Source organism: Brienomyrus brachyistius, chromosome 10 (genome assembly GCF_023856365.1).
Source record: "Brienomyrus brachyistius isolate T26 chromosome 10, BBRACH_0.4, whole genome shotgun sequence".
NCBI lineage: Eukaryota > Metazoa > Chordata > Actinopteri > Osteoglossiformes > Mormyridae > Brienomyrus > Brienomyrus brachyistius.
In genome coordinates this window covers 15,815,468-15,952,531 of record NC_064542.1, presented here as the reverse complement: position 1 = coordinate 15,952,531, position 137,064 = coordinate 15,815,468, and the positions used below count along the sequence as shown (strand labels likewise).

At 46.5% G+C, this 137,064-nt stretch overlaps 2 protein-coding genes and 1 non-coding gene across 12 annotated transcripts; 1 reads left to right on the top strand and 2 right to left on the bottom strand.

The window, feature by feature from the left end:
- Positions 1-1,660: 1,660 nt before the first annotated feature.
- Positions 1,661-1,742, bottom strand: trnas-uga (transfer RNA serine (anticodon UGA)). Its single transcript has one exon. It is a non-coding gene; the product is annotated as a tRNA-Ser (tRNA).
- A 986-nt stretch (positions 1,743-2,728) lies between these two features.
- On the top strand, positions 2,729-9,919 carry lonrf1 (LON peptidase N-terminal domain and ring finger 1). Of its 4 annotated transcripts, none has more exons than XM_049028687.1 (13): positions 2,729-2,840; positions 3,208-3,543; positions 4,232-4,350; positions 4,498-4,620; positions 4,982-5,137; positions 5,220-5,334; positions 6,080-6,164; positions 6,330-6,444; positions 6,692-6,813; positions 7,781-7,939; positions 8,026-8,188; positions 8,369-8,518; positions 8,968-9,919. In XM_049028687.1, the coding sequence occupies exons 2-13, from the start codon at positions 3,246-3,248 to the stop codon at positions 9,115-9,117; spliced, it is 1,755 nt and encodes a 584-aa protein (XP_048884644.1). In that variant the 5' UTR covers positions 2,729-2,840; positions 3,208-3,245; the 3' UTR covers positions 9,118-9,919. The 4 variants fall into 4 exon arrangements, with proteins under 4 accessions (XP_048884644.1, XP_048884641.1, XP_048884643.1 ...); XM_049028684.1 differs by having other exon boundaries at positions 2,755-2,889; XM_049028686.1 differs by having other exon boundaries at positions 2,801-3,083.
- Positions 9,920-44,076: 34,157 nt separating this feature from the next.
- gria1a (glutamate receptor, ionotropic, AMPA 1a) lies at positions 44,077-99,542 on the bottom strand. 7 transcript variants are annotated; one of them, XM_049029070.1, is made up of 16 exons: positions 99,154-99,541; positions 98,657-98,791; positions 82,022-82,261; positions 75,126-75,310; positions 73,324-73,377; positions 69,710-69,868; positions 69,407-69,574; positions 68,704-68,808; positions 68,510-68,620; positions 66,196-66,402; positions 63,873-64,315; positions 53,315-53,513; positions 52,938-53,185; positions 50,517-50,631; positions 47,940-48,074; positions 44,077-46,828 (listed from the first exon to the last, which is right to left on the bottom strand). In XM_049029070.1, the coding sequence occupies exons 1-16, from the start codon at positions 99,233-99,235 to the stop codon at positions 46,661-46,663; spliced, it is 2,754 nt and encodes a 917-aa protein (XP_048885027.1). In that variant the 5' UTR covers positions 99,236-99,541; the 3' UTR covers positions 44,077-46,660. The 7 variants fall into 7 exon arrangements, 4 of the variants coding, with proteins under 4 accessions (XP_048885027.1, XP_048885028.1, XP_048885029.1 ...); XM_049029071.1 differs by lacking the exon at positions 50,517-50,631 and adding an exon at positions 49,871-49,985; XR_007400429.1 differs by lacking the exon at positions 44,077-46,828 and adding an exon at positions 49,871-49,985.
- Between the last annotated feature and the right edge of the window lie 37,522 nt (positions 99,543-137,064).

Here is a 137,064-nt window from a genome sequence, read left to right as displayed (position 1 = left end):
CTGTTACAGCGTCCAAGGAGCTGAGAGTTAAAGGCCTTGCTCAAAGACCCGCAGACATGGAAGGCCGGGCTTAAACCAGCAACCTTCTGATCACAGGCACAGAGGCTTAGCCCACTGAACCACATACTGCACCAAGAAAAAAAATATATAATGCAATACAACAATATAATATAATGCAAATAGAATAAGGAATGCAAGTACAATAGTAGGCAAAATAGTAAAATGCAAGTTTACAGAAAAGGGATAAAAAGATGAGGCATGTAAAAATGGTACCCTTATGTGCATCAGAATGCATCAGATTTTACTTTGATCGTGGACTGTCCCAATCAGAATTATAATCATAATCAGAAGACTTTATTAATCCCGGAGGAAATTGCTCATATTGCGACTGCACAATCACATATAAACACGAAGACAAGAACAATACAATTTAAGTATAAAAAAGTGTAGAATAAATTACGGGACTTTTAAACATTGTAATAGATAAATTATTTATAAAAAAAAAAAAAGATAGAAAATCTCTGTATAGAAATCTAAAGTACCTTTGTCCAAAAGTTACAGGAAAAGTAAAAGTGTATTGCACCAATATCATAAGTGGTTATATTGCACTTGTTTGTAAAACCAAGTTAGACTTCAAACTGTGGGAAATATCGAGGTATATTACACCGAGTCATGTATACGAGGACCCGCGACCTAGTAGGATAAGCGGTTTGGAAAATGGATGGATGGATGGATTTATACGAGGAAATAACACTGTCTGTCGATGCTAGAAATTTGTCATAATAGCGTTCGTCATTTGAGAAGGAGGATCAGAGATTTGCTGTTATATCGTCGGAGAAATTATAGTGAGCCTGAATGAGTAGACGGTTTCATTACCAACCAACTGGAGAGTCCGGGACGTCTCCATGGTTACCGGGTGATGTTTGAAAGGTGTCGGCTTAAAAAAAAGAAAAGAAAAATAATTCGTGATCTCGAGATAACGACTTTGGTTATGTCGAGATCACTAGAAAAATAAGTTGTGATTTCGAGATAACGAAAAGAACAAAAAAGTTTATGCGTGTCCTCTACAGACTTCCGTACCAAATGGCCGTTTACTTCTCTACCTTTATTCCAACACATTAGGTTCTTCCAGGTCCAACTTCACAGTTGGAGTAACACAGTCGCCACAGAACTTGTAACAACTGCAACTATTAATACGGCTCGGTGTAAACATTACAGCTACGGTCTACAAAAAGTACATCATTCCTCCTCACCTTCTTTTTTACTATAAAGTCACCGGTTCACCGCCCAGCTACGCCCTTGACAATGACCGTGTATCGTGAAAAAAATACATGACATTTATAAAACAATTAAAAAACGCATATGAATATGGCGCCTATATGCGATATGTTATTGATATATAAACTAGGTGGCATTGGAGCACAATTTAAAAACCTTCATTATATAGTATTTGAACTGTAATGAAACCGAAAGTATCAGCATTGTAGTCTTTTGTAGTCCTGGGTGTGTGAAATTGCAGACAATTATAAGAAGAGTAACTATGTCTTTTCTGGCCACGATATGCTAAATAACATGAAAGTTACGGAAGAGTATTCGAATTATTTAACGCTAACGTTAAGTTTTAAAATTAAATGTAAAAAACTAAGTTCCCACACTAAGTCGCTGCGAGCAGGGTTCGAACCTGCGCGGGGAGACCCCATTGGATTTCAAGTCCAACGCCTTAACCACTCGGCCATCACAGCTGACGCCCCATAACCACTTACATGTCTTTTTTGTACATTCTTCTAATACTTAATTTGACATCGCTACATTAGTTGGTCCAAATATTTGACAGTACTTCGGAAGTACCAATTATGAAAGCTTTCCGATTTCGTTTTGCTCACAGCATTCACTAAAGTCAAATATTTTCATCTGCTTAAGTACCTCCTTAGCAAAAACTTTAAAATGTGCTTAGCAAAAACATATTATTCTTTTTGTTGCTGGTGTTAGTAATACTTGTAGTGATAATCATCATTATCCTGTTAGCTATTATATTTCGTAATTAATATGTTAAAACGAACGAACATACTAATTTAATAGGGAGGGATGATGAACGCTTTAGGTAACAAAACATATTATACAACATTGGTGGGAGGAGTTGAAGTGTGTTGTGTAAGTGCACTTTTTACGTGTTTTATAACACCGTTTACATTTTTTGTGAGACGGAAACTTCAATATAACACTGACGAACAGACATTCAAAATTCGTCAGCAAAAAAAATCAGTGGATAAGGTGAAAATAAACACTACACTTCTATAAACACTACACAGATCAGATAATATACAGTCTGCAACAACTGTACGTGTTTCTGATCATACACTATTTTATCATATGATACGGCTTATGACCATGGCATGCAACTAAAATGTCGTGTGTCCCTTTAACTCGTTGAACCTATAAACACATTTTAAGTTTTATCCAAGTAAAATTTAGGGCGAATTTAGGGACAAATGAGTCACGCGACCAAAAACCGTCGTTAAAGATTGCAAGTCCTTAAAATCATGACAACTGTTACCATTACAAGCTCTACTTATTTCCTTTTTTTAATGTAGTCCCTGAAACTAGGTAAATGATAACCTCCTTATTATAAAAGACTGCACTCCTGTCACCCGATCATTGTTATGAAACACCGTTGCCCGTTTCACAAGAGGGTGTAACGCCGAGTGATGGACCAATCGTAGGAGCCCGTTGCTGCCACGTGGTCTTTTTGTCTAACGTCATGCTGCCATACAGTAACCCAGGCTTTACTGCTATATGCCGTGGCCGCAAGCAGCTCCACGGATGACGCAGCGAGGAAGCAAGTAAATATATGCTGAATTACTTCTTAAGGAAGACTTACAACGAAAGACGGCAAGTGGAGGCTGCCTCGTTATTTTGTACAAAAAGGGAAAGCGCTTAACACTTTTAAAACCAACTGGAGTGATGGTTGGCAATACATGGTCTAGTTTTGATGAATAACTAGAGACCATGAGACAAAGGTCGGGTCCGGGTGATTTTAGGTCGCGAAATCCTTGGCGAATTGACAGAAAGCTTTTTTGAGAGAAGTAGGTAGGACACTTTTGTAGCATTGGCTATGCATCTGCCAGTTAGCTAACTTGTACCCTAACTGGAGCCATGTCATTTCAGTACAGCAGTACCCTCATTAATACAATGCATTTCTTTTAACAGCAAGTGACACTGACTTAATCGGACTTCCGAAAGTGGGCATGGATCTTTTGGGGTGCCCGATTTGCAGATGCCTGATGTGCGAACCCGTGACGGTGTCCTGCGGTCATTCTTTCTGCCGGAGATGCGCAGGGACCAGCCTGCAGTCACAGTGTCCAGTTTGCAAAGACAAGCTGAAACCGAGGGATATCAGAAACGTCAAGAACAACGTCTTACTGTGTCGGATCATAGAGAAGTGCTGTCCGGAAGAAGCAAAGCTTAAGTTACGTTTGCTGGAGCGTCTGAAAGCCTGCGACTATTCGCAAGCTTTGCGGATCGCGGATGATGGACTGAAGATAGGTATGTAAACGGGTCGGTAAATGGTCCGACGTCAACAAGTTGAAGTACTTACGCAACTCCCGTCGGCTGTTTCCTGAAAAATATTTTGCATCTGACAAAAGAAAAGAAAAAGTATGCATTTATATCTTCCCGAAAGATAGATTAAAAATTGGAGTAATCTTGTACACACACTCGTTCGTTATTGATTCATTATTCCTTACATATAACATAACTGAATGTTGTCGTTGGATAAAAGAGCTCGGAAAGTGGAATCACTGAAAATTAGCTCCGCCTAAACATTAGTCAAACTCCGTTCATGCTGTCCTGTCCAGGGATACAATAGAAATGAGTAGTAGCCTCTGTATCTCTAAGAAGCCGGTATTCATTCGATGGTTACAATCTCACATAGAGGGAAGTTTTTGAATTATTATTATTATTTTGTTTAGTGTAAAACTCTCCTTTTATATTTAGAAGGAGACATTGAGGATTTATTTTGGTCTCTTCTTCCATCCCGAAGGATGGAATTTTTCTTAAGGGGTTGGAGTTTTTCTTAAGGGGTTAAAGGCCTTGCTCGGGGGCCCAGTGGTGACCCCACTCTGCAGCCCCTGAAATTTTGATACTTACAGCTAGATTACTTATAGCTCCATGTCATATTTCTACTGTCTCTACTTTGGTCCCCCCTCCCCCGACACACGCACGCCTTGTGCAGCCCCGCACGACGTTGGCCTGAAGGTACTGCGTGCGGAAGCCACTGCGGGTCTGCAGCGGCTGCCGGATGCCCTGCAGGACCTGGATGATGTTTGCCGTTTGCACCCTACCTGGAGTGAGGTGAGATGGGTGCTGGGGCAGGATGCTTGACCAGGCCCGCTTAACCAGGCCCGCTTGACCAGGCAGCAATCCGCATAGGTCATGGCTTTCCCTGTGGTACCGCCCATCCAGAATAATGCAATGCGATTGGCCCTGAATTCTGTGCAGGGATTCTTCAGGAAAGGGAACATCCTGGCAGATATGGGAAGACAAAGTGACGCCTTGGTTCAGTACCATCGATGCCTCCAGCTGCAGACTGACTTTTTCCTGGCCAAGGACCAGATCAAGAACGTGAGATTTTACATACCTATATCTGGAAATGTGTCTGCAGTCCCACCTGAACTAACTACTTTTGTGCAGAGCCAAGCACAGAGGGTTTAGTATCTAATGAAGAATTTGGCAGACAGCACATTATAATAGCAATGTCTTTCAGCCCCAGGATCATTTAGAGTTATTAAGACTTGATAATTCTGCAGTAATTAGTCCTGTGAGAGCTTTGGGGGTGGAGTTATCATGCCCTGTCAAGCGCTTCTCATTGGTGACCTCATTGCTCGTCACCCAAAGTGACAGCTCATGGTTTTCAGCTCCTCCCCCCTCCTGTCTATAGGTGATATAGTGGGTCCTGTGTGGTCATCACTGTTTTCTTGGCCAGATTTTGGAGGCAGAGGGAGTGAGGGTCCCAGAGGAGGTTCCCCAACTCCTGCAGATGGTTTCAGAGCACATCCACAGGCCCTGTGCCACCAGCAGCTCCGTAGGGCCCACCTCCGGGGACCCACCTGGGCTCTGTCCAGATGAAGAGCAGGATGAGGTGAGGTGCCTTGCCTTTCCTGCCTGTGTGTGCTACTGTCTGAGCAGAGGCCTCCCTTTCTGAGCATCCCATACCCTCCCAGCACCAGGCCGCACGTCCCGTGAAGAGGACCTTCCACTCCGAGTGCTGCCTCAGCCAGGCTGAGGCCTTCCTCCCTGCCACTGAGGATGACAAGGGACTACCAAGGAGGAGAGACGGTAGGCTGAGAAAGGATAAGGCGATGTCCTCTGCATGGTGTGTATGAGAGATAGAAAGGTGCTCTGGTTGCCATTTGTGTGAGTACATGTAATCAGGGGCGCCCCCGCCCCGATCTGTGGTGGTTTGTGCTGAGCAAACTGGTAAGCTTAGGAAAACGTTATGCTAGAGACTTCCTGTTTCCTGCTCTCTTTTCTTAGAACCCCTGGGCTATGATTGCGTCACAGTTACATATAACGTTAATACTGTAGCTGTCTAGCCCGTTAGCGAAACATGCTGCTGCCACATCTCCTAAGTAAGGAATGTGTTTAATAGTTAGTGTGGTGGCTGTTGGTGGCCAAAACTCAGGGGTCTCTTGCAAATGTGAGCTTTCAATGGTGGTAATCATGCTCTCTGTCAGGCACGCGGTCACACATGTGCAGGCGATAGCGAAGCCTGGGCAGAGCGTGCAGGGGCAGCCATTAATCCCACATCTCTGGGGCTCCTTTTGGCTTAAGGGCTTTGCTTAAGGGCTCAATGGTGATATGACTGCTCTGCCAGACATGGGATTTGAACTGACAACCTTCCGGACGTGTGCAGAGATTCTTAACTCCACATGCATGCCTGCCCCTGACTCCTCACATAATTGTTCTCCGTTTTGCATGTGCAGACACACAGTCATGGCTATGCATAGCCGGCTGTTACACACTTCTGCCCATAGGGTTACATCATTCTTCAGAGAAGGTGACTTGCTCTCTTCTCCCTCAGCATCCCCGGACCAAACAGGACAGGAGAGAGACCTGCTCCACAGCGTTCTCAGTGTGGCAGACTTCGAATGTCCTCTTTGCATCCGGTTTGTAGAAGAGGCGTTGTCATTGTAGCTCACAATGAGTCTTGGTGTGTGCTGGATAGAATGTAATAGATGTGTCGTTGCATTGTCCGAAACGCTGTTACTCCTGTCTCTGCTGCAGCTGTCGCAATGATTTTACATGTCCCTGTGGCCACTGTGCACCCGCAGGTTGTTCCATGAGCCTGTCACCACCCCTTGTGGACACACTTTCTGTAAAAACTGCATAGAGAGAAGCCTGGACCACAACCTGCGTTGTCCCCTCTGCAAGCAGTCTCTACACGAGGTGCCCTGATAATCTGCTGTTTGTTCATTGAGGCTCTCACTCCATGACACAGGTGGACATTGTGGAACGCTGCAGTACATTCAGCAGGCTATACCATGCAGCAACAATCTGTTGAATGACATTAATAGCATTCATGGTGTTTCATATAACCACTGAGTGCTTCCCTTTCACAGTTTCTCCTAGTTAAAATGCATCCCTGTTGACCAAGGCCCTACCCCTTTCTCTGTTTGTCCCGCTGCCCTGTCAGTACCTCAAAAACAGAAAGTACAGCCTGACAGCCGTGCTGCACGACACCATGTCCCGCCTCTTCCCCCGGCAGCTGGAGGACAGGAAGCGGGTGCACGAGGCGGAGATCATCGAGCTCTCTGAGTAAGTGCCTGGTCATGGGCTGACAGGCCTTCAGCCAATCAGAAAACAGCATCAACCTAGTTCTAAGAATGATGAGGCAGTACTCATCCTTCTGATGTTTGGAATGCATTTCTCTTTGTATAACCAACTTGTTTTTCCTCTTGAAGCACTTGCTAGTGGTGCCCATCATACATTATAAGTATTCTTTATATATACTGTACAGGTAGCTCTCACTTTCTGAGCTCCTGATCTACAAGTTTTTATGTTAAAGAATTTTCTATGGCAAAAATATATGTTTTTTATTATTTAAAAATATTTGCATGTAACTCGACATGTGCTGCCCAGAAGTGCTGTCTGTAGGCGAGAAGAGTTTTCAGACAACTTGCTTTGTGAAATGACTGTCTATTCTACGTCCGATTTGTACCTCGCACTGTGCATGCTTAGCATCACATTTTCCGGCATATTTTACGATGGTGCCCAATTTGTACCACTTCATTTCTTGGCCCAACCTGATGCCGTTAATACACCAGGTTGATTTTCCGCGCTGTTTGTGCACGATCCCCACCAGCTCAGAAAAACCACCCCATCTGCTACAAATCAAAGTGACCAAAACTGACTCTGAATGTTACAATTTTAACAAAGTGGTTTTTGATTTTCTCCGAGGATGTTTTAGTTTGTTTAAATGTGCGTGTGTTTCTGATTAAATGTTAATTCTAATAATTCATTTGTGTTTCCTTAGTTTATTTAGCAAGCATTTGTGCTAAAATTTTTCTGGCTGGAGCCAGAGTCATAATTTTTATATTATTTCCATGGGAAAGTACCTTTACGAGTTCTCGATTAACGAGCAATAATTTGGAACTAAATTAGCTCGTAAAATCGAGAATTACCTGAATATATAATGTAGATCGTACACTATATATAACTTAATATTATGTAAATATATAATTAAAGCAATTTAACGGTTATATACCTCGTTGCTGCCTTTCAGTCTGACCAGGGACGTTCCGATCTTCGTGTGTACACTGGCTTTCCCGGGAGTGCCGTGCCCTCTCCACGTCTTCGAGCCCCGTTACCGGCTTATGATGCGCCGCTGTATGGAGACAGGAACCAGACGGTTTGGCATGTGCACCTATGAGTCCAGTGACGGGTTAAGTGTCCCGTTGGGTTACACAGATGGGCGTGGTGTGTGACGGCATCACCACGGTGACACGCCAGTTTCTCATGCACCTGCAGGTTTGCCGACTATGGCTGTATCCTAGAGATCCTGGGCTTGAACCACCTTCCGGACGGGCGGTCCTACGTGGACACAGTTGGGGGCAGCCGCTTCCGGGTACTGAGGAGGGGGAAAAGGGATGGCTACCACACTGCGGACATCGAGTACCTGGAAGATCAGAAGGTTAGCACCATGCTAGATGTCGCACGCAAAGTGGATGTGCCTCCCTTACCCTACCTATGCACTTCTACAGCTGATGGAGACAGACAGGGTGCTTGTGTGTGTGCTGGCTTTAATCAGAGTCCTGCCTTTTTGTGTGTGTGCGGTGCCCGCCTGTGTCTGGGCCTTGGCCTCCCCTCAAAGGTGGATGGTGCAGATCTACAGGTGCTGCAGAGTCTTCATGACAGCGTGTACCAGCAGACCCAAGACTGGTACCGGGGACTGGGGGTGCCGGAGCAGACGCAGATCCGCAGGCAGTACGGCCCGATGCCCGAGAGGGAGCGCGACATCCAGGTGAGCTCGCAGTAGGGTGTCTCTTTGGTATTTGGTACTTTCTATATGGCATGAAGTACAGGACTTTACAGCCTGCCAGTAGGGGGCAGTGTTTGTGAAGCTAAAGGACTGTACAATGTTTGCACTCTGGTCTTTAAAGCCGAACCCTCCGCACAAGCACAAACAGATGAGAGCATTCTGGATGACAGTTTTCCCTTGTGGATGAGTGTGATATTGGAGGATATTCTTCATCCCTAAGTGGGGCCCCCTACCCATAATGACCATTTTATAGGAAGTACCTTGTCATGGTGCCCAATTAATGTTCTGCACCAGTAGACGTGGTTGGCCCTCTTCAGGCCCGCTGGTCACTATCCCCCAGTACTGTCGACCCTCTTCATGTTGGCACCCTAACCCTAAATGCATTGTTTTCCTTCCCGCATGTTCCCTGTGTGACTCCGGGACCATCGCAGGCATCATCTGATGGGCCTGCCTGGTGCTGGTGGCTGCTGTCAGTCCTGCAGCTGGACCCGACCTATAAGACCAATCTTCTGTCCTTCACATCCCTGAAGGATCGCCTTGGCCACCTCCACATCGTACTGGAGTACTTATCCCAGATGTAGAACCAGGCCCGGACCTGCAATGTGCCCCCACCACTCCAGAGCTCAGCAGTCTGCAGGATGTATGCAGAATTGGCCCCGTTAGCGCAGAAGATGCTCGTCTGTTACCCCAGTGAGCCCACATTTTACCACGGCTCCGAGTGTCTGTCTTACGCAAATGCAATCCAGATCAAACGTTGTAATACTTACACATTTGTTCCTCTCAGTTGTACATCAGTGCCATAATCTTTAAAATGAGGCATTGTAAAATGTTTCTTTAGGGGTGTTTTTCAAGGTTTTAGACTGATAAAGTTAATACTGTATAAAAAAAAAAATAGACCAGGAAGTGCATTGCCTGGTCTCTCCTGTAGAGGGCAGTAAACAAAATGCTGCATTAGTATGTGGTCCCAGGTAAATAACAGACATCAGGGTTCTGTGCTTTTGACTATTATCCTGCTGTTGCACCACCTCTGTCACGTTCAGCCTGGCCTGTGGTATGTCAGAAGCAGCCAGAAGGCTTTGCACAAATAATACTGGCAAACACTTTTCTTTGGCTTTATTTAAAAAAAGTAAATAAGCAAAACGTATAAAAATGACTGTTTTCTGTAAAACGTGCACTTGTTTAATGTTTTGCTCCTCTGAATCTATTTTGGGGTGAACAACTGACATGTGGAATCTTATTTGATTGTGGTTACGTGTCTGAACTAATGAAATAAAGAAAGGTGAAGGGTATAATACAGACAATAAACCAGGGTGGCATGAGGGAGAAATGCCCACAGTGGTGCCCGTCGAAAAGCCTCCTTTTCATGCACACAACGGTGATTTATTTGCATGTCTTTGCTTTTCTTTCATTTTCAGGAGCGTCGGGTGTTTTGTTTGTTTGTTTGTTTTCTCTCACTAACTAAATACATTCATGCTGAAATTAAATCAAGGGAGGTAGTCAGTCCCGGCTGCCTGCTAATTCCTCTGGTTTTAGATAATCGCAGAAAGCAGAGGTCACCAGTGGCATGTAGGCATTAGCGGCTGGGATCGTGGTTTTAGCTCCGAGCCTTTTCCAGCCTCTCGATGTCCATGAGTGTTGGGAAGCTGAGCATATCTGGGCCACCTTCAAGCCGAAGACTATCCTCCAGTTAGATTTGGGGGAAAAAAAAGTCGTTGATGACAGTTTTCTAATGAGGATGAGTGATACTGGAGGACATTCTTCATCCCTCTCCCTCTAATAAGCGTGAATGCCTCTTACAGGAAATGCCCTGTCATGTGTCCAATTAATAATGTACCGATAACCAAGATTGTGTTTCCTATTGTGATACTGTGACAGGAAACAGGCTTTTTTTAAAAAATAAAATGCATTATATATATGAGTATTTCAGAAGTGCTGCATAAACTCCACAGAACTAGGTTAGAGTGTGTGGTCAACCAGTGCCAAGAGGTTAAATTTAACTGCCTGATAGTTTAGCACAAATGTGCTGCAGGCTGTTATTAGCTTCAAAATGGGCTATTCAACTCTGGTTAGAGTAGTTAAAGGAGCAGAGCACCGTTTGTCCTACCAGCAGGCTTTGTCAGGTAGAGCAATGGTTCCCAGCTCTACACTTGCACAGTGTTTGTTAGATTAAAAGCCTTTGAGTGATAATGATCCACATTTTGCATCTATTAACATAGCTTATATATTCCTTAAGTAGACAAGTGTCTGGAAAATTTCATGGAACAACCTGCGGGTGCACAGTGGCCACAGCACTGTATAACACAAAAACAGCAAACTGGCAAAACAAAACAACAAAATGAAAACAAAAGCATGTACTGTGTGAACCAAAAGCACTGCGATGCTGTATCACTGCAGTTTATGGGATGTATTTTTACATCACTTAGAACGCTTGGTCATCTGTTCTGCATGTGGTGACTAACACAATGATCACATGCGTACATAGTGCATTTGGGTGCAAATTTATTACAATGGGAATCTACATAATCTATTTTGACTAACATGACTAAAGCAACTGAAAATAGTGTCAAATGATGACAATTGTACAAACCCATTTGGATATATTTACTAAACCATTTGAAAATTTATGTAGCAATGAGAAGTTCTGCTGTGCATTAGTGATATTGTGGTCTGGGGATTACACTCGTTGTTTGGCAAATGTTAATTACCATTTGAGAAATGACCCAAAGTAATCGAGAAAAATTATAAAACAATGCTGATTTGTACTTTTCATTTTGATGGCACTGACTAATTGTCATTTCTGGACTTATTTCCTGTTAACACATAAACCACAGCGTTGTTCAATATATATGAACTGTGCTTAGAAATGCTCTTATGGTCGTAAGAATGTTAAGTATGTTTCATGGAAGGTGCCAAAGCAATCGAGAGAACTGTAAAATAAAGCGCATAAAAAGCTCAACCACTAGAGGGCGACATGTTCTCACTAATGCATGGTTGATCTTTTTGTAAAATAACAGGAAAATAGCAAGAAGAAGTGCAAGGTAAATATAGTTCATGTTAAAGTACATTAAACAGTAAAGGTGACAGTGGTGGATTGGTAGGAAATAACTTACGGAGGCATCTGTTGCAGACTGTAGGTACAGTCCCTCACGGGCGCTCTGATGCGTGACGCCCTTGCCAGACCTCATCACTATTCCTGCCATCCTGCCAGTCACACAACCTGTAAATATCACCCCTTCAACCCTGCAAGAAAACAATGACAACAGGTGGGAGGCGGCGTGTCCGCCGGCTGCCCCGCGCCACGCTGGGCAGTGGGATGTAATCCACCGGCTTTTTTCAGCCATAAATAAGAAAGAGAAGAATGTGATGTCTGTTGGTCACAGAGCCAGAGGAATGGGAAGTGGGAGCTGTAGGGTGCGAATAGGTTTGCATTGTCCCCAGTAATGGTGAAAAGCACTTGCTTCCTTGCAAGGGAACCAATATGCCGTGACGAGGCGGAACCAGACAATGCTTTTGATATTATCATTAATGAGCAGTGGATGCAGTGCACTGATCGCTGGCCCTTTTATTTCCCTGAGAAAGGGGGCTGGTCGGGGAGGGGATTGAAGGTAAAATCGATACAGATGAATGACTAGCTTGGGGAAGACAGAGCATGCAGTTGGGAGCGTCGCTATTGATTCAGGCCAGGCTCACAAAACAGGAAACAATTTAACGACGAAGGCAAAAAGTTTATTTCGAGGTCAGGACTTCTATGGCAGGCCTGTGTGGGTAACTGCCCGACGCAGAAGAATGCAAAATGCTCCCTTTGTTGTCAGCGCTGGGTGGTGTGAAAAGGAGAAAGGATGCCTGGGAAAGAGGGACATTGTATTTTTGTCCCAGCATATTTGACAAGTCACAGCTTTGAGAATAACTTAGACTGCATGATAAACTACACTGGTGCTCAGTGTTATAGGCGGTCCACTCTTCAAGGCTTTGCCGGATGAGACAGCGCCACCTATTGGCTGGACTGCCATTTTTTATCAAGAAACTCGCCTAGCAACTGATCAAACCAGGTACAAAAAGATTTGACTGAACTTGGTCCCTACGAACATCATGTGAGAATAGTTACGATTATCATCTACCTGTCGTTAAGGTTACAGACTGGAGGGAGCAGCGCAGATCCTGTACAGAGCACTGGACCAAAGATGTTGGGTGTTCCTCATTACCGACACGTGAGGAAGTGTTTGCGGTCAACCTGGAAGTTTAATGCAGTTGGATTTGACTTGTTTGGACATCAGACGTCCATCTGCTACATGTCCATTTGCTTGCATTAATACTACTGTTAAGTTCAATACATAATCAATACTCTCTCAGTTCCCATTAAGTTTTGAGATGTCCAACTGGGGGGGGGAGGTGGGTGTCCTTGTGACTCCCCTTACAACTGAACCTCATCTCAGTTCAGGGTTATTATGGTTTTCAAATTTGCATTAGTTTTTATTTTTATTTACTTTTACATTTTGTTTTTTCAGTTTTAGGTCAGTTTCAGGTTCTTTTAAGAATGTACAAATAGTTTTTGCTTTCCTTTTTATTTTTATGGAAACTTCTACTTTTAGTTTTTATTTAGTTTTATTATTAATTTTAGCGTTCAGCGTTCATCTTTGGATACTACACTGGCAGTAACTTACATACATTCACCTTGCAGCGAAGGATAAAGTGTGAAACATTTTGTTGTCTTGCCCTAACATTGCCTTCCAAAGCCCTGGCCTCTGTCCTGTAACACCCTCATGTTTTTGTAGCCATGAAGGACCTGGGTTATTGATTCTCTCATTCCCTATTAACAATATGCATACACTGGATTGGATTTAGCACTTTTGGAGAAAGTAAGATCTACCTGAGTGTCCCCTAGTGAAAGCCCCTAGGGGAGCAGGGGTTAGAGAGTGAATTATTCCTAGAAATATTAAATATTAAAGTAAAGCAATCGGACAATTATTGTACAAAATGTACAAAGAATGCTTAAACAAAGCTTAATACACCAAAAAAAAATAAAAAAAACTCTCAATATGCCAAATTCAATAACATCTCACTCAACATTGAATGTGTGAGATTTTAACAGTAATATGCAATGCCAGTAGTTGTTTTAACCGTGATAACAGGTATAGGAATAAAGAAATAAGAAATAATCATAATTAATAAACATGAATCGAATGACAAGCCATTAAACAAAGTTGCTCATTTAGCATTACCATTTAGTGACAGTCATATTTTAACAAAATATTAACCTAATGGAGTACATTTTCATTTATATAACCACTGCACAGCACATACGCCCGTGTCTGTCAGTACGTTTACATGCAGACTAAGAAAATCTAATTATTGTTAGTCTGACTAAAACCGGTAATGTAAACATGTCAGTCCAACTGAAATCGTACTAAGTCGAATTTCTGGAAGTCGGACTAAGACACCCAGATAAAACGATTGGGAATCGATTTACACCTGCATGTATCCGATCAATCGGACTCAAACTCACCTATGCCCTCCACAGGTTAACCGGAAAAAGCCCGATACTAACGAGCTGAAAGGAGCCATATCGCCACCAACTGTAGCAGAATGGGACATACTTCGCTCACTAAATCGATTCCCCTCCCGTGCATGTACGCTGGGACAAGAACAGCAGTCCTATGAAATGCCGTAGTCATATCGTGGCTTAGCTGTGCATGTAAACGTACTCCGAGAAACAGAGAGAATGGAGAAAATGGGCAGCGGTGCACAGAAGATAAAACTTAATCTCTCCTCTCTGGATCACGGTTACTTACAATTTTTTGGAATCCTATAGAATCCTTTACCTGTGTCACGAAAACTGTTGTTAGTCCAGCCGAAAACAGCACACACAACCTTGCCGAACGCGGGAAAAAGTATATAAGAGGACCTCTACCAGATGAGAAATGCACCAACATGGCGGACGAAGGTCTTAGCTTCATGTGGGCGGTACGGTATGACGTTAAATGCAACCCAAAACCACATTGCAAATTGAGGGGTTAAAAACGAAAACGAAGCTGATTTTAAATGCATTCCTATTTCGTTTTAGTTTGTGTTGAACTGTTCATTGTAGTTTTTATTTAGTGTTTTTTATTTTTAGTTAAGTTAAAATTATTTTTCATTCCTAGTTTTAGTTTTAGTCTGAGTTTTTGTTAACTATAACTCTGTCTCGGATCTTGTGTGCAAAGGCCTATTCCTGCTGTGTTCCAACGTTTATCTCATGCCATTGCTCAGCAGTGTACCAGAAGGGTCCAGGAATGAGTTCTGCCCGTGTGGGACCACGCTCCCACGGCTGGTGGAGCTCTCTGACAAAGACCTTGCTTGACTGGCTGATCTATGTTTGCCCTCCTGCCTACTGCTTGAATGTAGTATCGCTGAATTTATCATCTGTGAAAATGACAAGCCCTGCAGCCCAGGATGGACTGAATCAGAGCAACAGGAGCCTCCGTGGGGGGTTAGGTTGTCAAAGATGGCCATCAGAAGGGACAGAGTCCCAGTTTTGCCAGGCACAGACTATAAGGAGTCATAAATCATGGCAGTCTATGTAGTATGGCGTGCTACGCAGCTCGTAAATACTCCTCTGGAACATGGACATAACATGCGTAATGATCTAGGCGTTATCTAATGATCATCATAAATCCCACAGAGTACACACTGGCACTTAATCTCAGGTTAGCACGTCCTGTCATAATTATTGTGTATTCCCATAGGTCTACTTTTTCATGTCACCTGTCGGGCCCGTTTGTGTCAATTGCTTCGACTCGTTGCCAGATGTGATTATTGCACTACTCCCAGTTACAGGTTTTCGCACATTATCTCAAACCAAGATTACGTACAGCTGCCCAAGGTTAAGTACACAGTGTTCACTTCTCTCTCCTTCTACATTTTTGAGGTTCTGCTTCTGTTTTTCTTTCAGGATAATTGCAGCAATTGCTTGCGGGACTCCTCCCATGTAAGACTTCAAAGCACGCAAAGCCAAAACCAAATTAGGAGCCGTGGCCCTCGTACCGCAATGTCATTTTCCGATAAATAGATACAGCTCTGCTCTGGGCGGAGCCCGGCGGGCTGTCACTGTACTTCTTAGGCCGCCGCGATGAGCCGCGACACTGCAGAGCGGCAGCTGCAGCGAAGCATGTCTGATTAGCATCCCGCCCGTAGGTTTGGGACGACGTGGAAGTGGGAGGCAGAGGAGCTTTTCGGGCGGGGAGGGAGGTGAAGAAGCCAGAGCTGCTGACTGTGTGAAAGTGAGAGATTAGAAGCCTGAGCCCCCCCCTCAGCACCCCCATTATGCAGTGGAGTACTGCTAGCAGCTACATGGAGAGTCCTGCCGCGACTGACGTTCCCGTGGATGGACGGCCAGCACCGGAGATAACAGCCAGGGGAGCAGCAGCAGTAGCCTCTCCCCAGTTCCACAGAAATGTAACGTAAATGAAAACAGCCAGCTGAAGCCATGCATGTAACACAGTGCTTCCCCGCCGAGCCCACCGGCTGGGAGTGGCAGACATTTTCTATCTTATGACGCATCCGGCGTCATAAGTCTTGGGTACCTTCGAAGACGCCCATACCGCAATGTGCCCTTGAGTGACAGGGAAATCCTCACCAGGTGATTTGGATTCTGATTGCACAGTTGTGTTAATAATAGCTACAATTAATGTAGGGGAAAATGAATGTGATTTCCACAGTGCCCATCGGGGAACGAGGGTCAGGAGTGAATAGGCCTACATTTTGCAAGTCGCACTTCACCTGCCAAATCCCAGTGTATTATAACGGTGGCAGTTTGCAGTGTGCTTACAAGCGTGGGCTATTGCCATAGAAACCAAAGGCAGACAGATAGGAGGGCCTCAGACAGATTAATCAATTCCATACACAATCAAAAAGTTATCCTGTCTATTAGCTGCGTGAATTTATTTGTCAGGTGTTGCTTCATTATTTGTATATATTTGCTATTTTACTGAACAAAAAGAGTGAGAAAATGGAGTATATATTTTTTTTCTGGAATACAGTCCTACAGTTCTACTTTGAGGGATTAACGCATCTCTGAAAGTAGGCTGTGGGGGAGGACTGGAACTGATAAACTTGGCTTGTTTCACACCACTCTAATCCTACCATGTCAATAGTCAGATAATCCCGCAAACGGAGTTTCAAAGCAAAGAAGCAAACATATCGGGGGCCTGACACCCCTGTCAGTAGAGGTACACAGCAACAAAGCCCCATGGAGGAAGTAGTAGTTCAGAGGGGTGGTCCGCACTCTGCCAGATGGGGATGCTGCACTGGACATCGAAACATGACCTACACTGTGAGCCCCTCCTGTGACCTCTGACAAAAAAGGGTGAAAATGAATAACTCTTCTAAAGCCAGTCTACAAAAAGCAGACTGGGGGAAAATATCAAATAGGATTTAATTTGATCCATTTTAAAATGGAGTTAAGTAGACAGGCAAAGTCAGGAGCTGGAGGTGAGTGAGAGAACCAAAAGGTTGGCATGGTAACATATCTAGGAGGAAGAATAGAAGTGGAAAGAGTGACGAATGCTGCACTGATGCCTGGACAGTGAGTTCACACTAAACAGGGTGTCTAAAGCTGTAATGCTGAGGAATTCACACACTGTCTTTGAGGGAAGGACGGTTTTCACTTAGGAAACGGACACAACTAACAAAGCAAGAGTTATTTTGTGAAGCAGATCCAAAGAGCCAGGCCTCGTGGTTTAATAGTGCTCACATTTTTGTCAGATCTGGAAATGGAAACAGTAAAACCCCAAAGCAAAAACCCAAACACTTCAAACATCATCTCCTTAACTCAGGTCTTGTTACGTGACAACAATCACAAATGCCGGGTTACCAACTCTCATGCATCTGGTATGACACTCGCTCTTCCAGACTCATGTTTACGGAGGAAATCTTATGGCAAATCTATATTACTCCGTCATAAACCTAAAATTTGCAACATCAAACGCATTGGGGTTGTTGGCAGACCCTACAGACTATTTACAAGGTAATGAAACTGTTACATACATGTAAATGCATGTGTCTGTGTATGTAGATTTGTCTTGAATTGAAAATCTCACTCCAGCCACCTGACTGAAGTTGACAACCCTACGAATGTGAGCACTAAACATCTCTTTAACTCCAGTCTTGTAAAATTACAAAATAATCAAGAATGTGAGCACTTGTTTTTAATGCCAATTACTTTCCCACATCTTAATTCACAAAAGGACCACTGAAACACAACAGTACATGCATATCTACCTATCATTGTTTGTTCATGTAATACAGGTGTGACCTTATATTTCAGGTATTGAAATTGACTCTGCCTGATCCGTATTCCAATGTACTCGCAATATAAATCATGTGTAAAATTACACTCAAAATACTGGAATCTTTTTGTCTGGCTGACCAGCGATGTACCACCATATGCGAGCTATGGCAACACATCCAACTTGAGGATAATCTTGTAAGTGGTGTAGGTTTCTCCTTCTCTACCATTGTAGGTACCTGTGTACTTTCTTTGACTACTGTTATAATGTAATAGTATTTGCTTGTTGCAAATCAATGCAGCTTTTCTCAATGAGAACACTGTCAGTGTTTTGCTGTAAACATCCAACGTTCCTTCGCTCAATAATGGTGATCTATCAATATTTCTTGTTGAATACTTTTCTCCGCAATCACTTCAGCACATGAAATGATTGAGAAATATATACTATTTCACAAACAGGCCAATGAAAGAATATAATATAATGTACACAAATATGTCATTTTTACTCACATGGTCTATTATGTGGCATAAAGAAAGCGTCTATTCTTAAGTGATTAGGACATTTTGTCAAATGCAGAGTCAGCTAAATGAGATTAGGCTCTCACTGTTTTGCTGAAAAGCAATGGAAATCCACAGAAGCCATAAATCGGTCTCACTCCAGTTTCCTTATTGCACAGAAGCTGCAGGGCGGCATTGGAGCTTAGGGAAGACCCGGTGATTCATTACACAGAGGCAAGGAGAGAGAAAAACAGGAGGAGAGATTGTGAAAAGGTGAACAGAATTCTGCGGAAACAGGCATAGTCCACAGCTAAGGGAACTGAAATATGCTGAACGATGCATTTTTCTTTAGCCCTGCTGCATATGGGGCTGTGTAATCATGGATCAGACTTGTCGGACAGATGCATCCCACAGATGCTTGACATATATATACCTGTCTGTCCACATGATGTTACAGGACATGGGATTCATTGGACTAGGTGACTTTCTTCCGTTGCACCAAGGTCCAGTTCCAGTGGTTTTGTGCTCATTTTAAGTGCTTTCGACACTGGACAGGGGTCAGCATGGGCACTCTGGCTGGCCATGACATATTACTCCCGTGATCACCATTAAAATTATCTGCCATTTGTGGCACATCAGCGCTTCTGTTAGTTTATAGCAGAAAGGATAATGTGGGTTCCCTGGTTGTCCAGCATCATGTTGGTGGTAGGTAGTATTTCCCTCCTTAGACCACTCTGATTAGGTACTCACCATGATTGACTGAGAGCATCCCACAAGTATAGTCATTTTGCAGATGATCTGAACCAGTGGTCTGGCCATAATGAATTGGCCCTTGTCAGAGTCACTCAGACCTTTATCCAAGCCCATTTCGTCTGCATTCAACATGTCAACTATGAGCACTGAATGCCAGTGTGGTAATTTCAAACTGAAAGAGGACCACTCAACAACTTCATGCCAAACAATCAACTTCTAAGTGGCAAAGAATGACACGTAAGGCCTTATACTGAGCCGGATGGTACATACCTGCTGAGGCCTTATACTGAGCCGGATGGTACATACCTGCTGAGGCCTTATACTGAGCCGGATGGTACATACCTGCTGAGGCCTTATACTGAGCCGGATGGTACATACCTGCTGAGTATAAGGCCGAGTCAGACAGTACATATGGCCTGAAACCTTATACTGAGCCAGATAGCACATATGCCCCAAGGCCTTATACTGAGCCAGACGGTACATGAATGCAGAGGGCTTATACTAAGCTAGATGGTATGTACGTGGCGATGCCTTATACTCAGCTGAACAGTACATACCTGCTGAGTTCTTATACTTAGCCAAATGGTACATAGACCTCGAGGCCTTACACTGAACCGGACGGCACGTACACCCCGAGGCCTTATACTGAGCCGGACGGCACGTACACCCCGAGGCCTTATACTGAGCCGGACGGCACGTACACCCCGAGGTCTTATACTGAGCCGGACGGCACGTACACCCCGAGGTCTTATACTGAGCCGGACGGCACGTACACCCCGAGGTCTTATACTCTATAGTTCATATTATTTGGTGGGAATGATCATAATGTTCTTAAGCTGGATGCATTTTAATAAGAAATACAGCCAGGGACGCTGATGGGTCACTTCTCCAGATCAAGATGTATGAGAAAGGAGCAGGGGATTGGTGAACATGGGAAATTATCAGCCAGTAGATGGGAACCTTTTTACAGGAACTGGGAAACCTGAACCAGGAGGACTTTTGTTAACTGTGAACTAAGAAATGAATCTCCAATGGACTACAAATTAGAATGGAAGAATCCAACAGACTAAAACTTAGGAAATTAAATTCTGTGAAACTTGAAGAGTGAAACCAGAAATCTCACCTAGAGACTCCAGACAGCATTGCAGAAGTTTCCCAGGGAACCGACTTGTAGGCAAGGCTGGGAGCTCTCATTATAGAGAGCCTGGACGCGGCACTTCTGCGCTGGCGCAGGGTCACAGGGACAGTCCTCATTATTTCTGGTCTGAGCATGGTGGTCTGCGATGATTCAGTGGCAGGCGTAACACACACTCACATACACAATGCTATACGTAGACGATTGAGTATAAAGCATGGATGGATATTATTTTCAAGATTCAAAAGTTTACTCAATACAGTTAAAATCTTACTATGCATGGCCTTCTGGTAAATGGGAATTAAACACAAAAAAGATCAAAAATTGAGTATGAATGAAGGTGAAATAGAGTAAGACAAAAAAAGCAATCTTACTTATAGCAATGCATTTCTGAGACACATATAAAATTCCCTCCCTGTTCTGTATGTGTGGAGTCCCCTGAATATGGGATGGATATCATCCCAAAAATAGGAGCTAGGACAACAGGTCACCTTTAATTGTCCATAATTTGTGTGTGCGTGATCCATGTATTCAGGTATTCCCCTGCTTAAGCTCTGCAAGATGAATGGCCATGTGCCCAAACGGTGACCTGCTTGTGTTGCACAGAACGCCAAAGATACAAATCAGAACTTGGAGATGCTCTCGATACACGCTAATTCTGCAGGAGCGCACAACCCGCCCGCTTCTGACCTGCTCTGGGAAGTCATCTGTCTCCTTATCTGTGCCCAGATCTGAGCATCAGGTCTCCCGGTGGCAGAGAGACGGGACTCAGATCTGAGGGGTCCTGGGGGGGGGGGGTTTACTGGAATTGAGAAATGTGTTGATACATAATAACAACATGAATAAAATAGAGGATTTGAGTGTGCAGGCACTGCAGCGTGGGCCTTGGGGACAGGTAGCCTGTCGCCACGGTGGGCTGCTTTTGTCAGCTATGTTCTTATTCAGTGTCTGAGCAGGGCTGTGTGTCCCCGTGACCACCCTCATCTGAGGGCTGCGAAGGACAGAAAAGAAACCCGCCATTATCACGCTAGCGGAACGAGGAAGAGCGAACGGGGATAAAAGGGCTGCATTCAGGATGGCACTCTTCTTTGTGTTCTTGTGACACAGACTTGATGAATTTACATTTTGCTAATTTATCTGACACTTTTATCGGAAGCAGCTTACAGTAGAGGGAAGGGGCACAGTGTTTATGTTCTCCCAGGGATGGTGGTGGGTATTTCAGATCCAGAGAGTACAAGTCCAGACAAAGATGTTGTTTCAATTGACCAGTTGAGTATAAAGAGTCACAGGCGCGGAGTATTCAACTGGTTTGTTAAACCAAAATCTTGGTCTGGATTAGCACTTTCTGGACCTGAAATCTCCACCTCAGCCCAGGGACACAAACAAATCCACAAGACCCCCCCCCCCCAGCCAACAGGACACACTTGCTTGTTATAGTAAACACTATAGGTGTAACGTTTCTGAAACCCAGACTGAAACCACCATGCAGCCAATTCACGATGCTGATGGATCCACGACATCCACCCCCACATGTGCAGATGCAGTCTGTGAGCTCTCATGCTACTAATGTTGCAAAATTCATTTGTCATTAATCAGTTAAATATGCAAATCATGATATTCTATTTACAGTTAGGGCAAGCTGCATACTTTCTAAGTATGACTGATTTTGTCTTCCTACTGCATGTGTCAGGTGACTATTTTGGTCCAATCATGATTGAGTGATAATGTCTCAAACACCGAAGATGGATAATATCCGTGAGGTTGCAGCCATATTCAAGTCAGCAGTGTGGAACATCAGGCTATCCAGTGGGCTATACAGACAGCAATCGTGTCAGACAAAATGCACACAACTTGGCATACTTCAAAAAAACTGAATGGTCCAGGAGCATCAAGACATTTCAAATATGCAAGTGATTATCAGAAGACATAATAGAAGGAAATCACAGCAGCACACGAAGAACAGATTGTTTTCACTGTTTTTTTTCAACCCCCCCCTCCTAAAAAAAACAGTTACGAACCAAATCATGGATTTGGAGAATCTTTGCACTCCTGGTAATTGCAAATACACACACACACACCCTACATGGACAAAAGCATTGGGACACTTGGCCATCACACCCACAGGGACTTCTATGACATCCCATTCCCAATCCATAGGCATCAATGTGGAGTTGGTTCCCCCTTTGCAGCTATAACAGCTACCATTCTTCTGGGAAGGTTTTCCATAAGATTTTTCAGTGTGTCTGAGGGAGTTTTTGCCCATTTATCCAGAAGAGCATTACTGAGGTCAGGCACCAACGTTTGACGTGAAGACCTGGTTTGTAATCTCTGTTGTAGTTCATCTTATGGGTGTTTGATGCGGTTGGGGTCAGGGCTCTGTGCGAGCCAATCAAGTGCTTCCACACCAAAGTCACCTAACGATATCATTAGGGGCCTTGCTTTGTGCACTAGAGCACAGTCATGCTGGAACAGAAAAGGGCCTTCCCCAAACTGTTCCCACAAAGATGGAAGCATAGAATTGTCCAAAATATCTTGGTATGGTGAAGCTGTTAGCAGGCACTGCACAGGAGGAAAAAGGGTGACGATCTGCAGCATGCCTCCAACACAAAAGTAGCTTATTATGAAAGGAGAACAAAATGGGGGAAAAGCTTTTATAAAAGGGACTGTGAGGGGTTCAGAACAAGATGGGAACGATCAGAACTCAAGAGGCCACAGAGTACATACCTCAGAGGAACAGACGTTGGATAACTAAGAACCTAACAAATACAACGATGCAACCAGGATCCGACAGAGAGCAAGTACTTCAATACAAAGATAACGAGAACTAACAAAGGACAGGTGAGGATAATCACAACATTAACCAATCAACAGAGAAGCAGGGCAACAGGCAACAGGTGGAATGAACTACAATAAATGAGCAGTGAACGAGGGAGCTCTAACACCAAAAATAGAAAACATTAACCACACAGCACTAGAAACTAAGGAACATTTCAGAGAGGCTGAAAGACAACGAATCAAACAAAACACAAGCAGGGCAAACCTCTAAAACAACCATTAGGGAAAAAAACAGAAAACCAAAAATCGCACTAAGCAGGTCAGCCTCAAGCCCTCCTGCCAGCGAGTTTCGGTTTCAGAACCACGTGCTCAACCCATTGAGCTACGCAGCAGCTCACAGTGCATGGAAAACACACGAGGAACTAGAGCTACACAACAGAGGGGGACCTTGTACCGTATGTTTCAGCTTTATGCCATTTCTGGACCAGGCAGACGCTCATTACATCATCCCTGATGAATAAAGATCTTTTCCTTAATCATTGTAAAGTTGGAAAAAAAATGTTCAAGTCCTAACTGGATTTACAAGAACACATCCTCAGTATTATTTCAATTTCATAATAGGAATAGCTCGTTAACTAATGCTGTCATTAATATATCAAGGCATGTGGACTGGGTAGCTGCGGTCAGTGTGAAGCACTGGACACTAAGCCGAACTCTCTTAAATAAATCCTGCCCTTAAGGATTCTTCTTACTCTTAAGTAATGAAACCAGGTCGAGGAGCACAGATTTCTGTGAACTTGAAAATGACACGGAGGTCCTCAACAGGACCAGCACTTCCTTCCCACTGGACTTGACTGGTCTCATTATGACAGGAAACAGGAAACTGCTGGTATCTGGGGCTGGATGGGAGGTTCTAAAAGAAGATAAGCGAAGAACGAGACAAGTGTGGCTATTCTACTTCTATCACCACTTTGCCTTTGTTGCAAAGAGCATCATTTAACGTCAGCTTACTAATGCCAACTATTCTTGATAAGTCTTAATCACAACCCTCTCCGTTTGATGAGCAAACCAAAGTACCAGCATTGCCAATAAACCATAAAGAGAGCAACTCTTGGTGCTGCTAGAGCATCAAGACTGAGCCCCAAGTAACACTCACTGCTCAGTATGTACCACGCCAGGGACTTTTGATCTTAATCCAGTGCTGGGTGAAACAGATGTAACAGCTACCAGAAATTCACAGTGAACATTGTGGTTATCAGAAAATGAATGACCTCTCCCAAGACTTTTATCTGCATTTTTCAGTAATTAAAAGGACAGATTTAATTGTCCTTTTATTAACAGAACACATCATTAACAGACAACTTACTTTGGGTGGAAGAATTCATTTGTGTGTGATGATGGAAGGAAAATGGGATCCGTCCATCCATCCATACATCCATCCATCCATCCATCCATCCATTATCTGCTATGTATCTGGGGTCGGGTCACAGGAACAGCAGTCTAAGCAGGGATGTCCAGACCTCCCTGGAGGTAGACTGGTTAGGCAACCCTCCATGAACCCTCCAGTATCCTTATGAAAGTGAAGAGTTTGTCCAGTGTTCTGCGGCCAGTACGGAATCCACATTGTTCCTCCTGGATCTGATCAATGGGCAGTCCCTCCCCTCTGTACCCTGGCATGGACCTTCCCAGGAGGCTGAGGAGTTTGATCCCAAAACGAGCTTGATGGACCGAATGGCCTGCTCTCGTTTGTAAATTTCTTGTGTTCTTATGAAGATGGGACACATTCTCCGGTCCCCTTGCATAAAGATTGGGATCACCACCCCAGTCTGCCAGCCCAAAGACACTGTCCCCAGCCTCTATGCAACGGTGAGGAGGTGAGTCAGCCAAGACAGCTCAACAACATCAAGAGCTGCCAGCAACTCATCTGCCCCGGAGCCTAACCACAGAAAAGTATTTTGACGACTTCAGTGACCTCAGTCCTAGAGATGGGCAAGTCCCCCTCTGAAGCTACCAGCTCTACTTCCTCCAAGGACGGCAAATCAGTGGGATTCAGGAGGTCCTCAACGTACTCCTCCCACTGCCTGACAATATCCCCATTTGAGGTCAACAGTTCTGCATCCCCACTGTAAACAGCAGGGGTAAAACCCTGCTTCCTCTTCCTGAGTCATCTGATATTCTACCAGAATCTTTTCAAGGCCGACCAAAAGTCCTTCTCCATGGCCTCACCAAACTCCTTACACAACTGGTGAGCATGACTACATCTAGTCGGTATCTCTCTACCTCCCACACCAGCTCAGACTCCTTTCCCGCCAGAGATGTTATGTTCTATGTACCAAGAGCCAGTTTTGGTAGCTCACGATCGGTCCGTCAAGCCCCCTACCTTCAACTGCCACCCAAGCTACATTACATACGACCCCCACTCCCCCTGCAAGTAATAGGCCCACAGGAGGGCAGACCCATGTTATTCCTTCGAGCTATGCCCATGGGTGGAGGCCCGGCCACCTTGTGCTCATCTTCAGGCTCCCACCCCAGGCCTGGCTCCAGGCCGAGGCTCCCAATCCGGGCAGGGTAACATGGCCCATTATATTGTTCATCATGAAGGTTTTCTGAATCGCACTTAGGCTGGCCGCTCACCTAGGACCAATTTGCCTTGGGAGACCCTACCAGGGGCATTAGCCCCCAACTACAGAGCTGCTAGGATCACAGAGGCACACAAACCCCTGCACCGCAGTAAGGAGGCAATTCATGGAGAGGAAAAGTTGTGTCCATGAAAACAGATATTCAAGTATGTATAATTTTAACAGGTAACCCACAGGATAATATAAGATATATGGTCTAAAGCATGTGAGAAAATCCATTGGCTACATTCTCACAGACACAAGCAGGTTTGACATGGCTTTGGATGAGAAGCATCAGAGCAAAGAGACACTGAATGGAAGCTGAGAGGTTGAGCCGGGGGGGGGGATGGATCACAATCACTGTATGTGTCATTCAGGTGAAACTGTCTGAACCTACATAAAAAGAGAGCTGAAGAAGAGCAAGAGGAGCAGAAAGAGAGAAAGATGCTAAATTAATATCGGGGTATGGAATTTGGAAAATATGGTAATACCTTCAGTTAAGGCAATAAACAGCAGCTTTATGAATGTTTGCTGTGGGCTCTCTGAGAAAGCATTTGGGAGGGAGGTCAGCTATGGTGAGGCATTGACAGATTGTGTGAATAATTAAAGAGCAAAGCGGATTTTTGCAAACATCTGAATAACAGATGCTCTTGCAGACAGCCCCCCTCCCCATAATATTATTTGCCATATATTTTTTTTCTTTTTTTTTTAACCATGTCATCATTTTGCTCATTAATCTTTGAAGCTCTGGAATTAAAATCATAAAACCACAATACTGCGAATTTTTTTGTTAAATCTGTTATTCATACATTACCAAGAATTTAGCTAGTTTTATTTTCTCCATATTTTTAGCACTCCCTGGATGGAATGTTATCAGCTTTTTTTCATTTCTCCATTATTAATTAACCATGCGATAACTGCACGTGACTGGTTCTCAAACCTTTCTGAGACCCAAAGAATCATGGAGGAATTTTGTCCCGCTGCCTTATTCATCTTTGACTTTTGGGTTTGCTCAAATTAGTTTGGTTTTTTAATTTGTTTAGGATTTGTAGCGTGACCCATATCAACGTTTACAACCCGGAGGATGTTTCAAGTCTTCAGCAGAATTCTCCAGTGCAGAGCTGAATGTATGTTGAACTTATGTAGAAGGGTGGTTGACTTATAGGCATTTTTCTCCTAATAGCTTATGCTGCCTTCCCTTTGAACTCAAGTCAGAAATTTCAACTGGAACACCCCCTGAAGTCGGAATTCTGACTCGGAAAGTCGGAGGAACCTCAGCAACCCCGGTCTCAGAATTCAAGATGGCTGCACCCTTCAGCAATAGAAGTGAAATGCTGTGGTTATATACAGTCTATTAGCAGTGGTGCCTTATTTGAGATCACCTGTAATGCATTGTCATCAAATGGTAGTACTAACAATGACTAACAATTAACTGGGTATTGCTAAATGGCTTTTTGACTTGTTGTACTGGAACGTGGTTAACTTGGGTGTCATTCCCAGCTCCGACTTGCAGCGTAAATGAAATGCAGGTTGCTGTTATTGTCTGCTGTGTGGGTTAAGATAATAATAATAATAATAATAATAATAATAATAATAATAATAATAATAATAATAATAATAAAGATGCAGGGAGGCTGAGGCTGCAGGATTTCTTGCTCAGCCAGATAACTTTCGGATTTAAGGTAGTCAGGGCTAAATGTAAGCGAACAAATATGAAGTCCATTTTAAGCAGCCTGTGGTGTATGTGTGAGTGTCTGCTGTCGATTGCTGCTGTAGAGTCTGACTGGTGCAGGGAGCAAAGGTCTGCACAGCCGCTGCATAAAGCAGCACAGGGGGAGCAGCCTGGTGCTGAAGGAGCTGCCTAGGGCACACAGGGACTTACGTAGGGGTGGGAGAAGCTGACCAAGACGGCTGGGAATGTGGCCATCATCCCCCTCTCACTCATCACCTCCAAGGAGCCCAGGGAGCCCCCCAGCACGGATCCAGCCCTGTGGGCCAGTTTGTCTAGCCTCTTCCTTTCCAATGCAGCAATGCTCCTGCCCCAGTGGACGACCACGTGGAAGATGGCTGATGCCACCACTGCATCATAGAATGACTTCAGAAGCAGTCCTTGTCTACTAAAGGACCTTAGCATGTAACCACAGTGTGTAGGCTTGACTCTGGCCCTTCTTGTCCAGGGCAATATTGCTGTCCATCTAGGCCATATGTATATTTGGGGCAGCTAGGTTGGGAAGGCTGCTTTAAATGATTTCAGTGAGGTTCCTGCCAGAGCATTGACAAGGGCGCCGTGTGATTTCTGCTTCACTCCTTTCCCATATAAGGGAGTTCTTCTCCTAGAGAGAGTCCTAAAAAATGCAGAGCTGAATGTATGCTGATGTATCCAGATGTTTTTGTAAGGTTCCTTGTGCCTTCCTGGACAATTTTATGCCCTGCTCTTGCAGAGATCTCTGCAAGGCCACCATGCCCAAGAGAATACAGCCTAAAATCCCAATTTCACCACTAACAATCATTTGCTGCACTTTAAATGGTTGCCTAACCTTATCCAGATTAACAGACATCTACAGAACAGGGCTCTTCAAATTTAGACCTCGATTCCAAATCCAGGCCTTGTTTTCAGTTCTTCCAGCTAGTTAGTTTAATAATTACTGATTCTGATTGGCCACAGAGACTTCACACCTGGCTCACAAGTAAAGGAAGATCAACATTGCTCCTCGAGGGCCGTGATTTGAGTAGCCCTGGTGTAGGCTATAGGATAGGCTATGATGTCGGGTGCATAGCTACGCTGCACCTACGGCGTCTGATTGACGCAGAAGAGCAAATCAGCCTGTAAGACTGTAACATCGTAAATCAATTGAACTGCAGAAGTACACGACACTGCATAGCTGCTGCTGTGTCAACCAATCACATCTTGTGTTTACTCAAAGTCAGCTAACAGCAAGCCAGATAGACTGTTGCAGACGAGTTCATAACAGACAGGAACAAATATGTATGATTTTAGTGCGCACTTGTGAAAAAATGTTAGTGGATTTGCAGTTAGCAGAACTAAATTTAACAGAAGTTAATTGGTCTTCTGACAGTTTTCAAAGTTAGCAGAAACACTAATCCTCTTCAAAGCGTCAATCAAGGGTCCAAAAATCCAGCTGAGAGTGAAGGGCTGTTTTTTTTTTTTTTTTCTTTGAAGCAGCCGTAAGAAGTTGATTTGAGCTAAAAGTAAATCACTAGTGAGTTATTTCTGAATGCTTTGAACACTCCTGTTATTTTCCTCCACTATAGAGCCTACTTTGCAAAGGCTGATGGTTATGGTGCCCGACAATATAGAATCCTACAGTGCCACTCAATTTTCATCTAGATTCTTGCCAAAACTGAACTGAAGTTCAAGAATTTTCCTTTTCGTTGGTAATGGCAGTGTAAAGATGCATTTATGTATTGAGATGAATCCATTATTATGCTGGTGAATCAATGCATTGATTGGTAATGTCAGAATCAATTTCGGGGGCAAAATTAATATACTTATACTTTAGAGTCGCACCTGGGTTTCTGGACTTTTCATTAATATTCATAAAGGAAGCGTTACCTGACGATCTTTGCGTCACAACGCTTTTGGGAAGCTCACCCTTGTTTTCTAGCGCAGAACACTCTCTCTACAATATTTGTACTATGATGCTTTTGGGAAATGCTTACGATTTTTTAGCCATTCTTTTTTGTATGCTACCATAGCAATGGAAGAGACCCTTAGGTAACTGACTAGCTGTCAGGTAACGCGGGTGAGGACGGGCAGGCTGGCAGGAAGAAGGCAGGGAAGGACGAAGCAGGGAGGCAGAATACGGGGAAAACTGGGGGGTTATTAGCGGGGAGATCGGGTACACTACGACGGGGGAACATAACGTTGTACTAACATCAATGACGGACATCGGACAGGGCAAGACGTGGACTGATACAGTATAGACAAAAGACAGGGTGAAATAAGAAGACACAGCTGGGCATGATTGGGGAAGCACACGTGGATAATCGGGGAGGTGGCACACGCGAGGATCGGACGAGCCGGGCATCACACTAGCTAAGTAAAAAGTAATTTTAGTCTCAAAGATGCACAGCATATTGATTAGCTTATTGGAATAAACCAGTATTCATTGAGAATGTTGCCATTTGTCTAATGTGTCAGTCTTGGCTGATAGTTCTGGCCAATATTTAAACTTTATTAATATTGAAAGTTATTAGCAGCAGAGTTAAAGATGCACGCGTTAAAGTAATGGAGATGACTTCACTGGATTATCAGCCATTTTCTCTAGTGGAGGACGAGGGAAATTATCAGCTGTTGCTTAGTACCGGCCTGTGGTATGTCTGTAATTCATTATTACATCTGGCCTGAAAATGCACTGTTCATTTTTGAAAGCTGTATGGTATCGCATTCATTTAGTACTGGCACTATTCAATACAATTTTATTTGTATAGCGCATTTTCATTGATGAACATTACATCATTGTATAGAACATTACATTGTCGCAAAGCGGTTTACATTGTCCCCGTACAAACCCTCCAGTTAGCAAGCCAGAGGTGACAGTGGAAAGAAAATACTCCCTAGAAGGAAAAACACCTGGGAGGAACCAGATTCAGAGGGGGAGCCCGTCCTTCAGGGGGCAGCAGAGGAAGCCCTAACCCTAACCAGACCCAAAGGGGGAGCCCATCCTCCAGGGGGCAGCAGAGGAAGCCCTAACCCTAACCAGACCCAAAGGGGGAGCCCATCTTCCAGGGGGCAGCAGTGGAAGCCCTAACCCTAACCAGACCCAAAGGGGGAGCCCAACTTCCAGGGGGCAGCAGTGGAAGCCCTAACCCTAACCAGACCCAAAGGGGGAGCCCGTCCTCCAGGGGGCAGCAGAGGAAGCCCTAACCCTAACCAGACCCAAAGATTTGAATCTCAATGCGAGTGACAGGCAGGTGATGGTAGGCAGGTGCTGGAGCTGCCTTCAGATGGTAGGATGAACAGTGGTACAGCAGCAGGGCAGGCAGGAGAGACGTCACAGGCAGAAGGGCGGGCAGGTCGGAAAGACACCACTGGTAGTGTGGATGTCGCAGGCAGCAGGGCAGGCAGGATATCTTGATATTTTGGGGTCTCCAAGCAACACACCCCAGGAGGGGTAGGGGAAAAAATGTGCAATTAACTGAAACAGAGGAGACTAGAGGCGGTGCAAACTATTACTGATGTCACTAACACTTTATTCCCAGCTATATTCAAGTGTTTACATGTAGCACACATTCCTACATGATCACAAGAGGCCAGTGGTCAGCTCACTGTTATGACAATGCATGGAAACACAAGGAGGTCAGACTGTAAGGTGCACACATGGTGGGAGATTTATACAAAGTTAAGGACACGTGAGGATCAGACCAGGTTCACCTAAAGCACGGGCAAACACACACAACTGGAAAGAAGTAATAACACTAACAACACAAAAACATTAAACGGGCTATTTACAATGTCCCAGCATGCTCAGCATATCTCAATGTCCCAGCATGCTCAGCGCATCCCAACGACCCAGCATGCTCAGCGCATCCCAACGACCCAGCATGCTCAGTGCATCCCAATGTCCTAGCATGCTCAGCGTATACCAATGTCCCAGCATGCTCAGCGTATCCCAAGGTCCCAGCATGCTCAGCGTATACCAACGTCCCAGCATGCTCAGCGTATCCCAAGGTCCCAGCATGCTCAGCGCATCCCACCGGTGCTACAATAACTTACAACTCCAGTAACTCCAGTAACAATATTAAAAGCATGTTTTTTTGTCTCCAAACTCCTGCCGAAATCGGGCCACTTTTCACTATCTCACTGAAGCTCCACCCTGCTGGGCACTCAGGATAAAAACCGTGCCATTTGCACCCTTAGATTTCTTACGCGCACAAGGCCATTCCATAGTCTTTGCTGATACAGGGGTATTTAATCTACCTATTGGCATTATTAGACAGGCAACCGTAATTTTCAAAAGATTTAAAATAGCCTTTATTATAATATAATAATATGCCAAGTGACACGCTAATAAAACGACCGGACCAAGGTGCACCCCTAGTAGAGAAGGTCCGATTACACCCCAGATAGAATCGTTCACTCAGTAATCCTAATCGAGTTGGGCCAGCAATTTACGCCCCTAGTAGCTAATGTCTTTGTTAGCACGCTGGTTGAGGGCTTGTCTGTCCCTTTGTCTTGTTCACACCGTGTGATGTGCAGATTTATAACTAAAGATATTGCTTTTTTTATGTTATTCTTGCTGCTTTTTGTCTCGCAGTATCTTTTTCTATAGATATTTCATGGCAATTTGTGTTCTCCAGATAGAAGAAATCCCTGCAAATACCCCATTTTGATTCTGGGGTAAATGTTATTTATTACCTATGTATATATTTCCGTTATATTTTAATTGGGTTGCCAGTTTGTTCAGTTTTAAAGTTGTTTTCCCATTAGTGTTAGACATATAAATCAATAAACACAACAAATGAAAATCTCTGAACAAAGAGCTGCTAAGGAACTTCAAATATTTTAATACATTTTAATTGTTGAAGTTCTTCTAAAAATGCCCTATATTTGAAATGGTTATTTTTTTTCACTTGGTGGAAACAAGAAAAGATTTGCGTAAGCCTAATATGCATGCTATAGAAAATAACACTTGTTTTGCTCTGTAGTGATTAGAAACTCATTTTCATTTCCTGTGTCACGTCAGGCAGAGCAGGGCGCGCGGCTGTAATCTTTCCTGCGTTTTTTTGAGGGGCACTTTCAGGTTTATTAGAGTTGGTGGCCTGTGATTGCCTTTTAATGAAGGAATGACTGTGAAGGAGAGATAAGGGCGAGTTCAGACTTGGAGGTCCTTGGTGGGATTAGAATAATTATCAAAAATGCCACGTCTTAAAAAAAAAAAAATCACAATGGAACATTACTGAATGCTACATTTCCAGGCTAGAGCTGTCCATTTGCATTCCAGTAATGGTCCAGTGGATGCCTTTGAATAAAATTAAAAAGAAAAACACAATTTCCTCTTAAAGTTCTGCCGTTTTCCATATTACGGGGTGAAAAAAGCCAGAGAAGGTGGACTGTGTATAGCGAAAAGAGGGAATTCAAATTCTTATACAAGCTATATGTGTTGGAGAACATTCCAGTTTAATTGCCTGCTTCTGATGAGCAGGAAGCTGTGAGCCTGCAGAGGATTCTGGGTTCTGTCACCCTCCTGAGCTCCTGCTCTCAGATTCCCCATGTGGAGGGGGCCAGTGAGCACTGCAGAGGGTGTATCAGGGTCATACCACTAATGCGGGAATCTTATCATGGACGCCGCTCGCAGTGCCATGCTGCAGAAGCCAGTGGAAAGTTTTCGTGTCATTGTGGGGACCTTTCACTGGCATCTTCTGTGGCCTCATCCAGAGGACAGACATAAATGAATGACTTTGCCAAGGCTCCCCATTTAAAGGGCAGGAAGGTCCACATCCCGATTCTTTGCTCTGTCACTTCAAAGGGAATTTATGTTTTCAGCTGCATGCCTTTCTAGCGCCTTAATTATTGATCATAATCATCCTTCAAAGTGAAACTGGGCTTATACTGGATAGTAAAATCAGTTCTAAATGGCCTGACTGCATTTATCATGCACTAGTGTGTCAAATGCAGATGTACCGAGCTAGACGATGGTTGTCACATGGAGTGTAAGCTGTTCTTAAAATTTATTGTGTTTTTCCAGGGATTTTTTTAAGAGCTGGAGATTTGGCATTTTTGTCCGCATACCATGAATTGATCTCTGCTGTAATGTCTCTTCAAACTGAGACACACACAGGTACATGACATTTCTAAACACATTTTAGGTAAAATTTAGGTTTTTTATTTTAATACAGACAAATGTCAAAGGAACCTGACCACTGACTCCTGCTGAAGAAAGGGTCAGATTTATTTACTCTATAAAATGTGTTTACTTTGTTTGTTCCTGGGTGGGGAAAATTGAAAAAATGTTGACCTGAAAATAAAATCCTAGGAGATTTGCCTCATACAGCAAAATCATGTGTTTCAGTGAATCTGTGTGATGTTTTTGGTAATACCATCAATTTTGTATTCATTACATCATTTAAAATATATAAATAATTAATCCCTGTTGGGTGCGATTGGGGCTGAGAATTGAATTCCCTCAATAAATAAATGTGTTATATAAAGAATGTTTAATTAGCATTCTGGTCTTTAGGCAGTCAAATTTTACTTCATCTAGACAAATATATTGTGCAGAAGTTGCAGTGCCATCAGTCTCTATTCTGAGGCTTTAACATCACAATCGTTCTAAAGGGAGATGAGACTAATCTACTGAATGACTGAGTTAATTTCCTTTATTACCTTCAAGGACTCTATGGGGGGTGGGGGGCGGGGGGGGGGGGGTCCAATATCTCATGGAATTGCTTTCATCACAAACTCCTTTTGTGTTGCAGAACAGTTGCCTTTAATCCTCAAATTTTCACTCTGCTAGTCCAACGGGAAATATCACCTCAACCAGAGTTGCAAAAAAAAAAAACTAACTCGTGTTTGCTTATTTACATTTAAATGGTGAAGTGCTGGTTCTTGGTAATCTAGCTGCAACCCCAGTGCATCCCTGCTGACTCGTGGCAGAGGGATTATGTCTCCTGTGTCAGGACTTTCTCAGGGTTTCATGATTATTCTGTTTGTGGCTGAGTACATCATTCAAGGCTTCGCGTGGTGTTTACCAAAAAGTGCTGCATACACATGGTGTTTTGAACAAAGGCCTAATCTTCACCTTAAAAATATTAATTTCTATGCCTGTGACTGTCTTCCTCTTCACATCTGTTGGGATGGGCGGCAGATAGAGGCAAAGGAGGAGATTAGGCGTAGTGAACACTGTAATTTTTATTTCTTCCTTTTCCATAGAAAACAATTTAACTAAACTGTACAAAAACAACAAAATCCAAACATAAAGTCTATCAGATAGAACTGGGGGGAATACACCTTTAAGAAGAAGAACAGGGATGTGGGCCACAGTGCTTAGGCCCCCACCCCTACACCAGCAACCCCAGTGGTACTCCATGCTGCCCCCCAAAACTAAGACCAGTGGCCCAATACAGTCTTGTGGGAGCTACAGCACCACCCCCAGCCCACACCAATCACCATCCACAAACAACTCAAAAAAGAAACACACTTTACCATGAATAAAACCCATTACTCCCAAACCTCGGAATCCCCCCCCCCTAGAAATGGTTGATCCTAAAAGTTTCCGTTAAAACCCTCTTTCGAAATAGAACCAATGGTTCCGTCCTCCCGGTTTGTGGTCCAAATCAAACACAGCATGGAAATGAACCTGGATGGTGAGTGCACAAAAGATTGCAGAGATGTATTTGTAAAATTTAAACAAATGCAAATACTGTGAACAGCCACACGGAAACGTTGTCATATTTCATAAAAACAGGTGGAGCTCGAATTGTACTAGACCACTGGATGCTGGAAGGCCTTTCTGGACATCCCCAACATAGTACAAAGAGAGAGTGTTAGATACAATGAATGATGATGTACAATGGAACAGTTAATCCTGTTCAAAAGTGATGAAAGTAAGCGGCACGATAGCAGTGTATTCGAGCCGCGGAGTGCCGGCTTAAAGGTGGGTGGTGTGATGTTTCCAGCGTTTCATGTTCTTCAGTGGAAATGGTCCAAATGGCCATTTTTGTTAACAGCCCTGCATCTCAGTGCGTCTTGCGGGTGGTGCTGTGGGCCCCGCGCGGATCTTCCGGCTCCTACGGCCGCGGACATTCTGCACTCCATCTACGCTTTAATCCAGTCATCCGTCTTCCCATCTCAGCTGATGCATACCGCCATTCATCTCCCTGCTTCCCGCTTTGCCCCTTTTATTTGTGTCATCCATCCTTTCTCTGGGAGGCCCCGCTCACATCCACACAGAAAATGGATCATTGGCTGCTGAGCGCTGTGCGGAACTGGCTGCTGTCTTCCAGTTAAAGGTGGGGCCAGCCCTTCACCAGTCTTAAGAATTTAAGCCTTTAAGCCTGATAGTTACTGGCATCTGGACAGGACTAAGACAAATCAAGGCTAAGTTATTTTTAAAAGGGAGGCGGATAGAGAAGCTATCAACAAGAATTCATTTAATCTTTTGTTGAGCTTGCTCTGTGAATTGCCCAAGGGCTGTGTGGCCTGGGACAGACGTCCCTGCTCCTCTCAACCCTCTACTGGATACACAACGATGGGGGCCAACTAAGCTCCCAATGTCACAGATAAACCTTACACTTCTGTGAAAGGTCACACGTTACTGTGATAAACTGGAGGGAAGATCTGGAGCATTAGGCTTGTGGGCAGCAGGTAATAAAAATGACTGACTAGAGGTTTAAACTAGTTTCTGTTGGTAGGACTAGAAGTCTGTAGGTTTGCCCTTAGAGTACAAGTCAATTCGGCATTATATTAGGAACTAGGAATTTGTCTTGGAAAAGTACAAAACAAACACACCTATTATTTGTTTGTTTAAATGGAATTATTATATCTGTGCCAGATAGCAGCACTGCATCCCGTCAATGAGCCCCGGATAAATATGTAACCAGTGCTCATCTGTCTTCTACTGTATGACACGTTTTGGCATCTGCTTATAAAGATAAATTGTATTTGGTATTTTCAGTTTGTCATTATTCTTGGATGGACAGACAAAGACCTGCTTATCTGGCATAAGGACATGGCTGGGGCTGTTATGATACTGCCGCAAGTGAATCAAATAGTTATTGAACAAAATGAACAACTCACACGATAAAGCAAAGAACTACACCCATCTTCCAGCTGCTTAAATCAGTACAGGGTCTCGGAGGGCTGGAGCTGGAGTCCCAGGCAGTTAAGGGAACAAAGCAGCCAACATGAGCTTTCCAGTGCATAAACATACGCTATAGTCAACTTAGAGGCATCCGGCGATCCCACATGGACACGGGGACAGCATGCAAACTCCATACACATCCAGTGATGGTGGATCCCACATGGACACTGGGACAGCATGCAAACTCCATACACACGGAGATTGAGGGAGACCTGAGCTGTTATAGCTGCAACAGGTGGGAGGGGGGGGGGGCAACTCCATATTGATGCCTATGGATTTAGAATGGGATGTCATAAACATTCCTGTATGTATAATGGCCAGGTGTCCCAATACTTTTGTCAATACAGTGTATCTCTTTGACTGAAGCAGAGTGCTTCACTGTGGTACTTACACAGCAGAATAAGCAAAAATATTAGTAACAATAGTCTGTAAGGAGTATAAGCCTTCAGCCGTACCTGAGTCTCTCGCGGTGGGAGGGGCTTTCCGCTCTTCCATGGCTTACAGTATTTACTTCCTCACCCTTTTGTGTCACCTTCATCCCTTCTCCTTTAATCTTGCCCTCATTCCCTCTCTTTGCAACTTTTTAATATAGAAATCGTTAAATCGTCCAAGCTCGTTTCTGCAAAGGTGGTGTGAGTTTGGTGACAATGTCACTTTAATAGTTGCCTTAATTTTCTCCACAGTGACACTCGCTGAATAACACAATGGGAGATGAGTCGTTTTAAAGGCACTTAAGAAGACAGCTAAAATAGAAAGGAATTCAGTCTTTCCCAAAGCTAACCGCTAACATTAACATTTGAAATGGCACAAAGCTCATTTGCGATAGGGCGTGTCACACTCTCCCTCGTCTTTATGCCAGCACAGCTACCGAACCTATTCATGCTTGCGAGAGGCAGAGAGTACAGTGAATCGCAGTACTGCTTTGGCTGTTCACAGAAATGACTGAAATGTTCCTGAAAAACCTGACTCAGGATGAGGTGGTCAGGAAAAAGTTGCTTTCCATGCATCATCTGCATTATCATGCAGGTCCGGCAAAAGAAGAAAAATATGTGTCACGGCTGGCGATAGCGGGTGAGGCGCACGGACGGGGCGACGGGCAGAGAAGCAGACGAGCAGGCAAAAGTCGGGTAAACGGGGATTTAATGGGCGAACGGGAACTAGGAAACATATCACGACTACGAACAGCAGGTAACGTCAGGTAACATCAATGACAGACACGGAAACAGGGGAGACCAGGACTTAAATACATTGAAGCAGGGCAACATAATCAGACGGGGCTGGAAACAATCGGGGAAGCACACGTGGGTAATCAGGGGGCGTGGCACACATGAGGAGCGGACGGGTCAGGCATCACTATATGGTGCTTTTCAATATAATTTTTTATAAGTGGATACTGAACTGAATTTGTGAGTAGACCTCAAAGATACGTATGCAATGACATTGCACAGCAGTTAATTTTGTAAATATGCCATTCAAATGTCAATGAGCTTCTTATCAAAGCATGTTCCCCTTGCAGGAACAGACCAGAAGTGACCAAGTACCAAGCAGTGTAACTGAACAGCCATCAAACTAAAGCCCTCAGTCTCACTGTCTGCCTCATGATGCCACTGATGCCTTCCTGTTTTCAAAGCTGTAACTACAAAATACCCTCGTGGTCCGGTTCATTGTGACAAATTTAACCTTGCTCTTGAATAAGGTGTTTGATTTTATCACTTTACATTTCATGACTGATCAAACAAATTTATTACAGTGGTTTTGAGACATTTTAACTTACGCAGCACGTTCTGAAATAAAAAACGCTGTTTCAGAAGCACACAAAACAACCAAAGAGAAAAGCTTTCAAATGGATTCCTTTGACTGAAAAGTGCTAATGAAACGCCTTGTGTTTCCAGTGGCAGAGGGGAGACTGTGGCCGTTTCTCATTCCTGTGAATGTCATCATTCAGACTTTGGGGACTTTGCAGTGACATGGCCCAGTAACTCCGCCACCTTAGGACCAACTTAGAACCCTTCACTGTTTTAACAGAGGTTAAAGGCAGTGATGCTCAGTAGCGCCACCATTTTAGATTGGTGGAAGTACAACCGCGTTTACAATGTGCGTTTATTTTGGTTGCTGACCTATTTTCAGTGCCGGCGAGTATAAAGCGGCGGTGTATTGCTTGGATAAGCTGTGCTTCCTGTGCTATTCGGTACATGATAAATACAGACCTCATCATTCCTCTCTCTCAGAAGGTCCTCGCTCAGGCAAACCTTCCTTCCCGTGATCCGACTGTTAGCCATGACACGGCGCTTGACAGCTAAAGCGAGGCTGGATGACTCAGGCCTGGAAATGAGATTTCGCCACAGAAAACCTTCTGCCCAGAGTGGAAGCTCGCTGGCAGCCTACATCTGTCTCCACTAAGACACTATTTTCCGACACACTTGTAATTTCCATATGGAATCAAAAATGCAGAAGAATCATTCCCTCGGTCCTTGTTGAAGCAGTATAACTTCTAAATTATTCATAATTAATTTCAGAATTGTATAAATTGTTTATAGAGCATTGCCCAATGGCGCCGGAGTAGGCGCAGTGGAGTTGACACCTCCAACTGGTCGATTCCTGTCCTCCATACTGTGTGCAGATTGCACATTCAGCCTGTATTTTCCCAGATTTCCTTTGGTGCACTGAACTTGTATCCCCAAATTAGCCGTGGTGAGTGTGCACGTGCCGTCCTCAGTGGTTCCTGGGATGGGATCCAGGTTTGCTATATCATGTGCTGGATAAGAGGTGATTGAAGATGAATGGATGGGTGGATGGATCTTTTTTTTTTTTTTTTTTTTAACAAATTACCACATACTAATTCAGGCAATAAATGAAACAGTTAGCAGTGAGTGTTATATATAACCCATTAGTCACAGCTGATAAATGTAGCGGTGAGCAGGTTCCATGACTAAGAAGATATTGCTGTTCAAATTATTATGGTTGATATTGTTTCATAGAACATATTTTCTTTTCCCATTTTATGAGAGAGTCGTATGTTAATTATGAAGGAATTTGTACATAACTACAAATATTTAGCAAACAACAGTAAAAAGCACTAATGGTGAGAGTATTTCACCAACTTATAAATGACGATAGTGGGCAGTCATGTTATTTTGACGTGTTAGCAGGTGATAGAAACAGGTTAAATTTGAGCTTAAGGAGTAGCATTGTCCTTTTATTGTCATTTTACAGACATATTGCAGTATTGGAACGGTCTTGTGTTGCCAAAATATGAAAGAACCCTGCACTTTTGTATTACAAATGATGAAATATCATCACTCAAGCTCAGTACAGGGTCAGCCTGACTGTCGTAGACCCAGAGCTGGGTACGTATGAGTCGTTTTTCAACAAGTCGTTAAGTGAGACTAACCAGCCGTACAGCGGAGGGCAGTGGGTAAGTGGAACTGGAAATGGTTCGTCGTGGACCGTGAACCTTCTCCCCGAATCACTTTCAGGAATCTGTCCTGAAAAAAACCCCCAACAGATTCCAGTTTGAAAATAGTGTAGCACTGCGTAAGAATGAGCTGGCTGAATTCAACTGCATGCTTAAGTGAGAGCGACAGGTTAAGGCCCCGAAACCTGAGAGACATTTCTGCAGATTGAATGAGTCATTTTGTTTGTGTCTGTATGTTAACTATGGGGGGTGGTGTGGGGGAGGGGGGGGGGTGAGGCAGCTGACATGGCTACGAATATCGGGCCTTCAGAATTAATCAGCATAACCAGGGACACGGTAAGACCCTTCATGAACAAATTTTATTTCTTCTAGTCTTTGAGAGAAAAACCTAATCAAATACAACAGACGCTATATTAGTACCTTTGATGTAAATTTAAATTAGCCCAACATTCATTTGATGTTTTGAGAGCAAAAATTCTCTGCCTTATGGGGTTACAACCATTACATGACCATATGATATATTCTCGCCACCTTTTTGTTACGACTTGGAGACATTATCCATTTTTATAGCAGTAATGACAATCTCTCATAATGATAATCCTTAGAGGCAGATATATTTACAGTGATGGACGCAGACAGACTGCACAAACACAAGAGTTCATTGTAAAATGCTGTAATGCCAAAGACAATAATGCAATAGATTGGAAATGAAAATATTATAGCAGTATAATGGATATGGTTGTGCCAAATGTGAACTGATTCTTACCTTTATAAAGACAGAGTTATAGTAGACTGTACAGAACTAATGTTCCAGGCCACTGCACGTTTTCCTTCAAGCTAAATGTTGCATCTATCTCAGAACATCACTATGTTTTTTACTATATAGTTCCCACATTGCCGCAGACAGGCAGGAGTCTCTCCCTCAGTACAGTCTGGCTCTAGGATGAGCCATCTATCTGCAGAATTGAGTGCTGCACTGGAGGCTGGCCTTGGCTCCTCACAGATAGGTGGTGCCTGTAGGATCAGGTATGTTACCTGCGAAACAGGAGAGCATGTGCATTATACCGAATGTTGTCAGCGGAACAGAACTGTCTTTGTAGGACCCCACGTGTGTGGAGGGCCTCCCTCTGCCCTGCTGTCTTCCTGGGGGCCAGGTGCTGCAGCCGATGGGGGCTAGGGAGGTACTGCTGGTCACCTGCATGCCCAGGGCTCACGGCGGTGCATTAATGAGGACCCAGGATTCACAGAAAGCCACACCTGGCATGGAGGAAGACCGAACATGGATCATGGCTGAAGACAAATCCACATCACTGGGTGAAGATGGAAGTTTTTAGGAAGGTTCCAGCTAATATTACGTAAAAGAACTGCATGTTTATAAGGTGCTGGAAACCACTGATATCGGCTGATATTGCACTCATTGGGTGCATCAGCGGTTTAACAGAGGGTGAGGTTAAAGCCCGCTTTCTACATCAGTAGCACAATGTCGATAGCACGATAACCTTAGAAAATGGCTGTTTCTGAGAATAAACAAGCGAAACGGAAAACGGACTAGCATGCAATCTTGACTCTGTGAGTCCGTTGAGGCAATCGGAGAACTTTGTGGCCGTTTGCCGCAAAATATACTGCAGAAATAACTGGTAATTAGGGAGCCATTTCCACCGACTGCTAAGCTCTGCCGCCTTTCTGTGCCTTAATGTCAATGATTGCATGGTTTAACGCAGCATGCAAGATATGCAATGCGCATGGCTCACACACACACACAGGGGTCGGGCCTCTGAGGCTACAGAGAGAACCTTATCACATGTCATTTGTGACTCGATGAATTCAGTGGGCCCCATGTTTCTGAGGGGAGAAGCGGAGAGGGATAAATGCAGCTGTCCCCCCTTTTTGAACCTCATCCTTTTGGGAGGCATCCTCCATGCAGATGGCCCCTTTCTCCCCGGTAATTGCGGGAAGCTTGAATGCCAAAAACCGTGGTAAATACAAAATCACTTCATCAGTCTTTTTTCTGCAGGCTACAAACGCATGAGATGACTTACGCTCATTATATTGCAAATGAAAAACCGATAAGAGCAGCGACTCCTTAAAAAAAATAAAAAGCTGTCTAGAGAAAAAAGACCAAATTTCAATGAGATCCATCACAGGAAATGATTGGTTATCGTATGTGATGGACAAGGCAGACTGAGCAGGAAATGGTGCACTTAGCCAATGGTGACATCACTGAAAATGTGTTATGGAAAAATGGAGGGGAGTCAATGTTCTTTCTCATGACAGGAAGCTATTTCTGGCTTTGTAAAGGTGTTTTTTTTTACTGGTGTACTTCCCATTCACGTTCCCCTTCCCATTCAGGTTTACCTCTACACATCCTCTTTTTCAATTTGCTCTTTAATCCTAATGCATTTTAAAGACTTAATTTGCATGCATGCTTATGGTTGTATACTGCGAAAATGTTATGTTCTACAGCCTGTTAACTTCAGTAAATAGGTATCTGGAAATGGGAGGTGTGTGGTCATGTGATGGGTGATGTCACATAACAGTTACAGTTTTGTAAGACCAGCAGCTTTGACATGAGATGAACATGGTGGCCTGTACTCAGATTATTCCTGTGATGACAATCATGATTTTTTCTAATTTTTCAATGACATGCTCAAGGTATGAATAGTAGGAGACAGATTGACCTTAATGTATTCGTAGGTCAGTTCTACAGCTTAGCAGAGTTCTATACTTCTTGCATTTCTTGATATTTTAAATGGTTTATTGTTTTCCTAAGAAAAGTCTAGCCTCCCAGAATGACTGTGAGGAAAGCGGCCTGACTGCCATAGAAGTGACTGTGAAGAAAGCTGCCTGACTACCATAAAAGTGACTGTGAGGAAAGGTGACCTGATTACTACTGAGGTGGCTGTAAGGAAAGTGACCTGACTGTTGAAGAAGTAATTGCAAGGAAAGGTGGCCTAACTACCATTGAAATTACTGTGAGGAAAGCCAGGCTGACTACTGTCAAAGTAGCTGTGAGGAAAGTTGGCCTGACTACCAAAGAACAGACTGTGAGGAAAGCAGCCTGACTACCATAGAAGTGACTGTGAGGAAAGCCGGCCAGATGACTGTAGAATTGACTGTGAGGAAAGTCGGAATGACTGTTGTAGAAGTGACTATGAGGAAAGGTGGCCTGGCTACCAAAGAAGTGACTGTGAGGAAGGCTGGCCTGACTAATGTAGAAGTGACTGAGGAAAGCAGCCTGACTATTCTAGAAATTACTGTGAGGAAAGTTGGTCTGACTAGCATGGAAGCGGCTATGAGGAAAGTGGCCTGACTACCGTAGAAGTGGCTGTGAGGAAAGTGGCCTGACTACCATAGAAGTAACTGTGAGGAAAGCTGGCCTGATGACCATAGAAATGACTGTGAGGAAAGTCAGTCTGACTGTCGTAGAAGTGACTGTGAGGAAAGGCAGCCTGGCTACCATTGAAGTGACTGTGAGGAAAGGCGGTCTGACTACCTAAGAGATAACTGTGAGGCCTGACTACTGTAGAAGTGACTGTGAGGAAAGCTGGCCTGACTACTGTAAAAGTGACTGCGAGGAAAGTCGGCCTGGCTACCGTTGAAGTGGCTGTGAGGAAAGCAGCCTGACTATTGTAGAAATGACTTTAAGGAAAGTCAGCCTGACTGTCGTAGAAATAACTGTAAGGAAAGGCAGCCTGGCTACCATTGAATTGGCTGTGAGGAAAGATCTCTTTCACTTTGTCATTAATGCCTCCCTCCTACCCTGGTCCTGACTTAATCAAGGTTCCCTTGTGCAATGCATAATGTACGTGTAGGAATGGGCCGCTCTGCCCAAGACCCTGAGTAGGATAATTATGAAATGGACTGCCCTGTATGCAACGCAAAGCTGAATTTTATAGATTAGAGCTCTTAAAATCTGGCTCTTGACTGAAAATTCAGGGCTTGTTTTCATTTGTCCCATGTAGTTAGTTTAATAATTACTGATTCTGATGGCCAGAGGCTTCACACCTGGCTCATGGGTAAAGAAAGCTGGAAAATCAGCAGGGCTCTGACCATAAGGACCGTGATTTGAATAGCCCTGTTACACATTATGCAACATTCAGTCTAACTGCATTTTCAGGAATATTTAACTACTTACTCTGTACATCTCTGTACAAATGTGCTGCGTACATTTACTCTGTAAATACTCTGATTGCAGAGATGTCATGACGCATTGTTAGTCCCAGATCTCAGACACATACAGAATCAATAATAGGAGCAGATGTAATTAAAAAAGGTTTGATTTATTTATGAACATTTTATTGATTTTTTTTTTCACCAGTATTAATTCAAGTCACATCTTGCTGTCATGATCTATAAAAAAAGACGATGTTGTGATGCTCAGAACACACTGTTTCAGTACTTTTTTTAAAATCTGTAATAAAAATAAGCGACAATAAGACAGAGAAATAAAGTTACGACATAAAATTGTTAGAGGGAAAATATCAGAAAGCCATACTTAGCAAATGTCTTTTTCAATACTACAGTGTCAATGAGACTTAACAGAAATCCAACCTAAAATGTCAAAGTGACTGTGATGGACTGGCAACCCATCCAGGCTGCGACCCTCCCAGGATGAATGGATGGATGGATGGATGTTAAAGCAAAATTTATACACTTTGACATCAGTTCATCAAACACATCATTGTGTAAAACGTTCTTAGCAGCTTTACGTTCTAATACAAATGTTTTTGTTCTTTTACAAATTCGTTAAGGTAAAAATGTCTTCTTATATGGCATGAATGAGGACTTCTGTCATTTTTGTGCCGTGCCGGAAATAGACGAATTCTGTAAGACACAGGAGACGACCGTCATCTTTGGACAAATGATTTCAGGGAATGGTGAAAGCTGCACAGTGCGCTGCTGGAAGGACAGCATTTGAAAGAAGGTGATCATTTTAAGATTTTATGCCCAAATTTATATCAGCCAGTGGTGACTGATTTGCTCCCCAAACAGTCAAACAAACTTCCGCTGCAAGTATGATCATAACATATGCGACGTAATGCATATGATTTCAAAACTACAGCCTACTGTGGGAATTCACATGCCGTTTGTCAGAATATCAGGACAGTACAGAATAAAATAAAAACATATCTAGCGCATGTTTTTGTGTGGAATTCATTTTAAACATAAAAAACACCTTCTATATCACAAATATAGTAAATATTTCATACTGAAAAAAAAACTTGCACAGTAAATAACACTGCAGATTCCTCTCCTCCATGTGTAATATGGTATCATAAAGGAAAATTCAGTCTACGCACATCTGTTAATAAACTGCAAACAAACTGGACACAAGTACTCAACTGTTGTCTAGCATATGAACTGTCACCACAGAGGACGACGTTCTTCAGCAGGTGGACTAAGGCAGGGTATGAAGATCTCACGTCCTTTATGGATCTAATAATGGTCACACATCATCACTATCAGCCTGCCCTCAGAAAACAGATCATTCAAAGCAAAACTGCAATATGAGAGCTCGATTCCAAGTGAATGCCAAGCTATTAGCATTTTGAGGCATAAATATTATTCCATCTCCTTTAATCTAATTCAAATTTTGAATGGTATATTGACATGGCAAAGCATTCCGCAGTTTCTGACTCATGACTCAAACACATAGCAACTGAACATATAAAGGCCGACTTAAATCCCGAATATATTACCATGTACAGATTGGTAGCTTAAAATAGTATAAAACAAGTGAAACATCTCCAGGCTAATTTAAATACAGAATTGGGGGTAGTGCATTTTGGTTTTGCTGATCACTTTGTGGCTAATAAATATTTTCATTTTTTCAGAAGCCCTTGGTCTCCTAAGCAGATTACGTTCAGATAGACCTGGTAGCAAATGAGAACATACATACCCCCACAACAAGAAAAAAAAGCATGACATGAGCTATTATAAAAGGCCAGCCTGATGAGAATGTCTTTCACTGCAAAGGTCTCCACACTGCAAATATCTGCACACAGTACTAGCACAGGAATTTTCACAAAAAAATGTATGATCTCAGCTTCACTGTATATGGTATTCCACAATAGAGCTGATTTAATTCTTACTCAGAGAATTAACATGAAAGAATCGTCATATTAAAAACATAATGAGGTATCCCAAGTCAATGGAAGATATAGCAGCCTTGTAGATGCAGAATTAATTTAAAGGAGCCTGTCTATATGTTCCTTATAACACTTTACGAATGAAACATACAGACTGAACACAGCTTTAGTCTGAATTACAGCCAGCTTGGCTAACTGTGGGCCGATTTAAAGAAGAATTATCTTTCAGTTTATATGGACACAAAGGAGCAAGATGTCCACTGGCAGACAGCTTCCACTGCAGAGCACTGTGCGCGCGCCGTGGCTTGCAGATGACAGCGGTGTGAGACTGGAGCTTGAGATGAGCTGCTCACCTTTATACCATTAGGGATCACTAGTCCTGTTGTGCAAAAATTACCATTTTAATTCAATCATTTTACAGAAAAAACATAAGGCAAACGACATTACTGATAATAACCAAATATTGCACAAATCGACTGAAGTAAACCGGTCTAGATAACTGGCACAGCGGAAGTGTCACTTTATAATGTATTTTTCGTTTTTTTGAATCTCACAGAAATGTACACTTTACGTAAAAAGTCCAGAGGCGTAGTTATTGCAGCGCGTGGTCGTTCTCTTTTTTCTTTTTCTACAAATGATTTTTCCTTAGAAAATGTTTCTCTCTTTAATCCCACGCAGTCTGTAAGGAGCAGTCTGTGAGTCCTTTTGGCAGTGTGTCTGCAGCGGGCGGCTGGGCGTTTTCCCGCGGGCACCCCATCAGATGCCCGAGGCGCCCAGCCCCATGCCGGCTGCGTGGCTCATGCAGGGCAGAGTCTGCATCGCTTTGGGAAAGTCGTGCGTCACTATCCGCCCGTTCTCGCCGCCGCTCCCATTGCCGCTCATCCTCGTCAAGGTGGAACTGTGCATGGCGTCGTTGATGGATTGCTGCAGACAAGACGGAGATGTGCGAGTGAGCTGCTGCGCACCGGGATGCGTCCCTGCCGTTCATCTTTATGCACCATACATTTTATGATAATAAATGGAGCATGTCAGCTCATAAAATGTATAACAGTTACTTATGCATTTAAGCAATACTTAGTGCATGGCAGACAGTTACTACTTTCCACATGATAAGATGGATTCCAGCATGTTTTGATTTTGCGTTGTTAATTATTGCTTTCTGTGTATGCCCGAAATACGGCCCGACACTCCAGTCTGACTGCACGTGTCACGGCCCCCGCCCCCCTGGCCTGTCTTGCGTGTCGGTTTGTCCTGATAAAACTCATCATGCCCCTCACTGCGTGTGGTGGGCTTGTGTATCTCATGCGCCCCCTCCTTTGCAGGTCGTACTCACACACGAACGTGCACAGTATCTGGTTCTCAGTTCATGTGTTAAATAGCGATCCAATGATGGTCCTACACTCAGCTTCTCCAAAGAGAGGGATTATCTTAGCAAACAGAGGCAATAAATTGCACATACAGAGCTTTAGTGACTGCAGACTCTAGCCCACAATGCTGGACTCAAGATTAACTGGATAATGGTTGCAGTAACAGTGAAACGCACCTCATGTTCGACCGAGAATCAGTGGTTCCATTATTCCCACCCCTAGTCTACTGCTGTGTCAACGGAACAATAGTGAGCTCATGAAAAACGAGTCAAAAATGTAAATTCTTATAACATCCTAAGCTTTTCTCTCAAAAAGTGCGGCACATGGAAATGGCAGCGGTTGCCCTGACGACCAGCTCCAGGGATATCGAGGGATGGGGCAGACGGGCCTCAGGTGTTAGAGTGTGGACAATGAAGCACAGTGCGTCGACGGCCCGCTCTGAGGGCACACAGCGCGGTTAGCGGCGACAAAGGGGGGGAGGGCGAGCGACGGAAGCCGTGAGGGGGTCGGGATGGCCGGTGGCAGTCATCGTTCCTACCCCATGGCTCTTAAATCTTAACACTGTCCATTCCATACAGGCTGTAACTCTGCAACTCTCTATAGGGGGCGACAGTGTGCGTGGTGTCTAACGGCGAGCAGTGCGAGGCCTGAGGGGCACGTGAGGACACCTTCATTCTCCTGGACTCGGTTCTGGACTTGTAACAGAACTCAACCAGGGCCACCAGCATGGCCAACCCCAGCCCACCGATCAGGATGTAGAAGACCCCAGCCACATTACTGAGGCTCAGAGCGCTGGTCTTGTCCTGTGGGCGGAGAGGCAGCGGGTGAGAGAGACACTCAGATGTGCCTGGCTTTCCACATGCACATGCAGAAACGTGCACAGACTGACAGACATGCACGCACGGCCCGCCAGTATGATAGCCGCTAATCAAAATTAACTTTAAACGCGCTGCATTGTTTTAAAAACACATAAATAAAATAAGTTACCTCATTTGCACTGAATTATCGAAACAAATAATACATTTTTCAAATGCAATATCAATAATTATATTTACAGAAATATCTTAACATTTATTATTTTGCGCTGGCTATGTAAACAATAAAAATCAGTTTATTTTCAGAAGAACAATTAGCTACTTCAGTCACAAATGCAAGAGAATCATGCAAACATGCCCTGGATTTAAGCTCATACACAGGCCATCTCCTCTGAATACTGCCCAATAATCACTCGCCATTCTCAATGTCATCAATCTCCCATCCATAACAAGGTATACAAAGACAGACACAAACTCCAAACAATTAATGCATCTGTATATTGTCGTTAAAGGATATATATGTTATTGTTCAGGGCTGTGGGTCTAGGATGCTGGCTGTAACCATGCGGGACAGTAAAAGAGCTAAAGAGAAGCCGGTATCGACTGGTTTAGGGGGAGGGCTTACTGGAGGCTCCAGCTGAAGGTGTAATCCGTATACAAAGGGAAGGGAGGCTCTCGTAGTATTTATCACGCAGTGAGACAGCACCATTGTGATGTCACAGCAAAGGGCGTGGCCATCTCTAGTCTCATGCAGTCAGTTCTGGGCACCTTGTTCTGGGCCTAAGGATCACGTCCAATAAGCATGCAAATGGCTGTTCCGACAGGAGGGGGAGCAATATCATAAAGACGACAGTGATAAAAGGATAAGGGACCCTGAAAGAAACTCCTTTCTCTCCAGTCTGACATTTACTCATTTATATGTTCAATTTTAGTCAGCAGAAAAGATGCAATGCATTATGGATGGTCTCACAGCAGAGGTCATTCTGTTCGGTCTGGGATGGGTTAATTCCACGGAAATATTATTTCTGATAAAATTACCAAAATGGTTCCCCTTCTGGTTATGTGCATATTAAACTGGGCACTGTCCAAGATTTTACACAACGCCCTTAGAAAATGAAAATTTCATGTTCAGTGTTTATTGTCCTCTGGACCGGCTCCTACCCCCTCCCCATTCCTGCAGAACTGTGGGAACCACAGTGAAGGATAACGACGCATAAATAATGTCCAGGAGCCGCACCAGAAACCCCGGAGCTGGGAATTGGCACTTTGGCAGCCTTCATAAGCAAAGGGAATTTAAAAATTTTGAAAAAACTTTGAAACCATGCTTTTTTTTTATCAGTTTGTCCAGCTATGTCCCTCCCATTGTATAAAATTACCCTTATCCCACTCAGGGTCTCCCATGTAATGTGCAAATGTTAAGTGGCTTCTGATAGAGGACAAGCCAATTATTGGCATGACATTTAACTCATTAAATAATTCACAGAGATAGGCTGGCTTGGCACATTGCCAATCCCCGCCATCGGCCCTTTCCGGAGCCTCTCTCGTGCATCACATCTGCCAGCAGGACTCTCGCGGTGAAACGCCTGGGACACAATACAAACGACTTGGGATCTGAGAACTGCTGAGATGGTTCTGGAATTCAAATGACAGACTGGAGAGAGAGGTGGCAATGCGTAATGTGCTGGGGGGACAGGGATGAGGGGCTTTGGGTGGGGGGGCATGGGGGCCTCCTAAAGGTACATAAGTGATCTAGGATGTTAGGTGGGACCAGCTGGTGGACTGACCTTTCTTGCGGAGTCGTTGCTTCCACACTCCCCTTTATCGTACCACCATTTGTTTTTCAGTTTGTCTAAGACGGCTTGCTCATTGAGCTTCAACACCGCGAGGTTTACGGGGATTCTTCAGTCAGGGAAATAACATAAATAACATTATCCATGTTATTTTATGTTATTCAGCACATGTTAAACATTCACCCATAAAAACGTATCAAATGTCTTAGCGGTAGATAAATAAAAAAGAAGGAAAGATATCACAGTCATAATTCGACAGTTCGGAGTCAAAGTGATATGCATTAATACTCCATCTAGCACGGTTGCCGTCCTCCCTACTGCAAGATGTGTATTACTATATCACTTTGGGTAACGGGCACCCTGCCGGCGCTTGGCCACGCCAGGAGCTCATTGGAGGGAAGCTCCGTGTCATCCGCACAAGGCCACGTGCTGCTGCGTGACGCTAGTCTTCTAAGGGCTGCTTCTCACCAGTGTCGTAAATTTATCACAGGGTAATTTTTGCCGTGAAACAGGGCCCTGTGCTTTCCCCGGTATCGGCCCGATACCGGGGCAGCGGCCAAAGCGCTGGCGGACTCTGGGTGCCGGTTACCCCCCCCCGGTACCGTGCTTTACCCGCAGAGCGGTGCATTCTGGGGCTGACCTTGGAATCACCTCCCCCGCTGCCGCATTCTCCCTTGTCATACCACCATTTGTTTTTCAATTTGTCCAAGAGGCCTTGCTCGTTCAGTTTTAACACTGCCAGGTTTACTGGGTTTCTTGAAATGATAAAATAATACTGGTCAGTATCAACCGAGATATAGCGAGTTACGACGAGATGCAGCGTTATTGGTCAAAATTATTAGTATCATAATTTCTCAGCACAACACTCTCTGCTTCTGTGGCCGTATCTGACAGCTAAGAAGGCAGGTGTGTTGTGGAAGGTAAGTACAATTAATTTTTTCAGAATGGAAAATAATGCTTCGTGGCCATTTTCTTGAGATGGGTTTTACCGAGCAAGATGCAGGACGAGGTCTCTGAAGAAGGGCAGATACCAGCAGCCTGTAGAGTTTTTTTTAGCTTTTGCTGGTTAATTGTGGTTTTCCTTTGATGGATGCGAAGTTGACTGAGAAGCCTGCCTGGGACCGTCCCGTCAAAGTGAAGACCACTGCTAACAGGCCCGCGAGGTGATATTCTGCCCTTCCTGACTCTGACCTTCTGTTGCTATGGCCTGTCTGCACACAGCGGGCTCATGCCTACTGACCATCTTCCTCGGTAAAACCCATGAATTCTTTCTTATCCCAAGAAAATCAGAAAGAAAGAAGTCACTGGGGATTTATGAGTGATGAAGATCCACATCGAGTTTAGGAGAACCGATGGGAATTCGATTTTGGAGGCGGCAGTGCCCCGGTGAGATGATTTTGTCAACTAAAAGGGATATGAATGGGATTTGGTGGGAAACACAATTCAAACATGGCTAGAGGGGATAGGCAAGAAGAACACACTCTTACAAATAATCACATGTAGCAGGTAGCCTTACTTCACACTGTTCATCAGATAAGCACAAGGCGCATTCTGCAGGAGCCGAGACAGACTGGGATATCTGCATATCCAGTGCACTACACATATGCATATACAGTGCACTAAACATCTGCAAATCCAGTGCACTAGACATCTGCATGTCCAGTGACATCTGCATATCCAGTGCACTGAACGTCTGCATATCCAGTGCACTAAACATCTGCATATGCAGAGCACTTCACTACTGCCATAACATGGAGGTGGCTGGCACCCCAACACTTCCTGCTCACTGCCAATCAACTTCTACAGCTGCTGCAGACTCCCCTGTCAGTATCGACAATCGCTGATTGTGCCTTGTGCCGCAAATGTATGTCACACACCCCAAAGAAGCCCGGAAACACAGGGAGCGTATGTGCGATCGTCCCTGAAGCACCCAGCTGACGATGATTTACACTTTTATAAATTCATTTTCCATTATTTTTCCATTAATGTAGGGATAGCAGTAGGGTATTAAATCTAATTTAAGTTGTGCCCTGGGCGATACGCTGGAAGTCATTCTTTTACATCCAGAATGGGGTGTCACCTTCCCCTCACGGTAAGGGCTTTAAAACGTGCATTACAAAAGACTGCGCAATTTCTTTGAGGTCTTCTCCCAGGGAGGTTATCTCACAACTGGGGAAAGGCTATTAAAAATTTCCCAGGTTATTTTTATGCAATCAACCTCCTTTCTCATCTTCTGTTCTTCATATCAAGGCAGGTCAATTCCCCAGCGCGTAGCCGCCATCGCTCTGCTCTGCGGCACTGATGGACGAGTCACTACCTACGCTACGTTTCAGCAAACCTTTAGCTTTTCAGCTAATGTCTTTTCCCAAGGGAACCGCACCTTAGATTAGCATTAAATGTTACACATTAATTATTGAAAATGACTCTAGCTGCATAATGGAATTATAAGAGGCTGACCTTTCCATAACAAGCCCTGCTTGACTTCATACGCTCGTTTGTTTACGTAAAATAAAACAAGGGGAGCGGGCAGCGAAGGCCTAAAGCAGGCTAGCCGCGGCATCTACTACCTCAACAAGCCGTGACATCAGGAAACGTGACGGCGAGCTGCGCGGCGGCAGGTCATTTTGGGGAAGGTGGTGCACGCGTGACATGTCTCACTTCAGCTTGCGCAAAGCACATTGATTATGCCAGCTGAAGCTTTCAACAGAATGTGGCGATAGAAAGAGACTGAGTTGCAAGTAGCACAAGCACCCTGTGGTGAAGGAAGGTACAGGTCAGTCATTCATCATCATTAAGATCATAATGACTGGAACTTAACTGAAAAGCTGGTTTAAAATTGATTTGTTCATTCCCCAAATGGCAAATAAAAAAACAAAATAAACTGTTTACAAATACAAATTAACAATTACTAGATATTATACTGACCTTTCCTGCAACCCCGTTCACCACAGAATAACAATAATAACTAACAGTCTAATGCATGTTTCTAGTTGATGATTGACTGTGTATGTAGTGTTATGCAGTGGTAACATGGAAATGCGGTTAGTGCATGGATGCTTACCTTAGATGGGACCCTTTCGGGGTGGCGATTCCGTAGCCCTTGGAGTCCAGGTTACCTCCCACCTTCATGGTGTCACATGGCTTCCGTTGCTCTATGTACTCGTTCATGGTGGATTCCAGCAGGTAGGCGTACTTGCCCTTCGACTTCCTCACGCGGAGCACACCCTCGTCCGTCGTCTTGACAAACACAGACGGGTCTGCTGACTTCATGTAGGACCACATCTTCTCAAAAACAGCGATCTTTGACCTCTGATGGGCAACAGAACAGGGTGGGGAGACCAAAAGGAGTGTGATTTGCTGGGAAGCCGAGCACTAAGTTTAACCTGTTTGCTTAAGTTGAAAATCGGGGACTTAATGTAGTTCACAAGGCGTCTTCACCCGGAAGAACTCTTTGGTGGAACCTGCATCGAGGGTTCCATAGGCGATCTCCGTCTGCTTGGCCAGGTCCTCGGCACTCTCGATGGGCGACACCATCCTCTCAACGGTGAGGAAGGCCGCCAGGTTGGCCGTGTAGGAGGAGATGATGATGAGGGTGAAAAACCACCAGACACCGCCCACGATGCGGCCGGAGAGAGACCTGAGTGATCGACAGTGCAGTGAGAAAGAAGATTATGGCTCTCAAAGGACCGGCCGTTGTTGGAGCTGAAGACTCTACTTTCTTATTTGTGTAACACTCAGTCTCTCATGCTGCAGTCCAGGTTTTCTGCAAAGAAATAAATATCCATCCATCCATCTATCCATCTTCCTAATGGTTATCCTGGTCATGATCAAGGGGAGGCCTGGAGCTTATCCCTGGCAGCACAGGGCACGAAGCAGGGGAGCATCCTGGATAGACTACCAGGAGAAATAATAAATCACGCTAATGGAACCATTATTCTTGACATATGTACTCCTTATAAAATAAATTAAGCGTCGGCACTAAAAACATCAATTGATATGCAGTTATTAAGATGAAAAGCTGCCTGGATATCTCCTCAAAGTGCCCCAATAGCCAAGTAACCTTCTCCTGCTCAAATATTCATCAAGCTTCTAGTGATTAGCAGCTCCAAAGCCACTCCATAAATACTCCACCAGATTAGTTTTAGACGTGAAACACAAAACGTTTACCCACTTCATTCCAATCGCTAATTCACCGCCGCCGCATCGCAAATGGGTTCATCACCCAACTGGTCCTTGGACATAGCCCTTGGTCTGCACGAAATGTGCTCACACTCGATAAGGGCGATCACAAAAGCAGCGGACCACACTAAATGAATCTCACTCAGATAGGAAACAGACAGAACGTCTGACAAACGTGTGCATATTAACTGCTGGGATTAATACCTACGGGGGCCCTGATTTGCAGAGAGAGCAGCTGCTGTAATTGCCTGTTTAAAAAAAACAATGGCTGATTTGTAATCCCCCAGGACTCCGGCGTCTGCCTGAAGTGTGGGCCAAACAACAGCGCAAACAGGCTTGGTGACAAATCCTGGCATATCACAAACTGCGAAAAGCTCATTTAACGTAAAATAAGACCAACTTGACAAGGTATTTTGGTTTGGCGCAACAGTCTATTTAATTACCGGAATAAAATGAGTTCAGTGGGCCAAACAACAACTTTATTTACAGTAATTATTCTCTCCGCAATTAAGGGAGAATACCGAGACTGAGTCAGGGCCCTTAGCAAACACAGAACGAAATGGAGACAACTATTTTTGACACTAAGCCATTGATGTGTATTTTTCTAAATATACCCCTTGGGCATAAAAATCAGGAAACCCTTAAATCAGCAAAAACAACTGGTTTCTCCAGGAGAACAAGCAGCTCCTCAGGACTCTTGGAAGTTAACAGTTGAGTTGCAATTTTGACTCTAAAAGTACAGTGTGATGTTATTTATCTCACAGTGGCTCCAAGGCTACTTGATGATTATTTCTCCAAAAAGCCTGCCATTATTATCTGTTGATAGCAAACAATAATACAACAGAACTTCAGCAAAGTCTATTGGTCATTCCGACTTTCAGCAACCTGAGCTCAAAACGTCTTTCCGTGCTTATGCCTTAGGCAGTCTTTCGTTAGCTAGAGAAACCGTCAGCGATTAGTAAATGATTGCAGGTAATGGCCTCCCCCCCCCCCCCCATCTCAGGCACGAGGTACCTTGGGGCAGCCAAAAGTTTCTAAGGGAGATCTCCTTATAGAGGGACGTTTCTGAGTCCAGAATCTGGATTACTCGACTTACCCCTGCCTACCGCTGCGAATCCCTCGGAAACAATGCGCCTTTCATGCGGAGGAGAATTTTTGAGGTCCTGAAAAATGACTAGGCCCTGGAGAGAGAGTCTGCAAAGCATGCCAGCGATGCAAAGCGCGCAGCAGAAGACAAAACAATAAGCCGTATCTGCCGATGCCCCCCTGCGTGCCTGGCACACTCCCCAATCCCATCTCCCAGCTGGAGCAGCCACGATGTGCCTGTCGCTCCCACACACTGCCTTGGCTCGACTCGCCCTTAGTCTTAAGCTCTCTTCGATGCACGGAGGCGAGTGACAGTTGCACTCCAGCTTGCAAACCGTCGAAGGGCGCTGCCCAGACCCAAAGACCGGCTCGCAGTAACGCATGACCTGCTTCCCATCCCTGGCTCCAGTAAGCATGAAAACCCAAGTAATATTACTTACATTTATTTTATTATTAACCTCACTACACATACATGTGACATACTTTTCAGTCCATCATCAAAAAGAACTGACCATGAAATTAAGCGTTTCAAAATTGTTGCTCGTTTAAAAATGATTTATAAAAAATGTTAAATATTCCCAAAGCTTGCCTGCCAGAGATTATATGTTGGCATGCAGTTTTCTTTTCTTTCAGGGACATAAGATTGTTTCCCCAGTATCTGTGGCACGCTTATAAGATGAGACTTCAGATTTTTATATTTTCTTAAAGTGATAAATAAGAGCAGCTAATGAGTCCAGCAGAGATGCTGACAGCAGCTGCCAGCTCAGACTCTCCTCGAATGATGGAACGACACCCATGCTGCCATGAAAAAGAAACACGGAATAAAATCGCAGGCGGTGAAAAAAAAAAGCTGTGAAAGTGGATTTGCTGTCTGACTCGACCCGGGGGTCCCATAACAGAATATTTAAAAATAATCAAGGAGAAAGAGGGGTGGCGTTCTCCAGCTGCATGGATCACATGCGCCTCTGCTGACGTTGGGGTTCTGAGGCACACGGCGGAGAACATGCCATCCCAGGCCTCAGTGGCGCACCAAAGGCCAGGCCACACCCCGAGGTTCACTACCGAAGGACAGCAGAGAGCCGGGCCCCTTCTCCTCTCCGGCGAGGGTGTGTGAGGGACAAGGCGGCTTCACTCCGCCGAGCACCATGTGCCATTAATGCGGCACTCATTTGGCGTCCCGCTGGTTTTGATCAGCACACTGCTACATGTCACAGAGAGGATCCCAGCAGCATTTCATAGAGAGCCAAAGCCACCGTAAACATCGAGCCAGTCGGGTGACTGCTGTGTGATGCTTCCGCGACGTTCCAGAACAAAACGACATTCGTGAGTGACTCCCACAGCCACATTGCGGTCGTGGATTGATTGACTTCCACCTCAAAGTGCACATAATTAATTTGAGGCACCCTAGAAAGCCCAGGCCTGTACCACCCATGGCAAAAACAAAAGGGCCCTGTCCATTCAGCTCTTGTGAGGATAAGAGTGGTCTTTTTCATTCCAGTCCTCGGGAACACCTAGACAGTCTACATTTTTGCTCCCTCGCAATTCCCTGCCAGACGGTCCACATTTTTGCTCCCTAGCAGAAACGTGGACTGTCTGGACCCAAGGACCAGTTTAAGTCTAGAACACACTGGCCATGTCTATATATCCACAACATTTTATCAGCATTTCAACACATACAGCATTTCCCTCCCTTACAAATATCTCTGAGACAATCCCCTTAACCTCTTCACTTCAGTACAGCACTGAACCTTTTATCAGATAAAAGGTTTTAAGAGATATCAACGGTTTCACTGTTTCTTGTTTCCACTCTAATCCTTCTCCGCAAGTGAGAATTAATCTTGCACGTGGCAGTAAATCAAATGGCCCTTAATTATGAGGTACTTCGCAGATTGTAATGCGATATTCAATTTGCATGGTGAATGATTATGCCAAGTGCAAAACACTGGTTAAGGAATTAATTGATTAATGAAGACATTATAAAATCCTTGGTAGTTTAATAAATAATAGCCAGAATTAAAGAAATTGACACCAGACGCACCTACCACTGTTCTTGTTCATTGGTGTTATATCGATTATAAAAAAGAAAGTTTTTATACTCCTCTGCCTGCTAGAAAAAATACAAAACTATCTGAACAGCATAAGTACTGTTTTGTGGCTCCAGGAAAAAAGAATACAGACATTGGCAACTAATACTATATGAAGTGTAGAGATACTTTCAAAATGGACGCCATGCAGAAATCATCACACTGTAGGACAAGAAATTCATGTCTCACGTCAGCAGCCGCGTAACAGGGGAACGACAAGCCAGAAACATGCAAACATCATATTTTCCTACAGTTTCAACCTCAGGATTTCAGGCTATGAAGCAGGGAGGTTCCCACGGCAGGCTCGGGCCTTGGGGTAGTTGGCTGACTGACTCCTCGAATTCAGGAGCGCCCCTGATCACTAGACATAAAAAGGTGAGTGAGAAGCGAGAAAACTTCACTCTATCAAACCAGTGCAGGACATTACAGCTGGAGTAGTTCATGAAAAACACTTACAGTCACACCCTGCAGACACTGTAATCAGATTTTGGCCAAACGGTTTTTGGCTTGGAAATTACAAAAATCTGTCCGTTGTTCGTAAAGGTCAATATTTACATTCCTCTCATGAAGAGGGCAGTAATTATGCTAATGCAATCTGCACTCAATGATGCCCTGAGCGAAGGCTGGTAATTGTATGCATTACAAAGCAAGATTAAACGTTTGTTATCCGTTTCTTCACGTTTAACTTTTTAAAATGCTAACGGAATGCCAAAAGCAATAGCCCAAAATGCATCCCTGTCTTCCACATGGGCATTGTGTTGTGCTGGGGAAAATCTGGACAGTATTCTTTTCATTGATTCAGACTGATATTCTATGGCCTAAATACACACTAAATACACAGCATCAAACTTTGTAATTTAACTGTTAAAGACCTCTGTTGATTCTTTCAGTAACTGAAAGAAGTAAAGTTTTTGAAGTAAAGTTGATATCCGAATCAGCTCATTTGACTTACTCTGCTGCCCCCTGGAGGACGGGCTCCCCCTTTGGGTCTGGTTAGGGTTAGGGCTTCCTCTGCTGCCCCCTGGAGGACGGGCTCCCCCTTTGAGTCTGGTTAGGGTTAGGGCTTCCTCTGCTGCCCCCTGGAGGATGGGCTCCCCTTTGAGTCTGGTTAGGGTTAGGGCTTCCTCTGCTGCCCCCTGGAGGATGGGCTCCCCTTTGGGTCTGGTTAGGGTTAGGGCTTCCTCTGCTGCCCCCTGGAGGATGGGCTCCCCCTTTGAGTCTGGTTAGGGTTAGGGCTTCCTCTGCTACCCCTTGGAAGATGGGCTCCTCCTTTGGGTCTGGTTCCTCCCAAGGCTTCTTCCCTCTAGGAAGCTTTCCCTGCCACTGTTGCCTCTGACTTGCTCACAGGGGGCTTTGGGCAGGGATAATGTAAAGCGCTTGGAAACAATGTAATATTGTGAAAATATGCTACGTGAAAAAATTGAATTGAAAAGTTTAAGTAGAACATGCTTCAAAAATGCTTAAATGTAGATGTACCTTTTATCCCACAGTACATCCTGATGTTCACCTCAAACGTAATTCTGATATATACTCAGTGTAGAATGAGGCCCTATGTACAGGCTGAATGCCCCACATACTCACTTCACAGTGGGCAGTGAGGAGACACTGAGAACAAAGGACAGGTATTTTCATCAACGTTTTCTACGGTACAACATGAAGGACCCCCCCTTTCACTCCCTACCTCCCCCACACACACACGTGTGGCCCGGCTGGACTCAGCACCGAGTCCCAGTGCCTTTCCAGTAAAGTCTTCCCTGTTGCCATGGCAGCGATCTCCACTCACCAAGCTGAACCACAGATCAGTGGAAAGAGGGCTTTATTGTCGGGTTTGTCGCCTGGCGCCCGGTGGGGCAGACGAGTCCGAGGCTCTCTTCCAGGAATAACAGGGAGTGGCTCTTTGCTTCAGTGGGAAACCCGCAGATCAGTCTCGGTCTACTCCTAAACAGTCTTTTCTGATTCTCTTCGGGGAAACATGGTTGCTAGCAACAACAACATCACACACGGTGTCTCATCCGTCAGCTACGCCAAGGTGGATCCACAACAAGCCCCTGTGGTTTATGTTTTAAGGTAAAAGGTGGTTTTTAGCAATGTTGAGTGCAGCACAAGACAACGTCACAGGCAGTCGCGGGGCAGGCTCACAGCAATCCTTCTAGACGTATGTGTCCTCTCAGGTGTGTCTTTTGGTGGGGACCCAATGGTAGAAGACAAGTGCACTAATATCCAGAGGAGTATTACTATGCTCAGTAATACATCTGTTAGGGTTTAATGTGATGGAGAGACTTTGCAGTAACGACAGGAGGAGACTGGCGGCCAGGTTTAAAATAAACCTCAGTTCCCCTTTCGGATTTTCATTCTGCGGCGTCTGCTATACGGTGGGGATCTCAGCACGAAAGGGCCCTCAACTCACACTACCAGCCACGCCACAGCCGGGCTTAAGGCACAGTAAGGAGACGGCAGGGATGTGGCATCCACACATCACACAGCATCGCCATGTTCCCCAGCGCCTTCGCGCGGCTAAATGTCCAGCCACCCACGGGGGATCCTTAGGCACTTTTGCCTGGCAGATGCCGGAGAATAAATCAGCCCGGCAGCCGACAGCAGATCCCGGTGAGCCCCCCCCCCCCCCCCATTGGAAGGAGGTTGACCTTCTGCCACGGCCTGCAACGTGCCAGCAGCGTACACTCGAACCTGCGCATCCCTCCAATGCAGGAGCCTCACCCATGCTAACGGGGACCGGCCGCTCCTCCAGGACGGATCTGGCAGCAGCCTCTCTTGTGGAGAGGTGGTTAGGGCCCATGCTCTCCAGGCCAGTGTGAAGGAGCAACCAAAGCCAGGTGGAATATAAATGACCGCTGCATTTTCCTACGTGCAGCCAAGCGTGAGTCCTTAGAGACTAGTTTGCCGCGGGCAGATGGATTACTGCAACGGTTCATGGGTCCGCCTGTTGCACTGTGGGACATGCACACAGACACACACACATGCTCACATGCGCACTCACATACACATACACACATACACACACACACACACACACACACACAAATACAGCTCTCTCTAGTTCAAGGAGCAAACTGAGGTTTGACAGACTTCTGTTTTCCCTGCTGAAGGTAACTTTGGTCCCTTCTGCATTCCTCTCAGCTCTTGGCTCTCTTTTACTCTTTGGGACTGAAGTCCAAAAACTGTGCATGACTGCCAAAGCAGTATCCCCAAGGAAAACTCCACCAATCATAGCAGCCTCTTTAAGTTCTTAGTGCTTTTCTGTGAGCTTGATTAGCATAGCTGACAGTCACATGACATAAACAACTCGACTCAGATTAGAAATGGAAGGAAAAAGTTCTTCAAATATCAGCACGGTAAAACTTTATAAAGCTACGTATCACCATTCGATTTCATGGGATTATTTCATATGTATTGATTTGACTCTCAAGCCTCAAAAATTTTGAGGGATAGAGCAGGGATACATAATATATTCTTATATTATTTTTGTCTTCCTCACTTGGCACTAACATATTTTATGTTTGCATACTTTCCCCATTTACATAGCAGAGGATTTTTTTCCTGGAGCAGGTGTCCTGCTAAAAAGGCCCCTCCTGGGAATGATACCAGATACTTCCTGGTCGAGAGCCCACATTTTTACCCACGAGGCTCTCCAGACAGGAGGAAGGAGTGACAGGAGATGGGCAAAAACAACGGAATCGACATACGGGAGGACGGAGAGGAAAAATGGTCTGCCCGATTGCTGTGGAGCAGGGATGCGGGGTGTCGCACGCTGGGCTGCTGGAGCTGACAGCATGACGACAGGGATCCACGCTGCTCCAAGCATCATTCGCTCTGGAAAAATCTGACAGGAACATGCCTCATGCCTCCCAGACCTGTCTAACCTGGCTAGCTATGTGCTGTGTTTGTGCAACACAAACCTGCAATGGCCGGCGACTGTGGGGGGGGGGGGGGGGGGCTCCCTCTGGCCTACAAAGAGTACTGAGCTGTGATGGTGTGGGGTGCAAGCTGAAGTGCGAGTGCTGCGTGGCCGTCGCAACAGTCGAGGAGAGAGAAAGAAGCTGGGATGCGGAACAAACAGACATCAGCAGAGAGCTGGAGTAGCTGCCCGCAATCATCGAGCCGATGCCCCGCATTGCACCGCCTTATGGGTATTTGTGAAGGGAGTAATGCCTTGGGATAATCCGAAAGCCAAAGGTATGCATGTAGCAGACGGAAGCGTCTGTTTGTGCCAGCAAGAATCGTAGGCAGAAACCGTGATGTCCAATAATACAAGAAAGTCAACTGAAACCTTAGAGACTGATCAAAGGCAATCATCCATCCATCCATCCATCCATCCATCTTCCTAATGCCTCTCCAGGGTCATGAGGCAAAAACAACCTTCATTGCCAAGCTATCATCACCATATTTTTTCACAGCAATCATTCTGATATCCTTCAATGAAGACATACTGTCACACAAACATTAACACCTTAGGCAGCAGTTCACTCCTGACTCCTCAGATACCGTGAGAAATCACTGCTTAAATTCACAGCTTAATCACTCCGGGGGCCACGATATCTTCCTGTATGTATACACAGTATTGCTTTTGTTGTTTTGATTCATACACTTCTTTACTCTGTTAGCAAAGACTGCAAATGCTTTGCTGTCTGTCATTTTTGCTATCAAGACAAGGTCTGCCTGCCTGCATAATACAGACATCATAAATTATTCCAGGTCTGTCTTGTCAACGGCCAAATCTCAGTACAGAATTCTATCAATGTACAACGGGGCCAGACTGATTTTCATATATTTCAACCAGAAACTGCACAGTAAAATATGTCCCCAAAACTTATGCACGCAGAGATAGGCTGCTGACATTCTGCTACCAGGCAGAACTGTATATTTATCACATGAGCATCAACCAAAATCAATTCTTTATGGAGTTTTGCGACTCCCCTTAGCGAAAAAAAAAAACAAAATACAAAGAGCTCGCATCACGCCAAAATGCCAGCCGCTATAAATGCCAGGTCGGTAATAACATCAGCTGAAACCTGAGGCATTTCTGGTTAGCGAGGATGCTGCCCGGGGATCATCGTGAGGTCGGCCTGATTCAATTAGTCAGTAACGAATTCTGGAAAAAAGCGACAGGTGTCAATCCGAAGTGGAGGTGTGCAGGCAGCCGGAGCTCCTGCAGAGTGGAGGCTCGCGTTCCTCCGTCTTACATCGACATGCCACAGCCCTGTGTGCACGGCAGACGCACATACAGTGAGCTGTATCGCCTTCCCGCCCCGCCCCAATACTGCCCCCCTAAGGCAGAATACAAGAACTATGCTGACGCTAAACTCGAGAAAAAGGGCTTCAAATTTTTCAACTGTCCACTCTTATGTGTAGTAGGTAGATAAACAATGGTGCTTTCTTAAAAACCAAGCAAAGCTGAACTAAGCCATTTTGTCATGAGATAAAACAGAGCCTTAGAGACCCAATTTCGGTGATAACTCAGTTTTGATAAATTGTGTTATGGTGTTTTGCCTTTGTAAGATGGTATAGTTCCTGAGAGAAATGAGGTCAGACCACACTGCAGTCTCACAAATGAAGGTCCCTAATTAAGATCTGAACCAGTGGGGGGAATAGCAACGTATCTTTCACGTCTCTGGCGGAACATGGGAACCACATGAATTGGTAGCGGAACTGTACAGTTACGTGCAAGTGGCTCAAACATCTCACCATGTTTTTTTTGCCCAAACAACAGCAATTGCTTCCTGCCATCCTGCACCACAGCAAGTACATGTCAGGGGCAGACTGGCAACAGAAAACAGCTCCGGAATTAGCTTCTGACATTCCCCTGGGGTACATTTTGCCAGCCACCCAATTGCGATCAGTGGGCTGGTCACCAATGAAAATAAAACATCGTCCATTAATCATCTCCTGTGATCGATCTGGAAACACAGTACATAATGCCGGGTTTGGGGAAGAAAGGCCGGCGCAGCGGGAGAACTGCTGAAGTTCCCAGTAATCAGTGTCCGCCTGGTGGACAATATCTCTCCCGAGACGGTGTAAATATTTATGTAAAACGAGGCCGTCCACATAGCCCAGATGAGCATAACGGACGACCTGCCAAAGCCGGTAAAAGGCCCGGTAAACTACTGCGAGTGGCAGAACACGGGCAGAGTGACTCAGAGCTTGTTAAATGGGTCACTGCATGTCGGCATGCTGGCACGCTCTGCTGCGGCGGCGGTGAGCATGCGCGGGCCCCGGGCTGGGGCCCAGCTCCGCCTGCCCGGCGACAGGAAGCTGCCAGCAGCCCTTTAACGTCACGCTTGCCATCACCGCGCATTACCTGGCATGAGCACTGCTTCCTGGGAGGTCCTGACAGCGAGGACCAGCCTCTGTCACTAACCGGACCAAATACACCTCACTATGGTGCGTGGACCACCCCCTACACTTACTGCTTTTGGAGGACATTGAAGACTCCGAAGCTTAACATCAAACACTTTTTAAACAAAGGCTCATTTCCTGCTTTTCAACAGAGAGTTTTGGAAAAACACATTACACTCTCTTCTCAAAACTGGGAAAAATTCCACCGTGGTATCCATGGGAACCATAAAGATCATATAGCACGCAGGCCGTATTCTCTGGTTATATCTATGCCGATTGTATAACTAACCCACCTAGGCGAGATGTCACACCCCTGCTGCATAAAGGCACCAAGGGAGAACCAGAGACTGTTGAAAATCCCGAATTCGTTAGTCTGCTCCTGCTGCTGCTGCTGATTCTGTGGTGTCTGGTTCTGGCCCTGCTGGCCGGAAGAAGAAGCCTGGTTCTGCTGGTTCTGCTGCTGGTCCTGTCCTTCCTCGAAGTCCTCGGCGTGCCACTCGTAGGGGCTGAAGCGGCTGACCAGGAAGAGCACCACGCTGACGCCGATGTAGGCGAAGACGATGCACATCCAGATCTCGTAGGCCAGTGGGTCCAGGAAGGAGAAGACGCCCGGCTTGGACTTTGTTGGCTTCTTGATCATGATGGAGATTCCCAAGCTCATGAAGGGTTTGGAGAAGTCGATGACCTCCTCCCTCACCAGCGTTATGGTGAGCGGGGCGACCGCCACGTCGGCTTTCTGTATCAAACAGATGTAACACAAAATAAGTTAACCACAGATGGCAATGGACAGAGATTATGATGCTCAACATATAGTGCAAAGTGAAACACATTCTCTGCTTTTTGCATCTATCTTGGCTATACACGTATCGGTACAACGTATTATATCTTACGGAACATTCTGGAGGGCTGACACCTATGGGCGTCTATATTTATACATATAGACTTTTAGCCAACAGCTCCCATTTTCTGCACTGGTACCTTTTGACATCATACCTCCTGTTACCTAGAAACGAGCGAAACCATTACCCAAACCTCCCGAGATTTATAACAATAAGTTATTAGTCAACAATATGTTTTCATACCCTAATTAGATTCTCTTTGGCTCTCGGTTTGTGGTTTTGCGTCGACAATGACACAGAATTGCAATGCGTCAAACAGTATGTACCAGAAACCTACAGCAGAGGATTTAAACAACGCTAAACTCCATTACATACTTGTGGGATTTCGAAACTTAGGGAAAGTTGAAATGAATAAAATACATCATATTACCAACTAAACCGAAACTGACTTTAATTCACATGCATGTTAAGTCGTCCATTCGCTAAACTTCAATTAATGTAAACAATCTTATGTCCCATTTGTGACCAACGCATAGAAGCTAACCATGCTGTAAAAAAAAATAGAAATTAAAAATAATAAAAACCTTTATAAACTCACCAGCACTACATGAAATAATTATTCACTTGATTAATTTTATAATGTCATCCAAGAAACTTATTAAAAAGCCATCAGAACTCTAACCAAACTAAGTCAGACAGCTCATTGAATTCATGACACATGCACACTCCTAAGCTAGCTTTGTGAATATATGAATTTCAATTATGACCAAAAAGAGGAACATTCCTGGGTAAACACACTGCAGGAAAGACCCCAGAACCTCAGAAAAATGTTTTTGATGTATGTCTCAATTCCATTAGTAAAGATATATTAACTTAGTTCGGACAGACTGGCATTTCTTTTTAGGAATAAACAGAGAGTGTTACTAAGGAGCTCTTTTTTAGGTCACTGCTTTAAAGATGCATTTTTTTATGCTTATGCCACAAGAAATTTTGGAAAAAAAGTCCCTCATTAGCAAATGTTTAATAACATCTATTAAACAAACCAAGATAAGTCATCTCTTACTGCCAACGGCACTAGACTAGCAAATACCACCATAACAACAAAATATATTTGGTGTGATAGCTTTTCAAATGCCCAGGAATTCTCAGCAGCTTAATGCCAAGGGTGTGTAATAAATATTGTTTGTATCTGTGACACACCCAGCAGAGAAGTTAATAAGCTGTGTGGGTTCTTATTGCTTTGTCTGTACTATTGAACACAAGCTCAAACGGCATCGAGTGAGATCGTCTAGCTAATGGAGAAATGCGATGCCTTACAACAGGACTGCTAAGCACAGAACGCTGAACTCCCTTCATGCTGGGAGACGTCTGCCTGCTGAGCCTCTCTGATTTCCCACTAGAGGATGGCATGGGTCTATCTGCATTGCAAACACCACGCAAATCATACACTGCATTCTCCTGTTGATTTTCTTTCTTTTGTCGCAGGTGGGAGTGTTTTCTGCACAATAATCTCTGGGATGTTTAAAAAAACAAAGCTAAAATATTCCATCCACACATCAAGTGTCCTCCCCACCCTCAGTTTTCTCAAGTGAATGAAGCTTCATTCCCCTGCACCGAACCGCATACATCAATGGAAATCATACAGAAGGTGTCCATCATGAGATATCGATGGCCGTGTCATCAGCGGATGTACTCATTTGCTCAATACTCATTCCCAGCTGCTGTCATCATGCCTGTGATCTACGAATCCATTGGAGACACTTCGGGGAGCACTTACGCCGTAGACCAGCTCTCCCACCATGCCATTCCACATCTTGGAATCAGGATCTCTGGCACCGTACTTCCCGTCGGCCACGATCTCCAGCTTGTAGCTGTAGCCGACATGCTTGGCGATCTCTGCAGCTAGCTCCACGCAGTAGCCCTCGTATTTGTCGTTTCCAACCAGCTGCTCGTGGTTCTTCTTCAACATCACATAAGGAGACTCCTAAATATCAAAAAAGGTATGAATCATAATCACAGCCTTTATTCTTCATCTAACGATGATTGGTGCGACATACTCCATAGCCAAATGAACTTGCTAATGAAATTAAAATGCCAACATTTTTTCAGCGAACTATGTATTGCTTAATGTTGGTGTCAGAATAGCGATAGCAAAAGCTCACAAAATCATTCTTATTGCAAATTCACTGCAAAAGACAGATCACTCAAAGTACAAACAATGCATCAGCTTTTCTGCTGGGGTTCATTACAAGGCCATTCTATATGTAGACCCAAAGGTCCTACCTTGATTGTGCTATCATGTTGAGACTGAGCATCTCAAACACACTGCTATGGTTGGATCACCAGTGGGTAGGTAAGTTGAAAAAACAAGTTTAATAATGAAAGACATTCCTGCCTGCTCCAACTACCTGGAAAATGTAGCGCACAAAGACGGACATGTAATACCAGGCAGCACATTCTGCCCAACTGATTTCTACATGAGAAATACCCAAAAAAAACCCTGCAAATCTGATTCTGAAGGACAGTGTTGATTGCTCCATGAGATCACCTGACATTAAAGGAAGTGGGAGGTGTTGGCCTCTGCACCTCTGCCTGGAAGTCCCCTGGAACGTAGGACTAAGCATCCACGGAGCTCCACTTTCAAGGATTGCTTTTGTTTTCAGGATCATCACCCCGAGACACTTAGCCCTGGGTGAGATGGATCTTTCAGCATCATACCCTCTCATCCCAAATCAATTCCACCTGAGCCCCATCGAGGATGCAGCCCACACATCATTCAGCAAAGCTCATTCCCCTGGCACTGGTCTTAAAGACATTTCCAGGTACTGTGGGCCGGACCTGATATCCGTCATGAATAAAGCCCGATGAGAGGCGTGCTGTGTCAAAAATGGCGTGACCTTCCATCGAACGGCTAGATTACTGGTCGCACACCAGCGGGGAGAGAGGGGATGATGTATGGAGAATGAAATTCAAGAGACACGAACCTGGTGGGAGCATTCTCAAAGAGGTAACGTCCCCTGGTCTTGGGGGTGGAGGCAGGGCTTGCACGCAAAGACACTCCCATTGACAGGCCTGGGCTTTCCCCACTGCTCTTCCCTTATGTTCATGTTTGTGAAGCGCTCTGCTCTTTACACAGAGGACAATGGGGCCTCAGCTCAAGTAGAAGTCAGCTGGGGCCTTTTTCCTCAGGATGAGATTAAAACATTCTGGCAGGGGTTCCTCCAGGAACAGAACTGAGAACCACTCACTCCCAGGCATGATGGTCTTGACATCAAACCCTTTAGTGCAGGTTGGCAAGACCAGGTCTTACATTCATTTGTCCATCCTAATATGACCCTTATACAGAAACAATATTAGAGGCGGTGTGTAGCTCTGTTTGTTAGGTTCAAATGCTGTAGCCTGTCATTGCTGGACCCATGAGCCCTTAGCCCTTAAACCTCCCCTTCTCCAGGGATGCCTGACCCTGCTCTCTCACTCCAAAACTTATCCTCTGTGTCTTACAGATGCACAATACTTGTATTAATATAACTGTATCGGCTGATATTCATTAGAAATCAAGATCAGTCCGACAATCTTGGCGGATGGTGTCCAATTATATTTAATCAACATACAACTGAGCTAAAGACATAACATTAAAATAATGGAGACGGTTGCCTTTGATGTTTTCTTTTTTGTAGCGTAGGACGAAGGGCTCATTGGCCACTTACTGTATAAGAGGTCTCAAAGTACCAGCCCAAAGGCGAGATCCAGCTCACAACATGTTTTTAATTCATTTTTAAATCTGGCCTGCAGACTGATCTTTCATTTTCCACAGAGAATAAAAAATGACATAACATTATTTCGCTAATTAGCACTAGCAAGCTCGGTAAGTTTCACCGCCAGCACAAATGCCTCAGAGGGTAGTTGGTTATTGATATCGGTGTTTGTAATATTAGACAAAAAAATATATTGACATGAGCCAAAATTAGTGTGTCATTCACAGCAAGGGAGGATATGAGAGAACTACCCAAAATTCCAAGGGAGATGAACAATATATAATTATCCTATTCTAGTATGGCACAGTAGAGCTACAAAAGGAGCAGGAGACATACGAGGATGGTAGTGACTATGTAGGTCCTGTTCTGCAGGCCGTAGGTTTCATTCCCTCCGAGCATGTATGTTGCTGTGCTCACAAACTTCTCATCTTCATTCCAGTAGCCCACCTGCAATGTCCAAAAAAAGGACATGTGATCTTGGCAGCCAATCAAATTCAGGTGTTTTCCAGATATCCCAGTGCTGGACTTACTTTTTTGGGTCCCGCTGGCTTGAGTTCCATCACACTGACGGTGTAGTTTGTCCGGCGTCCTTTCTCGTTGAACTGAATGTGTCCGGTCAAACCATCTATCCGGACCTGTAACAGAACACCCTTATCCATCACTGAAATTGGATTCAATCCACCCAACCATACATTCATCCATTCATATATCTGTGAAATTAAATAAACCCATAATGTGCTCATACAAATTATACTCATTTTACTCTTTCTTTGGTTTGGTCTTGGTTAGAGACAATGAATATAGCATAACACCATAAGATTTTTACAAATATTAACAATACTATAACGACTTTAATATAAGTTAAATTCATTCATTTATATGCATTTCAACACAGTACAGAAGATAAGTCTTGCATACAATAAAATGCATACATAAAACTTAAAGACAATGAAGCCGTTTATCACCACAGACAAAAAGATGAAAAACCAAAATGCAGAACATCATTATTTTCCCATCCCGTTGAGTTGTCATTTTCTAAAACGTTACCAATATTTACTATACTACAGTCTGTGCTACGTCATCTAAACGCCTGTAGTTAAGGCCCCCTTCCACCCCTATGCATTTCCTGGTAATACCTTTCACTCTAAAAGCTAACAGAACCTTCCCTCCAGATTCAGTGTTGACCGATCTGTCTAAGCCCCCCCCCCCCAGTCAGCGCCAAGCCTTCACCACCTGCTGCAGAGCCCGTTGGATGTCGATTCCCTGACCCCACGGCGCGGGGGGGTTGGCCAAACAGTCCCCGGCATTCCCTCTCCGTGAGATGTCGATGCGTTGCCTGCGGAGGTTCTGGAAGGCGGTGGACATCACGCTGACCCCATCATAAGTGAGGGCCCCGGTGTACTGTGGAAGGGGAGAGGGTTATACGACACCTGCTGCAGTCTCAGGAGACAACCAGTAGGGGGTGTGGTGGAAAGGGAAAGCTGGTTTAGCAGCTGACATATGTCTGAGAGAGTCGTGGCGGAGACGAAGCTGTACCTTGAGTCTCTTCTTGATGTTTTTGGCGTCCTTGTTGTCAAACTCCAGCCACTGCTGGGAGATCCTGCTGACTGTCGGATCCGTGTCATTCACCAGCTGGAAGCCTGTCACGTTGGCGCCGCCGTTCCTGAACTCGGTCAGGTCGATATCCATGAATCCCTAAGAGGTGTGAGGTAGTCTTCCAGATTACAGGTCAAGAGCAAAACACTTGGAGAGTCAGGAGTCATAGCTGCATTGTAAATCGCCCCGCAATGCAGGAAATCTCAAAATCCAAACTATGAAATCTGTATTGGCAAGACTAACACACCAAACTGTCACCTTCAGCACAGGGGCATTTGTCTGATCACAGAAGCTAAAAAGCCACAAAAGGGAGCATAATTCATTTTAAAGACCACTGTGTAACTACAGGCCACAGATCAGATAGCATAACTCATTTTACAGACCGATGAGTAACTACAGGCCGCCGTTCAGACAGCATAATTCATTTTACAGACCAATGAGTAACTACAGGCCACATATCAGACAGCCTAACTCATTTTACAGACCAATGAGTAACTACAGACCACAGATTCGACACTGTAACTCATTTTACAGACCAGTGAGTAACTATAGACCACAGATTCGACAGCATAACTCATTTTACAGACCAGTGAGTAACTACAGACCACTGATTTGACAGCATAACTCATTTTACAGACCAGTGACTAACTACAGGCCACAAATCACACTGCAACAACTCTGGGAGCGGCGAAATCCCCACAGCGCTCGGAAATCGATAAGTGTATCCATGTGGTATCAAACAAATTAGAAATCTGCACGGCAAGTGCTGAGAATCATATTCATTAATACTTGGGTGATGAAAAAGTGCAGAGGTCACAAATAACATTTGCATTAACGAATAAACTGCACTGTAAGGTCTGCACTGTAAATATCGCATTTTTAAGATAGTGTCACGTAATGGTAACATTATACCATTCTTTTTTAAAGAAATAAAAAATGAAAGTGTTTATTTAAAAGGCTAATCCCACTCAAAAAGGGGGTGTCTCATCTAATAAGGAATGAATTAACTGGTAAATAAAACCTGGGAGATGAGAAATACAGGTAGAGAAGGAAATCAAAGCCATATACCAAACATGTAACTTTATTTTATTTTACACGTTGTATGTCGTAAAATAAGTCTCCCTTCATGCAGCATTTCCCACAGCACCGCGAGAGAGGATCAGTCAGACATTTGGAAACAACTTCTCACCCGCAGCCACACAAACGGCGTGTGCAAAGGCGAGCCTTCCCCTGCGAGCGGCAGGAGAGCATTTCAGGACAGAGAGGCGGCAGTGTGCCGCGGGGAGCCTCCTGCAGGAGCCGTGCCAGATGTGGCCCACGGCCGTTTCCATTAATTCAGATCCACAAGACAAATACTGGTTTTAATAATGAATCTCGGCTGAGATTCCTTTGGCAAACATCTTAGTGGCAGCATAGGGAAATCTTCACGGACCCAGTGGAGGACACTGTCAGGAAACCCAGCCCAGTCAAAGGTCTCCTGCTCCCACCAGATTGGCTGAAATGCAGACAGGATATTCTTGGGCAGGGCCGATACAGTAAGTACCCCGCAGTTACCGTAGCTTCCCGCCCTGTGGCTTTCATAAGCCGGACGGTTCCCCCTCACGCCTCGCTGACACTGAGAAAGATGCTGCACTGGGAACTCGGCCCACGCCCCAAGCCCATCTACAACATCAGCAAAAGCTCCAGGGAGTCTGCAAACACTTCCACGGAAGGTAAAACATGATACATAAAGAAAAACACATCAAATAATATCCCTACGTGAAACTGAAGGCATCTCTTGAGTAGTAGAGCACTACAATCATGTCTGTCGAATTGTGGCAGGGCCCTCCGAAGCACTAGAATAGACATATCCATGGGGTCAGCAGGATCGCAGGTGCACCAGCGCTCTCGCTGTCGCTGCTGTTACAGTAGATCACGCAACTCTGATGCTAAATTCCTTTTTTCGCAGCCAAAAACCGAATTGATGTGAGGCTTCCGTTAGACTTTGGGAGGAGGCGCAGACCGATTTCACGGACGCTCCCTGCTAAAGGAGAGATGTCTGTGCTCGCATGTCTGAGCTCCTCAGCTGGGAACTGGGGTCTCATATCGCCGTCACCCCTTGCTGGAGCAGGCAGTCACTCGAACAGAGTGGTCAATACTTCATCAGTCATTAAAATGCAACCCCAGCAGCAACTATGGATCTACATGCACAAAGGTTGCGGTAAATGTATGAATAAATCCACTTCAAACTGAAGGCTCACTCCAGGCATGAGCATTGAATTTAGTTACAGATAAAGCAGGGCCTCTCAGGGCTTATTACGTCATTAACGAAGCACAGCTACCTTCATCACAAGCTAACCAAGCATCCCTAATATACGCCTCTCGGTGGGGATGCAGACAATCTCTCGAATGACAGAGGTGCCTCTCAGACGTCGGGTAAAGTGAGGATGTTAAAAACAGCAGCAACTGCTTGCCCCGGGACCAGACGCCCTGTTCTGCCCATTTCTGCGGGCCAGTCCATCCTGTTAGCCCTAACATCCAGCATGCTAGCAAGCTGGGGCTTCCTGGGGAATGTGCATGTACACAAAACATGAGAATAAAGGCAGACATTCATATGATCCAGTGTTTGTCTGCATCTGTGGCTCCCGCGGATCTCTCAGCCGCGTGTGATGCCTGTCAGCGTATCTAAGAAATGCCGTAGCATAGAGTGCCTGACGGAAGCAGGACCAGACCGTCTGCAGTTCAGTGGGACTAAATTAATCTAAATCGCATATCAAACAGAAAAATTAGGAACTTCAGGCAGAATGACGTGAGCTGGCTTAGCTGCCACACACGACGTAATCTGACTGACAATTCGGACACTGGTGACGGTGGCACACGATTCCCCCATCGATTCCTGGCCATCCCCGTAGCACTGTAGCCGTTCGCGTCGTTCCTGGGCCGGTCAGCACCCTTCAGCACCGCACACTCCTGAGGGCGTCGTGTTCCCACAGGCCGCATTCTTGTGACTGGCTTCTGAGGAAGCTCTCATAATCCCCCCATAAACCCCCATTCTCTGGTGGCAGTGCCAAGCTAGTTTATGCCAACTCTGGACACTTGATTTAAATACGTGGTAAGGTACGTGCTCACTGGCACTTTAAATGAGTTTATAGTTAGCATCTGCTGCTAGCTGCAGTTCACTCTGAGTCAGTACTTGCAGTAAGATCTTATAATCTGCACCCCCAGCGGGCCCCCGCCCACGAGCGTAGAGCCACACAGTGATGCCGATATTCTCGTCATCCCATTAACATCGTTTACAGTGTCGGGCTCTGGCTTTGCACACCCTGGTTCTGTGTGAAATTCCAATCACTTCCAAGCCTAGTGACCTGCAAGTTCAGCTGAGGCATTTCATCATCATGTCAAAACAGATTTACATTGACATTCTGCCCTTACAGTCCCACTTCATTCACCAACAAAAATATATTTTTCACCAAAGCACTCAATAACAGCTCAGTAGTTACACTGTAAAGCATTTTAAGGTGCAAACCTCACTCTGGAATTAACACAGGAAGCTGTAGCGATGTTCTTCTGCTTACCAGGTTGGCAAGGATGTAATGATAGCTCTTCACGTTCTTCCCCTGGGACGCGATCTGTAAGACAGCGCAGAGAAACATCCCAGTACTTTCTTTACCTCTTTCCCATCAAGTCATTCGTCTTGTAACCAGGCAACCAGATGGATCCTCTCCCCTAACATCCTGGGCATGACAGCCCACCTCCCCAACACAGGTTACATCTTCCTAACTCCCTGGTCCAAGCAGAAGCTTTGTGTGAAGCTTTTTGCTACAGGCATTGCTGTAAGAGAAACAATTATTTTCTGTCTCCTCTGATTTCTGCCATGGACACCTGTGTGCCTAGATTCCAGAAATGAATTACACAGATAATTAGCTAATTTTTGTCCCAGAGATACTTTATGTTTGTGGAGCAGAGGCCCAGAGGAGAGCATCTGGTGATGGTGAGCTGCTTGACGGTCACTCTCCTGGAGGCCGCACTCAGCTTGGAATTTTTTGGGGAATGGGATCCTACATAAGGGGCGAGGTGGCGGGTGATGTGGCAGGCAGAGGGTGATATAAGTGTCCTCCCGGGAATCCGCCCGTGACGTCTTTGTGCGGAGTGCGTGCCTTTTAACGGCGTCACTCTGCGTCACTCCATAATGACATCTGCTGAGGATGTCGGCCAGTTGTACCGTCATAAGGCAGTAAACAAAACTGCAGAGTATAGCGACCTGGGAGGCTCGCGAGATCGATTATAGCTAACAAACTGAACCATGTGACAGGGTCTTTATGATATTATTCCTTTTCGTGGTTAGATGAACGCCAACAGATGGGCTTCACTGAAAAAGAAGAATGTGGAATGAACGGGAAAAATGATCAGATGGGTGGAACTCTAAGCTTTAGACTCTGAGATCAATCTGGCATCCAGTCACCGAGGACAGAACATCACACTCCATACAGATCAATACCATCAATACAGTCAGGTGGAACAAATCAGTACCAGTATTAAGGTCACCTGACTCACTGCAGACAGTGGGATGCCATAAAGCCTCTCTCATAGGGCTTTGCTCAAATTTAAGTGAACTGCATAGAAAAGAAAATTACTCTTGTGATTCAGGTCAGATCGAGAAGATTCTCGTGGCAAGCTGGGGTCACGAGAGGCCTGGTGGTAGCTATTAAGCGTGACTCGAGGCCGGGCCCATACCGCCGAAAGCGTCAGTGCCAGAGTGTGACACGTTCCAGCAAGGGGCCACAGGCTGACACCGGGGGGGGGGAAAGGGCTGCGCTGCTTCCTGAGACGAGATTTAAGTCGCCATCCACATGAATCTGCCTCCACCCTCACTGCACCTTCACCTGGCATTAATTCATGGCACAGAACCGATGACACGTGAAAAACAGTCCGGGGGGAAAACTGTCACTCTGTTACCGCGTGCTCTGTCTCAAGAAGCAGGGTAATGGACTAGCTCCTGGGACAAAGGGGGGGGCTCTCTTCTCCCCAGAGAATTTAGATTCTGCAAATTGGTGGGGGGGGGAATGAAGCAATTTATTTAGCTGGGGACATCGGACCACCGATAAAAGTCCCAAAAAGACAAAAGATGATTCGTGTTTTAGAAGTACATGAGATGTATAGTAAACGCTCAGTGAAAACGCTCAGCATCAGCATCAGGAGGAAAATGGCACCATTGTGCCTACTGCTGGCTACGACTGTTGTGGATTTTGTGTTTGTTTTTTTGTTTATTTCCTGACCGCCAACCTCCCCCCACCCCCAGGTAATGAGAATTCGTGGGCACTTAGCCGCGCCAGGGGGGAGAGCAAAGCGTGGAAGGGGGCGAGATGGAGACGCTCACCAGCTTCAGAATGGCCAGCAATCTCTCCACCTCACAGTCGATGACGATCTGGCCCTCTTTCTTCTTGTCCAGGTCCTGGAAGACCTTCATGAAGGCCGCCTCCGTCATGGTCTCCAGGTTCACCGAGGTCACCAGCCAGTTCCTCTCCGCCGCTGTGTCCAGAACTTTCTGCATGACCGTGAGTCCTAATGAAGGGGAGCAAACTGGTAAGAAACTGATAAGGGGAGTGGGACGAAGCCAAGGACGAGAGTCAGAGTGCGAGAGAGAGAGGGAGAGAGAGAGGGAGAGAGAGAGGGAGAGAGAGTGCGAGAGAGAGAGAGAGAGAGGGAGAGAGAGAGGGAGAGAAAGAGAGAGAGACGCTGCTAAGAGAGGATGAACCGGGGAGGTTACATGTACACAAATCTGTCAGTTTACCGAGTCGTGCTGGAAAGGTGTTACTCTGCACAATTTTGATTCAATTACACTGTTTAACAGATCAGAGCAGACATTAATCTAAAGTCGGGCATCAAACAACAGCTCTTTCAAGAACAGAAACATTGTTCGAGGCAGGATCAGTATTAGACTCTGAGTCAGTGATGGGACAGAGCAGGGGGCCGTGTGTGACATATGATCTCACTGCGCAGTGCAATGTGCCTTTCATTCTCGGCACATCACCATGCTGTAAGCTGCTGTCGAGCTCCTAACGTCAGCTGGCAGCTGTGCTGTGGACACATTTATGAAGACCTTCTCTGTCACGCATCCATTAAATCCATTCACTTCAGCAAGGGACCCATCAGATCAGATGGTAAGGGGTGACTGTTTATGTCACATCATCATTTCTAGTGATTCCGGGCTGATTCCAGGAATCTATAATAATTCTATAGCTGAACAAAGGGGGGGAAATGTGTCCTTTCATGCCTTCGTGGCCTTTGTGTGTAATACTCTCGTATTAATTAACCTGAGTGGACACGTGTCTCGGCGCAGAACTGTGCGGAGACATACACAGGGGTCGAGGGAGCCGACAAGGAAGATCCGAGTATGAAGAGTGGCCTTTGATTATTTCATTAGATTTAAAATGGGAGCCCAGATCTGGGAACAGTGGCAAGTGTGCCTTCTGGGGCCTGGAGGGGCAGTATTACAAGAATGGACTGTAGTGTGACAGAAATGATTGCCCACATTATGCACTAATCACAAAAAAAAGCCCAACCTCAAAACTGGGAAATCCTGTGTAGCAGTTGCTACAGGCTAGCGTGCACGGACAACACCCCTGCTCTGGAATAAAGGGGTGAGAACCGGTTTGTGTTTGTGTGTGTGGGGGGGGGGGGGCAACATCCCATCTCTGTAATAATGAGATAAGGACTGGTTTGTGTGTGGGGGGGCTGGGGGCTGTTTGGTTTCGTTAGGCACGCTTATGATTATCTTCATTGTTGCGGTTTGTTCCAGTAGCTAATGTGTTATTTTTGTTATAATGGTGGGTGTACATAGTTGTATTATAGTGTGACTTGTTACTGTGAGCTTAGTATGTGGAGACGTACCACCGTGAGGGGGGGGGGGGTGCCCCATCCAGCACAATGAGGTGGCTCGCTTATGGTGGGGCCACTCTGGGCGGACCTGAACCAGCAATTGCGGAGTTTGTAATACTGCACTGAATCCCTACGATCTCCAGATGAAGGCATTCTGCTGTTATTCAAGCTGCAGGGCTGCTGACTCGTTTTATCCTCCCGGCCACTTGAATCTTCTCCTGTTTCGTAGCAGATGGGCTCTTTCCATGGTTCTGCGGCAAGGCCTTTGCTGAAAGTCGTGCTACAGGGGGAAGTGAGGCTCATGCAGGCCACACGCAGAGGTCAGGGTGAAGGCCACGTCTCTGAACACACGTATGGTTTAGATTTGCCCCTCCCCCCCCCGCCCCCCCGGTTCGGAGAGGTCTCTGGAGCCTCCCCCAAGCAGCAGAGCGCAGAAGGCCCAGGTTTGCTCTGAATGGGATGTTAGTGATGTTTGGTTTCCAAATGACTAATGGCTTATGTTTCTCTGACAGGGATGTTTTAAGCCTTCTCTTTTATCGACAAATAACAATGTCCCTTCTACAAACCAGAAAAAATGACAAGCACTATGTATAGAAATGAAAGACAGCAATATGTGGCTTATGATGTCTCCTTTGGGGGCACTGGACATAGCAACAGAACTGATATAATCTGGACATGGCAGTGCCATTAAAACAACAAAGGAAAGGGGAAATCGGACGCGCCTCTGCTTCAGACTGGCGCCTCATTTAGAGCCCTGGAAGGAAGGGCAATTTGTCTGGAATCAACACAAATCACCTGCTTTACCAAGACTGACCTTGTGGTTTCCGAGCATCAATTTTACATCAACTAAAAACTGATGCAGAAAATGCTACTGCTACGTAAGTTTTCTCAAAGTGGATGTGAGCTTCATTAGAACAAATAAAAAGTGTGAAGATGCCCATTTTGTGATGCTACAAGGCACCTGAAGATGCCCATTTGGTGATGCTACTAGGCACCTGAAGATGCCCACTTTGTGATGCTACTAGGCACCTGAAGATGCCCACTTTGTGCTGCTACTAGGCACCTGAAGATGCCCACTTTGTGATGCTACTAGGCACCTGAAGATGCCCACTTTGTGATGCTACTAGGCACCTGAAGATGCCCACTTTGTGCTGCTACTAGGCACCTGAAGATGCCCACTTTGTGATGCTACTAGGCACCTGAAGATGCCCACTTTGTGATGCCACTAGGCACCTGAAGATGCCCACTTTATGATGCTACTAGGCACCTGAAGATGCCCACTTTGTGATGCTACAAGGCACCTGAAGATGCCCACTTTGTGATGCCACTAGGCACCTGAAGATGCCCACTTTGTGATGCCACTAGGCACCTGAAGATGCCCACTTTGTGATGCTACTAGGCACCTGAAGATGCCCACTTTGTGATGCCTCTAGGCACCTGAAGATGCCCACTTTGTGATGCCTCTAGGCACCTGAAGATGCCCACTTTGTGCTGCTACTAGGCACCTGAAGATGCCCACTTTGTGATGTCACTAGGCACCTGAAGATGCCCACTTTGTGCTGCTACTAGGCACGTGAAGATGCCCACTTTGTGCTGCTACTAGGCACCTGAAGATGCCCACTTTGTGCTGCTACTAGGCACCTGAAGATGCCCACTTTGTGATGCTACTAGGCACCTGAAGATGCCCACTTTGTGATGCCTCTAGGCACCTGAAGATGCCCACTTTGTGATGCCTCTAGGCACCTGAAGATGCCCACTTTGTGATGCCTCTAGGCACCTGAAGATGCCCACTTTGTGATGCCACTAGGCACCTGAAGATGCCCACTTTGTGCTGCCTCTAGGCACCTGAAGATGCCCACTTTGTGATGCCACTAGGCACCTGAAGATGCCCACTTTGTGATGCCACTAGGCACCTGAAGATGCCCACTTTGTGATGCCACTAGGCACCTGAAGATGCCCACTTTGTGATGCCTCTAGGCACCTGAAGATGCCCACTTTGTGATGCCTCTAGGCACCTGAAGATGCCCACTTTGTGATGCCACTAGGCACCTGAAGATGCCCACTTTGTGCTGCTACTAGGCACCTGAAGATGCCCACTTTGTGATGCCTCTAGGCACCTGAAGATGCCCACTTTGTGATGCCACTAGGCACCTGAAGATGCCCACTTTGTGATGCCACTAGGCACCTGAAGATGCCCACTTTGTGATGCCACTAGGCACCTGAAGATGCCCACTTTGTGATGCTACTAGGCACCTGAAGATGCCCACTTTGTGATGCCACTAGGCACCTGAAGATGCCCACTTTGTGATGCCACTAGGCACCTGAAGATGCCCACTTTGTGATGCTACTAGGCACCTGAAGATGCCCACTTTGTGATGCCACTAGGCACCTGAAGATGCCCACTTTGTGCTGCTACTAGGCACCTGAAGATGCCCACTTTGTGATGCTACTAGGCACATGAAGATGCCCACTTTGTGATGCTACTAGGCTTATTTTTGTTACTCCTCTGTCCATCTGCTGCTGTAACAATGCAAACTTGCCAACTGCAGGATTAATAAAGGTTATCTTATGTTATCTTAAAAGCTATCGGATAGCAGTCCATGAGTCATAATTTCCATCCCATCCGCACTGAGATTAAACAGGAGCCAGCTTTGTTTTGAGGGGAAAATATTAGCATAAAAAGGAAGACTGCAGGGATTAGAGGGTGTTCGTCAGCCAGGTCTGTCTGCTGTGAATGCAGCACTGAGAGACAGAAAGCCTTAGCTCAAGACCCAGTTACACATTAGGGTCAACTATGACAAGATAGCACTTCTGCTGGCTGCAAAATTATAATGCAAAATATATCATCCTTAAAAGTCTATGTATTGGGAATACTTTAAGTTTGTAGGGAGTATATAATCTTATCTGCCAGGTCGTACACTTTCAGAACCACGGACAGCTCCCTAAAAGGCACCGGCAGCTTTCAACAACTCCAAGGTTCAGGGTGCTCTCTACATGCACTACTAAAGGTTTTAGAGGACACCTTGTAGGGTCCCTGTGCTTTAACTGAGTCATTGTGTGTTTCAAATCTACTTCGTCTTCCAGCATAAGTTAAAACACAATGAACGAGAAAGGAAGAGAATGAAAGACTGTTAGAGGCAGCACACAGCACTATGCTGTCCTCTGTTAGACGTAGCACATGCAGCACAGTGCTTTTCTCTGTTAGAGGCAACAAATGTGGCACAATGCCTTCTTCTGGTAGAGGTAGCACATGCGCCACAGTGCCATCCTCGGAGGCATTAGATGCAGCACAGTGCTCTTCTCTGTTAGAGGCAGCAGATGCGGCAAAGTGCCGTCCTCTGTTAGAGGCAGCACATGCGACACAGTGCCATGCTCTGTTAGAGGCAACACATGCGACACAGTGCCGTCCTCTGTTAGAGGCAGGACATGCGACACAGTGCCATCCTCGGAGGCATTAGATGCTGCACAGTGCCGTCCTCTGTTAGAGGCAGCACATGCGGCCCAGTGCCGTCCTCTGTTAGAGGCAGCACATGCGACACAGTGCCGTCCTCTGTTAGAGGCAGCACATGCGACACAGTGCCGTCCTCTGTTAGAGGCAGCACGTGCGACACAGTGCCGTCCTCTGTTACAGGCAGCACATGCGACACAGTGCCATCCTTGGAGGCAGTAGATGCTGCACAGTGCCGTCCTCTGTTAGAGGCAGCACATGCGACACAGTGCCGTGCTCTGTTAGAGGCAGCACATGTGACATAGTGCCATCCTCGGAGGCATTAGATGCTGCACAGTGCCGTCCTCTGTTAGAGGCAGCACATGCGGCCCAGTGCCATTCTCTGGAGCCTGCGATGGGGTGGGGGGGCAGAGCTCCTCCAGCAGCTGTGAAATCACTTTGAGCTCCAATCTCTGGAGAGCTCCCAAGCCAGCAGCAGCCAGACGAATGCGGGGAGAGTGATGGATAGAGGGAAGCCTCCTGCTACCTGGCTGGCTCCCCCACAGCAATAAGGGGGTGAGCTCTGCGATAAGTGGGGCCCAGAAGGGACTGGCTGCCCTCCAGCCCCTCAGCACCAAGGGGCCCCCTGGTGGAACCCTGACACACAAGCGCCCTCCCTGTCACAGGCCGGCCCTGCATACCCATCCTTCATTGTCACACCCTGGCACTGCGTACCCCTCCCGCACTGCACAGGTTGAGCTTCTGCCTTATGACCTTTTCTAAATTATGTGTTGATGTCACATTCATGCCATGCACTGTCCGTACGCGCCGGTGGCTCCTAGAGACCCAAACATAGTCGCAGGCCATGCTATACTGCAAAACGCGAGCTGCATTTCCTATTTTCTTGAGAAGGGGTTGACTGTGTCCCACAGAGGAAGCTAGCTAAACAATGGAAAACCAATAGCTCCACAGCCCCCCGGTTCCCGGGGGTCCAGAGAACCTGTAATTAATCCGATCAAAAGCAGGTAGGGGAATATCTCGATTTACCAGAGAACAATTTTCCAGGAGGGAACACGCCTGTGCAGGGACACGTGTTCACACACACGCGATGCACACTCAAACCACGAACTGGAAAGGTTTTCCTTATAAGGCTTAAAATAACCCCGGGGAAAATGGCCGCGCTGTATCCAGGCAACAGCCAGAAGAGTGCTATGGATTCCAGAAGTAGCTGGCCACTCAGTCACAGAGAGCTAATGACCCCCCGAGTCTCTGGAAGGGTTCGGAACACAGCACCAAGGTAAATATAACAATGGTGCATCCGTGCCGCTGTTTGAATCTCACATCAGAATAACAGAACAAAGCCCTACATTCAGCACAGACAGAGTGGCCGTGACGGGGGGGGGGGGCATGGTCAATGGGAGGGCCAAAGGCACAGTGTGCAAGAGGGGGACCTGTGTGCCCCTGCTGATGTCACCAACTCAGCTCCCTGGTGGCCTTCTTTACTCATTTTGTTTGCAATGAAACAATTTTGCCACACAAAGGCAGAACACCATAACCACGTTTATCAACTGAATTATGACCAAAATCGGGCCTCCTAGAGACTCTCATAACAAAATGCGTTAGCTCAGCTTTGTTAGGTTTTTGAAGTGTGAAACGTACAACAAAATCCACACTAAAAGTGGGAAACCCCTATTCTCAGTGTCAGTGCCAGAGTAGCTGCTGTGATCTGCCTTTGTAGGGCAGATTCAGGTGAGGCATTTTGCTTAAAGGTACAACAGAGAGGCCTTTTACAGCTCGAGAGTTCAGGTGGGAATCCTTAACAACCTTTAGACCGTGGTTAATGGCCGATCTGCGCTTTCCCAGCAGGCAGAACCCGGCCTGACATGGCCAGAGGGAGAAAAACAAACAAGTGGGACAGCAGGGCGGGAACATGCAGAAAGGCCATTGGCGGCGTTGGGGCCTCTCACCCGAGTCTGAGCTGTACATGTAGACGAACTTGGTCCACTTGTAGTGCTCGATGAGGCTGACCAGGGCGTCCTGCAGCTCGGGCCGTAGCTGGATCACGAACTGGTTGGACGTCTCGATGGGGAAGCTGGGCGTGACAAAGCAGACATGCAGTGCCCCGCAGAAGGACATCAGCATGTTCACCGTCTTCCTGTCATACAGGCCGATGATGGCGTACACGCCCTTGGAGAACTGCGAGCAGACTGGGCGGGGGACAGGGAAAAGGCCGTTAGAAGGAGCTGTGTCAGGGTCAGCAGACGGTCCAAGCAGCTCACAGACACTTATCCAACACGACCGTAGCCTATTCACAATGTTTATAATGGTCTGCTCGTTTCAGCTGGCTGATTCTCCCGTAATCCACAAAACAAAACTCACCACATCGCTATGAAATATGAATGCTACAGAAAATTCCTGTGAATAACCACAGGCAGATATACGAGGGCGGCACATGTTCGGAGGGAATCACTGACACTTTAGTGACAAGCAGCCCGTTCTGCCTTCTTTTCCTCGGCCCAACGCAGGCGAGCTCCGCTATCACTTCCTGTCAGGCCAAAACGTCTGCCATCTGCTTGCTCATGTCCCTTCCCCTCCGTTTCGCTTCTTTCTCCTAATCCCCCTGCTATTGTTCTGTGGTCCCGGCGCACGCTCGCTCCTGCTCAAGGGCTATTTTCGTCCCGCCTCCGTTGGCCTCAGGTCCCCGCGTGTTTACTAAACAGATTGAAATTCCAGTCTGTTCCCTGCCCCCGGCCCAGCTCGCAGTGTGGGGCATGTGGTCGCTGCCCGCGCCGGGAGGAAGATGAGTGGAGATGGCTGAGACCCAACCGTCCACCCCACCGGAGATTTGGGGTGGGCACCGCGGCCCCTACGCCGCAGCCGGGCCACGTGCATCCTGAGACCTCGGTGCTGCCTCTAGTTCATTCCGCAGTGAGAAATACACCTTTTATCATGAGGGGACACCCTGCCTCATGCTGTCCACTCTTACAGCCCCCAGGAATGCTCACTATGTGTGACATAACTGCTCATGATTGTGTCTGAGGTACAGAAGGCGGGGGGCCCAATTCTGTTGACAAATGCTTTGCTGTATCAGAGGACTATTTTCAGGGAGCTCGCCGCCCCCAGACAGACAGCTGTCCTAAACTGCGCACTGCTCCTCGCAGGCTGTAATGCAGTACACCGGGCGTAACACACTGCACCATCAGGGTGTCCTGTGCTCCACGCTACGTCGCGGTGACACACTCGTCATGTAAATGAGGCCGGAGTTGGACACCTCGCTTTACATGCAGCCACTTGCTCGTCCTGAGTGCCGCAGCCCCGACGCAAAGCATGTGGCCCTGTCAGGCGGCTCCGCTGCGGCCTGCTTGTCCACTGGGCACCTAATGCCTCATGGGGCCGGAATGACAGAAACACGGCGATGGCTCCGTCTGGCACAGCCTTTGTCCTTCGCCTGGGGCCAGGCGTGCGGAGGCAGCAGGCGGCCACACTCACGCTCACGCCGACACTAACATTAAAATACATGACAGGACCAGAGGAGGCAACTGGCCTCACAACAGCACAAATGTAACACAGCAGTGGGGACATTTCTATAATAGGAAATTAATGAATGATTGTACTGAGACTGGGACTTTAACTGGGATGCCTACACTTACAAACCATTATACCGGGATTTTAACTGGGATACCTACACTTACAACCCATTATACTGGGATTTTAACTGGGATGCTCACACTTACAAACCATTATACTGGGACTCTAGCCTTTCCATAACCCGTCCAAGGGCATCATGTCTTTGGGGTCTTCACGGAAGGCCTGCTCACAAAAACACCCCTTCCTGTTTCTGTACGCAGCCTCAGGCCTCAGATCAGCTCCTGAGCCATGTCCACATGGGTCTGACAGGGGTGCGTTTCTGGAGGCGAGGGAGGCGGAGCTGCTATGAACTCCGGAAATAGCGCCACCATTTTTAAAAGATGAATAATGTAACCAACAACCTACCCCTGATATTTATCATTTATATCGATTGATACTTTATTGTTCCCCATGGGGAAAATTCTCATCGCACCTCTACAGGTGACAGTGAGCTTGGCAGCGAAGGGCAGCCACCTGTTGCAGCGCACAGGGGGCTGGGAGTTAAGGGTCTCGCTCAAGGATACGCAGACCCGGCTCCAACCGGCGACCTTTTGACCACATGCACGAAGGCTCAGCCCACGGGAGCACAAACTGCCGCCCTTTGGGGTTTTCTTAAGGCATAAACCCTCCACTCACAGGAGTGAATCGCATTCCCTAGGCGTGTGACGTCTCCTGCCCAGAATGTTTCATGAATCATCCTGCTATTTTTCATTCCCACACCAAGCCACCACTGTTATGAGACAAAAATGTTGTAAATAATATATCATTTACATAACCGGCTGCTTCATCCACAGCATCCAGTTCCCACCCCGTCCCTGACAGGCCCATCCTGAAGCCAAATTTGGCCTTAATTTAAATAAAAAATGGTATAATGACAGATTTTCTTCCATCTGTGCCTAAATCATGATCCCATTTATCAGAAATGGGCTCCTGGTGTATGCTGGTTAACAGATGGTATATTTTAGAAACTGTTGTGTCTTGAAATTTCAGGAAAAAGTGCGACAGTGAGGAGGCTGTTCAACTTAGCTACTGAAGAACTTAGTACTTCCAGAAGCGTGCCGGATCATTTTTCTAAAAAGCATTCATGTTAATTGCCTTCTGTGAATAATTCTGGCCGTGGTTTGCATAAGCAGTGAATTATGGGAATGAAGCCTCGATGGTGAGGCAGTGCATGGGGTCACCTGGCCGCTTTTTCTGGAATGGGGGGGTTGGGTTCCTGGTTTGGTGAAAATGAAAGGCCGGTTTCCAGATGAGTGGGGTGAGCAGGAGGGTAATTATGCTATTTGTCACAGAGGACTCTTTTCAAATTGTTAATTTGACTGTTTAATGAAAATCTAGGTAGAACGGGTGCTGGACCCAGGAACCAAGGGACAGATTGTTCTCATGTTCCAAACAGCTAACAAAGTCCGACAGGCTTGTTTTTCTGAACCAATTCTAAAGAGCGATTAGAAGAGCCATGAAAGGAGATAATTAATGTTAGATAAAACACACATTCTAACATAATAGATGAAAAGCATTTTCTGCTAAGTGTGTTAGACCCACATGATTGGTGCATCTTACTGAGACCACAGTATGACATCTGTAGTCGGGGAACTTTATTTAAAAGAGTGTCTTTGACCAGAGCAAAGATATTTTATACTGTGGGCTGTACAGCCAAATCCTTTAGCATAATGCTGTTTGTGGTTATGTTAGAGCTGTATATAAAGGGGCTAGAAGGCTGCATACACATTTGAGAACAATAATTCCCTCTCGCCGCATCTACACACCTCCTCCGTTAATTACATCTACATCCTTCTGTCATATGAGGTCATTCACATTTATTCCAATGCCATTCCACAATACTGTGCTGATCTAAACATGGTTTAACAAATATTTTTAATTATATGCAGCTGAGTGACCATGAAATGTGTCTCATGTCATGACAGTTGTTTTTGAAAGACAGTGACACTCTTCTCCTGTTCCAGATGTCTGGGTTTGCTGACATTGTTAAAGGCATCATGTTCATATCCCAGAATTCCCTGTACTTCCTTCAAATTTCAATCAACAAATGTTGAGACTGGATTACACGCCGGTTGCATTATCCTACATGCACTGAACTGGTTAATTGCCTTATTTGCATAATTTTTTCCATTGTGTTTTCCATCATATTTAAATCAGCTCTCTTGGACCATGAGGGTAAATCATTTATAACCAGTAACGCTCATTAGACAGTTGAACTTCAGGCTCAGATTCTCAAAACATCTCAATCCCTTTCTGCTGGTTGACCAATTTATGACCAGCTTAATAACAACCCTGCTGGTTGACCAATTTATAACACACCCCTGTGTAAAATGTAAATAAAAACAGAATGCAACGATTTACAAATAAAAAAAACCTAACTTAATTGAAAATAGCACAAAACCAACATATCTTGAAACCGAGAATTTTTTTGGATTTATGACAATAAGTTTACAATGTATGTCATTAATATCAATTTTAATTTGATGCCAGCAATACATTTCAAAATAGTTGGGACGGGGGTAACAAAAAACACCTGGTTGATTATTTCACAACTAATTAGGTTAATTGGCAACAGGTCAGTGAGATGATTGTGTATAAAAGGAGCCTCTGTGCAGTGAAGATGGGGAGAAGTTCAGCGGATTCGGTGAAAAACTGCGTAGGCAAATGGTGCGATAATTTAAGAATAATGTTCCTCAATGTGATATTGCAAAGAATTTGGGAATTTCATCATCTACGGTATATAATATCATTAAAAGATTCACAGAATCCAGAGAAATCTCTGTATGCAAGGAGCAAGGCAGAAAACCAGTACCAGAAAGCCATGATATTTGGCTCCTCAGGCTGCCCTGGATTAAAAACAGACACAATTCTATAGTGAAAATCACTGCATCGCCTCAAAAAAACTTTGTCTCGAACATAGCTTGCCACTGCATCCACAAATGTAGGATTAAACTCTACCGTGCAAAGAAGAAACCATATCTGAACACGATCCAGAAACGCTGCTGACTTCTCTGAACCCGAGCTCATTTAGGATGGACTGAAACAAAATGAAAATCTGTCCTGTGGTCTGACAAATCAAAATTTCTAATTCTTTTTGGAAATCATGGATGCCGCATCCTCTGGGTTTAAGAGGAGAATGACCATCCAGCCTGTTACCAGCGAATAGTTAAAAAGCCAGCATCCGTGGTGGTGTGGGGGGTGCATTAATGCCCATGGCCATATACAGGTTTTACAGCAACATATACTGCCATCTAGGCAACATCTTTTTCGAAGAAGGCCTTGTGTATTTCAGCAGGAAAATGCCAAACTGCATTCTGCGTGTATTACAAAAGCATGGCTCAACAGTAGAAGACTCCAGGTGCTAGACTGGCCTGCCTACCGTCCTGACCTGTCACTCATTTGAAACATTTGGCACATCATGAAACTAAAAATATGAGAAAGGAGACCTCGAACTGTTGAGCAGGCAAGATTGAGCAACATTTCACTTTTAAAACTCCAGCAACTGGTCTCTTCTGTTCCCAAACAATTACAGAGTGCTGTTGAAAGAAGAGGTGATGCAACACAGTGGTAAACATACAACATAGTGGTAAACATGCAACACAGCTGTAAACATGCAACGAAGTGGTAAACATACAATGCAGTGGTAAACATGCATCACAGTGGTAAACATGCCCCTGTCCAAACTTTTTTGAAACATGTTGCTGGCATCAAATTCAGATTGAACATATATCTGTTACAAAACAATAACATTTCGCAGTTTCAACATTTAAGATGTCGTCTTTGTTCTAATTTCAATTAGATATTTATATGATTTGTAAATCATTGCATTCTGGTTTTATTTACACATTTATCATACACAGCGACCCAACTATTTCAGAAAGTGGGTTGTAGTTGGCCACCTTAAGACATGTTTTTGCATGATGGTCACACCAGCATGAGCTGACCCACTGAACTGTTGACCCACGCAGCTAAACCATCAAAGAGCAGCAAGAGCTGGCACATGACCAACTAAGACCAGCATAAGTTGGTTTTCAGCTGTTGTTTTCAGCAGGAAAAAGGGTCATGACAGGCATTTTTTCCCCATTAAAAATTAATTCTCACAAATCTTGTCTGAGTCGCATGAAGAGCAAGATGGGAAATGCCACAACTTATCAGCATCCCCCCTGTGGGGTCAAATAGAATTCTGCTGTATAACAAATTACAGTAACTCACCTGTTTAACACCTCCTGAGATGAACCACAGACTATGTTAGTGTCTGCCCAGAGACGGCGGCTGCTTTTCTCGGAAAACTGCCCTATGTGGCGTCCTGCAGTCTCTTCCACACACACACTATAGGCATCACCGGGCTGTCAATCAAAAGTCATCCCCTTAAAGGGCCAGCACTGACGAGCCAGGCAGCCCATCGGCTTCCGCATTAAGCCGCACAGTCCCCATGGGTGACTTTAAGGGAGGCAGGCAGGTGTGAGCGTGCCATGAAGCACCTGCCTGGGGCTTTGCTCTCCCCGTCGACCCGCTGGCACATTTACTCATCTCACTGTCAGAGCAGCGCGCTGGGGGAGAACCTTCATCGGAGGAGCTACCATGGGACACAGCATGTACCAAGGGGGGCAGCTGGACCCCCCGCCCTGAAAGGGGCTCTCAGATAGGGGCCAGCGTGGTCCCTGAATGGTAATGACCTGCAGAGGATGCTGATCACCCAGGTTACCATGTTTACAAACCCCCGCCAGGCTGTCTCAGCCGGCTACAGCCCCCCCAGCGACACCTCCTGTCGCTAAGCGATCTCGCTGCCTTCAGAGGGCCGGACGTGCCACTCCGAGCCCTCAGCAGAAATACACAGCCAGCTTCACCTCAGCTGCAGGGACAGATCTAGGTCAGGCGTAAAGAAACTGTGATCTGTAAGAAATCACTTCCTTCAGTATTAAACATAAACAGGACACTAAAAAAAAACAGTGAAAAGCCCTATTTACTAAAACAGCATCACCAGACATCCTCTAATTTAATTAGAAAGATAAACACTTTTAGCGCCAAGTTATGTTTTCTTATATAGTTATAATGATAGGAATACAAACAAATAAATGGAGGATTGATAAGTTACATCCTTCTCTTTGCTTATCTATGCATTACAGTGCATCTAACAGTACTGCACCAGCCTAATGGTAAGAAAATGCTGCACTATAAGTAGGATTTGGTGGTATTATGGATGTACGCTAAGTTCGTTGGCGAGATTTTAAATTATCGCAGTACACCAAAAATACCACAGTACTTTAATATCTTGCGAATCGGTGAAATGTATCCCCAGGTGAGGCGGAATACCGGAACAGTGTTGGTTTTGGAAATGCTGAGAAAATACCATTTTAGTTATATAAATACCGCTATTAGTTATGTAACACCCCCCCCCCCCCCCCGCACCTCCCCTGCCTCAATGTGCACACCGTCAGTGAAGCGCTCTCCACACCTTTGGTCCCATGGAAAGCGTGCTGAGAAAACCTTCGCAGGAAGCCACAGCTGACTTCGCTGCCAGCCTCTGACACAAAAACCAGACGCTACTCGCTGCATCAATTACTCGTGCTTTGTGCTGCGGAGGCAATCTGCCGCAAGACTGTCAGGAGAATGACGGGCCACACCTGCGCTGACAAATGCAACCGGGCCCATGAAACAGTCAAGACTTCTCCTGTGCGATGACAGCAAGACCACCGAGCTGCCCGCCTGCTGGTTTATTTTAGAACTGCAGGATGCCCAGCTGAGCCTGACATCCCATAACTGCATTACAAACCCAATATAATAAGTTTCATATGGTTTTTCAGTGAATCTGTCAATATCACACATATAAGTTGTGACGGTAATAATCCGGTTTGCCTCAGCACTGTCAATACACCCTCAGATCATCAATCTGCCAGTAGATTGCATTTTCGGTGCTGTTCCCCTTGACAGATTGATGCCTTAAAAGGTAAAAAGGCTCCAGGCTACCATCTCATCTCCTCAGTCTCCATGTCTACAAAAGGCCGCCCAAGGCGGAGCTCAGAAAACGGTGACAATGATGGTGACCTTAACCACGGCGATGGTGATTCTCCGATTGGACTCGTCAGCATCTCCGGTAAATCTTCCGGTCCTTAGTGTGTGACAGTGACTGAGCGTGTGCTTGAGCCCCCAGCGACCGTGGCCCCACCCAGAATGTACGCCACATCTTACGCCACCCACCAACAAAACGGAGAAAACAGTAATTAAAATCACAACCTAAATGGCCATAATCATACCATATCCTGTGTGTGAGAAGAGCAATCATTAGGTCCGGGGGGGGCACTCTGTCTGAGGTTGCTGTTTCGGGAATATATCCATCCTCCATACATCCCGCAGATACACTCTTATCACAGATACTCATGCATTCCAGTTACTCTCCTTCAGGCCCTTGGATGCATAAATCTGTCATAAATGTGTCACTGAAATTAAACTGGCAAAGATACTCCTAAGACAATGTTTTTTTTTCCTGTATCTGACACCAGTTATACAATATTTTTAAAGTATTAATACTTTAATACTTTAATTTTCTTCATACATACAGTACAGGTTACCTTCCTCAGTTCTTCATACCTATTGCACAAAGGCAGACCTAGGTCAGCCTAAATCACAGGCAGAGTCCGTTTAGTGTCCCATCCCATAATGCCTCTCGCTACATCTGCTTCTCCTCTATTTTTTTAAATTTCACTTGCAGATTTTCACAGGAAGGCCCTGGGCATCACCACCGGACCACCGGACGGGCCCCATGAGCAGGCAGAGCTCGCCACCCCCACCCCCCCCCCCCCCCACCCCCCACGAGTCACTCGCCATCCCGGAACACTTCCTGCTCCTGGCGGAGTCTAATGGCCGTCGCCATCCAGGGTGCCTTGCCCTCATCATGTCCTAGCTAATAACGTCGCATAATTAGCCATCTCCAGCGATGTCTGTCTGACGCCCTGGGCCCTGGTTAGCCTTGATTCAGAGCCAGTGACACAGGCCTGCATTGTATTACAGCATCAGCCTAATAGGAAACTCCACAGCCAGCCGTCGTTACTAAGGCCGCGGCGGCTGGGAGGGAGCATCGCTGCCCTGACACCCGCAGGTGGCAGGGGGAAGTGTGACCCATGGGGAAGAGGGTGCGTGTGACAGAGCTTCCACTGGCCGTGGCTGATAGCCAGGGATGGCTGAGCGTGCACGTGTGCCTGTGATGACATCACTCGGGGGCCGCGCGGGGCAGGATAATGAACGCCTCCCCACGCAGCTGCGGTGCCCTCAGCAAATCACGGATAAACGCAGCCCTTCCTCCCACAAGCCGGCTCATTTACGCAGATTAGCACAGAAAAGGGGCGGATTCACCGACCGCCTGGAACAGAGAGAGCAGATGCTGGCATCAGTCTAAAGTGATGCAAGCCTTCGCCAGCACCCTCCGCAGCAAAAGACAATGCCGCGTAACGCCTAATTAATCCCGTAATTAGGAGCATGACAGGCCTCGCTCCGCTTCCCAGCGCCACCCCCCGCACTCCCTCTGCGGTGGAACATGCGGTCCAAATGCAGGACGTGAGGCCTCACCCGCCAGCCCTGAATGGGGCGGAGCACAGGCACGCCACTCACCGATGACATGCGGCCTCCTTAATCAGCCCTGAATAAAAACCCAAACCCAAAGTCTCCAAATCTTCATTTCCATACAGGGAGCTTCTTCTACTTATACAGATTCACTGATTCATTTATTAATGGCAAAAAACAAATAGGTGTAATATATAAGAACAAGGACAGAGTTACTCATTTTCATTGCAGCAACTTATGTACATCTTTTGGCATATGTGTTTTTTTTCTTTCCCACAGAAGCACACTTGGTCTCGGACACACACTTACACACACACATACTCTCTCTCTCTTGCTTTCTCCCTCAGTGCTCATCTGTTAAGTACCGCATAAACTATTCACTTTGCCATTTTCGTTAACTCTCCTCCAGAGCCTCGGTAGAAACAAACAGAAATTACAGTGTGCTACAAAGTTAGTGTAGTACCATCGCTGGTAGGGGACAGGGGGGGCAAACAAACATTGCTGTGTTTCATTTTATACATTTGAACATGTCAGCTTCATCCTCATACATGTGTACTACTACAGCATAACTCCTTATCCTGTAACTAGAGAGACACAGGATATGCCCACACCACACCTAATTTTGTAGCTACAGAAACACAAGAGCATCACAGCATATTCTGTAACTAAGGCAACAGAGGAGACGCTCAGACTGCACCTTATTCTGTAGCTAAGAAAACACAGGATGCACCCACACCATGCCTTATACTGTAACTATGGAAACACAGGACACACCCACACCACACTTGAATCTGTAACTAAGGAAACACAAGACACACCAATGCCACACCTGAATCTGTAAGTACAGAAACAGAGGAAGGGGTGGTGCAGTGACACTGTGGTTAGCATCTCTGGGACTAGGGTTCGAGTCTCCACCATGGCTCCGTGTGTGGAGTTTGCATGTTCTCCCTGTGTCATCATGGGGCTTCCAAAATCTGCGGTTTTCCCCCTACAGTCCAAAACCATGCTGAGGTTATTTGGAGTTACCAAACTGGCAATTGTGACTGAATGATGTGTGAGTGTCCTCTGACTACCAATAGCCTCCAGGATAGGCTCCAGGCCCTCCACAACCCTGTATAGGACATGCGGTTTCAAAAAATAACACCTGAATATGTAACTAAGGTAACACAGGACACATCCACACCATGCCTTATTCTGTAACTATGGAAACAAAGGACACACAGACACCACACCTTATTCTGTAGCTATGGCAACATGGGAGATTCCATCACAATGCCTTATATTATGACTATGGAAATGCAGGAGATATTCACATCACACCTTATTCTGCATCTGAATGAAACAAAGAACACACACACATCACATTAAATTCTGTGACCATGAAACACAGGAGACATGCACACCACATCTTATTCAGTAACAAAGGAAAAACAGGGCACAGCCAAACAATGCTTTATTTGTAACTATGGAGACATGTTATTCTGCAACTAAATAAATCCAGGGCACTCCCACAAATAGCATTATTCTGTAACCAAGGAAACATGGCACTTCCTCACCACCTCATCCATGTAGTACCAGTCACTTAGTAACCAAAGGACGCACCAACACCACCTCAACCTTGCTAGAAAAGCTTCCCTGTACGGCATGGTGCGCGTGGACTTCAACACCGCTGGGAAAGACGAGGCTGCCTTCAGCTCCTTGCTCCTTCAGCTACCATCAGAGAGCTGCAAACCTTTACACGTGTCAGTCACAGGGTGGGCAGGCTGCACTGAACCCACAGCTGTCAGGCCGCGATGCCAATCAGCCACCAGCACCCAGATGGGACCCACCACAACTCAACCTTCAACACAAACAGCCATGGTCACCCCAACCCCCCGGCATACAGAGCCAACTGCAGGATCAGAACAACCCGGCAAAAAGCTGTACTGCCCCTATGAAACATTCAACCCCAACACACTTAGAAGCGTTGCAGAGACCGGGCTCCCCTCTCCAGATCACGCCTTTAATAATGCACATTCATAGCACTCAGCCGATAAATAATAGATTAAATAATAGCGTCTGATGAAGGAGGGACTCTACGGGCTGTGCAAAACCAACACGGGCTCCACAGGACCACAGCAAGGGGCCGGCGCTGATCTCACAGGCCTAGCAGCAGCAGAAAGATGAAACAGGAAACTTCTTCAGATGGCTTAATGCAGCTGTTCAGTTACAGCCCCCTTGCCCCCCCCCCCCCCCCCCGAACTGCTGCAGGATCACCGAACTATCAGAGTGCAATTTAACGTGACATACGTGACATATACACATCTATGTCCCTATGCGTGTAGAGCTTCCTGTACGTTCATCCACATGCCTGATAATTACTCAATCCTTTTGCCTCATCTGACCCCCCTCCAGAAATGGTATGAAACGCAAGAATTAATGGCCAGCATCAGGTAGAACCCCCCCGCGCCCCCTTCACCAAAGTCTCTGTAAGAATCTCCAGTGTGTGGGAGAGAGATTGCCCCTGTAACAGAACTAATTATTTTAATCACAACTCATTATCAGGGCCGAATGGGCCAAGTGTTGTGATGGAGTCTGTGGTTTTCCTGTCAGGCCGTCAGGCCCAAACCACCTCCTGAGGGGAGGATTTATTTTGGCTAATATTCCCTTCATGAGCCCTCTGTGCTTTTTAATGGTCTGCTTATTATGCATGCGTATCATTTTCGTTTTTTTTTTTTCTTTACACAGAAAATGGCTAACAGAAATAATGCTTAATTACCTTACCTCGTGGATCTGTCAATCAGTCATTTTACACATAATGTGCACTGCGGTATTTGAATGGAAAACGCTGTCAAATTCCCATTAGCGCTGGAACGCAAATTTAACCCAGCGCGTCACAAACACGCGGGCGCGCACACGAGCACAGCAAAATGAGCCGCGCGCTGGAAACTGTCCAACTGCTTGCTTCGACGGAAGTAGTTCTATTTATTATGCCCTATTCTAATTATACTCAATGGCAGATTATGGTAATGTAATTTCTTTACTGAGGCACATTGTGACTAATATTTTCATTTGCATAAATCCCTAATGACACCCCTGTTTAAGCTCCGACGTGGTGCCAGAGCGTCGCGTAAAATGTGGGTGTGGGGGGGCGCTCTCAGGGTCTGCGGAAACACCGTAACACCGTAGCCGGGGAGCGCAAATAAAGCAGCATGATGCAGCCGCGTAATAAAATAAAAATAAACGAGTGTTTATGACTCGGGGATGAAGGGGAATTTCTGAGGTCTGCCTGCTACCGTCCCGTTCGCTCCCCCTCCCCGCTTGAATTTCTCCGGCCCCTATTCCCAAAGGAACGCCCCCACCCTGTCACCACTAACCGCCCCCACTTGCCTTCTCCAATTATTTTTTTTCAGCTCCCCTCCCCCCGGGGCCGACCGGACCCAGCAGGTGCCGGGAAGGGGGGAGTGGGGGGCGGCGGAGGCGATCAGAGGAAGAGCCCCGCCGAGCGGGAGGCAGGGACATCGCTGGCTTCCGGAGCTCTTTTTCACCTCAGCACAAGCGGCCATTCACGATGCGCTGAACGCTGCCGGTGCGCGCGAGAAGAGGGGCGCCTGGTCACGCGCATCATTCCTCATTCACATGCTAAATATTAGTGTGCCAGCCACCATGTAATACAGTCCTATCTACATTTATATTATGTTAGTATTTCACCACCTGTTTACTTGTGCATGTGAGGGCATAACTTTGGGTTGAGAATTTGGGAGGGGGGGACTCCACTCATTTAAGGGGGGTCGGGTGGTTGTATTGGCTGGTTTTGATTATTGGGGGGGGGGGGGGGGGTAGAGCCCACCCCCCTGAATTTATGCCCATGTATGTTAGCATGTGTATCTGTTTCATATGTCCGTAAACTTGCGTTGTGCGTGCGTCTCATGTGGAATTATCACGCGTCAAAATCTTTTTCTAATTTTATTACTGCTTTTCTGACCCTAATTAGAACACTAATTGGCTCTAAATTGAATTTATGTTACCACAAATTACACGCAGGTAAACAAACAAGGCACCCCTCCGGTGGCATGCGGCTAGTCCCCCCCCCCCCCCCCCCTACAGGTTGCGAGTGGAAACCCCAGTCATCTGTACGTGTAGCTGCAGCACCACTAACGGGGGCATTTCCTGCGCAGCCCCTCGTCCATCTCGCCTCCTGTACGTACAGCGGATGTCACTCACACAGAGCCCCTTTTCCTCCATCTCATACTCAGTTTGTACTGGCTATGCGTTTTCTGCCTGGAAAAAGGGGTGATCACCGCCCAACCTCCACACCTCCTACAAGGTGCCCTGAGCGACCCCCATCTCCTCTGCACTCATGCGTATGTCAGATGTTTTTTTTGATGCTTGACGCTGCCCCCCACTGTCTCTGCCTGGACCTTGGCAGGAATTCTGCTCTGCCAGTCCCTTGGAGAGCCATGCAGAAGGACAAATGAGTGTCAATCAGGCCCTGAGACTATCCAGGCTGCCCATCACACCAATAAAGAGTGAGCGGGGTCACTTCTGACCTAAAGTGCCTGCTACACGCCCCTGCAACATCGCTCCAGCACCACAGGCGGGCACTGACCGGGGTAATCACACTGTCCTACCACAGGCGGGCACTGACCGGGGTAATCACACTGTCCTACCACAGGCGAGCACTGACCGTGGTAATCACACTGTCCTACCACAGGCAGGCACTGACCGTGGTAATCACACTGTCCTACCACAGGCGAGCACTGACCGTGGTAATCACACTGTCCTACCACAGACGGGCACTGACCGGGGTAATCTCACATTGTCCTACCACAGGCGGGCACTGACCGGGATAATCACACTGTCCTACCACAGGCGGGCACTGACCGGGGTAATCACACTGTCCTACCACAGGCGAGCACTGACTGGGGTAATCACACTGTCCTACCACAGTCGGGCACTGACCGTGGTAATCACACTGTCCTACCACAGGCGAGCACTGACCGGGGTAATCACACTGTTCTACAAAGGCTCACACCAAAATGTCCCTCTGTCACATTCAGGCTGCCAGCATATACACACTGATGACTGTGTCACAGCTTTGCACATGGACTCCTTCTCGGCCCATGTGCTTTTCAACACAACATATTAGGGAAGAATGTTTTACTCCATGTCTGCATTCCATCTTTGCAGTAACACGCATGCAACAGCCATCTGAATGGATATATGTTCTTAAATGTTTTTTTTTTGGCAGGTCAGCTAACCCTGCAAGGGACCAAGCCTGATGAAGCTCCTGGAAGAAGTTCAATTATCACACTGGACTGGTCAGTTAGTCCATATTACTGTTTGAAATCTACTCCTATTATCTGAGTTCCAGCTTGAACATACTGCTCCATATACAGCGGTCCCTGAAACCTACTGGATCATTAACGCCGGCAAACACAGGAGGCAGGACACCCGGCTGATGGCAGGAACACCTCAGGCACCCTGCCCCCCAAGTAGGTCCTGCGTTGTTGCGGGGTTGTGAACCGCTGTCTCCCTTATGGGTCTTATTAGGTTATAATGCTGACGGGACTCTGGGTCTCCCACAGTACACAAACCAGAAGGATATAAAATCCTACTTTATCACAACGCTTGGTTTAAAATGTAGTAGTTATAACGCATTATTGTGTCTTATTGAAATCATTATGCATTATTTCGTTATTCTATAACACAATTGTGCACTGGAGATGCGGCCGCACCACAAATAGCAAACGCAAATCTGCCACTTTGCCGCATGCGTGTCGTGTTTACGCTATTACGCTTTTTTTTACTGCACTGCATTTGTAACAATGTTAAACGCATTTTGCATGCTGACTCATTCATGGTTTTGCGGGGATCTTCGCTGGCTTTGTGGTAGGCTATATAAACCGTCTGAACAATTGCAAGGGCTCTGAACGAGACCAACATGACAGGTGCTCCAAACCTCCAGCTTGAATATTTTCAGTATATGCAGTTTGTCCTTTTTTGTATTATGTTACCGTTTGTGTTGAAATACTCTTCTTTTGAGGTCTGGACGATGCTCTGGCACCACCAACGGAACTCAATTACAGGTGTTACACCTGAGATCTGCACGATTAGGGGAACGTGTCATCTTGGCACTTGGCAAATCTCGTAAAATTTAACCATTTATTACTCGTCTATATCTTAACAAATACAAATTGCATTTATTCGAAAACACAAATAAAGACACGCCACATCTGAATCAAATTTTGCTAAGCCCATCTCTTTACAGAATGCGCACTTTACGGCACGGTGTATTGTGCAATACTGAACGATCTAATTATATTAATCGATTAATTTCACTTTGTTCAAATGACTAAGTATCGATCCTAAAACATATTAGATCTTAAAGTGGAAAATGTGTAACAGAGAAGGAAACAGCTCCGTCAGATCTCAAAGCAGCACTGAAAAATGACACACGGTTAATTTGTCTCAGATGTTAAAAGACCGAAGAATGTCGGATTGAAGGGCAATTTTCTTTCGGCATGTCGTTTTTACGTATTAATAAGTAGAACCCCGTAATAAGTACGCGAGGACAAGGCAGCTACTCACGCGCATATAACCCGCTCCCAGGTACTCCACACAGCCCAGAAACTATTAAGCAGCAGCAATGCGTCTGCACCACTGATTTATTCCATTTTAGGTTTATTTAAATCCACTAAAGCATTGACTTTTTAACGGTGGAAAGCTTTTAAAGACCGACGGAATCGAGCTTGGCGAACCTTCTCGGGTTCAGATAGGTAATGATTTTACTTGGCTGAACAAACGAGACCGACTATCGCAATTAGGTTAACAAAGGGTTGTCAACAATGTCAGTTTAAGTAGCTTTAAATCGCGGCGAAATTATAAGCATAAACACTCTCGAAATACATGGGAAAGTTATCAGCTGACGGACCAAAGAGGAGAAGAGTCAGGAGACCGCTCACACTGCGTATTTCATATATGGCCGTCAAAAACAGGCTACATCGCTGTGTGCAAAGGTGGTTATTGCATAAAACGGAAAGAAAACGAAATGAAATACTATCTGCCATGACACGACATCTCGGTCTTTGTGGCTTGTGCATGTAAAAAGAGTATTTCCCTTTTGCTTTTGCGCTCTGCGGGTAGAATAACATAGCATTACAGCCATGTACAGCAAAGTGCCTAGAGAATACGACGTTGACGATCAGATGCAAGATCACTGAACAGTAATATTGCTATAATAGGTTTACGGCGAGTCGGGAAAAGCAACAGATTAAATGGGAAATAGCAATAGTTAGTGAAGTCGCCACTGCACTGTATTAATTTGCATGTGTCTGGGCGTGAGTGGGTTTCATGCAGTAGGATAGACCTGAAAAGTAGACTGCCTTTAACCAAAGAGAATGAAAGAAAGAAAGAAAAAAATCAGGTTAAATACTTACAAGCATATGTCATTGCAAAGCTATCACTGATATTGACCATATCCACTTGGGGTACCAGTTTAGGAATCTCCTGGTGGTGGGAGAGCGCAAATCGGAACACCTCATATTCGTGTGAACCGGTGGGGAACAAGCCCCCTGAAAACGAATAAAAACAAATCATTAAAATATATACAATTTTAGAATCACATACAAAGTGTTATTGTCCCGACACTCAGTGCGCGTCACTTCGTTATCGTCAAAATATGTAGGATTATCACAATGGACAAAACACGTATCCATAGATTCATACATAGTATTCCGCAGTCCGTGATCTGCAACGAACTAAATTTATTAAACACAAAAAAGCCTAAATATCGTTAATTTAGAGACACTACTCGATCCGCCGATATAAAGTGAACAAAGCGCGGCGGAGGTGTCCCCATCATCGCAGCGTCTAAAACGCTGAAAAATCGTGCCATTACCATACTTGTAAAACTGCCATTTTGTGTTTTACTCACCTATGTTGATATTACTTGGGAAACTTGTACTTAAGCACACCCCCAGGACACTGGTGCAGAGCAGGGTGAAGCTTCGCTGCATATTTCCTTTTGCATTGGCGAAGGGAAAAATAGCCGGATTCCCACCATAGATTTGTCCGTGATTTTTTTCTTTAAACTTATTGTCCCTCCCCGTACAACGTGCGCTCACAGGCAGTAAGCGATCGGATGGATTAGGAGAGGTCTTCTCGGGACCCCCTCGTCCTCTCCTCTCACGCTGTTAATACTAATGCCCTTGGCTGGGGCTACCAAGAAATCGTGGCTGCCAGACCTAGCTCCTCTCCCTAGAGACAGAGGGACTCAGGGGTGCCCGCATTATGGGCGAGTAAGGGATTCAGTCACACTGGCTTCCCCCCTCATTGGCACGCTGGTGCCAGCACATACCTCCTCTCGTTATCACCATTAAGGCTGATCTCACGCCGTTACAGCATCAGAACGGGAGGCGAGATGCCTTTTTTTACCCCTTTGGAAAAATGTACCAACGATGTACCATTTGCGCAGCTTTGGAGATGCTCATCGACACCCAAGGATTTTATATAGGATATGCTGCAGTTTAGTAGATAATAGGGAAGGCATGTTAAAGAGGACGATAGGTTTCATGTGCCTTAAAATGTATTCATACGGCTGATCGGAGCGCATGACGATGTAATTTATAGCATATGTAACAACATGAATTATTCGTGAACAAATATATACAGCATAAATCAGCTTTAAACCATTGTTGACGCTAAATTATTAACGTCGTACTGTCAGTCCACGACAAACTCCCGTATGAGCATCGCACCAGATAGGTCGCAGTTAAACAGCACCGCGACTGTGTAATAACGACCAGAAATATCTAGTTCTGTGCTATTTTAACCTCCAGCTATCTCCACGTACCGGACCGATAAATGTGACTATTAATATGTGAGTGGATGTGGGGAGCACGGGAAGGCAGAACCGTGACACTTGGAAGTTTTACGGGAACTTTATTCCTTTCGGGTGGACTGAAGAGATTAAATCGACGGGCTCTAAAATTTAGCTAAAATGTCATCCTCCACACACGGTGTGATGGAGATTACAGCCCCGCAGTCTGGCTGTAATCACAAACTCCTTGCTCCCCTTTGTGTTTCATTTTTGTTTCATAATAAACTCTTTCCCGACCACACTCTCTTCCTTTGATTGGTTTCATTATCTCCCATTCCACCCCCTTTCCTTCACTCCTGACCTCCTCAGTGTTCCAGCTCCACTCCCTGCTTGTCTGTCGCTCCGTCATTTTTCTCATCCTTCATTTAACACGCCGTCTAATTCGTGTTTCTTCCTTAAACGTTTGACCCTCACTGTTTTTATTCGAATACATGTACAACTTATACAGTTTATTAAAAAATTGTGGCGTCCTTATAAACTTGTACTGAGGCATAATCTCATGTATTTTAGGCGAGCCTTGGTAATACGTGACAGGTGTTCGAAATATTAGTAGCATTATAAAAAACACGCTTCGGCTGTTTGCGAAAGCCTCTTTGGGTCATTTCTGTGGCCAATTTACCGTTTTTTATGTGCAAATTTAGTATCTGTTGGTCAGTTTGTAATAGTAGCACTAAGGTACATTAGTTGAAAAGGACATTGCTGTATTTAATTTTATATGAAAGGCTAATTATTTCAGCTGAAGGCTGTGTGCTACCTTAGATGAAGGCACCGTCCTGTGAAGGTTTCTGTATGTTTTTTTAGCTTCGTTCTCCTGACGTACAGCAAGGGGTTATGTGAGGCTAAAATTTATTACAGACGATGTGAAGGCCTTGAATTTAACTTAAGCATACAATGGAATTTAGCGCTTATATAGGACAATAGGACCTGAGAGTGGAGACTTCCTGTTAACTGCATTTCCAATATCATTATTACCCGGAATGGAATCAGAAGGTTAAACAACATCTTTGATTTCCAGAGTGGATTAATTGCAGTTCACCTTATCGAGTGCTACTCCAGTGCTTGTTTATGGAATGGAGTTTTAAATCCCTCTGTATATAATACTTGACTCAGTTAGGATTAAGGATAAGCTATTTATCAGTCAGGAACAATTCAGTTTGTCTAACTGAGAGTAAAATGACTTTTTTGTCATTGTTCCTAGCAAATAAAGGAGAGAATTAATGTATTTTCCCAGATTGTTTATTTTTTGCTGATTAAATGGTTGTAAAAATGTCCAATCTAGGTGTGACATGAAGAGTGAAAATCTGCCAGCCAGGGGGTCAGCAGCCCATCTGATAACAGATGTTTGTGTTCTTGTGATCAGGGCTCATTTAGGACTTGAAACCTGTAAACAGTACTGAGCCCAAAAGAACGACTACAGGCTTCGCCTGCATTATGAGGCAAGGCAGTGCTGTAGTGTGTCTTCATTGTCAGCCACTGCGCACTGCAAACCAGGCGTTAGTGCAGTGCCGGCCAAAGCCAGAGCTCATTAACTGGCCCGATCTCTCATTCAAATAATGCCACAATAATAGTAACACAGGTAATGTTTTATGAAGATGATCATATATTTATCCACAAATCGTTCTTTGGATTAATAATAAACGTACAGATTAAGTTCGACATGACATATGCAGTGTCGCTACTACTTTCTGCATGTATATCCCAAAAAAGGGACAAGTAACTTGTAACAGGCTTTTGACCATTGCTTCCATGGCAAGTGAAATAATGTGCAGGATGAATAATCTTACAGGCGGACAGCTTTAATACTGCTCAGGTGCTATTCCACAGAGAAGTGTCTTAATAATGTCATCAGGTCTACAGAGTAGCTTTTATTGTACGAAACACGCCAAAGCTTGAGCTCAGACAAAGGTCATTCAAGACGTTTACTCTAGAACACATGTCCACTTTGAAAGTTTTGGCACAAGACAAAAGTGCACATTTATTAGGCTGGAATCTTCTGCTGGTTCTCAGAAAGAGACCCGGGTGTCATTGGCATGTCCTCAGGAGTGTTTTTGGATTTGGTTACTGTGTTTTGATTGGTTTATATGGCAAAATGTACAAATGGTGTTGTTATTCATGATGGGGTTTGTTTTTGATTTTTTAAAATTTCTTTTACCTCCTAGACCCAGCAAAGGTAAGTGTTTGTAGAAACTGTGCAAAGCTCTAAACATCCACCCATCAGAAAATTATAAGCTCACATTTTCTAATATTTACTGATGAATAGCATGCCCATCCATCCATCCATCCATCCATCCATCCATCCATCCATGTTTGTCCTGTGCAGCGCTGTGGGGGTCTAGAGCCTATCCTGGAAGCTGTGGGTACATGGCAGAGAATAACCCAGGACAGGGCGCCACCCCATCAAAGTGAGTAGCTCGCAATGGACATCAAAAACACATCAAAAAGCAGTTCTAATAATAATATGAAATAGCGAAAGTCCCCTTCCTCCACCCTGTGTTTCCTGGGAGAGGCTCCAAGCTCGGTGTGACCTTGTACTGGATATGCAATTATGGTAAATGGATAGCTGAATAGATGCTGTTAGATTGTGTAATAAAGTTTAAAACCTCTCATTCAGTCTGCCTATTCTTTTTTTAACAAATATACACAGTGTTGTGCAGCTTTATGATATGACAGGTGATTCTTTATGTTGCTTTATTAAAGCAGAGAAATGAGCGTGATTTAGCCTGTGGCTCCATGCGGAGCATCGACGGCGACCTGTACTGAGCATCAACGGCGGCCTGTACTGAGCATCAACGGCGGCCTGTACTGAGCATCGACGGTGGGCCGAACTGGGCATCAACGGCGGCCTGTGCGGAGCATCGACGGTGGGCCGTACTGAGCATTGACGGTGGGCCGTACTGAGCATCGACGGTGGGCCGTACTGAGCATCGACGGCGGCCTGTACTGTGCATCGCCGGCGGCCTGTGCGGAGCATCGACGGCGGCCTGTACTGTGCATCGACGGCGACCTGTACTGTGCATCGACGGCGGCCTGTACTGTGCATCGACGGTGGCCCGTACTGAGCATTGACGGCGGCCTGTACTGTGCATCGACGGCGACCTGTACTGTGCATCGACGGCGGCCTGTGCGGAGCATCGACGGCGACCTGTACTGTGCATCGACGGCGGCCTGTACTGTGCATCGACGGTGGCCCGTACTGAGCATTGACGGCGGCCTGTACTGTGCATCGACGGCGGCCTGTACTGTGCATCGACGGCGGCCTGTGCGGAGCATCGACGGCGACCTGTACTGTGCATCGACGGCGGCCTGTACTGAGCATTGACGGTGGCGCATGCAGAGCATCGAAGGCGGCCCGTACTGAACATCGACGGCGGCCCGTGCGGAGCATCGACGGTGGCGCATGCAGAGCATCGAAGGCGGCCCGTGCGGAGCATCGACAGCGACCTGTACTGAGCATCGACGGCAGCCCATGCGGAGCATCGACGGCGGCCCGTACTGAACACCAACGGCAGCCCGTGCAGAGCATCGACGGCGGCCCGTACTGAACATCGACGGCGGCCCATGCGGAACATCGACGGCGGCCCGTACTGAACATCGACGGCGGGCCGTGCGGAGCATCGACAGCGACCCGTGCGGAGCATCGACGGTGGCCCGTGCGGAGCATCGACGGCCGCCCATGCGGAACATTGACAGCGGCCCGTACTGAACATCGACGGCAGCCCGTACTGAGCATTGACGGCCGCCCATGCGGAGCATCGACAGCGACCCGTGCGGAGCATCGACAGCGGCCCGTACTGAACATCAACGGCGGCCCGTGCGGAGCATCGACAGCGACCTGTACTGAGCATCGACGGCGGCCCGTACTGAGCATCGAAGGCTGCCCATGCGGAGCATCGACAGCGACCCGTGCGGAGCATCGACAGCGGCCCGTACTGAACATCAACGGCGGCCCGTGCGGAGCATCGACAGCGACCTGTACTGAGCATCGACGGCGGCCCGTACTGAGCATCGACGGCCGCCCATGCGGAGCATCGACAGCGACCCGTGCGGAGCATCGACGGCGGCCCGTACTGAGCATCGACGGCGGCCCGTACTGAGCATTGACGGCCGCCCATGCGGAGCATCGACAGCGACCCGTGCGGAGCATCGACAGCGGCCCGTACTGAACATCAACGGCGGCCCGTGCGGAGCATCGACAGCGACCTGTACTGAACATCGACGGCGGCCCGTACTGAGCATTGACGGCCGCCCATGCGGAGCATCGACGGCGGCCCGTACTGAGCATTGACGGCGGGCCGTGCGGAGCATCGACGGCGGCCCGTACTGAGCATTGACGGCGGGCCGTGCGGAGCATCGCCGGCGGCCTGTGCGGAGCATCGACGGCGGCCTGTACTGTGCATCGACGGCGAACTGTACTGTGCATCGACGGCGGCCTGTACTGTGCATCGACGGTGGCCCGTACTGAGCATTGACGGCGGCCTGTACTGTGCATCGACGGCGACCTGTACTGTGCATCGACGGCGGCCTGTGCGGAGCATCGACGGCAACCTGTACTGTGCATCGACGGCGGCCTGTACTGTGCATCGACGGTGGCCCGTACTGAGCATTGACGGCGGCCTGTACTGTGCATCGACGGCGGCCTGTACTGTGCATCGACGGCGGCCTGTGCGGAGCATCGACGGCGACCTGTACTGTGCATCGACGGCGGCCTGTACTGAGCATTGACGGTGGCGCATGCAGAGCATCGAAGGCGGCCCGTACTGAACATCGACGGCGGCCCGTGCGGAGCATCGACGGTGGCGCATGCAGAGCATCGAAGGCGGCCCGTGCGGAGCATCGACAGCGACCTGTACTGAGCATCGACGGCAGCCCATGCGGAGCATCGACGGCGGCCCGTACTGAACACCGACGGCAGCCCGTGCAGAGCATCGACGGCGGCCCGTACTGAACATCGATGGCGGCCCATGCGGAACATCGACGGCGGCCCGTACTGAACATCGACGGCGGGCCGTGCGGAGCATCGACAGCGACCCGTGCGGAGCATCGACGGCGGCCCGTACTGAGCATTGACGGCGGGCCGTGCGGAGCATCGACGGCGGCCCGTACTGAGCATTGACGGCGGGCCGTGCGGAGCATCGACGGCGGCCCGTACTGAGCATTGACGGCGGGCCGTGCGGAGCATCGACGGCGGCCCGTACTGAGCATTGACGGCGGGCCGTGCGGAGCATCGACGGCGGCCCGTACTGAGCATTGACGGCGGGCCGTGCGGAGCATCGACAGCGGCCCGTACTGAACATCGACGGCGGCCCGTGCGGAGCATCGACAGCGACCTGTACTGAGCATCGACGGCGGCCCGTACTGAGCATCGACGGCCGCCCATGCGGAGCATCGACAGCGACCCGTGCGGAGCATCGACAGCGGCCCGTACTGAACATCAACGGCGGCCCGTGCGGAGCATCGACAGCGACCTGTACTGATCATCGACGGCGGCCCGTACTGAGCATCGACGGCCGCCCTTGCGGAGCATCGACAGCGACCCGTGCGGAGCATCGACGGCGGCCCGTACTGAGCATCGACGGCGGCCCGTACTGAGCATTGACGGCGGGCCGTGCGGAGCATCGACGGCGGCCCGTACTGAGCATTGACGGCGGGCCGTGCGGAGCATCGACGGCGGCCCGTACTGAGCATTGACGGCGGGCCGTGCGGAGCATCGACGGCGGCCCGTACTGAGCATTGACGGCGGGCCGTGCGGAGCATCGATGGCGGCCCATACTGAGCATTGACGGCGGGCCATGCGGAGCATCGATAGCGGCCCGTACTGAACATCAACGGCCGCCCATGCGGAACATTGACAGCGGCCCGTACTGAACATCGACGGCAGCCCGTACTGAGCATTGACGGCCGCCCATGCGGAGCATCGACAGCGACCCGTGCGGAGCATCGACAGCGGCCCGTACTGAACATCAACGGCGGCCCGTGCGGAGCATCGACAGCGACCTGTACTGAGCATCGACGGCGGCCCGTACTGAGCATCGACGGCCGCCCATGCGGAGCATCGACAGCGACCCATGCGGAGCATCGACAGCGGCCCGTACTGAACATCAACGGCGGCCCGTGCGGAGCATCGACAGCGACCTGTACTGAGCATCGACGGCGGCCCGTACTGAGCATCGACGGCCGCCCATGCGGAGCATCGACAGCGACCCGTGCGGAGCATCGACGGCGGCCCGTACTGAGCATCGACGGCGGCCCGTACTGAGCATTGACGGCCGCCCATGCGGAGCATCGACAGCGACCCGTGCGGAGCATCGACAGCGGCCCGTACTGAACATCAACGGCGGCCCGTACTGAGCATCGACAGCGACCTGTACTGAACATCGACGGCGGCCCGTACTGAGCATTGACGGCCGCCCATGCGGAGCATCGACGGCGGCCCGTACTGAGCATTGACGGCGGGCCGTGCGGAGCATCGACGGCGGCCCGTACTGAGCATTGACGGCGGGCCGTGCGGAGCATCGACGGCGGCCCGTGCAGAGCATTGACGGTGGCGCATGCGGAGCATCGAAGGCGGCCCGTACTGAACATCGACGGCGGCCCGTGCGGAGCATCGACGGTGGGCCGTACTAAGCATTGACGGTGGCGCATGCGGAGCATCGACGGCGGGCCGTGCGGAGCATCGAAGGCGGCCCGTACTGAACATCGACGGCGGCCCGTGCGGAGCATCGACAGCGACCTGTACTGAGCATCGACGGCGGCCTGTACTGAGCATCGACGGCGGCCCGTGCGGAGCATTGACAGCAGCCCGTACTGAGCATCGACGGCAGCCCATGCGGAGCATCGACGGCGGCCCGTACTGAACACCAACGGCAGCCCGTGCAGAGCATCGACGGCGGCCCGTACTGAACATCGACGGCGGCCCATACTGAGCATTGACGGCGGGCCATGCGGAGCATCGATAGCGGCCCGTACTGAACATCAACGGCCGCCCATGCGGAACATCGACAGCGGCCCGTACTGAACATCGACGGCGGGCCGTGCGGAGCATCGACAGCGACCCGTGCGGAGCATCGACGGCGGCCCATACTGAGCATTGACGGCGGGCCATGCGGAGCATCGACAGCGGCCCGTACTGAACATCAACGGCCGCCCATGCGGAACATCGACAGCGGCCCGTACTGAACATCGACGGCAGGCCGTGCGGAGCATCGACAGCGACCCGTGCGGAGCATCGACGGCGGCCCGTACTGAGCATTGACGGCGGCCCGTGCAGAGCATTGACAGCGGCCCGTACTGACTATCGATGGTGGCCCATGCGAAGAATCAAGAGACAAGGAGCACTTCCTCCTGCTGCTTCCAGTCTTTGTGAGATGAAACCCAAAGCGGCATGTTTGTGCTTTCTTTGATTTCTGTCTGCCACACACCACACAAATGACAGTGCCTCAGAAATGTCTGTGTGTGTGCATGTGAGAGCAGGCATGCACTTGTGAATGCATGAGGGTATATGCGTGTGTATGCATGCTCTGTGCTATGACAGATGGCTACTATGAAGAGGTTTTGGTTTTTCTGATCAAGATGGATAATGGACAGTTATTTTTATTGTCCTGACTATTCATAATCTAAGGAATGAAAAATATGTATTGTGCTATTTTGGATGCAAACCTGAGGTAATATATGTGCAGTATTTTTAACCATCATGACCCATTTTTAATGACTAATATATGTAATCCGTTATAACTCTCTAGGAATTATTTAGCTATGTAGCACAAAGCTGTAAATTGTGCAGCTTTTTATGTACAGAAATCCATAAAACTCAGAAGTGCCACATTTCAGCAATCAAACTGCTTGCTAATGTAAGGGTCTGCTGTCTCTCTGTGGTCACATTGAATATGGGACCAGCTTAATTTCCCAGCATGTAAATGGATTGTCCTTGTCGTCTGTTTACTGAAGGTAGCTTCAAAGCCATTAGTTATATCTGTTGTCACCACAGTAAACAAGCCTGTCCAATGTTCTGAAGCACAAATAACTGCAACTTACTAAAAATGCATGAACCACGACCAGAATGTACAGCACACGGTAACATAGCGTGAATGCATACACGGGTTATGTCCCTGGACGAGAGAGTTAACTATTGGCCTTCCTCTGACCCTCCACAGAGCGGGATTCCATGAAGCTGATAGAAAGGCATTGTAACTCACAAAGAGTACTATAATTTCATCTGGATCATCGGGCCAATCAGAATGGGGTGCTCACAGAGGCTATGGGCATGGCGAATGGGAACGGCAGCTACCCGAGCACAGGGCGCCATGTCCCCGAGCTGAGATTATAATAAATGTGAGACTCACACAAAAGAAATATCACCTTGGCACACTCAATAATCGGGGATGTGTCAGAGGCCTTCTTCCCACCCGCGGTGCAGGGCGATGTGTCAGAGGCCTTCTTCCCACCTGCGGAGCAGGGCGATGTGTCAGAGGCCTACTTCCCACCCGCGGAGTAGGGGGATGTGTCAGAGACCTTTTTCCTACCTGCAGAGCACAGGGATGTGTCAGAGGCCTATTTCCTGTCCGCAGAGCATAGAGAAGCACTAGAGGCCTTCTTACTGCCCGCGGAACAGGAGAATGTGTCAGAGGCCTTCTTACTGCCCGTGGAACAGGGGAATGTGTCAGAGGCCTACTTACTGCCCACGGAACAGGGGGATGCATCAGAGGCCGCCTTTCTGCCCACGGAACAGGGGAATATGTCAGAGGCCTTCTTACTGCCCGTGGAACAGGGGAATGTGTCAGAGGCCTTCTTACTGCCCGTGGAACAGGGGAATGTGTCAGAGGCCTTCTTACTGCCTGTGGAACAGGGGAATGTGTCAGAGGCCTACTTACTGCCCGTAGAACAGGAGAATGTGTCAGAGGCCTTCTTACTGCCCGCGGAACAGGAGAATGTGTCAGAGGCCTTCTTACTGCCCACGGAACAGGGGGATGCATCAGAGGCCGCCTTTCTGCCCGCGGAACAGGGGAATGTGTCAGAGGCCTACTTACTGCCCGTAGAACAGGAGAATGTGTCAGAGGCCTTCTTACTGCCCGCGGAACAGGAGAATGTGTCAGAGGCCTTCTTACTGCCCACGGAACAGGGGGATGCATCAGAGGCCGCCTTTCTGCCCGCGGAACAGGGGAATGTGTCAGAGGCCTTCTTACTGCCCGTAGAACAGGGGAATGTGTCAGAGGACTGCTTGTTGCCTGTGGAACAGGGGGATGCGTCGGAGGCCTTCTTCCCACCCGTGGAACACGCTGGTCTGTATGTGTTTCCTTTTCAGCTTCCAGTATATGAATCTCCCTCCAGGCTGTATGTTTTCCTGTGTGTTTGCCTCAAGGTGGCATCTAGCATAAGCCCTCAAGGATTATTGACCCACTGGGGCTAATGGGGATGCAGCACTCCAATCTAATAGCGTGGGAAGACCCATTTATATTCTGTGCTGGGGGGCCTTTATTAAAGGTGATAGGCACATTCTTTCCAAATCTTAGAACAAACTGCAGTCCACAGATACAACTTTCCCCAGATGTCCAGTCAATAAAGTTGAACTTTTGCATGGTACTCTGCCTTCTCCAGGCCCAGGAGACCTGCATTGCCATTGCTCGATGTCCCTGTCAGATACTTCATTCTCACCGGGAACGGTCACCATTTAATTAGTCTACATTTCTCACTCGTCATTAGCAACATTACGCTTGACTAGCCATTGTAGAGGTCAGTAGGGTTCCAGCCTTATTTCTCGCATATGTTTGAAGTGGAGCATCTGAGGGACACAAGACATGGTTTGTGTATGTTGTTGAGCTAAGGGTGCCGTACTACGGCCGTCAGAGTAACTCGATGGTGAGATGAACGTCTCATTGGAGATGGCCAGATTTCAGCTGTTCTGCATGATGTTTGGACTCAGTATTAGAGAATGTTGTACACCGTTTCACACGCATCAGCTGGCTGGAACCTGAGGGACCATTCCTAAGCCTTTGTGCTCCAAATGTATATCTTAGCTGAAGCCGTTTCTCTTTAAGAGACACGTCATCCTGTCCTGATGCTTCTCTGCAGACATGGTACTGTTGTTTTGTCATCGTTATTCGTTCCGGCGTTACAGAAATAACACGTGGTCCTGAAGAGACGAGCCCAGCCTTTCATGTTAATTTTATACTGCCATATCACGTTACTCATGCAGACTAGAGAGGCTCCTGCGCGTTTATCTCAGAAAATGACGGCCAGGAAAGCGGCTTTTCGAGACAGAGAGTGTAAAATTGCAGTGTCAAACGTGTCTGCATGAGGCCTAACTCTATCAGCTACACAGGAGAAACACAGATGAGGAAAATTCAAAGAGCTGGGGTGGGAGGTGTAACAAAACCTCTCAAAAGCCCCTCAGCACTCCTCTCACAAAATATATCTACAGTGTACACAAAAAAAGACCAAAGTTAACCAGGCAATGTGAGAATGTAGCTCCATGTTTACCCATGTAGACTGTAATGAGGCCTTAGACTGGATCAAGCTTTAATAGCTGTCAGGAATAACTAGGGACAGGTGCCGAAATCGACTCTGCCACATGAAAAGTGACCTGCATTATACACCGCAGAAGGAAATGGAGCTGAAGCTGCAATATTCAGGCGCACATATGCATTGCACTTGACAGCAACCTCCAAAATCATACTCATTATAACAATTTGCAGTTCCTCTAAACGTGGATATACTAGCATTTCAAGTTTTTTGCATAAATAGCAAAACTATCTCTCTCTTTGTACCTCTCTCTCTCACTCTTTCCCTTTCTCTATCTCTCACTCTTCTCTCTCCCATTGGCTCGCTCGCTGCCTTATCGCACTTCCATTCCGCCGCCTTGAGCGAGATGCCTTGATTCTGGTGCGTTACCACGGTAATACTGATTGATGGAGATGGCATGTTTCCGGTTCCAGAACACCGAGTGCCTCTGCTGCACGGATGTGACGAATTTCGGGAAGGTATTACAATCGACTGACTCATGCTTAGCTTCTAGTAGGACAGCGGGGATTTTGTGTTCATCTGTGAAACTCACTTTGGCCTTGCCTCTGTGTCCTGTACCAAAAATAAATAAACAGGAATTGGAAAAGGAAGGCTTGAAGTGGTTTTTGCTGGACGAGTCATACTTTTGGGCAGCGAGAGTGAGTGAGACCTGGTTCCCCGCAGGACAGGGGCTCAGAGCATGCTGACCTCGGAATATCCAAGGCCGTGAGTTTGACACTTCTAGAGGAATGTCACGGCGTGATGACAGAGGCACAAGTCAGAGGGCGTCACTGAGCTCCCCAGGCCAGCCTGCCCCTTCCACCCACTGCGAGCCGGGCAGGGAGGATCAGCTGATAGCCACACCCACATTACCTGACACACTGTAGGGACGAGCTCTGGAATTTTCTGTAAACACCAGTGGGCCAATTCTGGCCTGGCTGCGAGATCCATCAGAAGGGGTTCCGGTGAAAAGTGTGTGTGGAGGGCTGCATGTCCGCTTAGTGCTGGGCATAGCCAGTGCTTCTCAGGATCTGAGGTCTGATGGTGCCTTTATTGCATTGCAGTTTTTATTACAGAAATCGCCTGCCAGCTGCCCCTTAGCCTTATTGCTGATGGTGATATAGAGGTCTGACAGGACCTGGAGGGATACTGCCGCGTTTAGCTTAGCATTAAGGTGAGTTTATATATTTTTATTGACACACGCCACAGTCGGGACTCTCCGAGGGAGACAGAGAGAAGGTGATATTGTGGACATCCATCATGACACACAGAGACAAGGCTTTGCAGGTGAGGGGAGATAATTCCACATTACGACCCCAGGGGCACGTAAACTCTCCCAAAATGAAGATTATGTTCCAGCTAAAGAAAGCAACCTCAGAAAAGGACGCTGGCTGCAGAGGGACACCGACACGGGACTGTTTTACAGGTGCACATGTCAGCCACTGATGGAGGGATTTTGTTCTCAGATCATGCTATACAGAAAAATTATTTGAAATATGGCTTCTTAGGCATACATTTGTCACCAACATGTCTACACAGAAATACAGTACATTTTATTTACAATAATTACATTGATAATTCACTTATCAGGGGAATAATGGTAAAAAGGAGGTATTTTAGGGTTGACCTTAATCCAGATGTAATTCACAAATTTCACCGATAGCTACAAAGATATAAGCAATATTATGGTAATAGTTTCAGACTGGGGGCGGCATGGTGGTGCAGTGGTTAGCACTGTTGCCTCTGGGACCCGGGTTTGAATCTCCGCCTAGGTCACATGTGTGTGGAGTGTGCATGTTCTCCCCATGTCGTCGTAGGGTTTCCTCCAGGTACTCCGGTTTCCCCCCACAGTCCAAAAGCATGCTGAGGCTAATTGGACTTGCTAAATTGCCCGTAGGAATGCATGTGAGAGTGAATGGTGTGTGAGTGTGTCCTGCAATGGGCTGGCCCCCCCATCCTGGGTTGTTCCCAGCCTCGTGCCCATTGCTTCCGGGATAGGCTCCGGATCCCCCACGACCCAGTTGAATAAGCGGTTTGGAAAATGGATGGATGGATGGATAGTTTCAGACTGCAAGCACACATCACTTCGGAGCGATATCTCGGAATAAACAAATATCACCTCAAATTGGTATAAATCTGTTAACGCTATATTTATTTATTTGATTGCAACAGCATTTATTGAAAGACACTTTTCAGAAGAAGTAATGTTTTAATGGGTGTGACCAAATTTCGACACTGAGAGCAGTTTCCAGAATGGAGTAGAACCAAAGCCTTTGCAGTTAGGTTATGAAAACGCTGTATGTTTCGCAGTACGGATCAGAATTGTACAGACATGGGGCTTTACAAGCAACTGCTTTCCTGAGCATCAGACAATAGAGTGGAATATTTTAGCATAGCAAGTGTGCACCTGATGGATTTAGGCTCACTGCTACGTGACGCATTTCCAGCTGCGGCAGTGGGTGACTTCTTCCGCCACCTAGTCCTATAGCAAAAAGACTGCAATTGAGCAAAGCTGCAATCATGCACAGGGAGGAGGGCAGAAGACGGTTAAGCACTCAGCTGACAGGTGAGACAGCATGAATAGCACACATACAAACTCCGGATGGCGGCCATTCAGCCAATCAGTCAATGAATACCAGCAAAGACGACAGCCACTCTGCTCAGCTCGCAATCTTACTGCCCCAGATGGGGGGGGGGGGGGGGGGGGGGGGGGGGGGGCTTGACTTACGGAAGTTTCTGGGCAGCGATTAAAGGTTTGATAAGGACAAAGAAGCTCATTGAAATATAGGGTGAAATTTGCATGTAATTTTTTTTTTTCCATATAAGATGATTGTATTCAAGATTGTAAAAAGGCAAAAAGAGGCATGCCATAATATACAAATGCATATAATTGAAATGATATATTTGATATCCATCATCAATCATCTTCCAAACAGTTAATCTGCTAAGAGTCACGGGGGAGAAAATCTGGGAAGGGAGTCCAGGGTAACACATATGTAACATATTACAAACATTTCCATGAGCATTTAATCTGCTCAGTGTTGTGGGGGAGAGAATCCAGGTCAGGCCTAGACCGGCTGCCAGGAGTGATCATTTCTACCCTTCCAGTGGAAAATGCATGTTGCTTCTGCTATTATTAAGTGCCAAATAAGGATTTCAAGCATGATGCTGTAAAGCACATTTAAAGGCCAGACTAGGTCTTAAGAATGCATGCACACATTTTCCAATCGCACTAAGGTTCAGCAGAATTGAGAGTTCACACGGATCAAAAAACAACATGGACGAAGAAAGAGGTGATAACATTTCACAGGGAGGGAAACGTCTTGAGATAACTCTCTTGGAAGGTGACCATGCTTTTCTCTACACATAATCCATAGCTGTTAAGTATTTACCTACTGCGGACATTTCCTTACTGGTCCGTTGTGAGTGCTTGATAGCTGGGCATGTGGAAGTTAGTCCGTGTGCCACTAAAACACAAGGAGACAAATGTCACAGAAATAAACCAAAAGCTGTTGCTAGGTTTGCAGATGTTATACCAGGAGTAGATACCATAAATCCAGGGATGGAAAGAATTTCATATACAGGATTTGAGGTCCATACCTTTCCCCACTGAGGGTGGCTTAAGTTTTGGTGGGAGACACTGACCTCAAACTATCATTCAGCCCTGAGAATCTCCTGCATCATCAACTCATGTGCGTACTTTGAAATCCAATGTGCTTTGGATGCCTCATCTACACATTCATTGAATTTTCCTGCTGAATAAAAAAAAAATAGCTGTACATTCCACAAATCATTAAATAAAAAATTAAGACAATCTCTTAACAAGCAACAGGTAACAGTCCACAAGCTTCCAGCCTTCAAAGAGAAAATGAAACATTGTTGTAAAGGTCAGACTGGAGTGTCAGAGCGCAGGTACCCCTACGGGCCATCCTGGCCCCCTTTGAAGGTCACATCGCAGAGGAGCCATCGAGAAATCAATTTCCTCTGAACTCCAAACATCTCTCGGAATGCATTGACCTGATCGTTTCTTTAATTCTTTTCTCAAGTAGCTATTGCTATAGCTATTATCCGAGCACGTTTAGCGTGACTATATAACAGACATGGAGATGTCAGAGCTTTCCTTGATTGAAAGAGACCCGTGTACCTTTGTCAGCTTTGCGGAGGCAAGCGGAACCAGGAGCAGCACAGGCTCCACGTGGCCCAGGAGTGGAAAAGCTGTCAGTGTCTTTGAAGCATGAGGGAGCCCAATTTTGAGTGCCAAAGGCCAGCAGCATTTGTTTGTTTCTTTGTTTTTTGCTTTAATGTATGTGCAGTGATGGTAGCAGCCTAAATATTGCCAACCCTTATTTAGAAGATCCTGACTGTCACGTGTAACAGGATGAGTAAGCAGAAAGATGGCAGCCCCATCTTCTGAAGAAAAGTGCAGATATTGGCAAACCACGTATCACTTTCCTTACCGAGTGGCGAGCATGATCTCCCGGCCAGCAGGCTGCCTAATCTGCTGTGAAGTCCTCTGTGCTGATTTGCTCCGGCAGGCTGGATGTTTGGTATCGGGCAAGCGGTGTTTTTCACATGCCCCTCGACCACAAGGTATTTCTGCTAAACCTCCCCGAAACGTCAGAGCAAGCAGAAAGCCTGGATGTGTCTTGAAGAAGTGTGAAAAGGAGTGAGCATGTACACATCTCGTTTTCTGTGCCCAGCATACCATAGTCTGGTGGGAGGGGATGGGTGCACACCTCTGTCCAGAGACGTCAGGCATTTATTCTTGCAGATTAGCACCACACTCATCTCTGTCTTCAAAACAGATGCAAGCCAGCTTGTTCTATCCAGGAGTCTATGAGAGGGACATGCAGCTACAGCAGCACAACTTCTAACCCTTTCTTCCAAGCTCCTCCTGTTATTTACACCTTTGAACAGCTGATTTGTGTGCACTGTGGGGTGCAGCGGTGGAAACATTTCAATCTATGCATTTCCTTCTGTTTTTCCAAATTGAGAAGAAACAAGCTTTTTATTTCCAGATGTTTCGTGCTGTGCTGTTCTCGTGCCAGGGGCGGCATGGTGGTGCAGTGGTTAGCACTGTTGCCCCCGCGACCCAGTAGGATAAGCGGTTTGGAAAATGGATGGATGGACGAATGTTCTCGTGCAATAAACAAGGACTGATAGAAGAGGACAGAGAAATGCATTGTGGTCTGTCCACTTAAAGGTAGTACAGCCCATACCCTAGGGCGTGCTTTTAAGCACGTGGACTGTAGGCAGGCTGGTGGAAGTATTAAAAAAGGATGTCCATTGGCAGAGAGAGGGAATCAGCGACACTTGTCCTCTGTGCGTTAATTAGCATTTTAAATGCAAATGAACTGATGCAACTCTGAAGGGACGAGGCTGTTGAGCGCAACAGAAGAGGGTGAGCTGGTGAAAGAACCGCCCTGGCGACCAGATGCAACGTGAAGCGGGTTCTGCCTGGTCACTTAGCCGCTTTAGGTTTGTGTCCATGGTCCTGAGTGTCCCAAACAGGAACAATTTCAAAAGCCTTTTCTGAGAGTTTTTACAATTTCCCAGCCATCTGGGCCATCTGTCTTACGAAGGCTGTGTTTGGGGTTGTGGGTTTGTGTACGTGTGTGTACATGTGTGTGCGTGTGTGTACATGTGTGCGAGTGGGTATGTGTGTGTGTGTGTGTGTGTTTGTTTGTTTGTGTGTGTGTGTGTGCGTGTGTGGGAGTACTGTCTCAAAGAGGTGATCTAAGAAGTTTCCTTGAGTAAGAAAATAAACTTTTACTTATAAATGTATGTGAAGATGCATTGAATAATCCATCCACCCATCATGCATCTTCTAAATGCTTATCATGGGGGGGGGGGGGGGGGAATCTCACAGTGGATCCCGAGAAGCAGAATGACAGAGGCTGGGGTCTCCCCAGGCAGCATTCACTGAAGCGTCATCAAAATTCAAATGCTCAGGATATGATAAACATTTTACTGTATCTTTACAATTTGTGTCGTTTTATATAATAACCATTCATCTTCAGACCTCAATATACAAAAAAAAATGCATCGAAAAATATATAATTAAATGCACTGAACACCAAGAAGTCGCCACCACAGTGCAGCTATTTTCCCTGAACAATTTGGCAGGCTTTCCTATCATTATCTCTAGTAAATTATAGAGGGGAAGGTATCAACGTGAGAGTGACGGGAGGCAGAGCGGAGCCATTCACACGCTCGGCTCGTCCCATTATCCGACCAGACCGATCACTTAAATGATAACGTGGCTTCAGGTGATTGATACGTGATGGAGACCCCATCTGGATGGGTGTGCGGTTCGGGTCTTTGGCACATCGGGGAGCAGCCCAGCACATAGTCACTTATTCATCAGGGTAGATTTGGCAGCACCTGAGACACATGCACAGAAGTATGTGACACTAGGCTGGGGACAGGGACCATTGTGCATAGAAATCAAAAAGGCAGGTGTAGGGCAGACATTGCATTTGCATATTCAGAACAGATGCTGCTATCCAAAGTGACCGGTGTTTGAATTGTATCATAGGTCTTGGGGGGGGGGGGTACTTTTGAAGAAATTACACTGAATCTTCTGTGATGGTCATGTTAAGTGCCCCCCCCCCAGCACATACTTAACTCCATATGGGGGGGATCCCAGGCCAGCCCTAATATGGCCATGGGATTTAAACTCACAAGCTTTTGGACATAGACACAGGACACATGGACACAGGACACATGGACATAGACATAGGACACATGGACACAGGACACATGGACACAGGACACATGGACATAGACATAGGACACATGGACATAGGACACATGGACACAGGACACATGGACATAGGACACATGGACACAGGACACATGGATACAGGACACATGGACATAGGACACATGGACACAGGACACATGGACACAGGTCACATGGACATAGGACACATGGACACATGGACACATGGACACAGGACACATGGACACAGGACACATGGACATAGGACACATGGACACAGGACACATGGACATAGACATAGGACACATGGACATAGGACACATGGACATAGGACACATGGACACTAATCCAGGGAGCCTCACAGGAGAAAAGGCATACTTCAGGGAGAAGGCGGGTTTCTGGTTTGGATATTACAGTAAATAAAACTCTGCTCTGACTCCCTGTGGTGACTGATGGAGCACAGGGTCATCCCACAGACCACGTCTCCACCTGAGGATCATCCTCAATGAGCTGGAACAAACATTCGCAGGCCATCGCATCGGCACAGAGTGAAGACAGAGACGGATGGAGTGAGCAGGGGAATGAGCGAGCAGGACATCAGTCACCAAGGTCGGGCCATTCATCTGTGAGGGAAAACAGCTCTAACTGGCTGGTGACTTTTAGAAAATGGGGAAATTTGGTCTGTACCTGCAGGAGAAAAAACCTACATGGATGCGAAAAGAACCCAAAATTCACCGAGCTGCCCAGAGCTGTTTCTAACTTTTGGGAGGAAAAAGATTTTCACAGGCGGTGGGGGGTGAACCCGACTTCCTGGTCTTTTTAGCATATTGGTACGAACACAGGCTACATAGTTTTCATGCCATTTATAGTGCCCCTTCCCCCATGTTCTCCCTGGTATGGTCCCAGGTTCCACCTGACCCTGTACTGGAAAAGCGAGTACATGGAAACAGCGGGTACATGGAGTAACAGGGGGCATGTGGAGAAACGGCAAATGCATGGGGACATGGCAGGCTGTGTTTGCCTTTTTGCTCATTTCACAAAACGTGGACAGAGTGTCATGCCATCTCGGGGAATACCCCTCCCCCATTAGCCCTAATCAAGATAAGTGCTTAGAAGATGGATGGATGGATATTATGTGAAGGTATTCTGGTCCCAAGGCATTTTTAGTTTTGCCAGTTAGCAGGTCAGTGTTGGTCTTAATCAGCATTGGTTCTTAACACCGCACCTGTCTATGAGATTCAATATCTACGGCAGGAAATCCTCTGGAAGCCACCAGGTAGAAATGCTCACGATTACACTGCAGTATTAGGCAGGTTTTGTCTGCCAAAAATGTGAATGCTTGGCCGTCGTTTGGATCAACACTTTTCCATGGGTGACATGAACAAAATTATTGCTGCGAACCTTCCTGGAGTATGAGAGGGAAAGCCACACCTTCCGAGTGGGAACTGGCAGCCTGTATGTGACTGCGGGGGTTCCCAGTTTGGACACGCCCCTCAGTGGACACCCAGAGAATGCCACTGAATGTGCAGCCATGTGATGGGGGCGTGCTGGGAGCTGTGTGGGGGACGGAGCAGGTCTCAGGGCCTCGTCCACTCAGACTGAGCACTGCGCCACAGACAGTGTTACAGGTGAATATGAAGCAGACTGGCCATCTCTAATCGCACCAAGGCAGGGTCATAAAACACAATAACAATTTCACACCCTGTTAAAAACAGCAAATGCCTACAAATCCCTAGTCATTATTACCAATATTAAATGCACGATTTCTGATAAGGAGATCCCATAAGTGCTTCCGAATAACAAAAGGAAACTACAGATCTGCAGAAAACAGGACATAAAATAGAAAGATCAGTGCTTTGTTCCAAGCCAGTGACACAACACCTCAAAAATAGCTAACGGCTCTAGGCGTTGACTTGAGGAAAGGTGGAACGACAGTGTATCTCTTTCATACGAGAAGCTGTTCATTTTCAAAGCACGCTTGTCTGGAAGAGCTGCTCAGCAGGTGAGTGGAAAAGAAAACACTGAGTGTGAATCCGCCTCATTTGCATATACATTCAGGCAATTTACAGTGGATCCCAAAACCTCGTCAAACATGTTAACATAATCTGCCAAATGGAATGAGGGGTTCCCAAACACGACTATGGGAAAAATTGATGATTAGTGTCTATTGTTTGTTTCTCTGGACTGAGATGACGTGGGTTTTGCTGCATTAACACTCCTGATGCTTACATAGCCATAGCATGTTAGCCATAGCTAACCACATGGATTTTAATGGCTGCCGATTTATCTGAACAAAGTTGTCAGAATTTCGCCGCATGCTGTCTCCTGTCAGCAGTCTTTGGCCCACAGATTATTTATTTTTTAAAGCCGGTGATGCATAATGCTCAGAGAGATCCCTAATGGTAGTGAATCCGATCCAGCGCACGCATAGCCCGTGAAACCATTGACTCACAAGCATCTGTCAGACAACACTTTCTCCCAACATGCAAGTGGGAGATACAAAATAACCCGGAGGCCAGGACTGGGCAGCAGAGCTGCGCATTAGTACGTTAGCTGCAGTCAGGTCGCACCTGAAAGCTGATAACAGCCCCCTTTGTTTTGTGATGCCTATTGAGAAAAATGGGCATTTTGCAAACAATGCTGTCAGTCAGCGATGTCCTTAACAGGGGAAATTCCAGACCTGCCTCTAGGGTAGCAGTACAGTACAGGGACTTGAGCCAATAACCACCAGCTCCATATCTCTGTGACATTTCCATGGGGACTTGGGGAGCCGTCCATGTTCTAATCTTACCGCTTTGTGTGTATGTGTGTGTGTGTGTGTGTGTGTGAGAAAGAGAGATACAGAGAAAGAGAGAGAATGAATTTATATCTTCTATGTGTACTATGGTGGTCGTGTTTGTACAGAACAGGAACAGATGATTTTCCTCTTGTCATTATCCCCTAAACAATACAATATAACAAGCATTATCATAGCATTTGCATTGCATAAAGTATTATAAGTAATATAGAGATGATTTAGCGTGTATGGGACCATGTTATGTTATATGCAAATATTTTACTATAAAAACTCGGCCCATCAAGCTCGTTTGGAGAGAACTCAACTAATAGGTTAAAGTTGTTAAAATCTTATATAGCTCAGAATTAAAGGTACCCGGGGTATTAGCTTTCACTGCACTGCACTGGTGGTCCTGGAACCAGTCCCTTGTAGATTTCAATGGGCGACTGTACCCTGTAGGTCATGGGATTTTAACCCAAAGCCTTCCAGAGCCACTGAGTCAAACAGCAGCAAAAGAACCAGTCTTTCACCCCACCCTCCTCAGACTCTGACACCAGCAGCTGGCTGTGTGGGGCCCTGGGCTCCTTGCTTCACGCCCGTCGGTCCCGTCGAGTGGCAGCACCTTCCTGTGCCATGCAGAAGGGAAGCTACTCCAACTGGCCAGGAGTAACACAGTACAAAAACACGTCTGCAGCAGTGCGAGGGCCGATTAATGCGCAGTGGAGACGCTCCTGGCAGGAAGCTCGGCATTCAGCTGTAATGGAAAGTGGGGGGGGCGCCGTAGGTCGGCCTGGCAAAGGGGGCGTGCCCCCCGGGCTCTGCACGCGGCGTGCTGGAGCAGTGGTTAATTATGCTAATATGTGCTAATGGTTTGTACATTAATGAAGGGTGAGGCTACCAGGCAGCCCTCCGTCTCCCTGCCAGGATTGGGACTCACGGGCAGTGATCGCCCCTCGGACATGAAATTCAAGGACGTGGGGGTGGGGGATATTTATGAGTGACAGATGCAATGCTCAAATACTTACAAAAGATGCAAAGATGGATTTTTTTGTGGACGGACCTTAGCATCTGCTGGGATCTCGAGGGCCGTTCTGGGGCGATGCTTCATCGAGTCCTTTCCCATGGCACATTTAATTGCCTTTATTTCGGTTTCTATGGAAACTACTCTTTGAAGCGATTATGATTTTTTTAGCCTTTCCGAGGAGGGATTGGTGTCGTGGTTCTGAGTGCCGATCAGCAGCACATGGTAGGGGGTCAAATGCATGTCGACCCGTTAGCGTTCAGACTGCAGGCTACTCTCTCTGAGGGAGGGGGGGGGGGTGAGTGAGGATTACGGAGCCAGGGAACGGCAGCATGTAGAGCAGAGTGCCCTCCATACATATGACACTCCCTGAAATGCACGAGAGTACTGACTGCTAGGAAGGACGTCCAGGCTCAGTGTGTAATCCCCCCCCCCCATATGCCTGAGAAGGAAGGAAAATGAATTTATACGCAATTCATAATTCACGGATAAAGCCTAATTGCAATAGCAAATCTGTGAGCGCTATCCAGGCATATAAGCTATCACCAAATCTCGCCCCGTTCTGAGTATTGATTTTGATAATAGATTTGAAATGGGGGGGGGGGGTGGCGTCTGTGGACTAGAGGGATGGCAGATGGTGAGCACGTCACGAAAGCTTAGCCCTTTGAGGTTCTCGTAGGCTACAGCGGGAGCGCACACCCGCCTGATTGAATTACAACAGCAGCTGCAATGCTCATTGCCTGAAATCTCCTCTTACCGCCACAAAATCACCCTGCTCCTTTCAGCCATTTATGAAACTGGAAAAAGGAGGGGGGGGGTGTCAACGTGGCTGACAGCGTTATTCCAGAGAAAGGCGGGATCAGGGGGAGCGACTGTAGACTCATTGGTTCATCCCCATTGACCTAAGGTTCTATTAACCTCTAAAGGCTCAATTGGGCCTCCTGGTGTCTTAATGCATCTCTTCCAATTGTCCCTAAAATTCCAAAACACATCATTCATATTTATACCATTTGGGCTGGTGTACAGAGAGATGTGGGAAACGCATAGTAACAGTGCCTCTTTGTACAAAGAGATGGGAGAATCATATAGTGACAGTGCCTCTATGTACAGAGAGATGTGGGAACCACATAGTGACAGTGCTTCTTTGTACAAAGAGATGTGAGAAACATATAGCGACAGTGCCTTTGTACAGAAAGATGTGGGAACTGCATAGTAAGAGTGCCTCTTTGTACAAAGAGATGTGAGAAATGTAGAATGACAGTGTCTCTTTCTACAGAGAAATGTGAGAAATGTATAGTGACCGTGCCTCTTTGTACAAAGAGATGTGAGAAATGTGTAGTGACAGTGCCTCTTTGTACAAAGAGATGTGAGACACGTATAGTGACAGTGCCTCTATGTACAAAGAGATGTGAGACACGTATAGTGACAGTGCCTCTTTGTACAAAGAGATGAGAGAAATGTATAGTGACAGTGCCTCTTTGTACAAAGAGATGTGAGACACGTATAGTGACTGTGCCTCTTTGTACAAAGAGATGCGAAAAATGTATAGTGACAGTGCCTCTTTGTACAGAGAGGCAGTAAGAGCCACACTTGAACTGAGGGCCTAAGCTGGTTTTATTCCGGATTGACGTTTAGCCTAAAGGCTGCTTCACAAAGCTGGAAACATTGATTAAGTTGATGAAGCATAGCAACCAGAAAGCTGCTGGTTCAAATCCCTGGAGGATCTGGCAGCCCGACCCTGGAGCCAAGTATCTAAGCAGGGTGATTACTAAATCAGATATCCAATACAAATGTGATGCCGGCTGTACCGTTAGATGAATTACAGGGACGTTTGGAACAAAAAGATTGCCCTTATTCTCTCTCTGTGGGACATTACTCATAAATCAGGACCAATTATTGGCATTGTTTCCCAAATTATGACACTTCACACCAGAACCCTGTATCTTTCAAAATCATTTTAATTTCAAAACACGACTCCATGACCTTGCAGGAGGAGAGTGTTTTAATCGGTCCATCTGGGAGTGCGGTAACTAAGTCTCTATCTAGAGGTTTTGTGTACGGTCTGTCAGGAGCAGAATTCAGCCGTAATTACTGATTCTTAGTTTAAAATATAGTAATTCCCCTTAGAGAGCAGTACAGTGTTCAAATTAATGCCGAAGAGCAAAAAAAAAGAAATAAAAAATAAGATAATATTTAAGGTAATATATTAAATAACATCATAAAAAAAGATAATATATTATAATATATATGGCAATATATGGGCGGCATGGTGGTGCAGTGGTTAGCACTGTTGCCTCACACCTCTGGGACCTGGGTTTGAGTCTCCGCCTGGGTTACATGTGTGTGGAGTTTGCATGTTCTCCCCATGTCGTCGTGGGGTTTCCTCCGGGTACTCCGGTTTCCCCCACAGTCCAAAAACATGCTGAGGCTGATTGGACTTGTTAAATTGCCCGTACGTGTGAATGTGAGAGTGCATGGTGTGTGTGTGTGCCCTGTGATGGGCTGGCCCCCCATCCTGGGTTGTTCTCTGCCTCGTGCCCATTGATTCCGGGATAGGCTCCGGACCCCCCGTGACCCAGTAGGATGAGCGGTTTAGAAAATGGATGGATGGATGGTAATATATTAAATAACATTTGGCTGTTTGAGGGGTTTTATATGGTCTGAGAAAGTGTCACCAAAATAATATACGATCGATGGCATAATCTATGAGTAGAAATGAGGCCATATTTGTTTTCTCTGAGCCTTGATCACTGGCATCTCTGGAGGCCAGCAGAGCCTGGACCCCACTGAACCCAGGCAGTGTCCACGGCGCTTAACTCTGCAGGTCCCACTCTACCAGCAGAGCAGAGTGCACCAAAAGTAAGGATGTGATTAATAATTCCTCTTCTAACCATTTGTAATACGTCAGAGGTTTGCTGCTAAGCCTCGCTGTCAGGCCCCTGTTCTTAATGCTCCTTTTTTAGGCAGAAACCCAAGAGCTCACATTGTCAGAGCGCAGACTGCAACCTGAGTGCCTTCAAAATACACATAACAACACCAGTCTATTTACTGCAGGGCTTTAAGTGTCAAGAAGAGTAACGGTCAAGAGGAAAAGCGCTTTATTGATTTATTTATATCCCACAATAATTGTGCACGCATATCGGATGAGGTATTTTACTGCAGGGTCTCAGTGTGCGGCCATTTGACCCCATCGATCAATCCATCCATCCATCTTCCAAACCGCTTATCCTACTGGGTCGCGGGGGGTCCAGAGCCTATCCTGGAAGCAATGGGCACGAGGCAGGGAACAACCCAGGATGGGGGCCAGCCCATCGCAGGGCAAACTCACACACCAGTCACTCACACATACACACCTATGGGCAATTTAGCAACTCCAATTAGTCTTAGCATGTCTTTCGACTGTGGGGGGAAACCGGAGTACCCGGAGGAAACCCCACGACGACATGGGGAGAACATGCAAACTCCACACACATGTGACCCAGGCGGAGACTCGAACCCGGGTCCCAGAGGTGGGAGGAAACAGTCCTAACCACTGCACCACCATGTTGCCCCACCACAAATCATATGGACACAAATATCATATGTGTAGAATTCTCAGTCTAATGTACCCATCACCTTATATAAAGCAGATTTTTTTTGATAACTAAATCTACAACCCACAAGCTACAAGTTTCAGACATACTGATTGGCTAAACTTCCATTCCACTCCAGCCCAGCATCATCTTACCAAGGGCTAACTGCAAGGTGCACGACAATGTGTACAGTGTTACATCTACAGGATCTCAGCGTGAACACTGAGCACATCCTAACAGGATACGGCTTTGCTCAAGTCCAGTCTACCTTCACTGTACTATACCAACCACAGTACCAATCAGCTGCGGGTTACAGGGGAACCATTCTGAAGTAGGGTGACACTTTGCGGAACAGTGACAGTACTTCTCAGAGGTCTTTTTCCACACCTGAGCACAGCCAGCAGTGGTGCGGAACATCATTAGAGGCTGCGCCCATTACCCTCACAAAATGGGTCACTGCTTATAGCTCTGGAGGTTCTTAGTTGTGCTCTAGCGGTTCTCAGATCTCACCAAATGCTATGCGCTGGCTACTGTGTGCAACAGCACACTGGCGGGTTCCATGTAAATCATATGGTAAAATATGAGTGGATTCTGCCAAGAAGCTGCTCACGGTGGAAAACCAGGAAAAAAATACTGATGGCCTTAGTACTACTAGAAGCACAGCTGTCCATCGTGTCGTTCAGTACAGAGACACAACCAAAGTGAAAAGCAGCCGAAGCACACAAGACAGGTGATAGACGGACATCCCCAAAACACAGCAACGCCCTCTCGCCTACTCTCTGCCCCCTTTGTCGCTCTCATTAGCAAGATAAGAGGGAATATTCTCCTCGGTCTCTGCGTTTTGCTTCACATTCGCAAGGTTTCAGCGACTCGCTCAAATCCTGTCACGCATCGCAAAACAGGAGAAACGTTCGCCCGCCTCATGTTTCCATAAAGAGCACCAACATCCGTTGACTCATTGGTTTATTTACAGTTCAGCTACGCTGACAAATCGATCAGTGTAAACCGGCGTGAAACGTGGCTGGTGATATTCTCCTGCAGCCACAAAAAGGTCCCGCTAAGCACGAACTGACCCCCTTACCAAGTTTTAACCCTTCAGTCACTGAGCACAGGGATATGACACTAACAGCTTACTCCATTAAGTGTGAAAGTGGGAAGCAACCATACACTTTTCACAAATAACAGGATTATTTGTGTATTTTGAGATCATAGACCCTGAAAGGGAAGTAACCAGCCACTGTTGGAAGGTGGACATTCCGAAACAGGAAGGAGAGACAGCTATTGGGCTGGGCTGCTCTCTGCATGCTGGCTGTCGGCAGAGCAGAAAAGCTCGCGCCTCGATCCCCAAAGAAAGCCGTTACAGCGGGCTGCTCGATGGTTTATCGAGGTCAGGAGAGCGAGGCACAGCGCTGGCAAGATTTTATCACTTCAGTGTTAGATCAGTTCACAGCCCTGGGGACAACATTTCAGCTGTGATACATAAGAAATGCTAAGCGAAATTAGCAGACAGCTAGAAATTCTGCAAAAAAACATTTTAAAAATAAATATGATAATTGATTGTGATATAATCCCTTTTCATTGTGTTACAATTACATTTATCTTCAGTGCCTTTTTGTAGGAGGTTAACCACACATATGTGGAACCCTGGCTGAATACGACAACTTCATTTTCATGGCACTTCTCTAAATAATGTCACCGTTAACCTTGTGGTTAAGTGGTACTCTGTGTGGCTGCCTCAGTAAACAGTCCTGCACAGCAGTCTTCTGGATGTGTATCTTTAAAAATAGAATATTCTGGCAGTATTTCTGATTGCATATGCCACATGCTTCCTTCCTTATAAAATTACGGTCTGCCAGGGTGTTTTTCACACTACTAAATGTTTTGTGACACATTAATGTCGTCCCTGTTCTAATATTGTTGCATGTACTCATCTAGATGTTCAATTTTTGATGTGGATGACTTGTGTACTTGAGCTCCAGTGTCAGAAGAAGGGACGGATTAAATTATCCTGGATTCCCTAAACCTAACCCTAACCCTAACCCTGACCCTAAATCTGTGCTGGTAGCTACGTTAACATAAAGTAAGGGAAGCATGTTGTGTGTGTCTTCAGATTTTGGTTTAGGACAGTTAGCCAAAGAAATAGAGATGCAAGCGATTGATGCTTCACTTCTGAGCACATTTAGCTGAATGCTGGGGCCTGGAGCTTCGGGGTGTAACGTGTGCTGCAGCTGGGGGTGTAACGTGTGCTGCAGCTGGGGGTGTAACGTGTGCTGCAACTGGGGGTGTTATGTGTGCTGCAGCTGGGGGTGTTACGTGTGCTGCAGCTGGGGGTGTTACGTGTGCTGCAGCTGGGGGTGTAACGTGTGCTGCAGCTGGGGGTGTAACGTGTGCTGCAGCTGGGGGTGTTATGTGTGCTGCAGCTGGGGGTGTAACGTGTGCTGCAGCTGGGGGTGTTACGTGTGCTGCATCTGGGGGTGTTACGTGTGCTGTAGCTGGGGGTGTAACGTGTGCTGCAGCTGGGGGTGTAACGTGTGCTGCAGCTGGGGGTGTTATGTGTGCTGCAGCTGGGGGTGTTACGTGTGCTGCAGCTGGGGGTGTTACGTGTGCTGCAGCTGGGGGTGTAACGTGTGCTGCATCTGGGCGTGTTATGTGTGCTGCAGCTGGGGGTGTTACGTGTGCTGCAGCTGGGGGTGTAACGTGTGCTGCATCTGGGCGTGTTATGTGTGCTGCAGCTGGGGGTGTTACGTGTGCTGCAGCTGGGGGTGTTACGTGAGCTGCTGCTGGGGGTGTAACGTGTGCTGCAGCTGGGGGTGTAACGTGTGCTGCAGCTGGGGGTGTTATGTGTGCTGCAGCTGGGGGTGTAACGTGTGCTGCAGCTGGGGGTGTTACGTGTGCTGCATCTGGGGGTGTTACGTGTGCTGCAGCTGGGGGTGTAACGTGTGCTGCAGCTGGGGGTGTTATGTGTGCTGCAGCTGGGGGTGTAACGTGTGCTGCAGCTGGGGGTGTTACGTGTGCTGCATCTGGGGGTGTTACGTGTGCTGCAGCTGGGGGTGTAACGTGTGCTGCAGCTGGGGGTGTAACGTGTGCTGCAGCTGGGCGTGTTATGTGTGCTGCAGCTGGGGGTGTTACGTGTGCTGCAGCTGGGGGTGTAACGTGTGCTGCAGCTGGGGGTGTAATGTATGCTGCAGCTGGGGGTGTCACGTGTGCTGCAGCTGGGGGTGTTACGTGTGCTGCAGCCTGGGGTGTAACGTGTGCTGCAGCTGGGGGTGTTATGTGTGCTGCAGCTGATGCATTATGGGAGACTTGTTGCTAATTGCATAGGTAAAGTGTTGCTTATGGATATTAACATGACAGAGTATTTAACAGAAATTACTGTGCAGATGCTGCTCTACTTACGAATGAGATACGTTTCGCACTGCCGTTCGTAATTTGAAATGTTCGTAACTCGTTATTCAACATCATTTTAAGAGTATACACAAGTACAAAGAACTAGGAAGCTGGGAGTACGCACGCTATGCTGGGAGTACGCACGCTACGCTGGGAGTACGCACGCTACGCTGGGAGTACGCACGCTACGCTGGGAGTACGTACGCTACGCTGCTGTGCGGCGGGAGTAGCGGCCCGAAGTCGTACTGGGCGGAATTGGCGCGCAGAAAAAAAAAATAATGTTGCGGACAGGAAACGGGAGCCCAGTGAACACAATTTGGACTTACAGTCCTTTTCCTTCGTATGTCTGAAAATGAGTAAGGTGAAAGTTCGTAAGTAGAGGAGTGTCTGTATTTAGGACTTTTTGGCACTTGCCAGCATATTACTTTATACAGTTTGTCATTACAGAGTAAACCAAAGCAGGCTTTTACAGTAATTGTAAACATTTTTGATACCGTGTCCTTGTCAGTCACAGACGTCACAGTTAGGAATATCACAAAATGAAAGTCAAAATTACTTCATCAGTGAATAAGTTCTCAGCAGGAAACTCTCATCAACAACCAAATCTACTTATCTCACATTTAATTGGATGCAAATACTTTAAGAGCCAAAAATGACTTAAGCAGCCAAAGACAAGCACTGGAAAAAACCTAGTTTCAGAATCTTGGATCGATTATAGCGTGATGCTCAGGGTTCTTATTTAACACGAACATGGCTTTCTAGACGACTGATTACATGCATTCAAATCTATTTATTCTGCTTATTCAGAGACTAAATACCAAAGACTCTCTGACTCCAAATGAGTTTGTGGAGACAGCCCTCGTGATGTTCTGGGATCAGAGAGTGATCTACATCCTGCCGACGTTTTGGACCGACGCCCGATGTTTACTGAGATTCACGTCACCAGGACTTGATGGGGGGAGTTATATGCATGAGACTGAAGCAGTGTGGGTCCTTATCGAGATCGGCAGAGTCTGACGAGCATCACACTCGCTGCTGGGCTGCGCTCTGGCACCATTCTGCTGGAAAGGTAACTCATCGGTAGACAAGTTTTGGCTTAATGTTACCTTTCTTGGTTGGGGGGAAAAACACCTAGAAACCAATAAACAAACAAAAAAAAGCCAGCTGGTGTGGGTGAGATGGAAGCGCTAATGGGAAAGTGAAAGTGTCATAGTTCACAGAGTGGGATACCATTGCTGATATCTGTCCCCAAAAGTTTGGTCTTCAAAAAGCCAGCGTGCAGTGAGAGAGGCTGCCAGCCAGCGGAGGTGCTTTACGAGGCTGCCGCATGTGGCGATCACATGGCACCGGATGTAGACAGACCTAAACACCTGGTTCGTATGTGTTCCTAAAGACAAGAGATACGCTTGCTTGTGACTGAGTCTCTGGAAATATTTCCGCTGAGGGTGGGACCCGTTTTATTTATTTATTTAATTTATTTGCTTTGCTAGGGAAACTGTTAGCTGTGAACTGTTTGCGCTTACAGGAGACAAATTGCTCCTTTTAGATTTATCGTGAGACCTGAACGTCTGGTTCTCAGGGAACGGAAACGAGGCCCCATTAAACCTGTCCCACGGGGAAAGCGTGGCAGGTGCTTTGCAAGAAGGAGCCTTGGAATGCCCCCCTCAGTTTGCCCAGATGAAAATAACGGCAGTGAGTAATGTAGCGCCACTCCCGGGATGAGTCAGTGTGTGGCTCGCGGCTGGCGGTGGTTGCCGACGGAGACCGCTGTTCCTGTCGAACCTGCAGCCCCACAGCACCAGCAACCAGTCCATCTCCCAGCCTGAGGTGGGTGCCTAGAGGATGCCGTGACTGTTTACTTCATGACTCTAATCCTTGCAACGCCCCCCCCCCCCCCCCCCCCAACTGAGAGCTATGGTGACATATCCGACGTGGATTAGTTTGCAGGCTCTGAATGTGGATTAGCCACATTCGAAGTGGAAGGCGCTATTCTTAGACCGGGGGAGGGGGGTGTATTGGGTTTTAAAAGAGGCTGACAAACAGAAAACAGGCCCATGACAACTTCTGACCTCATCACTTCTTTCTCATCGTTCCTGCAGCTGCCGGGGGTGTCCGAGGGCAGGGTTAGCATCCTCTTACGCATCTTTAACTATGGCTATCAATCAACGTGCGTGTGTGGGTGTGCACTGGGAGCAGTCATGCACAAGGGGAGTGTGATGCACGGCTCTCAGACCTCACGGCCCTCGTCTGGGCAGCCCCCAACAATAAGACCGAGAGGAGCCAATCACACGATGCATGACAAGCTACATGTTGATAGTCTAAACCACTCACAGCAAGGACCACATAAGGGGAAGAAACCATTGTTTATGACGATTCTTCAAGCGTTTCACGTTTTTCTTCAAATCCTGTTGCATCAAGAGACCGCGGGAGCTGCTCACTTACTGTGTGAGAACAAACATTATTTATTTAGGGGGTGCTATTGTCCAAAGCGATTTACATCGAGACCGATAATACATCAATTCAACACGGGCAGCTGTAGACTGTTATCAGTGCTCAGTTATTGAAGGAAGACCCTAACTGCAAGCCACTTGTCACAAATTACCTCCTCTCCCCCTGCCAGTTAAAGCCTTTAATGCAGGATCATAATGACCGCAGTTGCCATGTAATCTAATCATAGCGTAAAATGCTTGACTGTGGCTGTACAGTGAAAATTTAATATGCAAGAGAGAAAATGTATGCATTGTTTTAAAACTGCATTACAGTTTGCATTTAGTATACTTCCAGATGTCACTCACAATCACAGGCGTGCTCCCTTAATGGTTAGGTAAATGCCTGGTACATAAATCCCGGTAAATGTCACAGCAAACGTGGCCAAAATGATTCCCGGAATTCGGCTGCAAAGGTTTGCGCTCTGTCAGCATCTCTCTTAACACCTGAATCGTTCCGGGGGTCGCTCACTGGAAAAGTGGGTGGAATGAGATGCCCTTGGATGTCAGAGTAGATCTTTGCTCTTTGGGTCCAGGCTGGGGCATTTCAGAGCAGAAGCCATTGTTTTCTGTCGCTTCCTGTGTACACCAGGCCACCACGGTCTTCATTACACAAGCAAATCATCTTTCCGGTAAATCCATCGGAAGGTTTGCTTGGCCAGAAGCCTTGGACTGGGGGATTTTGTCGGAGATCGAAAGATTTTACTTAGCCGTATCTTCCGGAAGCACATCCCTGTGACGTCTCTAAATGAGAGGTACTCATTGGTGAGCCTGACCAAGGCACTGCTGCACTTGTTATCTCCTCCACCTGGTAGAGGTGCGGCATGGTTAATGTATCGCTGTTGGGTTCTGATGGATACCGCGGAGTTTAAAGGTCCAGCAGCACAGCCCTTATCTCCCACTGCCAGCTGGATGGGTGGAAAATGATTCAATTTAATATCCATCGCAGTGGCGTGATAATGGTGCCCCTCGTGTCTGAACGTGAGATTCCCTTGTCCATTTACCCTCCCATCTTTGACATTTATGAGTGTTTTTTGCGTGTAATTTTTACGCGACGTAACCTAACCCCATGTCACCATCATCACCATTCGTCTTTTTATACAACATCCAGCTTTCATGTAACTTCTTCCCTCCGTCTGTCTGTCTCTCTCTCTCTCTCTGTCAGGAGACTGTAACAGGGGTCATAAACAGGAATGGAAGGCTGCAGGCAGGAAGCTGATCTCATTTGATCTTCACCGGTAAATGCACCCTTAGATCAAAAAGCTGCAAGTGTGGCTTGTTCCACTAAGAAACTTTTTCTTTTCTCTACTTGCTCAGACACTTATCAAACCTGCAAACACAACAATACAGCGAGACACACACACATACACACACAAACACACACACACATCCAAAGGATCACATGGGTAGATGATGGATATTGTGAGACACACACTCTCATTTACTAACCGGCGTGGCACCAATTAGCAGATAAGCAGAAATGCATAACGCAGCAAGGCACAGCCATGAGAGACTGGGGTGGGGGGCAAGCTGGAGGTTACACCTTCAGCATGATCTGGGTCAGTCCCTCACAAAAAGGAAAGATAGTGGCAGGAAAAGCAGCTGGCATTGTGTCTCCTCCCACAAGATGAAGCTATAAACGGGAGATATTCAGACATATAATAATGTATCACATTCCACCATTCTAACCCTTCTTCTCCTGTATACAGTATGGTGCACTCACTTGGTCCATATAAATATGTATGACATAGTCTGTCTGTAATCTGTCATTTCCAAATGGATTCAAAGATTCTTTATATATATATATATATATATATATATATATATATATATATATATATATATATATATATATATATATATATATATATATATATGCAATAATTGCTGCACATACATGTAAATAAATTCATATGGGAATAAAAGCCATGAATCTCTGCCTTTCTGCTAGCATCCAATCTCGGTGACACAGAGTAAATTGAAAGAATAATCATGATCCATGTTTTAATTATCGGCGCATTAATATCCAGCAGCATCGATACGCCCCCCCCCGCTGCTGGATCCCCCTGACCAGGACGATGAGATCATTAATCTTGTGTTCAGCCTTCCCGCTGCTTGCTAGCCCTCCTTCTTTTTCAAATTAACATACTTAATAATGCCTATGACCACTACACGCAATAAAGTCAGCCCACAATGATGCGTATCCAGTCTCACAATTATAACTCATATTAAATCTGAAAAGTATTGATTTTTATTTTATTTTAAATTACATGCAGGTGTTTTTTTTATTGTCCTTGCAGAAAACATGCTCTTGCCTTTAACAGAGGGATAATGAAAATTAATTATGTCTGTATATGTATTGGCCATTAACTAGTAATCAGCGCACTACATAATCATATTATGTCTTACGGATTCTGGGTCGGCTCTCATTATCATAAATGTAAACTTTCCCTCTCTACATATCCGCACAGCAGCTGCAGCACATTCTCCTCACAGTTTTTGCCTCACTGCCCCTGTTACAGTGAGTGTCCGCTGCAATTCAAACACATGGGTTTTCCTTTAACAACAACTAAGACAGGAACAGGGCTTAAGATGAATAATTATGATGGTCTTCAGCATGTTAATGGGCTCTGGGCCAGTTTTAATCCGCGAACCTGTTTAGCTCCTCTGTTTAACTACACTTTAACACAGTCTGCTGTGCTTCAGGAGAATTAAACAAAAACTAAAACGTCAGAGGCATTTCTACAGCAACAGCAAACTGTGATATGGTCTAGCTTTTTACTTAAAAAAAACCTGTCGTCTTAAAAAAACCTCTTCTAAGGGAAGAATGTATGTCCATGTATTTCCTACAGTATACAGGGAAACCTGGAACCTATAGGACCTGAGCCAGCCCCCCTCTACCGTGCCCCGGTACCCGCCGGAGAGCCCTAGTACCGGCCAGAGAGCCCCGGTACCCACCAGAGAGCCCCAGTACTGGCCAGAGAGCCCCGGTACCCGCCGGAGAGCCCTGGTGATCAAAGGGCCTCTCATCCCAGCCACCAGGCCCATTAATGAGGGACTCGGCTGTTAAAAGGAACAGGGCCTGGGCTTCATAGGTAATATTTCTGAAGCATCTACATTTTTTAGTTTGTTTTAGATTTTTTCCAGTATTTCTTACCTTGAGGTTCATATTTATGATAATTTATAATGTAACAGTTTATGTCAATAACTCCCATTCCCCCCACAACCAATGTTTAAAATAAATGGGATGGTTGGATGGATGGATAGACAGATGAGTAGATGGATGGATGGATGGATGGATGGAGACAGATGGATGGATGTTGAAGACAGGTGGATGGTTGGAGGATGGATGAAAACCCTTCTTGAATAGTTAATAGTTCCCCTATTGCAGTGACTGCAGTGTACCGCATGTAGTTTTCATTATCAAAGGGTTTCAGTTTAAACAAGGTAAACACCCCCACTGCTCAGAGGGCTGCTTTTTCACAGGGAATTTCACTGTGTTGTCTGTAAAAGTCAGAGGCTCGTGTGCTTGAATACTTGGATCAGAGCATCGCTCACACAGAATGATATCCAGCTGAATCCTTTTTTTTAAGTGAAAACAACATAGTTTGTGACAGGGACCCGTCGCTACAAATGTCGCCTGCTTTTTCAAAGCCACGCAGAATAGAACATTTTCTCATTAATTTCCGCGTGTCAGATTTTCGCAGCTTTTCAGTGTGAGTTTCCTGTGATGTCAGGCCACACAAAGCCGATGAGATTACTATGGAAACAGAGAAAGCATCACTATTAAACTGGCCATCAGGCACTTAGGACCAAAATGGCAATTATATGAAAATGTAGCCCATTTTATTTTGCTGTTGTTTCATTGTATATTCCAGTGTATACATTACAAGCCATTCAAGAATAAATTAACATGAAAATATAATTCCATCAACATCCCACTATGGATTATTACCTGTAAGCTGCTCATAATGCAGACTGTGTGTCACCCAAGACAAATTTACACGTTTACATTACTAAAGCTACTTAAATAATAAGCAAATGAAGATAAAGAAATGATCTCGCCGCCCCCAGGTATCACAGCCATGTGCTAAAAGGAAGTTCAGTCAGGAAGTCTGCCGTCACACTGACTTGTGAAAGTGTCAGGGAGGCGTCATATTAATCTTCAAGAGAAGGATTTGTTCATATATATGGAGATCCACCCCTATTTGGAATTTTGGGGGGTGGCCAGTACTGAGCAGAGTATGGGAGCAGCTCTGAAGGGCCACGGACATATTACCCTGACTAAAAGCCCCCATTAAAGGTATCCGCCATGGCATACGTCGGAGAGAGCAATACAGTGACTAATGCAATTTCATGCTCTGCTGCAGCCATCGCTGCAATTATACTGGAACCCACCTGAGAAAACAGAAAGCGAGAGGGAGAGAAAGAGAGAGATCGTATTGTTTAACTGTTACCGGCCGCACCATCTGAAAAACAATTAGCGAGAACAAGCATGTGTCACTTCTGTTTGTAAGGTAATAATGGGAAGGAAAAAGAAAACTATTGTCCAACTTTATCTGTCCCCCTTGGTTTAAGGCGACGCTGCTCCAGCGCCAGATCGCTGGGCTTTGGAAGCGACGTGTGCGGGTCACACCGAGAGGGAAGAGCTATTTGGCTCTGCTGCTGCCTGCACTCTCAGCCCTAAGTGGGTGAGTTATCTTCATCTACGTGACACACAGTGGGTGTTTGCAAGGATCAAGGGCCACACAATCACCAAATAAACGGGCTTTTGTAGCGTTTTTATCCGGAAAGCACAAGAGTAACACGCGATTTTTCCTGAAAAGCTCTTGATTCGAAACGCTGCTCCTTGAAGGCTGGGCTCTTCTGCATCATGGGCAAAGGAGAGACGTTCCAGCGGATGGAGAGAGGGCGATCACGCAAGCCGGTCACACGCCGGGATTTGCAGCTCTGTCGCCAAGCAAAGAAAGAGATGAAAACAAGAGCACATGGAATGAAAGCAGAAGGAATGACAGGGGAGGGATTCACGCAATTCCGAGAGGTTATCAGCTTCAGAGCAAAATGTGCACAAAGCAGCATGTGATCCACATCTGTGTCCAGCTCTTTATTGTAGAGAATATTCTGTCCCAACCAGAAGTAGCTTAGATACGAAATTTTTGTTCAAAGGTCTCAATTCACCCTGCATCCTTAATCAGGATAAGTTAATAATGGATAGATGGATGTAGGTCTCAGTGCACGGTGTGGTTCCCTGCAGTAGGTGTGATGTTGGCGGTCCCTGCGTGGCATTGGCTAGCTCATGGCACCTTCTCTGCAGAGACGCTTTCATCTGGCTGACGGCTCTCACGTGATTCTGATGCCCGGAGCAAACGCGCCCCTCTCCTACGCGTGTCGTCCTTCACTTTGAAACCGCTGCACAAAGTAAATCATTTTAAAGGCCTCAGTCCCATTCAGCAGGTATAAATAAATCCTCGCTGTTCGGATCAGGGTTTGCTAGGAGAACTTCAAAATGCCGCCTCAGCTTGCGTGACTCCCCTATCTGCTGGCAGAGATTACCTCCGTCCGCCGAGCACTGCGCCGTCCGTATCGGACTCCGCCGAAACAAACGAGAAGAAACATCGAGGGAAAAAAAGGAAATGAAATCCAGAGAGCGGCAGCACTGTGTTCCTTAATAATAAGGTGTCGGGTCTGATAAGGTGACGCCAAACGTCTGTTGAGTAAAGCTGGGCAGCTATGCGCCGAATACGTGCGTGGTGGGATCTCAGATCAGGGCAGCTGGACGGGCTATAGATGCAAACACTGTACATCACTACACACTGTTATCCAGTTTGTAATGAAGGCATAAATATTTATGGCACATGTGTGCACAGACCGGACTGTGTCAACTGTAAGATAGTACTGGATTATTTTTAAAGATGCATTACAATAACAGTGTGGATAATCGGCTCTGATTACAGAAGGATGGAGCCACTGTGTAGTCAGAATGGAACCTGTCTACACCGCCCCCTGCAGGTACACAACGGTGATGCCGCCTCGGAGACTGGTGGGGAACAGCGTAGGGGGCTCTAGGCTTTTCTCCCAGTAGTGAGAGAGAGCCCAACTAGTCATTGATGCGGATAAATAAACTGCACACCCTGCAGCCCAGTAGAATGGCCTATGTGGCACACACCTGCCCAGCTCCCGCTCCAGCACGCAGGCTGAGGGGCGAGATGCCGTCCAGTGCCAGTCTCCCCAGACAAGCAGAAGGCGGAGTACTTTCAGGTTTTGCTCCTGACCTGCAGGCGGTGCTGATTTATTTGCTGCAGAGGCACGAGCGTGGCCCCTGGGGAGGAGCAGCGAGGCCCCAGACGGCTGTCAGGGCCGCTTCCCAGATGGTGCCGTATGCTGACGCCGGGCCCAGGTACACGAGCAGCACTGGGCCGGGCCACAGGCTGTCACGTCTGTCACCGCTGATTTATGAGTGCCTCTCCGTCCCCGACGCCATCTCGCTCTTTCTATTTACCCCCCCT

Coding starts and splice junctions, on each gene's coding strand:
- lonrf1 (XM_049028687.1), top strand. CDS start 3,246: ATGGATCTTTTGGGGTGCCCGATTTGCAGATGCCTGATGTGCGAACCC. Junction 4,621..4,981: donor CCAAGGACCAGATCAAGAAC/GTGAGATTTTAC, acceptor TTTCTTGGCCAG/ATTTTGGAGGCAGAGGGAGT. Junction 6,445..6,691: donor GCAAGCAGTCTCTACACGAG/GTGCCCTGATAA, acceptor CTGCCCTGTCAG/TACCTCAAAAACAGAAAGTA.
- gria1a (XM_049029070.1), bottom strand. CDS start 99,235: ATGCAGCGAAGCTTCACCCTGCTCTGCACCAGTGTCCTGGGGGTGTGC. Junction 68,809..69,406: donor TCCAACGGGCTCTGCAGCAG/GTGGTGAAGGCT, acceptor GTTCTGTTACAG/GTCCGGATAGATGGTTTGAC. Junction 48,075..50,516: donor GCGGGGGAGGTGATTCCAAG/GTCAGCCCCAGA, acceptor CTCCGCCCACAG/GACAAGACCAGCGCTCTGAG.